Genomic DNA, 144,179 nt, shown 5'->3' with positions numbered 1-144,179 from the left:
TCAGTCTTATATGTAGCAGTAATTCAGATGCAAATCCTTGAGGAATAAAGTACATTTTCTTGGACTGGATAAGTTTGAAAGAAAGATTATTTTATGGAAGGATGTATGCGCCTGTAGAGACGTCTTTGTGACAAACAACATTAAAACAGCAGAGTCCGAGACAGAAGTGCCTATAAGCAGCTCCGTCACATGCACTCGCCCTGATTGAAAAAGGCAGTGATAAAGTACAGGGCCAGAGCAGTATCACAACATGCAGCCTTGAGAGAACATCTTAATTTTCAACAGAACAAAGCCTTTTCTCATCAAGGCTGGATAGTGGCTGATGGTGTTTCAAGGTCTTAATTTGGGTCACTAAACTGCACGAGTCATCCTTGGATATTTTTGCTCTTTCAAATGAAAATCGCAAAAGCAAACAAGAACACGCTCCCCTGTAATTCCTCTACTTATCGACTAACAAGCATGTATGAACTGCTAAGCTAAGAACAATCAAAGATAGCAACCCCACTTAACTGCACTTTGAAGTTAATTATCACTAATGGACTTTTGCAGCCCCATTTGTGAAGACATATTTAACAGAATCCATGTCCTGCTTCATACATCTGAAGACTTTCATTCATAATGCAATTACAATTAAATCATCTCAATTAGCTGAATAATTTGGTACTTTTCCCTCAATTTACAGTCTAGCAAAATGGTCAAATGGTATAAAGCACAATAGTGCAATTATGAAGAACAGAACATGAATGTAAAACAGAACAGGATTCCATGGATCTTCATAAAAGCATTAACTGTTAATTGTTCATTAAACTGTTAATAATCTGGATGTTTTCAACAATTGCTCGGTTTCAGATGATAACACAACAACTGATAAAAGTCAAACAAATTGTGCTGCAACCCTGCAAAACATACAGAGAGATACATTAGCCAAAACAATAAAACGTAAACAAAAGAGCTGTGGAACATCACCATAAGATGGGGTCATTACACTACAAATGGGATTTTACTTTTTGGATATTTCTTAAAAGAATATATGAAAGGGTTATTTTTCTGTTATAATGTTGTTTCCACATTAAAAAAACATACCTGGAGTTGTGTTTTGTTTCATATGTTTTCATTTGTTTAACACACAAACCCTGAATATTTAAGATGAGTTCTTCTCTCCAACAGAAAACACTCCACCTTGCAAAGCCATGTGGTAATATAGGAAGGTCCCAACTGTGTTTTTAAACTCCATATACCTTCACTAGCATCATTTTAATAATTTCAGCCCTGAAATTGCTCATATCTACTGATCTAAAAGTAAAAGGTAGCTGTTAACTTGAAGACTACTGCTTCATGACATCACAAGGTGGAACAGAGCATTTTAATCTTTGAAGATGTAGATAGACTAATAATAAAGGTTTACTCAAACATGTGTGAAGGTTTGAGTAATGTTTTTGATGAGGTAAGCATTATAACATGGCTTAAAGCTCACAGAAGTAAATGTTGTGTAATATACTATAAGAACTTTAAGGAAAACAGTCTGTTAGTATGACATTTTCTTATTCTATATTTTGAAAAACACCTAAAGTACTTTGAATGTATAAGATGATTTAAATCCATAGCCATAATAAAAAGTGCTAAAAAATGATTCAAATGTGTTTCATTTTTTGCTAAGCTTGTACAGCACTGATCACATAGCACAAACTTGACCTTAAATGTGAGGACGATCTACAGCTGATTCACCATTTATCCAACTTATTCTTCAGTCTAATGTGGCACAACACAGCCCCTGTTCCTTCCCTTTGGAGCACATAAGAAGAATTGACTATATGAGAGAGATTGGATGTGACATGGGGCATTATCATTCCCCTTCATCCCAATGATATTTTCATCTAGCTCCAGTGATGAGGACAATCAAGCTCTTGGGCAATAAACCAAGCTCAAGAGATTCAGCTCTCTATTCAAGGTTATTGGGTGCAGCTAAGGAAGAGTTATTCAAGTTCAGACCTTTTCATATGCAGAGGATTTGGAAAAAGCATGAATAAGAATAGCATCATAGAAGTTTAATTAGATTTGATGTGTATAAATAAATAGCAATGGCAGAAGTTTCAAGGTGTTACGTTAAAAAAACACCTTTACACACATTATATTTTGTTCAATGTAAACTGCAATATTGATCTTAAACAGCTCAACAACTAGAACAAGTCCATTGACTCATCTTTGTTGGATTTCACTGTAACAAACAAACGATTTTCATGATTTTTTTGTTCAAAAATGGCTACATAACATTTTTAACAATGTATATCCTGGAGTCTGAATGTTTTGAAATTGCGAGTACAGAGAAGTGGGCGGGATTAGAGGGGGGGTGACAGGAATTTTCAGAACACTTTCAACACAAATTCATGACAATACAGCCTTACTCATGCATGAATCAATCAAAACACAGCTCTGAGTAAACTAATGATGGGGAAAAACATTATCATTTAAGTCTATTTTGTCTGTAAATGTCTTATTTGCGCGAAATTGACTCTTGTCAGAGTCTTGCCCAAGGACAGAACAACAGCATTCATCTGTGGGAGCTGGAATTGCACAGCCAACCTATGAGTCAATGGGTCTGACTGCTCAATCAATGATGTTTATGTCAAGAGCAGAATTCAAACAGCCCACCTTCAGATCAGTGGAGAAAAATTCTACCACTTTTGATTCACACATTTGAGTACCCAAGCAGAGAGTGGCACTTCCAGATATGAAATGATCCAAATGATTCTAGTGACGGTGTATGGAAAAAAAGTTTTCTGTTTGACAGAAGAATTCAGCCTGAATAAGCAGGGTTTGTGTGTTAAACATTTGTGAATGAAACAAAACACATTTCCAGGTATGTTTTTGATGGGGAAAAATTATAACATAGATCAGAAAATAGAGTAATATGGGCTCTTTGAAGTGACCATAATTTACTTCTTTGTATCAAACTAAGTCCAATTGCTGTATTGAATAACGGAGAAAATTATGCATTTTTATTTTTCTGTACTTATTTATCTGTGTCATTTTTCACTGTTTATGCTTTTCTGGGGGTTGCAGGAGGCTGAAGCAATGGTTGGTTAGGAGAACGCAAGACACAGTTGCTCACATTCTTTTCTCTGGGAAATACAGGATTAGTTGTCCATGGAAATGTATTCAATGTATTTTTTACCATAGAGCAAATATATTCACAGCCTGCTGCATTATATAAGTACAAGGCAAATTTGAGAACTGAAGAGGCATGCAATTTCTCATGCTCCTCAAATTCCTTTAAAAAACAGTAATAATGAACTAAAAAATGCTAATGAATGAAGAGTAGTCACCATGTCAGGGTCTGCTTTGACTGACTAGTGGAGTGGTCCTTGCTAGTGATTAGTGGAATTTAAGGTCATTGTTCAGCATTCTTCAGAAAATGCCGTCCGCTGCCAACATGTACTATAAAAAAAGAATCTGGATTGTTTTTAAAATACAGCAATACACAAGCAAGGAAGAACAGCATTTACCTGAATTGACTGATGTTACTGTTCAGCTAAAAAATAAATAGCCTAGCTAAAAAATACAAAGTAAGTCTGTTCAGAACTCAGCAGACAACAAAACACAGTTTTTAGGTAGACAGATATCTCTCATATATATATATATATATATATATATATATATATATATATATATATATATATATGGACATAGTGAACCCGCGAGTCACAGCGTTCCAAATAGGAAGTGTTCAGAGCTTCCGGCTCTATTAACTCTGGCTCCAATTCACTTTGTATTGAAAAATTCTCACTCCTCTCTTTGTAACTGCTGCTGTGAGCCTCGTCACCCAGAGCGTCACACTCCCTTAGTCCACCTCTTTACACAGTCTATGGTATCTCAAGGAAAAGGGGATGCTTAAGCTCTCCCAGCAATATTATACTTACTTGCTATCTTCTTTCCAAAATGAGATAAATATGCACAACTCTTAGAAAGATTTCAATAAATTATATGAATTAATTCATTATACTTTTAACCAAGTAATTAAAAGGTAATGATAAATATTGCAGGTGAGACTGTACTTTCCTACAGGCATATACTGAGATAGTGTGCAGTGAGGTGAGGACAGACCTGGTTGCAGCATACAGATGATGTGGTGACCCGGGGGCTTATAAAAGCAGAGAGTTTATTAGCCCCCCCTGTGCCGGTGCCCTGAGTGTCGACTCCAAACTAGACACAAACAAAGCAGGATCGTGTTTATCAAAGGAGAGCACGGCAGGATATCCAACAACATCTTGTAATCTCTAATGAAAACAAAGTAAAAAGAAAAGCATGCTGCATAGAGATGGTACAAGTGTGTACAGAATGCGCAAACACTGAATGATATTGACAGTGAAAATTACTTTGATCATTTTTAAAGAGAACATAACATCATGACCATTATAATTATTTCAAGCATACAGATTTAGATTTGGGGTACTTCTAGGGGATATTAACTGCTAACAAATATTATATTTAGAGCATCATGTTACCTTTTATTATTCTGAAGGAATAAGCACTCCCCCTTCAAAGTGATATCACAACACAATCAGGGTGCATCCCACTAATGTACAGCGTATCAGCTTTGTGAAGCTGTAGTGTACGTATGGGCTGAGCTTTGGACACAATCGTACTGCTAACCACAAAGAAGGTTTGAACAGGACTTGTGAGAGAATTACACAGACATGCATGGATAACATCTAAAGCACCTTCAGGCATATTTTTGATGATGTTTAAACATGGTAGAAAGCTCAATAAAGTTAATTTTGCATAATTGTCCCTCTTTAAGTCTGACCTTGGCCTGGTTTTGACAGTTTAGTGAATGTCTCAGATTTTCACCCCATATCACACTGGCATGTGACTTTAAGCTAACAGCCATAGTAAAACTTACATGAGATAAAACACGATCTAGGTTTGGGCAGTTTATAGACACTAAAAGTGTTTAAACATATTTAAAATTTACATATTTAAAAGTATTTTTATTTCATTCCGATTTAAGGATTACATTTTTCCAAACATTACCCAAAATGCATTATTTTGTGTAACAAATAACTGCAGTACAATGTAAAATCAAAAGGAGATGTGGAGATTGTAAAGACAGAGTGTGACAGGAGAAGAGAGATTCAGGTTTGAACTGTCAGATCACAGCTCTGCTCTGACTGTATGTCACTGTGACGAGACTCTGCAGATCAAAGCATAGGCGCTGACAGTTAGACTCATCACTTGGATCTGTGCTTCACAAAAACAGAACATGGCTGTCAGAAATAGCAGGGTCAAAAAACATGGGACAGACGCACGAGGGAAATAAAGGAAGTGTTGTTCGACAACAGCTACTGCAAAAATATTCAGTAGGTGTAGGCTAAGCTCGACCTACATACACCTACACACATAGAGTACATACATATGTGAGACTTCATACAAAGTGGTTTCTTGTGTCTTTCTTTGTCATTATCTATTACCTGTTCTTATGTAAGTGTACAAAAATGTGTGGATCAACAACATTCCTGGCCTTGTGTTGTTGTGTCATATCATTATATGTTGATGATTGAAGCTGCAGTGCTCCAGGTTGAAAAACACAAACAATTACATATTGATCTGTGTGGGGAACAACCATGAAATTACTTCAGTCAAATACAAGATGATTTAGTAGTTTGAACTGTAATATCAGTATTAGCCCAGCGTCTAGACAGCTGACCAGTGTCATTTAAAACAAACATACAAATGTATTACAACATATTTATAATCAGCGTATACAACAGTATTGTCAGTCTGCTTGCACAGTGTCTCCTTCTGTCACCTCCAAAGGCGTACAAACTAAAGGTAATTAAAGACCGCCGCCCCAGCCCTGCATCTATAAACATTGCAGGCTGCAGGCACCATGCTACATTAATATGCAAATTGGAGCTTGGGCGGCCATCACAGCGCTTTACTGATCCACTTATTAAATTAATTTCCCAAAAACAAGCAGCGGGAGCCGCTGAAGTAGACAGAGGGCTTTCCCCCTATCTGTGCATATTAATGTGCTTTTATCAATTTTACATTCTTCACAGGAGGGAGTCGCATCACACTGGCACAGCCCCCTCAGAGCCAGGCCCCTGCTGCATTAGCAATCGTCTGCTAAGCACTCAGCACTTAAGCTGCCCTATGAGGTTTGAGTCAGGAGAGAGGAATAGTTAGCACCCTAATGTGACGTAATATATATGGGTGTTGTTGTTTGGGCCACCTCCAAAAAGGAATCCCTTGTGGATCAGGGCAATTAAAATTTTCCAAAATAAAACATTATTATTTGTAATGAGTCCTTGATTGAATTGATTGAATGAGACTATTGGCCAGCCAGTGCACAGCCTGAGCTTGTCACCTGCCGTGCTCCACAGCCACTCAATGGTATCATCAACTGATTCAGTGAAAACAACAGGTGAAGCCAAAATGCTGCAGTCTCTGAGGAGCAGCAGTGTCACACTGTAGCTGGAGCTGAGTGAGACTGCAGAGCTGAGATTGGATTCCACATGTTTCTGTTGACAGACAAGAGAAGAAAGCCCCTGACACTAAACAATCAACTGGAGAGCATTACATCAACTTTTCCAGTGACAACTCGAGACAAGGCACAGAGCAGTCACACCTTGAACCTGCTGTGAGAAACATGTACTGTCAGAACCACAAGTACAGCGTTTCTTTTGGGAGCTGTGCGAATGATTTGAGTCTATTCCATTTCATTTGTATCGGACATGACCGCAGGTAAAAACTAGAGCATGGGGACATTAGCAGGCTGTGAGAACCATTGATAGCAATTACTAGAAAATCAAGGGGCCACAGGGAGCAATTATGTGCTTTGAGTTTTAAAACCCTGCATAGAAAATGGATCACTGAAGAGTAGTGAATACAGAAAGTGAGCCATTAGGGATGCACCAATCCATCTTTTTCTGTTCCGATAACAATACCCTGGCTTTAAGTATCTGCCAAGATTGAAAATATAATTTATTTCCTCTAAACACAAACAGGTAAAAATGTGTTTTGTTTCTCTGATTTATCGTTTAAAGCAATTACTGAAAAACTTTAAAAACTACACATGTAATATTATGACATTTTGGCCACTAAATTGTCTTATTACACCTGTTTATAGGCCAAAATGGGCTTTGGCTGAACCAGTATCTTGGAAGCTGATACCTGTTTTAAGAGAATTTTAAGAGAGATATCCTATACCATTATCGTATTGGTGCATCCTTATGGCCCGTGTATATACTACAGAGAAACTGCATTCTATAAAGAGATATGACAACAAATAAAACATAATTTGATATACAAGATTTTGAAGTACGGTCAGTTAAAAATTTATGACAAAAAGGACTTGTGTTATAAGTGAGAAAAAAGCAAATCCACTAGATGTTACCAAGCAGGTGTGCCTTTCTGCTACAGTGATATGCAGCATTTTGGTCCTCTGAGGCATATATTTCAAAATGGAGCCAGTAGATGCTCACTTGGTCAGATGTGAGGAGGGACGCAGAGCTCAGGCAGCACCAATAGGACAGTCTGTGGCTGGGCAGATAAGGCAGAGGTGAAGGAGGTCACACTGCCCACTGTACAGGGACGTAACCGCCGGTCAATTCAATTTTCTTAAGGAGACAGGAGACTAGGCTGCAATCAGAACATTTCATATCACAACTGGACCTCTGCCTTGGCCTTTTCCTCTATCTTACTGGAGGAAGAAGAAGCAGCGGGTGAGCATTAAAAACGAATGTCACGCCAGCAGTAAGGACGAGGAGTGGGAGATATGGACTAAAGAAGATAACCCAGTGCAGCTCCTTTGTGTCAAGATGCAGTTTATTAAGAAAGCTTGTAAATTAGGCAGCCAACATTACAGTACATGATCACTGCTTTAAATAAAGATGTATTATCATCTCAAAGGGAGCTTTCTGCATTTATTTACTATAAATACAGCAGGACTTCGTGAGACATGTACTTATTGATTGAAATTATATGGTCTGAAAGCAGGGGTGGGCAAACTTTCTGGCTTGCGGGCCACATAGGGTCCTAAAGTTTGACTGAAGGGCCGGACAGAAGACAGGACATAACGTGTTAAGAGCTCAGATTCATTACGTTCTTATTCACATTTACCTAGGACTTCAGACCCAGGCTACATGTTTCATCACTGCTGTGAAAGATTCAGAACACATAAAACTGTTGAGACCTGTTCCCCTGCACACCACGAGAGAATGTATATCGTGAGTTCACCGTTTCCAAATATGACTGGTAACAGCTCAAAAACAAAGCTCACACCAAACAACCACAGATACACACCTGTGAGCGTGATAAAACCTGCCTCCAAAATGTTGTACACATTAACAATTACAACTCAAAGACCACAGATGTCCTTGATTGATTTTTACCAACTCAAAATGGAAGCAGTGCAGTCTTATATCTTAAGCACCAACTACTTCACTCCTGGTCTGAATAAGTCCTGTAAGGACACTTTCCCATAAAGCATTGTGGCCAACATAATACGCCGCAACTCAATGTATATATAGTGTGCCATCTACTGGGAAACGCTGGAAATGCATGACAAATAAAACATCAACAAGGTTTATTATTGTAATTGATTCCAGTTCGGCGGACCAGATTAAAAGGTTTGAAGGGCCGCATACGGCCCCCGGGCCGTAGTTTGCCCACCCCTGGTCTGAAAGGCTCGCTACTCACTGTTTTCTGAATGCGTGTTAAATAAAAATGGTCTATACAGTTCAGCATAGTAAAATAAGCACACTAGGCTTAACTGCCAGGTAGCTCTGAGACCTAGCAGTTTCAAAGATAGCCATCCGGACAATGTTTTTGAAATCTATATGTCTGGAAATAATTTTCAATCTGAAGGTATTGGGCTGAGAAGTTAGTTACTGGTCTGAGGATTTAGAAATTTAAACTGCTCTGTTAGATTAGCTTGGCCCAAAGGGAGGATTTATAACATAAAACTGCCACCCTATTGTTCTCTAATAGCTTCTCTCTCACAGCTGATTTCCTGCAAATTTTCAAGTTGTTCTATCCTATTGCCTATTCTAAACCATTGTCCAGATAACTCCCTTTGAAACTTTTTCCACCATGGACCACTACTAGTCAAATCAGGGATTACACAGACAAGATCAAAATGGGTACTCTGGCAATGCTGTGGTTACCCACTGATTCTGACAGGTTTCCCCAGTGACATAGAAGGCTGGGTCAAATGTAAAGGACATTTATGCCTACAGAAATAATAAAGTGTTCTTTATAAAACATATGCAATATAAAAAACCCTAGATAAAGTCTCTGGGTCTTATTATTTCAGCAAAACTTTAGATTGTATTACAATAACAAAAGATGTCAAGCATAAATGCACTGATACAACTCAGCCCTATTTAACTCTAACTCATATAAAATTATAATAGTTTCTCAATAGACCTGGCGGTTGATGCTGTTGCAGTATTCCCACAATGTTTAATTTGCATTTATTGTACTGACTGATTATGCTATAAAAGGACAAGAAAGCGAACAACATCACAAAGCACATTCACAAACAATTTGGGCAAAACTTTAGACAAACAGGCTGGTGCTGTCGGGATGTTGACTTATAGAAAGAGAAGAATGCCTTTTCCTTCCCCAGCGCTTTAATTATTCATAACAGTGCGCGCTTGACTTTCAGAGGAGAGTGGAGCAGTCACACACAGGCCACCCCGAGGATCAAACTCTGCAACACAAGAACCGCGCCAAAGATACAAACGTCCTCAGAAGGAGAGAGGAGGAAGAGGAGGGTAAGAGAAGAGAAGATGAAGAGGAGATGAAGAAGGGAGGAGAGGTATTATAGGCAATGAGCTAAAAGAGATGCCTGCAAACACCCACAGACCTACACAAGAGCTAAATACAACTTCTTTAACTTCCTCTGCCCACCTACAGCCAAAACAGTCAACAGTCGTGGTTACTGCAATAGAACACGTTTTGAGAGGCTAAATATACTGGGTTTGTTTACATATTGGTACAAGCAAACATAGATACACATGTTTAAAAAGGGGAAACCCACACAAAGTCGTGAAAGAAGTCAGATGCTCAAAAACTTTCTTCTTATTCAAACCTACCAGATATTTTTAAATTCACAAGGTGACGTCAAAGCATTAACACCAAAAGATTATGTTCTTAGGAAAAGTGAAACATACATATTCAATGGACGTCTTGTAAAAGGAAAGAAACTTCTTTTTAGCCTGTGTAAATGTCTTGTCTTGTGACTGACAGTCAAAATGGCACTGGTTTGGGTTTGAAGGTCATTATTTTTGTACAAAAGTATGGAGATGTGGGGCTCTGTGGCATTTTGTCTCCTCATTTACATAGAAAATATCTGCAGACATGTCTCCTGTTGGCAAAGGACTTGACAAAGGACAAAACACTGTATGTATTCTGTGCAGAGGAGGGAGATATTTAGAAAAATGGAAAATATCGCAATTGTTGTTTTGGAGATATGAAAATTTACAATACTGAGCATATTATCTAAAATAAAAACTCTTTAAAAGGAACTTAATAGGAGACAGTAACATCAAATTTTTCTGCCCTTTTAAGTTTCATTTCACGGTCCATTTTGTGCTAGACTTGAATCTCAACCAAGACATTTACAGATAAATGTTTGTTTAAATATCTGAAATCATTATCATAATAAAGAAAAAAACATGAGACATTCATTTTTGTCTTGTCTTGTACCGTCCTATTGGTAGTTTTCAGATATTAGAATGTGATAATGTCATACTCTCAGATGGAGGGCAACAGCCAATTTTTCCTATTGATTACATTGTACTTTGCCATGAAATATCCAAAAAGTAAATTCACAAATATTGAACCTGATCATTTTTATTGGTGACTAGACCACAGAACTCACTGTATTACAGCAAAAATCAGCATTTCTATGTTGAGTTATTATGGTGTATTACGTATTATCTGTATTAAATATTACTGACCTATAGAATGCTGTGATACCATTTGTGAGCCTTTAAATGTAAAATATATATATAATCTAGGAAAGATGTCATAGTTAATAGCTGTTTCCTGTGTGTACTGTATGGAGATATGAAGAAGCACTGATGAGCCACAGAGCAGAAGAAGAAGACTAATGAAGTGATTGCGCTGTTAAAGTATTGAAGACAGGGATGTGGGTTGATGTAGAAAAGCTACAGCAATGAGCATATTGTTTATATGTAATTGGAAGTAATTAAAAATACTACATTTGCATATGTGATATATAGAGTAACTGTATGAAACTGCAATTATATTTTATTGATCCAAAACTTGTGATCATAACAGATGGCAACTGGACTCTAGGTGTTGTGCTCATAAATATGGATGGACTCACTGGTAATCGCTATGAAAGCTTTCACTCAGTGTGTTTTGTTTAAAGGGCCCATATTACACTATTTTCTGAGCTGTTATAATGTTGTTTCCTCATCAAAAACATAGCCGGAGTTGTGTTTTGTTTCATTCACACATTCACATTCACACACTAACACACAAACTCTGCATATTTAGGGTGAGTTCTTCTCTCAAACAGAAAACAGTCAATTCCACCTTGTGATGTCATGTGGTAATACAGAATGTGTTTTAAAACTCCATACACCTTCACTAGAATCATTTGGATAATTTCAGTCCTGGAATTGCCACTCTCTATCGAACAAAAAAGTTAAATGTAGCTGTAACTTGAAAACTACTACTTCATGACATCACAAGGTGGAAGGGGGTATTTTGAGTTCTGGAGATGTAGACAAACGAATAGTAAAAAGTTACTCAGACATTTGTGAATGAACCAAAACACAACTCCAGGTATGTTTTTGAGGAGGTATATCTTAACACTCACAAGAGTCAATTCTATAGTGTGACTTCTTACATCTGACCTTCAGATATGATTTGTTTTTGGTTCTCTTCTTTGTAAAACCAGAATCTGTCAACTCATAACTCATGAATCAGATTTTATTTTGTAAAGAATATATTAAAATAACACCATAATACCACATGAGGTTTCAATCTGGTTATGGACTGGACATTTTTAATTTGTAACAGAGGAGACTTAGCTAAAGGTCATTATTCTTTTTTGCATGGTATTACATTGACAGAAACACATTGCAGTGAGTGTTCAATCTAATAATGATGTTCTAAAAGCCTTAAAAGATTTCATATGCAATCCCAATCCTCATGGAAACATCCTGGAAACATGTCTTTCCACCAAATGACATGTTGCATCTAAATTTAAGGATTATACAAAGCAGATTTTGTGCTACTGCTACAGGAGGATTGTAATGGGATGTGAAAAATGATTAAAAAGTCAAGTACCAATTAATTTAATGGCCCCATGTTATGCTATTTCTTGATCTATGTTATAATGTTATCAAAAACATACCTGAGTTGTGTTTTGATTCAATTATGGAAGTATATTTAACACACAAACTGCATTCTTCTGTCTGAGTTCTTCTGTCAAACAGAAAACACTCAAACACAAATGCTCAGTTCTGCCTTTTGATGTCATGTGGAAATGTAAGGCATGCTCCACTGTGTTTTTAAACTCCATGGACCTTCACTAGAATGATTTGAATAATTTCAGCCCTGGAATTGCCAATCTCTACTAAACTAACTAACTGAACTGTAAAGCGCTTGAAAGGCGCTATATAAATGCTATCAATCAAATAAAGGATACCTGTTAACTTGAAATTGTTATTACATGACATCACAAGGTGGAATAGAGCATTTTGGATTTTGAAGATGCAGACAGACTAATAATGTAGGACTACTCAAACGAATGTAAATGAAACAAAACACAACTCCAGCTAGATTTTTGACAAGGCAACAACATTAAATCATGGCTTAAATCTCTTTAAACACCTACAAACAACAAAACATTACATTCAGTTTTTTCATTATGATCCCTACACACTCCATGCATCTATTGTTTTTGCTTATCTCATCTTTGTGAGATATACAGCCCTCAGTCTGCTCCCTTTGCTCAGCTGTATCCTTTTGACTGCCTGGCTTATTTTGGTCCAGTTCATATTGTCGGGAGCATAGCAGCTGCTCCATGGGTCACTGCTTGAGGTTGAACTAGCTGCTGGAGAAAGGGAATAAATAATGGTGGCTGGATGTCTGACAGTGAGGAGGATGGGGACAGTAGGGGAGAGTGTTGTGTTGCTCAAAAGCTTGTCAGTGTGGTGTCTGTAGAGCCTGCAGCAGAACATGCACCCAGCTCTGTGAACCTCTCAAGAAATGCACTGAAATGTGCCATGGCACTGGATGACATGAAACTGTGCTTTTGAGACTACATTGCATGTCTTCATTGCAACACTTTTATTTTTTTGAATGCATTTCATTTTTATCATAGTTAATATTTAGCTATTATTAATCATTGCTTTATGTTGCACATTATCACTAAAGCACAAATTGTAGGCAACTGGTAAAAAAGCACACAAGGTTACATGACAAAAATCAAACCAGATACTAACTGATGCCAAAACTAGTATCAAAACTAAATATATTACATAAATACAACAATGTTTAACTTTTCCTGAATAGTTTTAAAATGGTCTTGGTCCATAACTAGTATAAGACCTTTTACTACTACTACTAACTACTACCATTTCTACTACTACCAATACCACTACTGTCTGTATTGAGTCTTTTCCTTAGTATCAAGATCAAGTTAGACTGTTTATATCATGACAATGGGGGGGACAAACAATTTCCGAGCATGATGTTTAATTAAAAGCGTACATTAACACATCACATACATTTGAGTTTTCCACATGACAATTCTCACTTTTTCATCCTCTCTGCTTAAAGTTTAAGCTTCACAGGAAATCATCAGTCTACTCCCAAGCAGCCATTTGTTTTATTTAACAAGAGCATGCAGATGGATGCCCTTTCTCCCTGATGTAATCCTCTTCATGTTTATAAAACTCTGACATTTTGTAGATGAAATCCTGAAATGAACTAGGTGCATGTCATCAACTACTCTTGACCAGTACCAGACTTTATCAGATTTATAGGACAGTAAGAAAAATGCCAAAGAGAAAAATAATGGAAAATAATTACTATAGGCAAAATGAGCAAAGCATCAATGGTTAAACACATATGCTCACATTCAGCTGCACTCAGAGTAAGGCTGAGCGATTTTGGAAAATAATTTGATTGCATTTATTCGGATTAATATTTGTGATTGCAATTAGATTTGCAATTTATTTAAGTCAGAATACAGTTCATGTAAGTCGGAATATTTGAGAGAAAACTGAAATATGAAACGATAACCTGATGCAAGAATTTCAGAACATATTTGTTAAAGTCAAAGCTACAAGGTTAGCAAGTTTTATGGTAAATGGCCACATTTTTATATAACACTTTTCCACCTTCAAGGCACTCAAAGCACTTTACATCAAGGAACCACTTACCCATTCACACACACAATCACACACATATTCATACCTAGATTCATACACCAGTGTATGCAGACACTAGGGGAGAGGTGGGTTAAGTCTTGCCCAATGACACCACGACAGCCTTCCTCTGTGGGAGCTCAAATCACACTACTAACATGTGGATGAGTGAATCTGATCACTCAACCAATGATGTTTATGTTGAGAGCGGGATTCAAACCGCTAACCTTTGCATCAGTGGACATATGCTCTTCCAATTAAGCTATTGTCATCGCCTTTATCTTAAAAAAACAGGTTATTGTGTTATTTGTAGAACACTTCATGTTAGCAGAAAAAAGTCTTTACAATTTGCCAAATGCGACCATTCTTGCAACTCTACAGCAAAAAGCAATAGATGAAACATAACCTGATCAAGCATACCACGCATAACTGACATTTTATGAATGAGCTATGAGCACCTGTCTGAGAAATGCAGTCTCCCAGAACATATTATATCCTTACCTTTGTAGCTGAACCACCATGTACTTCTACTTTTTTACTGTGATAGTTTGCAGGATTGGACAACACAGGTTTTTCTTGTCATCACCTATAGCAGGTTAAGACAAGTGCATTGTTGTCCTAGAAAAACAGTTTTAAAGATGCTCTGACCCAGTTCTTTGAGCACATTTAATTTCAAGATGATTTTCTCTTAATATATTCAGGAAATTATGAAAAGATTCAAAGATTAAAATTATGCAAATACGCCGAAACAAACAGACTGTGATAATAACGCATATATGCTCTTGGGGAGGAGAGATTGGGGCCATATCTTCACTGCAGATGGTGAAGATCTCCCACACAGTGAGAGGTGACATTACTGGGACAGAGGCTGATGAAAACACAGACCAGTTTAAAAATTACATGAAGCAGGCTGGTGTGAGGAAACAAATGTTGTTCTCAGTATATTGTCACTTATCATTAATAGAGGAGAATTGCACAACACACTGAAATTGCAAAAGGGACATCTGAATAGTTTTGATTTTTGATTTTTCTTTTTTTTTAGTAATAATGTATGCCTTTTTCACAGCGCCAAACTCATACATCAAAAAGAAACTGCTAATTATAGACGGGTGTGATTAACATGTCTTTGAATAAAAGTGTCCTATTTTTGCGAGTCTTTTATGTTATGAAATCCTTGTGCTAGATATGGTACATTTAATGGTACTTGGTCCTTGTCATGCACTAAAGCGAGGAAGAAATTGATTATGAGATCTTTCAAGTGTCAGATTTGTAAATGTTATACGATCGCTATTAAAATGTGCAACTGATCAAAGAGAAAAGATTAAAAGTGTGAACCAATTAAAAGCAAATGCAATACTAAGCTAGAAAAACTCAAAAGGACCTTTTAATTAAATGTAGAAAATGACCAACAATGAATAAGCCAAACTGGAAAGATGAAAATTAATACATTCACAATTTTATATAGGGGGACAGTTTTTTTTTTCCGAAGTCTGAAAAGACGTACATTTGTTTACATTAATAAATCTGTACTATAATAAGATGGGTTTGAAAGCAATTGAGAAAAAGTGCCAATTAGAACAGGGGCCAAAGCTTGCTAAGATATGAAAAGCTAAGACATATTTATTTTACTGTATATGAAATTTTTAATAGACACAACATTAAAACACATAAGTCTATAGGAAGTTTAAAACAGCAGTGAAGCCCCTTTAAATCTAATTACTCAGTATTATATGGCTCACTGTTATACCTTGACATCTTTATCAATAGTTGGACCATGTTTTCATTTCTCTGTAATTTCAGAATCAGTGGTTTGCCAGAGTGAGCCTGCTGCTGAGATCAGCTCTGATGTCTTTGGGGAATACAGCATAATGAAGCACCAGCCCAACTGAATACTCAAGTATATACAGAAGGATCTCCAAGTCAACTTTTTACATCAATTCTTCTCAACTTATGAAGTGTGTACATTGCAAAATATACAATGATGATTAGGGAGGGTTTGATATGGATTTTTTGAGACTTAGACAAACTTTATTGATCCACAAGGGAAATTATTTGGACACAGTAGCTCATACATCACAATATATTAAAATAACAAAGAGCAACAAGATAAATGGTAATAATAAATTCTAAATAAGTTGCAAAAATAATAATAAATAAGAGACTGGTGTCAAATAAGGCATAATTATATAAATGTATGTGTACAAGTAAAAATAAAAACATATATAAAAATATAGTAATACATATATATCTGAGGAGATCGTAAGGAGGTAAGGTTGTAAGTATTTTCAATACAGTCAATACAGACGATATTAATACAAGATTGTATAGATATATGGGATGGTGGGACCACATCAATATTAACAACAACTGTCTATCCCTAATTAATTCACATAATTAAAAGTATGTAATTTTTTTTTTTTAAAGAAGCAGTAATATTATAGTTTGAAGAAGACTGAGTATGATGGTTAGAGATTGACTCAGACCTCCTAAAAAGTGCAACGATCAAAAGGGTAGAGGATTGAACAGTGGAGAGTCGGCAAAAGTTCGTGCTGTGGGGAGCAGAGGCTGGTCCTTCGGGTCCCACAGAATGCAGGGTTCAAATCTCTGGGTTTTGGTTCTGGGGCTAAAATTCCCATTAATTTCCCCACAGACTTTTCAATATATTCAACAGTGTGGTGCATTCAAAAGTTCAAAAGCACACAGAGAGCAGACAGAGGAGGACCGGCTATGGGGGAACGGGATTATATGAAAAACTAAACTGTGTTTTCATTAGTGTTATAAAGTTTAAGAATTAGAATTTAGATCAAAATGTTATTGAGTTAGCTAATTAGTCCCCACAAAACTGTGAACTTGTAATATTTAACTTTAAAGGTGCATTGTGCAGCTTTTCTGGTAAAGGGTCTGTCACCTACACCGTAGTCACCTGCTTGTCTTTGTGGAGATGTTATTGTTTTGTCTAGAATGCTCTACAGTAAAGATTAAACCTATGTATCTTAAGAGAGACAATAATATGCAACATTATAGGTCAGATCAGTGGAGAGGCAACCCTGTTCACAGAGAGGATTATTGTATTTTGTCTCCATGAAGACAAGCAGGTGAGGGACCCTCCACCAGAAAAGCTGTGCAATTCACCTTTTAATTGTATAAGAACAAATTATGAAAATGTAACTTTCGGGACCAAAACACTGCCTTCTGCTAAGCGCTTAATGAACACCAAAAAACAGCTAAACAGGTGGTATAATGTTCTTCCTTATATGTAGATGTTTTTCGTATAAATATTGTTTGTTTTCATGCCACCGGGGCTCATTTAAATTTCAATTTTGTGTTGAGGAAAGAAATAAGAGAAAGGGACCAGAGGTGAAAATGTAAGGTATACAGCGAAGGGCAAAGCACAGGGTGTTCAATCACTCATAGATGAGAGTGATTTGTCTCAGTCGGAGAGGCACTCATTCAATTATTCTTTAACTGTTTGCTTTGGAGCACGGCAAGTATCGATTCATTTCTCTTTACACCACGTCAGGAAAGCCAAGCGGGACCGTGAATAAAATGTTCCCCAGAAAGCCTCTACATTGAACCAAAGCCAAGAGTAAACAGCCAACAAATGACCACCACAGATGACATACGGACCCAAGGAAACAGTGCAAACTTCAGCTTCATCAATGACTCTTTAAGGTTTAAATGAAATTCTGGGACAAGTATAGACACTATACCAACATTTGACAAGTAAATACTGCTGCAGCCAAGTTTGGGTGATGTGCTAATACAACACCGAAATGAAAAAAGCTTGAAAAGATGCATTATGTGCCATCAAACACAATCACAGCTCTTTTGGTTCTGACTTGAAACTGTGGTAACACAATAAAACAAAAAGCAAAATATGTCGATTCAGAAGAGGAGCCTGCCTCTGAACTTAAAGATGACAGCTAGGTTCACTATGTAACTTTTCTGGGAGGTCTGCTACCTTTATGTCTCCTGGAGATGTTATTGCTTTGACTGGAATGTTGAGGATACTGCATAATCTGATCTATTTTGCATTTCTTCAGTTGCTAAAAAAAACACCTTGAAAAACTTGTGTATGACCATGTGTATGACCTGTAACTTGGCCTTGTGGTGCCACCGGCTTTTCTCCCTGGGGATATACAAGCTGGATGCCATACTGTGGAACATTCCAGTTAAAGCAATAACATCTCCAGGAGATATTAAAGTAGTAGACCTCCCACCAAAAAAGTTACATAGTGAACCTTTAACTCAATATTTATGCAGTTCAAAAACACTGCAAATTGCAACCTTGGCTTCCTCAGATCAAGTTAAATTATGCAAATTACATACATTTTACAAATTAAATAAAATCAGGCCACTTTAACAATTTAAACAAGATTTAATTAGGTCAATTATATGTTATTATTTGTATCACAACAACTATCACCTGAGATAACTTCACAAAAATTAAGATAAACATGACATTTAAAATCTGAAAAACTTTTACAACAACAACTAACCAGCAAATCCACATGATCGGAAATAAAAATCCGGCATCTGAGGAGGCTGATTCAATAAAAGTGAGTCATTCTATTGTGAGCACTTGTGACACAAAAGAATGAGGAGGAAGTATAATTCACCCAAAGTGTAGAGGTTCGAGTCCATTTGTTCCCCAGGCGACGGTGTCATACAGGCATGAATAAGGAGCGCACAACGAGAGCGATGGGGCCAAAGTGAGAACCAGCAAAGATTAATTGGCGCAAACTGCTAGCATTGGGAGCGGGCTCAAATGCTGACTCATAAAAGGAACGATTACTCCACATGCCCCCCCCCCCACCCCCCACCCACCTCCCTGAGATTGAGCTGCAGTCTGCGTGGCTATGGATGTTTCTATGTTTTGTTTTTGTTTTTTTGTGTAGAAAGAGGCTAACTGCGTATGATTTGAGCATTTTAGTGATTATGTCATATACCTTGGGACAGTGTATAACAATTCTGGTGTTTACTACTACTTAGTCTGGTCTCCTCACACTATTTGAATAATAATGTACTTTAGACCAATTGTTGTCAATATTTGTGAATGCATGTGTGGGTGGGTTATCTGTGTAAGTACAGACCTCTGCCAAGTCAATGGTCATTTCTTGCGATAGTGAATAGTATACTGGAGTTGACTGTAGCACACACAGTACTGAATGCTCTTTGAATGTGTCTGTATTCTTGCATTAAATTATTAATTAATTAAAGGTCCTATATTATGCTAAAATAAATAAAATTGCTCCTGTGAGCTTAGAATGTTGTTACTTCAAAAAAACATCCCTAAAATTGTGTTTTGTTTCATTCACAAATGTTTGGGTTAATCCTTTATTATTACTCTGTCTACAAAGCTCAGAATGCTCTGTTCCACCTTGTGATGTCATGTACTTGTAAATTTCAACTTAACTACAGGTACTACCTTTTAACCTTTAGTTTGGTAGAGACTGTTTTACCAGATGACATCAAAAGGTGGAACAGAGTGTTTTCTGTTTGAGAGAAGAACATGTGTGAATGAAACAAAAAACAACTCCAGGTATGTTTCTGATAAGGAAACAACATTATAAAAGATCAGAAAATAGTGTAACATAGGCCCTTTAATGTATACAATTAATATATACTTCTTAATTAAAATCTGAATATCAATAGATTATTTTATCCAGCTAAAAATAATGTTGTAAAAAGTGATCTAGCTTCACACAACTCAACAGGAACCAAAAATGAGAGAATATTTGCCATTGTTGCCATGGTTTCTAAAACTATTTGTGACAACTAAAACATAACTTTGTGAGTTAGCCTTTGCCTGTATTTTTAAAGTGCCTCTGTTTTTCAAACTAGACCCTAATTAGCTCTAAAAGTGCATAACAACTTCTGGAGAAAACAAAATAGTGAAAGTATAAGAGGATGTTTATCTAAGCAAAGCACTGCAAAGCTTTCCCAAAACATAAGGTTGGCTGGGTAAAAATGGGCATAATGTGTAGCCATTGCAGGCCAAGCATTATGCAAACAAAAGACTGAGCCACAGTAAATCTCCAATGTAGCAACACAGTGTTTTAAATAGGGCTGTAAAACTGGGTATACACTGTCAAGAGCTGCCTGATAAGTGAGCTGTGTAAGATGGAGAACAATACTTTTGAATAAGACAAAAGGTTTAAACTAACACTCATTTTTCCTCTCCTCCCATCGGCATAGTGCTTCGTCTGCAGAATGGAGGACTGGTGGCGACCTCTCCAGAAACTATGGCTACCGGTGCAGTGAAAAGAGTTATGATTCCCACTATAGTCTACCCACACAGCAGCCCTTTACATCCTCTGATCCACTATACAGCCACTCTGACACTGAGATCTTCTTTACGACACTCTGAGCAGCTCAGATGGTATGGTACATGTCTGTTTAACGGCCCTGCATATTCATAGGGGTGAGGTAAGAGCACAGGGGGCAGGAAGCAGATCTAACTTACATTTTATGCCACGCAGTATGGTGTAATTTTTAAATTATAAATAATAAAGTGGTTTCATATTGTACGTCTGCATTGACAAACAGATGTGCTTTGTGTTATTTCATTCAGACATGGCTAATTATTTAAAAGTGCACTGTGTAACCTGTGTGGTGGAGGGTCCATCACCTGCTTGTCTCCATATGCCTTGAATATTCCACAGTATAGCCATAAACTTACGGTGCACTGTGGAACTTTTTGGTTGGGCGTCCATCACCTGCTTGTTTCCATGGATATGCCATTAAGCTGCCTGGAATATTCCACAGTATGACATTAAACAGCTCTTCTTTACATTTATTACATGTAGTTGTATAGCTTAAAAATACCTAGAAAAACAGACATTCTGACTGTGAGCAGGGTCGCCTCTCCACATGCCTGACCTGTAACTTAGTCTGGTTTAGTCTCCATGAAAATAGAAAGGTATAAGCCAAACTGAAACATTCCAGATAAAGCAATAACATCTCCAAGCCAAATTACAGGTTAGATTTATGGAGGAGCGACCCAAGTCACAGTAAGAATTTTTAAAGATATTTTTGAGCAATAAATAACACTTGTAGTTGAATAAATGCAAGAAAGAATAATTTAATACCATATGGTGGGCAATTTAAACCAAAGCATTAACATCTCCATGAAGACAAACAGATTGTGGACCCGCTCCAGAAAAGTTACACAATGTATCTTTTAAAAAGTTTTTCAGTAATTATTTTTATTTATCCAAGAAACTCCCATTAACTTTGGATATTGGAAATTGTAATATCTTGAGTTTTGGCATCTATTTATTCTTTTATAATACAATGACATTAACTTCTGGGTGTAAAATGTGTTTTACTTAGTGCTGAATAGCCAATATTAACAGGTTAATGCTATGGAAATACTCAATCCTATTTATTGGTTTCAAAGTGTTGAAAAAATTGCAGTGTTGCTATAGAAATTAACAATTCAGAACAAAAGACTCAATCTTTTCAATTGGGAAAAATGATCAAAATAGTGGCTATAAATAGGAAACTAAAATCCATGAATACACTTGGTTATTATTTTGAAATTTGGGCAGGTTTTGAAAACAAGTAGCACATCTACATTACTGCAAGCTACGCAAAATTTGCACAATAAATATAACTGGGATAACACTGCACCCAAAAAAATTAAATTTTATCCATATTAATTTTGACTGGTAGAAATAAAAGAAACAAAGTACAGAACACTTATAGTAACAATATCTAGTGTGTAAATAAACATCTAAAGCATCTATAGTTCTTTAGCCATGTTTCCACAGCATATGCTCTGTTAAATTAAATCATGTTACAAATGAGGACTGGCATAAGAACAGAGTATGAAAAGGGCAAGCTCATTGGCTAAATTGCAAATAAATAACCTTCAGAAACATATGCTCTGTTTAATCTGTATGTGTCATCAAAACAGACTTGAGTTAGTCATGCATTATAAATACTGTCTCTGTATATATCTTTATATACGGTACTATACTGTATACAGATCCATCAGTGAACCCGAGCTCTCCCCGTAGAAGTACTAAATGCTAAAAGCTGGATAAGAGCAGCTCCAATTGCATTCACTTTTATGGATTAATTTATGGTCTAATCAGGAGTTACTTGCAGCAGAGGGTTGTTTAATTAATGTCAAGAGGTTTTTCAGATGTGCTACAATAATTCACGTAATTTCCAGTGGACCGTTCAGACAGCAGTCCTACTCCCAGGAGCCTCAGCCACCTCACTGAAGCCAAGATTAGAGTGTGCATACTCTGAATGAACCAAAGAAATTAAAGTAGTGCCACGAGAAGCGGAATAATCATGCAAAACAGGAGTATATACATGGAATATAGATGGGATGTCATAAACTGAATACGAGCGATTTAACATGGGCCTTAATTATTTTTCCTTTATGACTGCAGTGCAATATACATGATGCAATTACCATGTAGTCCACTGTCAGCCAAAAGTTCAATCATTACTTCTATTTTCACCCAACTGGAAAACTGCAACAAAAAACAGAAAACTGCAAGAATATAGCAAATAACAAATGTAGGTAAAGATTAAAAACAAAATTTATGAGGAATTTACTATTTAAATATCTCAGTAAAGTAAAATGCTCATTTATCTTTGTCAGAGATTGAGTCTACACCTTTGTCATATTGAAAAGTATAAAGGGCTTTACAGACAAAGATGGTGTGATTAAATAAAGCTACCATGAAGCTGGTTACAAAAATATTTCATGTTATTTTCAAGTTATTTTGAGCTGAAGATTTGTTCTCATGTGGATAAGCCCAGTGATTACTGACATTAACAATAAACTAGGTCAGACATGTAGCTGAGTGAATCATGTGCATTGTGTGTTGGTGTGTATACTTCAGTGCCTTGATCGATTTTAATTTTTTTTTAACTTTTTTAACATAACGTCAACAGTAATAATAATCAAATCTATATTATTTACAAGTTAAACCTAATATCAAGTGCATGAAGAGTGTGTTGTGTGTAATCCATGTGGGAGAGAAATACTCGCCTCAGTTTGTCATAATGTGATGGACTGAGCGGGAAACCCAAACTGACAAGTGTGTTTAATTTCCCTGCAATAACCGAATACAGAACATAATGTATAAACCCTGACAAGACCTTTCAGCTACTGTAAGTGCTCATGATAAACCAGCAACCCCAGGAACACTTTTGCATTTGCATAGGCCGCAATAACATTAACATTTAGCACTGGGTATACTTTTTAGAAAGGTGTTATTTTTTTTCCCCCAAATATATCCAAATCTTAAAATGCCAAAGGTGTACTGCAACATACCGCACTTTTAGCATTCTCCGCCACCCAACCCAACCCAAATCCATTATACTAATTTATCACAGTAAGGCAAATAGTTCCTACGTTACCTCGAGCAGAGTCCATTGCTGTAAACAACTAAAGCTACCTTTTCTGTGGTACTTGGGTACGCTGGTGCATTTCCAGGATAATGAAAACTACATCTTTAATCCAGCCTCAAGGGATCAGCAGTCAAGCAAGGTACTATTATGTTGGTTCAAAGCCTAAATGAATGGAAAAAAGTAGCATTAGTTGTTTACATTTCAGATTACTTACCATCACCTACAGAGAAATATTTTGGTTTTCATATAGGGCTGGGAATCAGAGGGTCCCTTGCGATTCCATACGACACACGATATGATATTATCGTGATATGGCAATACATGCAATATACTGCACATGATACATTATCAACTGCTGTTTTTAAGAACCAACTATATTTTAACAACATTTCTTTGTTAAACAACTACATGTGCAAACTTAATATGAAATACATCTACTTCAATCGTCAAAACCGTGAATATGTCAAGTGTATTGCATAAACATGTTTCCTTCTACTAAATAAGCAAGAAAATTGTAGTGTCACACACAAAATTGCACTTGATAATATTTTGATACAGGCCAATGACAACAATACTGTATGAAATATATCAAATATAGTATCAAGCTATATTGATATTTTGATATTTTTGCACACCCCTATTATCATATAACATATTTAGTGTCAATGAATTTACACTTGTTTTTGTGGCCAGTGTATTTCTCATGATTTGGTTTGGTCCTGTCATATTTCTGGTTCAGCCCTAGTCTAGTACAGGTTTAGTTCTCGGTTCAGTCCCAATTTTGGCCCAGTTTCATTGTGGTACGTGTGCAAATGTGAACACCAAATAAGACAGTTAGAAAAATATCAGGCTGGACATTGTTTTGGTCTAATATTATTAAACATTAAATTTAATACCCAAAAAAGAGGCATGTGTTTTTAACTTTTCAGAGCAATAATATCTCTATTACAGAAGTCATAAAAAATGCACTGCTTTTCTTAACCAACTTAATCATACTGTTAACACTTGTCCCAGCTGCAGTGATGCTAAATGTAGACAGATGTAAGTGAGCTGTTGAAGCAGTGAGGAAGTCATGAATATTTATACAGAGGTTCATATGACAACACATGACGACGGCACAGCTGAAAATCCAAATGATGCATCTAAAACACTCTACTCTGTCAGGCCAATCACCTCCTCAATTCTCCTTTTGAAAAACCCTCCAATCTCCATTCATTCAAACAAGAAAGAAGAAGAAGAAATGCATTCATATCCAGTCAAAGAGGTTTCTGAAGAGGCCACAAACCTCATCCATCTGAGAGAGAGCATAGGTAGATGATGTGATCTGGGAAATGCAGGCTTCATCCACAGAAAAAGGTGGTGAATGGAAAGAAAGGGAAATTGGAGTGCTTACTGCAGGAGAGAGAAGCCCCCAATCCATGCCACAAATTGCTTTGCCCCTCTGCAGCACACATCACCGACACGGCTCAAGTCATATATCAATTACCAGCAGCTATCTCAGTGGAGTATCTTTACCACTGCAGTGCTGCCTAAGTCTCAAGCCAAAGGGCCGTATCTTGCCCCCAGTCTCAGGGCTGGCGCAAGTGCGGGGCGTGGAGTTCTAAGCAGGAGGTGTGTCGTGCCTGAATATCAGGTGGAGTGGAGCAGACTGAGGGCATGGTGTGGCACGTTTAGTGAATTGCCAGAATCGTAAAAATAAATATAAAACAAGTCCACATAAAAATAACATGTAACATGCTCAAGGCTTCTTTTATTTTGAAATATATTATGATGATAAATGCTTAACATTCATAACATATTCGCTTGCTGTGTGGGGAGCCGTCCGGATGCCCTCCCGCAGCAGAGTACAGCCCCTCTCCCGCTCCCTGTATCGGCTCAAAGTGTCCTCCCCATAGACTGGATAAAGAAAGTGCACTAAGTGAGTGTGACATCACCCACAGTATTCGGCTCCTGTCAAATGCAGCTCATGATGGAAATAAATAGGAATTTATTTACGTACAAAATACAGAAATAAGAATACCAGGATCATGGATCATAGAGTGGATGAATACAAAAATGTAAAGACCAAAATGAGGAGGCTCACTGGAGTCGATGGAGCCGGAAGTTCACTTGAACACTTATTTGGAACGTGGCAGAGAGTGGGTTAGCTATGTTCATTAACATACACAATCTATGGTCCTCTCAGAAAAGCAGCACTCAATGTTGGCAATAACCCTCTGCAGCTATCCATCCATCTATCCATCCATCCATTTTCTTCCGCTTATCCGGGGTCGGGTCATGGGGACAACAGTCTGAGGAGGGCCTCCCAGACTTCCCTCTCCACACACACTTCCTCCAGCTCTTCCAGGGGGATCCCGAGACGTTCCCAGGCCAGCCGAGAGACATAGTCCCTCCAGTGTGTCCTGGGTCTTCCCCGGGGCCTCCTCCAGGTGGGATGTGCCCTGAACACCTCCCGAGGGAGGCGCCCAGGAGGCATCCGAAACAGATGCCCGAGCCACCTCAGCTGGCTCCTCTCAACGTGGAGGAGCAGCGGCTCTACTCCGAGCTCCTCCTGTGTGACTGAGCTCCTCACCCTATCTCTAAGGGAGCGCCCAACCACCCTGCAGAGGAAACTAATTTTGACCGCTTGTATCCGCAATCTTGTCCTTTCGGTCATTACACAAAGCTCATGACCATAGGTGAGGGTAGGAACGTAGATTGACAGGTAAATCGAGAGCTTTGCCTTTCGACTCAGCTCCCTCTTCACCACAACGGTCCGATACAGCGACCGTATCACTACCGATGCTGCACCGATCCGTCTGTCTCATGCTCCATCCTCCCCTCACTCGTGAACAAGACCCCGAGATACTTGAACTCCTCCACTTGAGGCAGAGACTCTCCACCCACCTGGAGAGGGCAAGCCACCTTTTTCCGGTCGAGGACCATGGCCTCGGACTTGGAGGAACTGATCTTCATCCCAGCCGCTTCACACTCGGCTGCAAACCGCCCCAGTGCACATTCCATGCCCTGGTTTGATGGAGCCATCAGGACAACATCATCTGCGAACAGCAGAGATGAGATCCTGTGGTCCCCAAACCGGACCCCCTCTGACCCCTGGCTGCGCCTAGAAGTTCTGTCCATAAACACAATGAACAGAACAGGTGACAAAGGGCAGCCCTGGCGGAGTCCAACATGCACTGGGAACAGGTTTGACTTACTGCCGGCAATGAGAACACAGCTCCTGCTCCGGTCATACAGGGACCGGACAGCCCTTAGCAAAGGGCCCCGGACCCCATATTCCCAGAGCACCCCCCACAGGACACCACGAAGGACACGGTCGAATGCCTTCTCCAGATCCACAAAGCACATGTGGACTGGTTGTGCAAACTCCCATGAACCCTCGAGCACCCGATGGAGAGTGTAGAGCTGGTCCAGTGTTCCACGGCCAGGGCGAAAACCACACTGCTCCTCCTGAATCCGAGGTTCGACTATCGGCCGGATTCTCCTCTCCAATACCCTGGCATAGACTTTACCGGGGAGGCTGAGGAGTGTGATTCCCCTGTAGTTGGAACACACCCTCTGGTCCCCCTTCTTATACAGAGGGACCACCACCCCGGTTTGCCAGTCCAGAGGTACTGTCCCCAACCCCCACGCGATGTTGCAGAGGCGTGTCAGCCAAGACAGCCCCACAACATCCAGAGACTTCAGGTACTCAGGACGGATCTCGTCCACCCCCGGAGCCTTGCCACCAAGAAGCTTGCCAACCACCTCAGTGACTTCAGCCAGGGTGATGGACGAGTCCGCCTCTGAGTCCCCAGCCTCGGCTTCCTCCTCGGAAGACGTGACGGTGGGATTGAGGAGATCCTCAAAGTACTCCTTCCACCGCCCGACAATGTCCCCAGTCGAGGTCAGCAGCTCTCCCCCCGCACTGTAAACAGTGTTGGTAAAGAACTGCTTCCCCCTCCTGAGGCGTTGGACGGTTTGCCAGAATTTCTTTGAGGTCGTCCGATAGTCCTCCTCCATGGCCTCCCCGAACTCCTCCCAGCTCCGAGTTTTTGTCTCTGCGACCGCATGGGCTGCAGCACGCTTGGCCTGCCGGTACCCGTCAGCTGCCTCAGGAGTCCCATGAGCCAACAAGGCCCGATAGGACTCCTTCTTCAGTTTGACGGCATCCCTTACTTCCGGTGTCCACCACCGGGTTCGGGGATTGCCGCCGCGACAGGCACCACAGACCTTACGCCCAGAGCTACAAGAAGCCGCATTGACAATAGAGGCTGAGAACATAGCCCACTCGGACTCCATGTCCCCAACCTCCCCCGGAATCTGGGAGAAGTTCTCCCGGAGGTGTGAGTTGAAGGTCCCTCTGAGGGCTCTGCCAGACGTTCCCAACAGACCTTCACAATACGTTTGGGCCTGCCAGGTCCCTCCGGCTTCCTCCTCTGCCAGTGGATCCAACTCACAACCAGGTGGTGATCAGTTGACAGCTCAGCCCCTCTCTTCACCCGAGTGTCCAAGACACGCGGCCGGAGGTCAGATGACACGACGACAAAGTCGATCATCGACCTCCGGCCTAGGGTGTCCTGGTGCCACGTGCACTTATGGACACCCTTGTGCTCGAACATGGTGTTTGTTATGGACAAACTGTGACTAGCACAGAAGTCCAATAACAAAACACCACTCGGGTTCAGATCAGGGAGGCCGTTCCTCCCGATCACCCCTCTCCAGGTGTCACTGGCGTTGCCCACGTGGGCGTTGAAGTCCCACAGTAGAACAACGGAGTCCCCAGTCGGTGCACTGTCCAGTACCCCTCCCAGGGACTCCAAGAAGGCCGGGTACTCTACACTGCTGTTTGGCCCGTAGGCCGACACAACAGTGAGAGACCTGTCCCCGACCCGAAGGCGCAGGGACACGACCCTCTTGTTCACTGGGGTGAACTTCAACACATGGCAGCTGAGCTGTGGGGCTATAAGCAAGCCCACACAAGCTCGCCACCGCTCCCCGTGGGCAACGCCAGAGAAATGGAGGGTCCAACCCCCTTCAGGGAGTTGGGTACCAGAGCCCAGGCTGTGCGTAGAAGTGAGCCCGACTATATCTAGTCGGTATCTCTCAACCTCCCGCACAAGCTCGGGCTCCTTCCCCCCGCAGCAAGGTGACGTTCCACGTCACCACAGCCAGATGCTATGTGTGCGGACCAGGCCGTTGAGACACCCATCCCCGACCGCTGCCCGGTCCTCTATGCATCCGACCCCTATGAACCCCTCTGCGGGTGGTGAGCCCACAGGAGGGTGGACCCACGTCGTCCTTTCGGGCTGAGCCCGGCTGGGCCCCGTGGGCAAAGGCCTGGCCACCAGGCGCTCGCATTCAAGCCCCAACCCCAGGCCTGGCTCCAGGGTGGGGCCCCGGCTGCGCAATACCGGGTGACGTAACGGTCCTTGATTCTAAACTGTTCATTGGGGTTTTGTGAACTGCTCTTCGTCTGCCCCGTCACCTATGGCCTGTTTGCCATGGGAGACCCTACCAGGGGCGTAATGCCCCGGGCAACATAGCTCCTAGTATCATTCGGGTAAGCAAACTTCCCCACCACGGTAAGGTGGCAGTTCAGGGGGGAGCTATGTTGCAGCTAGTAAATGTCAAAATCTTCTATTTTGTAGTCTAGGAATAAAAAATGCCAAACAAATGAATCAAATTTTAATCAATTCTCATCAAGATCCAATCCCTTCAAATTGTCACCGGTCAGCTGGGGGCCGTTTAATCAACAGGTCTTCAGCCAATCGTCATCAGTAAAAGCATGTTCAGTCTTTGAGGAAGATTGGCTATTTCTGTGATAAATGGCACTGATTAAAATCTGTCTTGTTTGTATTCATGAATTTAAAAGGTCCTGTTTAACAAGAGCAAATACGATTGAATTAAAATTTGTGATTGATCAATATGAGGAAAAAAGGGCTTACAGTTTTCACACAGTCCTATGCCAAACTTATTCAAATGTGTTAAGTTCTCTTTCTGGTCATACATACATGCTCTGTTAGTACTCAGAGCTACTCCTCTCCAACCTCTATATGAATGTACTGTAATACATTTGCAACTGTAAAAAGTATCTGGTGACAGAGGGAGCATATCAGGAATGTAAAATGTACCAACTTATAATTATTTCATAACACAAACTCGGCTGACTTCATCACTCAAAGGGAAATTCAACATTAGCTTTGCCTCTGGCTGCCTTTTTCTCTGCACCTCTAATTTGTGTAACATCACAACAACACACACACACCTGACACTTTCAGAAACCTGGATGAAATGATATAACTTTGATTGACAGATAGCTTTATGCATGGTCTTTGTTTTGTTGTTCTATTTACCAGACTTATAAAAGGCTTAAGAACCAGCCACTGCTTCCAGAGTATGTCTTTCACAATAAAAGAAGGAACATTTATGTACAACTTGGTTACAAAATAGGAAATTATATTCAAAATGAACTGATAATTATCATACCACTTGCCAAAAAGGCCTGTGATTTGAATGTTTATTTAGACAACATAATAATTGATAATACTAGTAACTGATCTAAACAAAAAATGTGCTCAAACTCTGAATCTCCCATCTCCCACTGACTGTATGGTTCTGGGCGGTGGTTCATCCCAGTCTGAACACATGCAGAGGTGGTAACAGACATTTTGTCCAGCTTGCTCCATTCCCAAACCCCACAACCTCTCTGTGTTAGGCTGCCAGGCAAAGAGGCAATTTGGACTCAATATTGGACAGAAAAATTGGCAAAAGATAAAATGCTGTAATCTCTGAAACAACTGGAATAGAGAGTGGGGGCAAATGATTGAAGAGGGCTAAAATATTCAAAGTTGGATTCTGTGTCATTTGGAATAAAAAACTGTATTACCACTTTGGGCTACATAAAAGTGCCTGGGTTATGGATGTCTACTGACCACAGCAGACCACGAACAACCCATAAAAGCTGCCCTTTTGGAGATGCTTATATCCAGCTGGCCCTTACCAAATTAACTTTTAGCACTTACATGTTCCCATTTTTCTACTTGTAATACAGTACATTGTGTAGGCCAAATGTTATACTAGATTCCTGTACAGCAGTAGCCAGGCTTTTGAAAGGACTTTGGACATGTTAGTCTTGACCTACAGTATAACTTTTGTATATAATTCGTGTATATAGAAAACGCTGACTCTTAATTGTAACAAAAGTTGTAAACCAAATCCAACCAAAATCCTACTCCCCATGTTTTGCCCAGAGTCAGGACTTAACATGGGGAATCAGCATTTCAGTTTTTTGCAGCACTCTTCTCTTTTAAAGGTGCACTATGCGACTTTTTGGTCACCTCCTTGTTTCCATGGATATGGCTTTGTTCTGCCTGGAACACACACAGTATGATGTTATATGATTATAATATATGATTATTTATGCTATGATTTTAGTGTCTTTCTTATTCTGTAAAGCACTTTGAATTACTTGTGTGTACGAATTGTACTAAATAAATTTCCCTTGGCAAATGGCAGCAGGGGGCTTAAATGTCTGACACACTGAAAAAGCAGTTTGTAACAAGCTAAAAACAATGCCTGCTAACTGTGCTGAGTCACTAAAATGATCGGAATATGTTTGGTGAAAAGGTATGGACAGTAAGAGCACAAAATAGGATCATGGATTAAGACTTGCTAACATAGAGCAGTCAGAGGTAGGTAATTTGAAACTTCACAGCTGTACTGTGCAACATTTCTGGCGGAGAGTCCACTACCTGCTTGTCTCCATGTTCTTGTTTTTCCTGGAATTTCTATTGTGTTACATTAAACATATCATCTAGCATTTATTCATTACAGGTGTTTCTATAGCTCAAAAATACAACAATTCCTTCTGTGAATAGGGCGACTCTCCACAGATATGACCTGTAATGTAAGAGTAGTGCTGTAACCTGTTTGTCTCCCTTGTGATAGATAGGTTTAATCTATACTATGGAACATTTTAGACAAAGCAATAACATTTCCATGGAGACAACGGACCCTCCACAAGAAATGATACGCAGTGCACCTATAAGGGAGGCTATGCATGATAACTGAAATGTACGAATGAAACAACAACAAAAAACAGCATCAGGTATTTTTGATGATACAACACGACATGATTAAAAGCTAAAAGAAGCCACGTTGCAAAATATAGGGCATTTGAATTAAAATGCAAACTCACCAAATGGGTCTTGGGCGCATTTAAATTACATCGGCGCTTCCAGTCATCCACACAGCACTGCAAATGCAAAACATTATTAAGTTGTTTTTTTTTTTGGGTTTTTTTTGTAACTCTAGAGACACCTGGTTCTGCCGCTAGCTCTACACTGTGACATGGTTTAGAGTTTCACATTGTGGGGTTCACTCAGTCTCTTTCACTTGAGACTTGTGTTTAATTGCCGTTCACTTGGGAAATCACTCCATCCCTGAGCGCAGAAGCAGGAACAATATAAGTTTTTATCACAATGCTGCACACACCTAAATCCTCTGGTGGTTCCCCTGTCGTGGGGTCTATCTTGTAGGGTCTGTGTCTGCTGATGTGTCTGCTGTTACCAAAATAGTCTGACATTGTCACTGGAATTATGTAGGTTTACTTTGCGTGCTGTTGACAGGACATAGGCAGATAATTGGGTAGCTATAGTGCTAACCAAACAAATAAAAGACCTAGGATGGCCAGGGTGCAGTCATTTCTGGCAAATTTGAGACTGCTAACAATCCTGTCCAATTTCAACATCCAATATGGTGCCAGCTTGCAGCCTAATTTAAGTTAAGTTGTTCAACCAGGGCATTCAACTATGATATACATATAAGGACATAAATTAAAGCTGAAATATCACATGTTTTATTCATAAATTAGTAAAATCTGTTTCCCCTTCAGAAAACATTTAGTAAAAGCAGAACTTTCTGAGAAAAATATGACATATTGGCACTCTTTATCTAATTAGAAAATATTTTAATTATTGCAAACCATGAGCTATGTGAGTCACTATATGATGCAGCATGAGAGCTGATTCTGTTTCACTTTTCTGTCTGAAAAAGCAGTTCTAAAGCTGTGCAACTGAACAAATAATTATTGCATTTGAATACTGATGTGACAATGACAAGGGTTTGTGTAAGCTCAGGACTAGTGAAATTAATGATTTCTGACTGTTTGAAAATCAGGTACCATGCTTTAAATCTGTATTATTTTTAATGTTCTAATATAGATTACTGTTTTTATATTATGTCTTAATATAAAAAAGTGCACAACTGGTTTTATTGCCTTCACATTAGTTATCACTGATCATCTGTTCTGCCAAGCTCCTCATTAAGAAGCTTTGTTAGTGTGAATCTTGCCTAGGCTTGATTTTGGACAGATGTTATCCACACTACAATATGTTTTAAAAATGCTGATCCACCACTAATTTAACTTTAACATTCAAAAACCATTAGGCCTACGTTATTTTATGCTCATGTTCCTGACTTGGCTCACTGTGTCCCAACATGCATACTTTTCCATCACCGCCTCTATAAAAAGTCAATACAAACAAAGCAACATAATTTTATATCGATTTATGATAATATCCATGTACTGCCGAACACAATGACACATAGGTCCAATATATGAGACCTGTCATCTGGTGTGTTCCTCCATAGTGTATGCAGATTCCTATCCCTCATATAGATTATTTGCTGACCTGTGCTGGCTGCAATAATACAGCTGACTAGTTCTAATATGGAGAGATTCACTCCAGCTCTGATGAGGGGTGAATCTTCTCCAGGTTTGACATTTAATCCATGCCAATTCATCAGAGCAGCCCACCTCAGCGATACTGCAGGGGTGGTATATTGCTTTAGAGAGAACAACTGGTGATGGCAGATGTTGGTGCCTTCATTTTGTGGTTTGTACCGTGCATATGGCTGTCATAATAACTTGTTTACATTTAGGATAAAGCATTACTGTTGGTCATAAAGGATGAACGTACAGAGTTTGGTTAATGTGTTTGTGCAGTCAAGTCATACATCTTTTTGAAGGCACAGTGAGAACAGAGAGAAACAAAATTGCTTATAGGCCTAAATAACTTTTGCAAATTGAGTGCGTTAAGTGAGTTACATTATAAAATACGTAAAATTAGGTGAATTTACTTGAGGAACTTGGATTGTACTTATCTACGTAGTTTTATCACATCTTCAGTTTTTATTTTTGTTAAATAACTGATACACTTAGTTGCTCCAGGCATTAGTCTATTACTAGGCCTACTTAAAGGTGCATTGTGTAACTTTTCTGGTGCTTTTCTTCGTGGAGAGCCTATTCCTTTGTCTGGAATGTTTTAAAGTATGTGAGAAACCATTGGACACTGGTAGGCAAAAAGTCAGAGGGGCCACTTGTTCGTGTTGACAGTTGTATTGTGTATACCTGTCATGATATAACTCGTCTTATTTTGAAGTAGGTTTTGCATTTAATTGTTCTGACATGACTCCATCATCTTACTCTAAATCACTGAATGTTAAGGATCAAAAACGTTACTTTGAAAAGTTAAAACTCACCGATAAAGGCATCGATCTTCCTGACCCATTTTCTCTGGAAGATGGCTGGCTGACTGACAGATCGCTCTGGCCACAGACAGATTATGGTTGTATCGTTTGCATGTGGACTTGTTGATACGGACACTTTTTGCCAACCAAAATGGCTGCAGCACTCTCTGACCCCAGACGAAACGTCATCTTGTTTTCTCGTATAAATGTTTCTTCATGGAGACCAAACCAGACTAAGTTAGAGGTCAGATCTGTGGAGAGGCAACCGCTCACGATCAGAAGTAAAATGACCTGTAATTGGATAAATGTAAGATAGAGCTGTTTAAACTCACTGTGGAACATTCCAGGGCAAAGCAATGACATATCCATAAAAATAAACAAGCAGGTGACAGACCCCAAAACAAAAAGTTACACAGTGCATCTTTAAACAGAGATGAGGGGCAGCTAACGATCAGGTTTAACATCTCTGAATTCACCTTCTGGATATTTCATAGTAAAGTAGTCCTACAATGTTGAATAGGTTTATGTCACTGAGCTAAAACGTTTTGTGTAACGCAAAAATAACAAAAAGTGTATTTCAGCCAGGCTGTAATTGTCCGGCCTGATGTTGACGTGACCTTTCAGGGACATCTCTTCTCTTCCTCGTGTTAATAGAAAACTATTGTATTATGGGCTGTCAGTCTCTCCATGGCCCGCGTGTATCAGCCTGATTGATTCTCAGTTTATTTCCCGCTGGGGATGATCAAACACGTGTCTCGCAAAGGTGAGACACAGACACATTACAAATACTGAATTTCTTTGATACATAAACGTGCTTAGCCGGATGATAATGTGTTTTTGGAAGGATATGAAGCTTATAACCTTTATTTTTCAGGTTTGGTTTTGATCTAAGCTAGTGTGATCTCCGGAAATGCAGAAAGAAACAAATCGTAGGCTACTTACAGAACATGCAGGAACTGAATTGTTGACCATAGTATTGGTGAAATAGAAAATATGATGGTTTATTGAAATGCACGTTTCATTTTTGCTAGCTTGGCGTGCGCATTACGATTGATTGGTAGTAAAATTGCTATTGTGATTGACCAACAGGGGGCACTGCGCTTACCTTTTTGGCAATAGTTTTTTGTTTGTTTGTTTGTTTGTTTAACTTTTGTGTTTGTAGAAATATTATCCCATTGTTGTCATATTTTAAGATTTTTCCTAAATTTTTTCTCCAACTTGTTTTAGTAAGTTATGTGCGAGGTTGTTCCTTCAAGCTATATTCTTCCACAATACTCTAAACAATGGAGTTATAAATAACCAAATGCCAAAGGTCAAAGTAAGATTTTGCCACTGTATCTCAACATATTTCCCCGGGGAAAATAGAACCTTCATGAAGCACAAGCTAAAATACATTTTCGATTTGCTATATAAGTGAAATAAAATGTCACTTTGGTAACACTTGATAAACATTTGTAACACACTGCAGCTCATGCCGAAAACAAGAAAATACAAATAATCAATTTCCTTTTCCTCCCTCTGTCCCAGGCCTGTCTCTGTCTGCTCCAGTGGCATCCAGCTCCGGGCCCCAAGACCCATCCGTTCTGCTCACACTCCTAAAGGTCTATCCATCACCGGTGCAGCGCTGTAACCTGGGGACAGATTTCCTCTCCTTCTGCCCGCTCATCAATCACAGAGGCCAGAGAGCACAGCCAGGCAGAATACAGGAGGTCAAACAGGGTCACTTTGTGGGCCAACAGCTGCTGCAAAGACTGTTACAGAGCTTGGGCTACTGGAACGGTAAATCTACAGGTGTTGTAAACGCAATTGAAAGTAACATGTAGCAAATTTACTCACACTTAATTCAGTAAAGAATCACAAGCCAGCTGCAACAACAAGCCAGCTTTGTTGTTTTGCTACCAACCAAAGAAGATCGGATTTATAATTGAATTGTAAATTATTTTGTATTATATGATCCAATTCCCTGTTATGAATATGAGGGGCTTTGGGGACTTTTGGCCATTCAAAAGATTTTAAAAAGTTTACCTTTTTTAAAATCTTTAAAAAAAGATTTTAAATTCTTAATTACTTCATTATTCATCACATTGAAACTCGTGGATTAGATATGCTTGTATCCCCAAGAAAAATTTAGACTTTCAGACTTTATTGATCTACAAGGGAAATTTTATGGACAGACTTCCTTACAATGCAAGAATTACAAAAAAGTTATAGACGTGTAAAGTGCTGTGAGTGCTTTGAAGGTGGAAAAGTGTGATGAATTTACCAAGATAATATTATACCAAGATAGTAGAGGTTTAAATTAAAGTTAAGATACACTTTATTGTCCCTGTAGAGAAATTTGCCTATGATCCATCCTTCAGTGGTGTTAAGAGCGCCAGTGCTGTACCCAGGGGCCCACCTCCAGATCTTGAGCTAGGTTTGTTCAGAAATACTTTTAAGCCAAGGAGTCAAACCCAGAACCTTCTAGCTATTAGGTGAAAGTTGTAGACACTTAAATACTGCCACCTGATATATATTACATAACTGACAAGATGAATATAGTTTGGAATAAATTGCAATATGGAAAATAATAGTGATAGTTCTAGATATTCTGACACCATACATACATACATACATACATACATACATACATACATACATACATACATACATACATACATACATACATACTCTAGTAAAAATACCACATCACTTTATCATAAAACATTCACTCCTCATTTCTACTGTTTGTGGTTTGCACCTTAGATCTCATCAGTCAAAATAAGAGGTACTGCACACAGACACTCTGAAAGGGGCTTGTCACACCTTGTTGCATAATCCGGTGGTGGTTGAAGTGGAGCATATGGTGACGCAAAACAATGAAAGTGAAAATGAAAGACTGGAAAATAGAGGAGAATATGGCTGAGCTTAATTATTGACGCTACAGAGGGAACATTGCTGTGATGCAACTCAGTAGAAAGAGCAAAAATGGAAGAAAACAAGCTGCGATTATAGCAATATTGTTGTGTGAGATGAGGCTCAGTGCACCTATAGGAAATGTAATAACTTGACCTGGAAAAAGGGCAGCAGGAGGTTCAGACAGCCAGTAACAAGTAACGAGAGTGCTAGTCTGACATATAACTCTTAATAATACAGAGAGATTACACATAAGAAGTCCTGCAACCACTTTCTTAATTCAACTAATTAGTAAATCTTAGCTAAAAGAGCTAGTTTGTGCACATCTGATGTTATAGGCTACCCTGTGGCATTGCCGCTCGGTTCCCACTGCAGCAGCTGTTCATTACACTAAAGAAGAATGGTGCTCAAGAAACAAGAAGCACATGACACATTTATCTCTATAATCAGTCTGAACAAAAAGGAGTTATTTCACTTTGAATGCTGCAAAGAATGTGCAGTTTAGAAAACAGTGGCTTAACAAATTGTTATTGTTTTTCCACACATAATTGACACCTGTTAAAATTAATCTTCTTTTAACTCACATGATATAATTTTCTCCCCAATGATTCTCAAACAGTGGTGTTTGTCTCCTGGTAGGCTAGATGGAACAACTGTATAGTTTTGAATAATTGATCACCAGTGTTGGGAAGGTTACTTTTAAAATGTATTCCCCTACAGATTACAGATTACACACCCCAAAATGTAGTTTGTAACATAATCCATTAAATTACTTAAAGTGAGTAACGTAATCTGAATACTTTGGATTACTTGATATTGTCATGTTTTTTAAAACTACATGAGTGTACCAACCACATCCTGAAAATTCTTGTTTGTTCTCTTCAAATTGGCTCTGGTTTAGTCCTTATTTAGACCTGGTTTAGACCTGGTTTAGTCCTGGTTTAGACCTGGTTTAGTCCTGGTTTAGTCCTGGTTTAGACCTGGTTTAGTCCTGGTTTAGACCTGGTTTAGACCTGGTTTAGTCCTGGTTTAGTCCTGGTTTTAGTCCTGGTGTAGACCTAGTTTAGACTTGGTTTAGTCCTGGTTTAGTCCTGGTTTAGACCTGGTTTAGTCCTGGTTTAGACCTGGTTTAGTCCTGGTTTAGTCCTGTTTTAGTCCTGGTTTAGACCTGGTTTAGCCCTGGTTTTAGTTCTGGTTTTAGTCCTGGTTTAGTCCTAGTTTAGACTTGGTTTAGTCCTGGTTTAGACCTGTTTTAGACTTGGTTTAGTCCTGGTTTAGTCCTGGTTTAGTCCTGGTTTAGACCTGGTTTAGCCCTGGTTTTAGTCCTGGTTTAGACCTGGTTTTAGTTCTGGTTTTAGTTCTGGTTTAGCCCAAAATGTGAAAACAGGAAAATATGGCCGTGTAATCCATTTATTTCAACAAAGTAACTGTAATCCAATTACCACTCACTGAAACAGTAACTGTAACTGAATACAGTTACTCATAATTTGTACTCTGATTACATAACGCCGGTACATGTAATCTGTTACTCCCTGACACTGCTGATTACAAGCTTGTGTTGTATGTTATATTTTTGACTATTCGCACAGAATATGATGGCATTTATGTGATTATTGAGGTGGAAAGTCATCCATTAATTTGTGAATGCCTTATCAGCGCAGTTACTGTCTTCTGAATTATTTTTGACAGTTCAAATTATGTTAAGGTTATTTTGCAAACAAACTAAAGCTAGGAGGTATTTCACTGTTATCTCTTTGGCAGAGATAATGACACATTTACTTCAACTCACAGTAAAAACAAACAAAGCATAAATGTATAGAGAACAATAATGACCATCTTTGTTATGGCTTCTCCATAGAAAGTCTTTGGTTATAAGTGGAGATAGTTTTGTGATGGAAACAGAGGAAGCCAGTGTGCTACAGTGGAGAGAGCAGCTCATTAGCTTCAGTTGCCCTCAGCAGACAGGACTTCCTCTGGAGCTGAATACTAATCCCACTTTCTTGTGTGGGACTGGCAGAGCAGAAAGCTTCCTCCACAGAGCTGTAACCAACACTGGTCAAGCTCAAATCAAACACGGACCGCTTAATTAGAGAAGCCCTGCTACTGCACCGCCATCACAAAGGCCATCACACGACAGTCCACTAATTAACACATTTGGACATGTTGCCATAGTGATTAACAAAAAATATGTCCTTTGAATGTGTTTCACATAACAGGAAAATGTTTCACATGACAGGAATTCCTACCATAAGTTTCAGCTTGATGTTTGAAGGTGACATTTTGAGCACTTTTGACCTTTGAAAAGATTGATTATCAAAGGTGCACTGAGTAAGTGTTCGAAGCCTCCTATGCTCTATAAATGCTGTTGCTGTTTTGCCCGCAGTGTTCTAAACAATGGCATAAAACTCAGCAATCCCCATGGAGACAAGCAGGTAAGCAAGTCTCTAATCTTCATATTTCTAGGCTATAAAAACTATTGAATAAACTAATTGAATAAATGCAAGAGAAATAGGTTATTACATACTGTGGAACATTCTAGGAAAAGCAATAACATTTTCTACGAAACAAGTAAGAGACCCTCCACCAGAAAACTTACATAAAGCACCTTTAAATGACTAGTGTGTAATTGTAGCTCCAATACTTATTTTGTGATTCATGTTTTTCACATCATCAATGGGTGAACAGGAAACAGGTCATTAGGAGGAGAACAGTTTCAAATTGTACAGTCATTGGATGTGTTTATGTTGAAATTGATTAAAGGTTCACTGTGTAACATTCTGGTAGAGAGCCAGCCTCCAGCTTGCCTTTATGGAAATGTTATTGCTTTCTCTAGAATATCCCACAGTATGGCATTAAACTAATTTATTTCTATGAAGACAGGCCTGCAATGCCTCCAGGTCAAGTTATAGGTCAGGTATGTGGAGACTCATTCAGTGTAGAAATGCATGTTTTTTAATGTATTCATTCTTATTCTGTAAAGCACAGAATTATTTTGTGAACAAATTGTGCTATACAAATAAACTTGCCTTGTCTTTAATAAAAAAAAAATGTCACCAAAAAATAAGAGTGCACACAAGTAAGTGTATTTTCTTTGCTCAAATCTGCCAATGCTCTAAAAGTAAAGTCTCATGTCAAAGCAATAGACAGGATATAATTGGAAGCTATTATGAATTTTTGTATGAGGTAGAATGGAAAAAGAAAATTATAGGCAACACAACACAGTGAAATAAACATGTAGACACTATTACAGATGATGATAGTTAGAGCTATTTGTCACCCAAGTGGCTGTGACTTCATTGTTCAGCCCTGACCTCCAGTGTTCATTGGCCTTTGACAGGCTCTTATTTTGCCCCAGAAATCTCATAATGGTAATTTATGTTTTTCTATTCCCATCCTTGTGATATTTCATTGAAAGGGAAAAAAACATAACAAGCGCATATCAATTTGTGAAACCAAATACCAGGCAGCATGGGAAAAGCTGCAGTGGGCCTGGGGCACAATGATGTAAATTTAATGAATTTTAAGAGAGATGATCATTACTTTTGGTTTATTTTCTTAAGTAATTGACTTGTAGAGGCTGTATAATATGTAGGCTCTGTGTGTGTGTTTAAATTTATGCTAATAACTTTTGTTTTTGTCAAAGTGAAATGAACCAACAATAATAGACCCAAAACATAGTAAGGGAATAATAAATGCATTTATATTAAGTAGCTTATATAACATCACATATACATATGGACTGGTGGGACCCACAGAGTTTTATGTTACAGTTATGGTTTAGCCTTTTGTAAACATTTAATGGACATTCTGAGTATAGTTCTGCAAGAGGCCTAGTTTAGATCTGGTGGTACTTGAAAGCCAAATATTTTGTACTAGTTGGATTATTCATCCACAGTTTTTTTAAATGTATATCAGTGCACTACTATGTGCACTACACTGTCAATTTATTTATTTATTTTTTCTGAAACTATAGGTCCAGCAGACACTGGAGCTGACAAGAGCTTTTGCATTGACTAGCAGAGAATCTATACTACTGTATGCTGCATGGACAGAGAGGCAGAGAGACACTGAGCCCAAAGGCAGGCACCAGGTGAGTGAGTGCATAATGCACTGCCCCTACAAGATCTTCATAGAAGATTTACTTTAGTCACACTGTCCCTCACTATACAGGTAACTGCTATGAGTAATATTCATATACTGTATGTGACAACAACAAATTTAAGGTGATACACTGGAGGAGTAGAGGAGACGCTTTCATTTTTCCAGGTGAAAACTTACATGTCCAGTCCAAAAACACTGACAAATATTGCTTATGCCTTTGTCTCGCTTTAATAAAATGCGTAAGGTGCTGGTACGACAACACCATATGCTGGTAATAAAATGCATATGAGTGCTGATATGACATATTATTTACAGGGGAACAGAAGATTGCACAGACATTAGTAGTAGTAGTAGTAACTTGTAGCCATTAGATTATATATAATTTTACATATTGTCCAATAAAAGACAAGTAGTTGAATCCTGGCTATAGTTGATCTTGTCGTTTCTTCGAAGCTAAACCCGGGCCTAGTTAGTATTTGGATGGAAGACCTCTGGGATTTCCAGAAGTCACAGTGGGGTGCCACACACAAAAACTGTCCTTAAGCAAGGCACTTCACCTACATAGCCTAGTATGAATGTGGTATGTGCGTGAGTGTTGGTGGTTGACGGGGCCGACTGTGCAGATTGGCAGCCTCACTTTTCAGGGCAGCTGTTGCTACAAAAGTAGCTTACCACCACCAATTGTGTAGTTATCTATGAAAGATTATATTGACAATGGAAATGCAACATAGCCACTTTGAATAGACCACACATTATAACTAACTTTACAAATCTGTTTTGTTTGTTTTTTCACTTTATACAATTAAATAACTATTATTAAAAAGAAAATAGTGTTTGTGTGTTATTAAATCTAGATTTAGTTACAGCATCACTTTAGCCAAGTAATTTCAACTAGATAAAACACCAAGAATCGCCAATAGCTGCTATAAAAGTTCAACACTAAAATCCCATCTATGGTCAGACGAGCAATGGTAAAAGTTACGATTTTATTCATGACTTTTTATTATGCATTTTACAAAACAATTGAGTGGGCACAACACAACTCGAGACTCAAGAGTTCAATTATTCAAGCAAGTATTACGGTTTTAATTGTGCTCTGTGGAGGCTTAACATAGCAGTGAAATGTGATGCCATTGAAGCAAAGAGCTGCCTGGAGCTTAAAGGGTTCCTCCATCTCTGTCTCAGCAGCAGAAGATCGACTTCTTAAATCTTTAATCACCTATGCTGCACCCAGCACAGAAATAATTGCTTATTTTGTTACAGCAGCCCACCGTAATATAAGTAGAATTACATGTCACTGTCTCCCCTTGCTAGCAGCCGACACACAATATATTGAGTGATTTGGGACCAATAATTGTTTTTAATTTGTTGTTCTCAAGTCAATTTGGTAGAGATGTACGAGTGGATGGTGTGTGTGGATTAGATTTAGAGTAATTACACTTGAGAAGAAGAGATTAACCCTTTTAGACAATGTAGTTTATGTGTTTAACATATAAAGTAGTTTATAGTGAATGAGGCAAGAGTCCTTCACATTAAGTTTTAGCTTTCGGGAAGTTATTTTTCTCAACCACTTTTCTTTTTCAGTTTCATTTGACCTACTCTTCTGCATTTTGTTGGATACATTTAAAGGTTCTATGTATCACAAAACTCAATTTAAACTGTGTTATATTGCTACCTTCTCAAAAATACGTGATCATTGTAATCCTTGTGACAGGCCTGCCCTACACTCAGTGTAACTTAAGTTAAAAGTAACTGGACGAAACCTGTGATTTGTCATTTAAAGTTACCGGTAATGCAATTGCGAGGATGAAACATGAAATAGTACTCATTATGTATTATATTTTCACAGTGGGAAGAAAGTACAATATCTGTAAATAGTGACTCAAGTAAATGTATTAGGTCATAATACATTAGGGGTTGTGTTTTTTTCATTCACACATGTTTGTGTAACCCTTTTTTTATTAGTCTGCCTAATTCTCCAAAGCTGAAAATGCTCTGTTCCACCTTCTGATGTCATGCAACAGTAGTTTTCAAAGCTACATTATTCCTTTAGTTCAATAATGTTTGGCAATTATAGGGCTGAAGTCATCCAAATAATTCTAGTGAAGGTGTGTGGAGTTTAAAAACACAGTGGAGCACTTTCTGTATTACCATTTAATGGCATCACAAGGTGGATCAGCATGCTTTCAGTCTGAGAGAAGAACTCAGCCTAAATATGCAGGGTTTGTGTGTGCAACGTGTGTGTGAATGAAACAAAACACAACTCCAGCTGTTCTTGTAATGAGGAAAAAACATAGATCAGAAAATGGGCCCTTTCAAACAGATTAGAACTGGAATAATTAAATAACCCAATAATTAATTAAATAATCTGACACTTGTTGACATATGTCAGTTAATCACTGGATATTCATTTGTATTTTGAACACAAAGTACTATGAAAAAATGTACATTGTTTCTCTATTTGTTTCTTTGTCACATTAGTTTGCATATATTTGTTCTTGTCAAAACCTGTACAGATGTGACAAATCAGAAAGTAGTCAGATTACTCAATAATTTGAAAACCCTTTGGTGAGTATTTAAATATAGCCTGTGACCATGAAGAGCCCATATTACTCCATTTTCTGATCTATGTTATAAAGTTGTTCCCTCATCAAAAACATACTTGGAGTTGTGTTTTGTTTCATTCAAACATGTTCAACACACAAACCCTGCATATGTATCACAAGAGTTTATATGACTTTTAATGATTTTGAACATATCATAAGAAAGTGTGAGATATAAGGCAGAATATGGCAAGGCATTTTTGTCACACCCATTTAGCCATAGCACAGAGTACTACACGGGAAAAAGATAATTGAATCATATGAAATTCAGTCTCGTAATCCCATGTAAGAGATGTAGAAACTGACGTAGGAGCAATACTCTCATAATTGCATCCCTTGCTGTAACACTTAAATGAAAGGTGGTAGGCTAATGGTGGTTAATGGTATATAAATAGTCAAATTTATGTCAGTACATGTCTGTATCATTTACCCTATAAACAGAGATGGGGAGAATACTGTGAAAATGTATTTAGCTACTGAATACTGAATACTAAATTTAAAATGTATTTTGTAACATATTCTGATATATGGTCCAAACAGTACTGTATTCTGAAAACTTACAATAATTTTAGATTGAGTTGCATTTAAATTAAAAAAAAAAAAAAAATATATATATATATATATATATAATATATATATATATATATATATATATATATATATATATATATATATCATTAATAAACAGGAAATGCATAATAAACTGTGAAACAAACAATAAGCTATTACTGTCTGAAGAAGGAAAACTCACACATGCACTCACAGTAAGAGCAGTGGTTTGTGTTTTTGTCACTAATTTTGCTCAGTTTGAAGCCTAATTTGTGTGAGCAAACAGCGCCATGTATTCTTTTGATTTTAGGAAAGTAAATATATTCTGAATACCACCAAATAAAAAAGTAATTGTATCACCATTCAGTCACTTCCCAATACTGCCTATAGGAACACTGTTTCATCTTCTATCCCCACTATACTCATGCATTTTACAATATTAGTAAATTGAAAAAAAAAGAAAAAGCCTACATTTGTTTAGGCTCATATGGTTTTCTTTTTCTTTTGTGTGTTATTGATATGTTTGATTTTACAAGATAGTATGTTCAAAACACACCTGGAGTTGTATTTTGTTTCATTCACACATGTTTGAATAATTCTGCATTCTTAGACTATCCACATCTCCAAAGCTCAAATGGCATCCACTTTGTGATGTCATGAAGCAGTAGTTTCAAGTTAACACTTACCTTTCATTTAGCAGAAATTGGCAATTCCAGGGTGGAAATTTGTGAAGGTGTATGGAGTTTAACAACACACCAGAGTACTTTCTGTATTACCACATGACATCCCATGTGGAACAATTGTTTCCTATTTGAGAGAAGAACTCTATCTTAAATATGCAGGGTTTGTGTGTTAAACATGTGAATGAAACCAAACACAACTCCAGGTGTGTTTTTATGAGAAAACAACATGATCACAGAGATCAGAAAATAGCATAATATGAGCCCATTAAAATCCTTTTGAGTCGTATTTTTACCACTGGTTTGCTTTTATTATGTGAAATACAACATAATGATGCTCCTTTATAGCCCACTTTACTGTTACAACGCTGCAATTTCCTCAGTATGGGACTAATAATAATGGTTTTCTTATCAGATCGTCACCTACGGAAAACTGCAGAGGTGTGGCTTGTCTCCGGTCTTAACTCCTCCTAAAATGTCCCCAGCAGTGAACGGGGGGCAGGATGCAGTCTCCTTATTGAGAGGCTGACCTTTACCGCATCCTGGGAGTCAGGGCTTTGCATACCAATGATGATCCGACTTCCCCGTCACCCACCACTCAGTCAATACGGCGTCAAGTCACCAAAGACCCCCCCAGCGCAATCATACCACAAACACCAGGGACTTTACATTTAGATATTTCCGTGTCTATCCATCTACTTCACTCTAATTGCCACGCTTTGTTGTTTGCTGTTCCGAATGAGGCGAGCGGGAAAATGGGGCGCGCGGGCAGGTTATTTAAGAAGCTGTGCTCTGTAGGCCGACGGGTTTTAAAGTCATAGAGGTAATCAGGTATGCAAATTCATGACCTATATTGAAAACAAAACGCGCAGAAAAAGGTGGATGAGGACGTGGTGTACAGAAAGTGGTGCAATAGTGCCATCTGTCGAGCAAGGCAGTGCAACAGGTAGGATTGTCTGGATAACGAGTGGAGAATGAAGTACTCAGTTTTGTTACATTAAGTAAAAGTACAGATATAGAGGTGAAATGTTACTCAAGTAAAAGTATCACATGAAAAGATGAAGGTTTTAGAGTAAAAAGTAAAAATATTTCACACAGATTTTAAGTGTTAAATGTTGTGATATTTATCAAAAATGATACAGGTTTTGGTCAGCAGTAGCAATACGAATCAGTATCTTAATTTTCTTATGAATTTTGTGTATTTGTGTCTGTTGAAAGCCGAAGCTTGAAACTTCAAAACCTCAAGTCAGTAATTTTTACTTTTCACTCCTGTGTAAAAATGTAGTGGAGTTGAAAGTACAGATACCTGCTCTCAAATGTAGTGAAGTAAAATTAAATTTGTACCCACTTTAAAATGTACTTAAGTAAAATTTGTAGGTATTCTTTTTAATCTTCAGTGATGGAACGTAATGAAGGTTTACTTGTTGCCCATAAAGCAGAATTACAATTTATCTTCAAACTTATTTGTCGAGGTCAGAGGTTTTAGCAAAAAGTCTACATTAATTCAATACAACTGAATTAGTAACCACAATTTTGTACTAACCTTGTCTTTACACAGACACAGAACAATGAAATTAGACAAATAAAAGTGGAAGAAGATAAATTGACTATAAATTAATGTCACAATATTTATTACCTAACCTGAGGATGTCTGATCTCATCTAATTTCAAAAGCTAAGCTGGAATTCGAGACCACTGGGAATACCAGGGGGCTCTAGTCTAGTGCATACTGCACTTCACACACACCTTGGCATACCATATGTATTAATGTGGCATGGGAGTAAGTGATGGGTTTCTTAAAAGGTGCACTACATAACATTTCTAGAGGAGGGTTCACCAAGTCTTCATGGAAATGTTATTGCTTTTGCCTAATGTTCCACAGTATAGATTAAACTTGTCTATCAAGAGCGAGACAAACACTACTCTACATTACAGCTCAGATCTGTGGAGAGTTGCCCCTATTCACAGAAGGAATTATTGTATTTTTGAGCAATAGAAACACCCATAATGAATAAATGCTAGATGGAAATGTTTAAAGTCATACATGGAACATTTCAGGGAAAGCAGTAACACCTCCATGGAGACAAGCAAGTAGCAGACCCTCCAACAGAAATGTTGCCCAGTACACCTTTAAAGTGCACTTACTGCATTTTAAGTAAAACAAAAAACATACAGAACATAACTAGCAAATATAACTTTAAATGTGCTGCACATTTATTAAGAACTGAAAAACACAACAGATCCTGGTATAAATGGTATATACAATACAAAATAATAAGGCACTGTAGACATGTGACTAGTTACAGCTAGCTCCAAAAACATAAACCAGGATAGAGTGAAATCCAAACCAAATGGATTAACTGCATTATAGATTTGTCATCTATCTAAACTTCCTTTATTAATGAAAAAAACTAAGACAAAAGTGGTGTTGTGAACCTTAAATATATTTTACATAAAAACAAGCTAGCACATTTAACTTCAACTTATTCTACTCCCTTTTGTGGCAGCCCAGTATTTGTGCATCTGGGAATAGAAGAGAGACCTAACCATCGAACTTGAGAACTAACAAAAACTCATGTAATAAATTATTTTCAGAACATTTTTCCGTATCAGATATTACAGCTTTTACGGGGAAAAAAACTTGAATAGCAAAGTGATTGTCAGAGATTTAGTGTCGTCTGCTCTTGCATTTAGAAGAGCTGTACACATCAGAACTTCCACACCTCAGTTATTCCTAAAATGTGTATTATTTTAGCTCCATGCAAAACAACATGATGCCAGGGATGGTTTCTAAAGTGTAGAGAGTGAAAATGACAGCTGTTAGGGCAGTTATTTGTGAACATAAAAGAGAAAAGAAGATTCTAAATAATATTACTGCTAATGCTCAATGTAAAGATCAGAGCAGCTCTTTTCCTCCATTTTCAGCAGTGGAATAAGACCCACCACTGCACTACCAATGCACTTCAAAAGTTACCTTCTTGCATTGTGTCAAAATCCTGCTGTTAACAAGTGTTGAATTTTAAAGATTAAAAAAAACAAAAAAAAAACTTGGGTTCCTTAACGTGCATCATCCAACCATCACTGCTGTGCCATGAGGGTAAACCTCTCTTGAAATTCCTTTTGGCAAAACTCGTAGTCCCAAGTCCAAAGCAAAGTACGGTACTGTCTTTTGTGATTCACACATTAGGGGGAAATGCAAAAGGACTTTTCTCTGCCCTGTGAACGTTTCATTTGAATAGCGTGATTGTGGCATAGGAAGTTGGAATGTAGCCTTCGTCACCGTTACTTCTACGAACTCGAGTCCAACCGTCACCTTTGTCCCCCTCGACCACCTCCAGCTCCTCGCCCTCCTGCATCGAGATGGTCCCTTCACTGGCACCTGAACAGGTAAAATAAAATTTAAAAAAAATCTGATTTCAGTATACTTTATCATGCAAAACTAAATATTAGTACACAATAGGGCTACTCAATTATGAAAAAACACTGGCATAATGATTTTGGTTTAAAGCAATGGAACACAGGAATCTCAAACCTGTAGCTCAGGAGCCCTCCTTAGTGGCGCACCATGGGATTTCTGAATAATATGTATTGTACTGTAACTAAAATATTTTAATTACATGCCTATTGCCATAGTAAATTATTATATTATTGTATTATATTAATGCTCAACTCTATGCACTGATAGATGTCTATGAAACATAAACCATTATCCGTTAAACTGTTCACATCTAAGGCTTGCTGTGGCTCATATATAAATTTCTTGTTGCTATCTGGCATTTTCATTTTGTAGCTCACTGGAGGAACAAGGTAAGAGACCACTGATGTAATATCTCTGGTGGATTGTCTGCCACTTGCTTGATTCTTACTTTGCCTATAATGTGTTATAGTATGGTATAAACAATATCTATGTATCTCCATGGAGACAGACGAGCCAGGCCAAGGTACAGGTGAGAGCTGCAAACAGGTTAGTCACTCAAAATAAGAATGCATGTTTTTCAAGGTAATTTCATCACAATAAATAGTAATTTGGTAAATGTGAGATAGATACATTTAATCCCACAGTGTGAACCATTAAAGGTGATGAACCTTCCACTAGAAAAGTTACATAGTGGACCTTGGACCTGTACAGTCAAAACGTAAAAATGTATAATAATTTAATTGATAATTTGTGATATTTTGTGATTCATGTTATAAAAGTCTCTCTAGAGTAGACAAGTGTCTTTGTGCTTTGTTCTGAAGGCTGAACAAGCGCACAGAACAGACTTAATTGTTAATTGTTACACATGTCGTAATAGATTTGAGCAATAATCTATTTTTTTTTTAAAAACACAATAAAATTAATTATACAGCCCTGTTACATTATAAAATTCCCATTAGACGAGAAGACAATAGATTTTAACTTTGAATGTAGGACAAAGAGCAGAGCTATATTTAAACACCGGCCCTTTCCTGTTTTGTGTTGGCTGCAGCTTTGAACAGAATATTCTGCTCATCTCTAGGGGCAGAGAGTTTAAAAGAAACTCAGCTGCCATAAAAGCGATTAGTCTTACATTACTACCTCTTGCTGCACATAATTCATATTCAAAGAAATGAGTCTCTTGGCATACCGGGGAAGTTGTACATCGCAGTACATGTCCCAATAGGAGCTGCTAGCTCTTCATCCTCAAAGTCATCGTCAAACTCTGCGTAAATGGCCTGGGAGGTGTCAGGAGTGCTCTCATCAGAGTGAGCCCCATCAGGACTGAGGGAAAACACAAGCGTCAACAACATCTCTGCTGATTAAGCTCCAATTACAGTTAAGATATTACTGTCACCTGTTTATGTCATGTGACCCGTTGTTGTTAAATGCATGTGCTTTGTAGCGCAGGGTGTCACCGCGACCTCCCGCCTCAGCAAGCCAAGTCTGTAGAAGAAAAAAACAAACAGAAACTGCCCAGTGAAAAAGGGGAGAAAATACACAGTAAGTGCTACAAAATGTTCTATGGAGAAGTAAGTTTGTAATGATTGAAATCTGTTTTGACATTGATGAAATAATTATGCATCTCCTCGCAGTGAACAACAGAGGTCATGATTACCTCGTACTTATTGAGCTCTGCCTTTAGCCGCTCTATGTTCTGAGTCGTCTGAGTTATTTGGGATGCGAGGCTGGCGGGGTCTCCCATCTGAGGGTTTTTTTCATAAACATCCTTCATCTTGCCCAAAGCTTCACTGAGGAAATAGGAAAAGGAAAGTGACTTTGAGTGGAGCGAGTTCGTGTGGGGCTCAGGGAGTGTAAACAAATGACAAACACGCAGCACTGTGCTGCATGAATATTACATCGCTCTCCCTTCGGAGCAGATCTAACAGACATGCTTATTAATAAGCAATAGGAAAATAAATTGACATGCACCTCTGATCTACTTCCTTCTGCAACTCTTTCACAATCTCGTCTAGTTTTTGTTGCAGCCTCTTCCTGCGCTGCTCGGGGGGCAGATGGGTGAAGTCCTCTGTGACTGTGGGCTGTAAGGACACAGAATACTGTTTACACAGACCTCAGGACAAGGTTCAGCTGTAACCATGGTGACCAGCAGTAACTCAAAGAAACACCAGTGAATCTTGGTCCAGTTCAATGGAGATGTATCCAAATTATTTGTATAAATTTTAATTTTAAATAATTGTATTGAACTGCACTTAAATTCATGCCACAAAACATGCCACCCAGAAAAGTGTCAAAACATATGAATACCAAATACTGAATAACATGAGCTAAATGAAAAGAAAAGCCTGGGTGTTCCCTTTAAAACCACTAGGTGGCCAACTTACCATTGCATTGAAATAATGTGCTTGCAATAGCACAGTAGTGCTATTTGCATTCAAATGTAAACTTTTCAATGAAAAGTTGGCCACTGTACCACCATAATAACCCCCACAGTGGCATAGAGGTTAACTTTACCATGATCCTCTCTGGAGTAAACTTCTGTGAAAAAAAACAAACAGCATACTGTCCATAACCCCAATGTTTATATTTTTTTTTTCCAGATTTGCTGTAAAAAAAAAAGCTGGTGTCAAACCCATTTAAGGGTAATTCGTTGTGGCTGAAGCAGTAAAACCTGAACATAGACCCGCAGATGATGGCATCCAACAAGAGACCCGTCCCACCTGGTGACTCACCGATCTCCTGAGGGTCCTGAAGGATGATATTCGGGGTTTGACTGTCTTATTGATCTCCTTCAAACAGTATGACAGAGTGTCCCGGCCAAACTTGGGGGAGGGGGGTCCGTTAGCGGGCGAAGGGGCGGGGGGTGAGGAGAACGGTGGGAACGAAGAGGGAGAAAGCTGGGGACGAAAGTCACCCACCACCACGAGCAACAGAGTTTGAGTGGAAGGTGGGGAGAGAAGAGGGACAGACAGAGAAAAAACAAAATGTGACAAGGGAAAGAAAAAGACACCATCAACACCATGAAGCCAGAGAGACAACACTGAAGCAAACCCAAAGCAAACAACAGTAACATAGCAAGCGTCCCATAGCGCCCCTACACCAGTGATACCAGCAGACAATATAAACTGCCAAATGCAATCAAGTAAAGAGATTTTCTTTTTAATACATACTGTATGTTAACTGTGCCACTTTACTACTCCCCTAGTTGCCTTTGAATCTGAAAGCTAATAGTAATTGATAGTAGCAGAGATATATAGATATATCAGGTCAATATATTGGATCATCTGACTCCCAAACTAATGAAAAGACATTTAGCTTTATTTGAAGAGTTCAATATAAAAAGGGCTCTGCACAAAATGGGACTACACAGCTCTCTTATGGGCTTGCTGTGAAATAAGATTGTGGACAAAGAAAATTTGAACAAATAAAAACATAGCGATTGATGCATATGTTTTAGACCATATCTTTACCATACATGTGCTTTTCTAAAGGTATTTTTTTTGTATTGGCACTAATATTATGGCAGTGTGCTCAAGTAAAGTTTCAAACCTACTTGTACCCTCACGCTCTGACCTATATAGCTATAATAAGAAACCATACATCACTGGAGCTCAGCATACAACAGTGAATCTTGTATGTAGACATTTTATAGTTGTAGTTTATAAATTGGTCTTCAAGAAAACAACTTCCAAGCTGATTTATTTGGTATATGTGTTAGCCAGTGTAATGTTGTGAGCTAGAGAATAAACTGAAAATGTTAACTTTTGCTAAAAAGTCTACAAGATTAATAAATGGCCTGTGTGCAAACCGGAGGAGTACTATTATTACATAAACACTTGAGAAATGTGCCACTTTGCTCAGAGTTATAGACTCTTCAGAAGAGAGTCTGAAATTGAAATTGGAGTGTTTATGGGCAAGGCATGAACCAAAAGCCCATTCAAGTCAGTTTGGTCAGTCTCCTATTCATACGACTGCAGGCCTAATTGGGAGAGCATGACTGATAACACAGAGCAGTGTGCCACACACATACACAAAACAGTGTAAGGAGACTATGGCCAAAGACAGACAGAAAAGAGCCATTGAACAAACACGGCAGGAAATGAAGAAGGGTCCTCTAGTGGGGTTGTAGAGGGGACTCTAAAGAAGATTAGTGATCAGCAACTACAACCTCAGTAAATGTTGTCCTATTGGGACACCTCAGATAGACAAATGTGTTTACTATTAAAACTTGAAGCAAAAATAACAAGAAGAAAAGAGAGTATTTTTTGTGACCTGCCAAACCTTTGTCACCCTTTTTTTGTACAAAGATTTGATTGTGACCCAGGACATAATGCTAGTTAGTTCTAGGTTGGATAATAGGAGCAGTGTGTTTGGGATAGCTGTCGAGGAAAACAGTGTTGTTTAAGCCCATGCTGATGAAAGTACCAGCACAGCAGAATGCAGCCTGCTCAGTGACCTACTGGAAACCACAGTAGGAGAGAGGGAGGTGGGGCAGTCTATTCATCCACAGAGGACAGAGCCATGCAAAGAACCTGCTTCTCTACATCAGAGGGAACATGCTACAAGCTTTGTTATGGTGAACTGTAAAAGGCTGTGTTTGTGCTGTGAGTGTGTAGCACACAAGTCCATCAAGAGTGCTCTCAAACAAGATTCTCACACTTCATATTTCACAATCACATGCTTATCTGCCCAACTACTAATAGTTATCCTGTTTGTATATCTGAATTTACCTTACTCTTTTTGCTGAAAAGCCAAAAGTTTTTGCCCCGGTTCTTGCCCAGCAGGTCCATGGGGCCTTTTGGGCTGCTCAGACTGGTGTCGGAGGACGCCCTGTTGATGCCTTGGCTGAAGTCCTCAAAGTCGAGATCTCCTGGACGCTCAAAGCCAGACTTGTTCTGCTCTATTAAAACCATGGAGTCCTGCAGTGACATCAGGGCCGATATCACAAATCAAGATTTAAAAGAATGCAGGGGAACAAATTCCCTGTATGTTCAAGTGTATTTTTGTGGTCCACTCACATTCCTCTCATTAACACTAGTGCCAGCTTTAGTAATGCCTTCAAGGCACTTGCCAATGATAGGCATCACATGTTTTTCTGTGTCAGAAAACAAGTTGTATCCTTGCGCTAGCTTTCGTACTCGCCTCTCATCCAGGTCTTGCAATTTCTGGAGAAATAAAGACACAGCATAAACTTAGCATGATAACATTATTTACTTATTGTGAATCATATTTTGTGGAAACATAACTTACATTAAATATTAGTGGCATATCAGTAAAATAAAAGTGCTGTTGTTCCTTGTTGTACTTTTGGAGCTGAGCGGCATAATCATTCTTACATTCTTCTGCAACATGTGCTCTCATATGAGCCTGCTGCTTGGCCTGGGAATAAATATCGACATGAAAATAATAACCAGATGCATTTGTACAAACAGATTATGTTTATTATATTTAATGTTGATGAAACCTTACTTTTTCCACATCTGCCTTTGTGGCATTTATGTCTTGGTCAGTCTTTTCTGCATACTGCGCTGCTCGTTCTGCTTCTCGCCATTCCCTCTCAAAGCGCTTTTTACTCTGTGAATTCAAGAACAGGGCTTCATGGTCAGTATCAGTTTCACGGTCTGCTCAATATTTCATTAATGTGGGCATTAATAAATGTTATAATGAGTAATAACTATTGACTTAAAACAAATTAAAATACTTTCTTACACTATCAAGCTGCTTGTAAGTGCTTTCCAAATTCTGTTGGGCTTTCTTGGCCTCCATAAGATACTGCAGACATTCATAAAAATAGACAGAGTGAGAGGAGGAGGAGGGTCAGATGACAGAGAGACACGCAGCTATGTGTAGGGGGAGACATAGAATAAACAATGACCTCCAAAAGCCACACAATATAACAGACCAGAAAACAAATACCAGAGTGTCTGTCTGAGACATCACGTCTGTACACAGCTGCATGCTTCAGCAGCACAATCACAATGTCAAAACATTCCCAATATATAAAAGGCAAGGCCCATTTCTCTAAGGGACATATCTCTTCCTGTTTCAACACTTTTACCATGTCATTCTGGACTTGGGGATTTGGCTGAAACATACTTAAAGGGCAATTGTATGGTTCAATACTAGATTTATTTACCCAGGTATTATGTTCACAGGGCTACAGTACAGTGTATTAAACTATATTATTATTGTTAATGTGAGAAGCTCTGAAGCGTACCATCTTTCTTTCCTGCTTGATTTCTTGCAGGTACTTTGTGAGATCGATGCAAATGTTCATCATCATGTTCTCAGCGATCAGCTCCCTCTGGCCTGCGTAGTCATTCATCTCGTTCAGGATGTCCAGGAAGGCCTGGTAGCTGGACAGCCTGTGGTTTGAGGGGAGGAGAGAGGAAAGGGTGGAGAATAAAGGGACAAGGCGACAGGAGTCAACAGATAAGATGAGAAATGTCTGGACTCAAAGACAAGCCTACAGTGGGCTGTATCAGAATAAGACTCTTCCTTATTTATTACTGCACTATTTTAGGAACAACCGATATTGTCTTGCGTTAGTCAATCCTATTGTAATCACATCTGTAATTACATCTCAGCTACTGATTGTAGAGGATAAAATATTGTATTTCTGAAAGTAGTTCTAGCCTTTCCAGACAGAACAGAAGAGAACAGTATGCTAGAATATCTACTTGCATGTTGTGTAGGAAACTTGAGAAAACTAACCCTATGATAAATAAGAGCAGTTAGGCATTTCATTACTGTTTTTCAATAGATCTCCTTTGCAGTTTTACTAAAGAGGAATTAAACTTTCTTTTCTGTTAAAAGAGCACAATAGCTGTGGTGGCAAACATCATGGCTCACCTGCAGTCTGGTTCATCTTTGCTGCTTCTTTTCACGTTGTATTTCTTTGATAGGTTTCTGTTGGTGGTAAAATATATACATGTCAGTTTGTGGGTTTAACAGAAAGACACATGAGAGAAATTAAGACACAATACAACTATAAATCCACTATAAAAACAGCCTCTTTTCTCTTATTGGTCCTCCTCACTGTTTCTAACCACTTCCTGTCTATCATGTGCCAGTCTGCTCCCACTTCCTCCATTCAGCGCCAGAGCACAGCAGATGTGGGCCTGGGAGGGGCGAGCAGGGATAGGGACAACGGGGGGGGGGGGGGGGGGGGACTGCAGCTGGAGAAAGAGTCTAGTGTTTCAGACAAGTTTGATTCTGTCCCAACGCAGTCACAAGACAGGAGAAAACATTTAATAAACAGTGTTAAAATATGCGCTGCTTCCATCACAAATCAACACACAAGAATCTGAGGCTCAGGCAAAGGGGGGTCTTACCTCAGTTGTTTGGCATAGTTTTGTTCTATCTCAGTTCTTTCCTTCACAAACTTGACATATTTCTCCACCAGATCCAGGCCTGACTGCGTGTGCTTCTCAATGATGTCGTATTGGTCCTGGAGAAGACATAAGGCATGTGATACAAATAAGGAAAAGACATTATACTGCAGGATGGAGTCAGAGCATGTGGCAACTCATAACTGTGAGGTGGCTCTGGTCAAATAAAGATCACACATCTGGGCTCTCCACATGTTTTGATAAAGGTCCAATTTTTCATTTGCAAACACAGCAATATTTAGCCAAGCAAAAGATGTTCTTCAAGGAAAAGCTATGCTGTTTCCCTCTTCCTCATGTTTGTCTTATAATTTAATGACTGTAATGTATTCCAGTTAAGAATTAAACCTGTCACAGCTCACAAGCATTACAATATCATTCAATATGTGACAGAAAGAACAATATGAGCTGGGTTATTGTGTTAGGGGTATAAATTAGTTTTAATATTATCGTTTATCATAATATAATGAAGCAATACATCACACTTGTTATTGTGAGTAAGAATATTATTGAACAATATCACACATTACAATAATGCAAACAGTAGTACTTTGTCCTTTTGTGTGTGTGTGTGTGTGTGTGTGTGTGTGTGTGTGTGTGTGTGTGTGTGTGTGTGTGTGTGTGTGTGTGTGTGTGTGTGTGTGTGTGTGCGTGTGTGTGCGTGTGCGCGTAGTGTCACTGTACTGTCCAAACAAAAAGTTAATTTTGGCATCACACATCCTCTGTGACATTACAATATTATGTTTTTATGGTTTAGAAAAGGGATTTAGGCCCACATAGCTATCTAAATAAACTTGATCAAGAGCCGATGCTCATTGCTCTACACTGTTGCTCAGGTCTGTGTTGTTGGCCTTTGTATTTAAAGGGGGATTCCTGACAGGTCGGGCCTTGCTTTACATACCCTTATCCTGCCCTTCAGGTAAAACAAAAGACCAGATGAATGAGGTAATGTGAAGTCTAATTACAGAACACAGTTCTGGGCAGGTCTGGAGTCTGCCATCTATCACTACAATCACACTTAAGTAAAGAACAAAGAGAAACACTGGGGGCTTCATTAATAGGACAAACGTTAAAGGCAGTAATTTGCAAAGGACATTTGTTTTCAAGGATTTTTATTTATTTATTTTTTTTACATTTCAGAGAAAAGTGTCACAAACACCTAACATTCATAATTTTCATTTGATCCATTTCATTTTGATGAGTTGGCCTGAATTAACCACTTATCCACAATTCTGTCTGTTCAAGAAGGAAGAGAAACTCTTGATGGTTGCATCAGCAATAACCCAAAATGAAAATCTAAACTAAATTCAAAACAACACAATATACAAGCAGGCCAGGCGGGTATTTTACAGTTATTTTAATACAGGTATTTTTGCATGCAGCTATTTGCATTTTAGATTCTGGGATTTGGATTGGTCAGCAAACATCACTTGACACAAGGGGGGCAGCCACAGCAAACTCTCCATCAAATATTTACACTGAAAAGCCCTCACTCACTGTGCCCAATCTTAAACAAACAGAGCCAGTCATGATAGACTCTGTTTGTGTGGTGATTGAAAAATCAAACAACCCAAAGGGCACCCATCACAACATGGCATGTGCAGATTATTTGTTTACAAAATTACAGTCTAGAGGAAACAATAAATTATATCCCATGTGACTATCCTTACACCCTCATTAGCCGATTGTCTTTCTCACTTTAAAATGCAATACATTTGACAAGCAAGATTGCTTTTTGAAGCATTATCTGTTTCATAATAATCTGCAGGTTGATTCAGTGACTTGCTCATGGACACAACAACAATTCTTAAAGAGGGGACTAAACAGCAAATGCGTTGATGTCTGATAATAATTACAGTGTGAATCTTAGAGGAAACATCATAAGAGTGAGATTTTAATGTGCGCCCCTAGTTAATACACAGTCCAGTTAGTATCATCTTTAAGTAATAATTAACCAACATGTGGCTCATTCAAAAGTTACTCCTATCTTGTAAAAAAAACTTGAGCCTAAACATCTAGAGAGCCTGGTTTCATTTATCTCCCAGTGTTTCCAGTAATCCCACAGACAAAACTGCTTTCACACAACCAGAACATAACTTCAAAAAGAGTCACCCTATAAGTCCCAGTCAGGTCTGAGGCTGGTAGATATTTCAGTCCTGAGTCACTACGAAGCCAAACCTACCGCGCTGTAGCTCTCATTCACCAGTTGCACTCTCTCTCTCACTATTACAGGCTAATGCTGAGATCTTAAAATAGCCTTTGGATTAACAACAATCAAGGAGGCAGATGCCACAGAGTTGAGTTGGCCCAAGGGAGGACATTTGCAGACAAATACTTAACAAGCAATTAATGACAACACGTGAAAGTGTATTACGTATGAAAGAAGATTCAGCTTTGACAATGTCTAAAAACTACACAAAAGCAAGCACAAATTGGGCTGTGGCTTTAAACCAGTATAACAACTATAGTGGAAGATCTAAGGATTGTAAAACGCCTGGCGACAATGTTATGAGTAGATAGATGTGTGTAGCAGCAATGACTATCAAAGTAGGGCAAAACTAATTAGGCTGTAGCACCATCAGTGAGTAGGATGGAAAGGGGACAGTGAAGGGGCCTAGGGGGGAGAGTTTGTAACGAGGCCACAACCTCCCTGTCCTCATCTTGCGTTGCTCCAGTTTACATATCCAGGGTGCCCGTGAATGTCTGCTGCCAGCGTGTGAGCTTATTGCTGCGGTTAAGTGGCATAAGCGGCGCCAGGCATCAAGGTAAACGGGATTACATGGTTTTGTGGCAGTTGTAAACATAGCTAGATGCAATGGTGTGCAGACTATATGCAGGACTTTCTCTGGTGTTTAAAGTCTACCAGTGGAAAAAATAACATGTGTTAAAAAGGAGCCATCACCATTGTCACTGACATTCCCCACAAATGTAATTAAACCTGATAATGATGCTCCGAAAGTCTAGACTGAAGACAAAAGTTACACCCAATTTGAAATTAAAGTAATTTGCATAGCCTAAAGACAATTAAGAGTAGATTACAAGAGCATAAACATCTTCAATGTTTATGCTCTTGTAATCAAAAGTGTAATAAAAATAGGACCAAACGCCTAGTTCTGAATACATATTTGCCCATAAACTAGAAATTAAAATATCACACAGATTTAATAACAAAGGTTTTTTTTTGTTTTTTTTTTTTTTTTTTTTTTTTCCAGGAAAGCTAAAATTAGGCTACCCCAAGTAGGCTGGCTAATACTTATTGAATTCCTTGCTTAAAACAATATTTTACTTCGGCACCAGTGACAGTGTTGGTGACAATGCAAATCATCATCAGATTCATCTCTATGGAAGCAAGGTGCGTGTGGGTGTAAACAATGAAGCATCCCTCAAGACACCTACGTAAGTTTATAGTCCATTAAATGTCTGTGTATGTCGCCAGGAACCTTTTCTTTATGGTTCTTGCATTGTTGATCAATATTACGCACAACTACCAACACACTTTACAATGGCTGAAGCGTTTAAACGTGGGCTATTCAAGTGTCGGGTTTCCATCTCAAAAACTCCATCCCGTTATGCAACATGTAGCCAAGAAGGTGAGATGAGACGAAAAGAGAGAGCAGATCTAGCATGCACAGTTAAGTGGTTCCCGATATTCCAAGAAAGCACTGTCAGATGATAGCCTGATTACTGACCAACTACAACAAAAACATGGTTGGACTTACCCAAAGCTCCGTGCCCCAGTCCATGTTCAGCTTCTGGGCCAAGCTGAGTGGCAGTCTCGGCTACAAAGAAGTTATCCAAAGTTATCCCGGAGAGACGGAGAACAGGGAGCGAGTTCTCGGGCCTGTCAAGTAATCCGAGGAGCTAAATCCCTCTCCAAAATCATGCACGGCGACTCTGGTTTAACGACGAAGGAAAAGCGACATTTTAATTAACTGGTTATCTCAGATTGGTAGTCGTTAGTTTAGGCTGGCCAAATATTTTTCATAGAGAAGGAAAGAGGGATAAACTAGCTTTCATATCCGCGTCACTCTCAAATCCTAATTCTTAAAGGGCCAGCTACACGACACTGGCCGCGGCACGGTGATTCTTGACCTCATGTAAGAAGCATATTTAGCCTACTGACACTTGAGGTGTTTTTCTATAGTTCAGTTTGTCAGTGTAGATTTGGTGTAGACATGTGTGAAACATTTATATTTTGTACTAAGAATTAAATAATTGAATAAAAGATCAAATTAAGACATAGGAGAAAATTATACGCATGACCTTTATTTTATTATTAAATACTTTGCGCACTGTACAAAATGCATTTAGAGTCACAATCTTGTATGACTTTAAAAGGACATGTAACCCAATATACAAAGTGTAAACAAAGCAGTAGGACAATCATTCAATAGGTCAACTTTCAAAATAAAATACCTAAACAAAAGAAAGAATTTGAGCAACTCCACCAAAATTCCACAATTGATAGCCTAAACCTACATGACTACAGACATTGCTTTAATTATTTCATAAAATAATAGTCTACTAGTCCTAAATCACACTTTACCTTGAAGTCAGTGGTAGACTATCAGATATCGCTATAACATTATATTGTCCAGACTTCTTCTTGTAGTTACGGTAAACTAGAACGAGGATGAATATGGCAAGGACAAGGGCAAGTAGAAATACAAAGATTAAAATTCTTTTGAGGTTAGAGTGCGTTTCTGCAAAGAAAGAAATAAAAGTAAGATAGAATATGCACACCATGGCCAAACTACTGTAATCTTTAATAAATTCAACTGTGCGTAATAATAATAATAATACCTTTCAATATCAATGTTACGGTTCTTGTTACGCTTCCAAGTTTATTCGTGGCAATGCAGAGGTAGAGACCAGCGTTGGTGGACGTGGCTTCTGTAATGTAAATCTGGCGCCCTCTGGTGGTGTTTACGTTTGAAGCGTTAGGGTGGTTCCAGTGAAGCTGAGGGAGTGGGTTCCCATCTGCATTACACTTCAGGGTAAGGTTTTCCCCCATGTGGAATTCTTGAGTGATATTTTCTGTTAAACTTGGGGGATCTATAAAAAAATAAAAATAAATAAAGCATGCATCACATTTCTAGGCATTTTTTTGTGTGTGTTTTTTTTTGTTGAGTATTTTCAACCTACACAAAACATTTATTCTCAGTGTGTGGTTGACTTTTCCAAGTGTGCTGTTTGCTGCTATTAAATATTGCCCACTGTCATGCCTTTTCCACTGCTTTGAAAAATGCATCTGCGTTTCATCCTTCAACCACACAGATTTGGGCTTTGGTATTCCTTCAGGTTCACATGGCGATTTAAAATTTGTTTTTTCTATAACATCATAGTGGTCTTCACAAGAAAACAATGGTCCGTCTGTGAAAAAATGTATACAATTGAAATAAATTGGTAAAGTATAACAGATTTGATATAATAGTACAAATTAGACTCACATTCAATAGTTATGTTAACACTGGTACTGGTATTGCCAATATCATTCTTAAATATAGCTGTGTATGTTCCTGAATCTTTTCTTGTTCGAGGTTCAGTAGAATTGACCAATATGTCATTATAGTACCAGTAAGTATCAGGTTCAGGATTTCCACTGGGTTTACATGGCACTGTATCCAACTTGAACTCATTCTCTTTACCGGTATAACTGAGTGGACAATGTTGGATAGGTTTATCTACAATACAAAAAATAAACATTCAGTCAGTATTATTGTTGTCATTGTTGTTATTAAGATTTTTATATTGATTTACATGAATAAAATATAAAGCATACACTGGACATCAGCGGTGTAAGGTGCTGACACAACTTTTGGGTTTTGTCCTTGTTTAAGAAGTAGCTCTATCTCGCAGGTAAAGTTTGCTTTGTTATGCTCTTTCTTAGGACTTAGAGTGAAAATTGAGGTTTTATTTTGTGGTTCTGAGACAATTTCATTGAATGTTTCTGTGTAGAGGAGTTGATTGTCCCGGTACCACTTTACTTGGACTTTCTCAACAGGAGCTACATTTGAAATTTTACATTGCAATTTGTGTTGTTGACCCTCTACTAGCTTGTGGTTGCCTTCTGGAGAGACCTGCACCTTGTCAGGAAGTTCTGCAATATCAAACACAATAATTCAGTTAATTCTCATTGAAATAATTTCCTAGGATCCAGAATGCACACGTATCCAATACTTTATCTCTTAGTACATCAAATATTATTCTGAACATTCTGAACTAGGCAATTGAGCTAGAGCTAGCCATTATCCCACATATCACTAAAGCAATTCAGCAAACTAGTATTTTCAATCTCCATAGTCCATGGTGACAACAAGACAAAACCACATAGAAATGTACACTGTTATTTCAGTAAAATATTTGTACTTACTGTAAATGGTGATATTCATTGATTTGAGATACTGTCCATCAATTTTTGTAGTTATAAAGCACATCGCTTTCATGGTCCATTTTCCCACCTTCTTTACTTTCCACTCCAAAGAAGTCACATTCTCTGTAAAGCCAATGCCACCTTCATCAGCCTCCCAGCCCATACCAATGATATTTTCTGTGGTGCTGCAGTTAGCTGAAGCTGATCCACCATATTCCACAAATAATTCATTTGGTATAATTGTCATTGGACTTTCTGTAATAACAGTAGAACAAACAAACAAACAAACAAACAAAAAGCAAATGAATTGTTAAACTAAAAACACTACTTGTCAAAAGTTTGGAATCACCCTCCCTTTCAACATTTTTTTTTTATATGTTTACTACTTTCTACATAAGAAAAGGATGAACAAAACATTGAAGGAGACAGTGTCTGTGTTCAAACTTTTGACCGGTCATGTGTGTTTAAACAGCACTAGTCAAAAGTTTTAGGGTATGGTTATAAAATATGAATATTTAGTAGAGTTATTTAACCTTTTTTTATTTGTTACATAATTCCATACATCTTACTTCATATATTTGATGTCTTCTCTATGTATTTCAAATGTAGAAAGCAAACATATAGAAAAGTAGTGTATATGCACAAATGTTTCTGATATCGGTATAAAATGCTGGTACATTATATAATGCTTACCTGAAGAACGTGAGGATACTGCCACAACAAATGTTCTTGTATCAAAGCCAATATGATTAGAAGCGTTACAGTAATAAGTTGTGGTCTCATTTACTTGAATAATATTCAGATAACGTGTATTTGCAACAATTGATCCATTTTTGAACCATGTGTAGTCAGGAGGAGGGCTGCCCTCAGTTGCACAGTCCAAACTGGTATCACCACTCTTTTTCAAATGCACGGTGGTTTCATTTTTATCTTCAAATTTTGGGGCATCTGTAGGTACAATAGTATATGTTAATATGGAGAGGATTTTTAACTTTTCACACTTGCACTACGAAACCTTTCTGATGGAGGGTGTCTCCATGGAGATGTTATTGTGTTGACTAGAAATATCTCCATGGGGACAAAACATACTATCAAAAAGGTTTCATAGTGCACCTTTAAGTAGATTAAAATGTAAAAAATAAAAAATAAAACAAAACAAAACATCTTAACTTAAGCCTAAAAACATAAAATAAAACCAAATTGGGAAGAAAAAAAAAAGTGATTAGAGTGCTGAATTCATGCTTTATATGTATGTAAGTTGTTATAAGTTGGTTTGTGAGCCATGTGTTTCTTTTTTAAATGTAATTTATAAGTGATCTTTCCAGAACATTGTATAAGTTATCTCTTTGTTAAAATGTAATAAATATATCAATCATAAAAAGTAACTTATAGTAGTGTAGTAATTATTACTTTTAGAAGTAAGCAGTAGTCAGTAATCAGATTTTAGTTTTGCAAAGTTATCTGACCAACAGTGACCAGGACAACAGGACCCAAAACCAAAGCAGGACTGATTATGTTCATAACAATAATTTTTTCATGAATTCTAAAGACCACTAGAACACTTGAATAAGTTCAAAAGACCTACTGAATTTCAATGGGATCTTACTCACATTCTACATGTAAACTCCATGTCATTGAAACATAAACTTGTCCATGTGGTTCCTGGTGCCCAAGAGCTTCACAAGAAAAGTTGGCTCCATCATGATCTCTGCTAATATTCCACACCAGGGGAGCATGCATGTCCTCTGGAGTAGATTCTGGTCCTATTATTTGTTCATCCTTGAACCACTTAACACTGAGGTTTTGTACCGGTTCCGCCTCAGGGATATCACACTTGAACTCACGCTGTTTTTTTTCAATTTCAGTAATCTTCTTTACGTCTGTCAAAACAAAATTCAGATATTACTTTTAATTATCACACAAAGTCATCGGCCTGTAAATGGTTTACTTGAGACTGTTCCTATAATACACAGATTGATGTATGTGTAAGTATATGTGTAAACACTGTGTGCTATTGTGTTGTTGCTGCCTCAAGGCCAGGAAACTCTTGCATTTTTTCTGTCCTCTTTAAACAAAGGTTAAAAAGGCGTCAGTTTAGATGTGTTTGACTGAATAGAGCAAACATTTTAATTATTTTTTCATTTTACTCAAAAACTTAGCACAGAGCAGTCCTGAAATTAAGACACTTCGGCAGAAGTGTTCATTTTAAAAGATTTTTTTTTTTTTTTTACAAATCTAATATGTTTTAACCATATTTCTGCACAATGAGTCAAATAGCATTACTGTCACTATAAAATAATGCCAAATATAGAAAAAGGTATACAATAAAACCACAAATGCAACATATAACCACATACTGGGGATTAGTTTCTGTTTTACTTACCATAAATTTTTAGTTGAATGTATTTACTGCATTCAAAGGTGTCATTCAGTTTAATTGTACACTTGGCCGTGGTATTCCTGTCACTGCCTGATATTGACACCTCAGTGTATGATTCTGACTCCTTGTTTGTCGTTTGATTGTTATAACTCCAGTACATGCCTTTATGCCCGTCAGCTAGAGAGGTGCAATTAAGAAAAATCTGGTCATCCGTTTTTTGATAAGGCTCCAAAATCAGAGGACATGCAGTGGATACACCTGTATAAACATAATTACAAGAGTCAGGACAAAGTAAAAAGTTGCTATTTGGTAAAACAAACCTGTACCAAATAAAGGCAGAATTTAAGGAGGCATAAAGTAATGGGCCTTCTAATCTTGTTACAAAGGGTCATAAACTTATCTTTTATCTCATTCAAAGACAATGGTGATTAGATAACTAAAGCCAATTTGAAAAAGTAATTTCAAACCCCACTTGTTTCTGTATAAAAATTAAACAAGAGATTTCAAAACTATTTGGAGAAAAAGCACACATTAAGTGCACGTGGTACTTACCCAAGAGCACAGTCAGAAGCAGAAGATGAACCCACATTATCTGAAACAGCATGTTGGTTTACCATTAGGCTGTGAGATGGTCAGAGGAGAGTGCCAGTGCCAGGATACAAGATGCAGGGTGGGGCACCTTAATTAATAAAAGTAATAACAGTCCAGACTCAGAGCTTGTCTTGATGGTTCTGACCTGAGCTTTTGTGAGATGAAAGGTTTAGGAGGGCACGCCAATGGTCTATGAAGGGAAACTGTACGCCCAGCTAGTTAACAGGAAGCTGCAGACGGAAACGCTGTCACCACAATCTTTTCAACTAAACAGGCTAAAAACATGCACACCTCCTGTCACCATCAATAATCCAGACAGCGGAAAATACTTAATTTAATAATTTATTGATAATGATCAGGTCAATTACCAGGGCAGAAGAAAGTAGACAATTTGAAAACACAGTACATAGTAGTGTTTCCTACAAATTTCTGTGTGACAAGACAGTCCTTAGTATTAAAAAACACACACACAAAAAACATCAATACTATTTTTTTTTCAAAGTCAACCTTGATTTGAATTTTATGTAAAAATGTATGAAATAGTATAAAACCCTATAATTTAATTATTAATTTAATAGTTAATGCTATTGTCTCTATTAAAGGGAAACACTGCCAACATTTACATACAAGTATTTTAGTACATTGCTTTAGTAGTAACAGTTTAGTATATCTCAATACAGCTGGTACATGTCCTTAATAAAGAACACATACTACAAATCGCAAATGATTTCTAAGGGTCCATTCACACTTGTCCTGTTATAGTCCTGATATCAGGCCAGTTTATTCCTGATGTGGGCTTGGTCCTGGTTTAGCCCTGGTCAAGTCCAGGTTTAGTCCAGGTTGAGTCCAGGTTTAGTCCCAGTCGAGTCCAAGTTTAGTCCCGGTTTAGGCTCAGTTTAGTCCCAATTTTCATGTGCTGTTTGTTTGTGTAAGTTTGAACGCACCCTAATGTGTGCAAAGGTGGATGCAAATCTATAAGTAGTCAATAACGAAATATCTGAAACTTTTACAAACAAGATGTACTGATTACAATAAACTTATAATAAATAAAAGATTGAATTACTACACAGTGTTTACTTGAATTAATGAATGCTACTTTAAAAAAGCATTTTTTTTCAACAATGATCATACAATTCATGTATAACAAAATTGAAATTACATGCATCTATTTTTGTTTAATGAAGTTTGAATGATTTTGATGTCCATAACCTTAGACTTTTGCACTGCACAGTAGAAGAGGTCTACACAACCTCTGGCTGCTCGTTATATGGGTTTAACCATCATAGAAACTCGCTTTAGGGAGTAGGACCCTCCGTGGAACTCGGCCCAGTAGACCCCGTCCTGGTAACGGCTGCGGTAGTGTCCACCCCTGTACCACACGCCGTTCAGGTTTGAGTGGGCACACATGTGGTACCACCAGCCCCCCTTTTGGAAATGAGCACAGTTACCTGAAACACACACAAAGTACTTTTACTAAGAAATAGTTACCAAACTGATTCCTTGTAATATAATGAAGTGCTACAATTAAAAATAATCTAGTTAAATAATCTAGTTCCTTAGTAATATTTTAATAGTCAGAATTGTAACAATATCATAAGAAGTGTAGGTATGCACACATCACTGGTGCTAGACTGCTACAGTGAACATAGAAAATGAGACAAAGCCTGCACACTTACTCCCAAAATGCTGCTCCTAATAAATTCTGGCAGGCTATACACCACAATGTGCAATGCTGCTCAGAATTACATTAATACCAGGATAAAATCAAGTAGAAATCAAAAACATGAAATAACCAGATCTAAACTAGTTTTTAATCAGGGATGAACCATAGAAAACATTTTTAAGCTTGCTATGGTTTAGTTTGAAAAGGTAACTAGGTCACAACTTTCTTTTTTGAGACTTCACACACTGTCAGGGGAAGTCTTGTCAATCACTGTAAGAAACCAGTTATAACAATGGACCAAACCTGTTTCAACCCAACATTTACATTTTTTAACTAAATTGTAATGAAACCAACCTGAATAGCTGTCCTTGTCACGATCCAGAGTGGTGAAGGCCTTGTTGTTATGCCAGGAGAGAGAGTCCCCAGCCGTCCCTTGGTAGTGGCCCAAACGCAGGCGGTACCAGTCTGTCTCAGGCTCCAGGTGGAAGCTGTCGTACTCTGCAAACACCTGTCGCCCCTGCCAGTCCTCCAGAGACACACGCAACTTGTACTGGCCCTGTTTGGTCAGCCAGTACAAGTGCTCCAGACCCAACCAGTACTCCCCGTCCAGGTTTCCGAAGCCTTGCTGTAACACAAGGTTATCTCAGTATCAAATGAACAGATATAGGGTCCATTTGCAGAATATGTACAATTAAACAGTGTTGTTATGATGCAGAAATATCTAACTTGATTTTAATACTAACGAATAACAATAGACAACAGGCATAAATGTGATTTTCAACACTAAATCATAGTACTTTCATTCACATTACCACATGATCTGATATGTGTGAAATCCCTCAATTGTCCAGGTATGTTCTGTAGTGGTACATGGCAGTGTGCTAGTCTATGTGCTCTTATACCTGTTCTGAGACAGCTCAAGATCATTCTTAAGCTATTCAGGAAAGTTTCATTTTTGTCCTGTGAATGTGACTTTTTCATATTAATACCAGTTCAAAAGAGTTGAGAGTCTGATTTTCGATACATTTGACAGTCTAGAAAGGACAAGGTATTTTACTATGACGTTATGAGCCTGGAGAAATGTTTCAAATGTATTAAGTATAGTAAAGTATAAAGATGTGACTGATCAAAACACAAGCAAGGCAAAAGGCTCACAGCTGAATCCGTGTATCATTCGTTCATTCGTTTTTCAATATAAAACCAAAAATAAGAAAACGAAAAAACAACAGTTTTCTTCGCTTATTTGTCTCCAAAACCAAAATGAAAAAACGGATAACGATTCGTTTTTTCAGTTTTCGATTTTGTGTTTATAATGAAGAATGGAAAAAACGGATAACGGCCGTTTCCCGTTTACGTGACTTCCGTGACTGCGATGCCGAACTTTTGCACCGGGTACGGACTGAACTAGGACTGATCCAGGTCCGAGACCAGAGCGGGATCAGAGCGGGACCAGAGCGGGACCAGACCAGGACCAGAGCAGGACTGGGGCGGACTCCAAGCTTTGACTCTGAGCCTTCGCGGGGTCCAAGCCTCAGCTTCGAGCTCTGGCCCTGCCGTGGGCTCTGAGCCTCCGGTCTTGTCTCGGTCTTGTCTCTGTCTCAGGCCCGCTCTGGTCCCGGTCTGGTCCCAGTCTCAGTAGCGCTCTGGTCCCGGTCTGATCCCGGACCTGGTCCATTTGAACCAAAAGCTCTTAGTTCGGTTCGTTTTCGTTGGTGTGAAAGCGTCAGTTGGATGCTTTGCACCACCTCGGAACCAGCCGCGGTTCTGGAGCAGCCCGTCCGGACCTGTAGTCCACAGAGCATTCTCACTTTCCCCGCACGGAACCAGCGCGGAGATGATGACACGGAACCGCTCGGACCGCTGGCCTCGGTCTCAGTTCCGCTCTGATCCCGCTCTGGTCTCGGACCTGGATCAGTCCCGGTTCAGTCCGTACGCGGTGCAAAAGTTCGGCATCGCAGTCACGGAAGTCACGTAAACGGGAAACGGCCGTTATCCGTTTTTTCCATTCTTCATTTAAACACAAAATCGAAAACTGAAAAAACGAATCGTTATCCGTTTTTTCATTTTGGTTTTGGAGACAAATAACGAAGAAAACTGTTGTTTTTTCGTTTTCTTATTTTTGGTTTTATATTGAAAAACGAATGAACTAGGACTGATCCAGGTCCGAGACCAGACCGAGACCAGAGCGGGACTGAGACCGGGACCAGACCGGGACCAGAGCGGGACTGAAACCGGGACCAGAGCGGGACCGAGACCGGGACTGAGTCTCAGTAGCGCTCTGGTCCCGGTCTGGTCCCGGACCTGGTCCATCTGAACCAAAAGCTCTTAGTTCGGTTCGTTTTCGTTGGGGTGAAAGCGTCAGTCAGAGGCTCTGCACCACCTCGGAATCAACCGCGGTTCTTGATCGCGGAGGACCAGAGCAGCTCGGTCTGGTCTCGGACCTGGATCCGTCCTGATTCAGTCCGTATGCGGTGAGACTGGGACCAGACCGGGACCAGAGCGGGCCTGAGACCGAGATCGAGACAAGACCAGAACCAGACCGGGACCAGACCGGAGGCTCAGACCGGAGCTCGAAGCTGAGGCTCGGACCCCGTGGAGGCTCGGAGTCAAAGCTCAGAGTCCGGTCTGGTCCCGCTCTGGTCCCGGTCTGGTCCCGCTCTGGTCCCGGTCTCAGTCCCGCTCTGGTCTCGGTCTGGTCTCGGACCTGGATCAGTCCCGGTTCAGTCCGTATGCGGTGCAAAAGTTCGGCATCGCAGTCACGGAAGTCACGTAAACGGGAAACGGCCGTTATCCGTTTTTTCCATTCTTCATTTAAACACAAAATCGAAAACAGAAAAAACGAATCGTTATCCGTTTTTTCATTTTGGTTTTGGAGACAAATAACGAAGAAAACTGTAGTTTTTTCGTTTTCTTATTTTTGGTTTTATATTGAAAAACGAATGAACGAATGATACACGGATTCGCTGCATAATATAATAAATATACTTAACTTACTATTGATATGACTGCCACTTTGGATAATTTATATTGAATTTTAACAGTGTGTGAACCACTGCTCTTCCTATTGCTAAGCAGCGCAAACACATGACCACAGGAAATCTGATAGTGTTATTGTGCCATTCACCTTATACTGCTCCCATGTCCTAAAGAAATTAACAGATCCATCTTGTCTCCTCTGGATGACAGTCCATCCCCCCTGGGCGCGGCTCTGATCACACCAGGCCTGGAGGAGGCGGTTTGTGCCCTGAGGACGCAGAAGGTATATCCCACTGGTGCCCTCCCCCGAGTCCAGTACATGCTGACAGTCCCTCCATGGCCCTGACAAACAATCATGTTTACTCTCATTTATAACTAACTTTAAATTTGTTTTTGCAATTAATTCTAAACATTTAGTGACAACATCAATGTCTAATATCCAGATTATTTGCTTTCAATTTCCTGTAAGATTTTTACACTATTTTGAATGTAATACTATCCATACGTATTGTTAAAAAAACTTAATTTATAAAGGTTTATGAAAAAAGGTCTTAACATCCTGGTCAAAATAACACACATATAAAGTTAAAATTAAACAGATACAGCAATGCAATTAAATACATTTTACTATGTTCAAAACCCCATTTATTTCACATAACCAGCTGTTGCGGCCGTGTGTTTCAGGTTGTGGTAAGTGCTTCCTTGCCAAAGACATTGCAAAATGTAAACTTATAATGTACAGTGGCATTGTTTTCAGATAAGCTATAAGCTAAGAATGCAGATTCCCGTTGCTGCCTCCCACACTCACAGTGATAATGTCTAATATTCTTCACAGAGAACTTTTTGGGGTCTAAGAAAACCCACTGATAAACAGCAGTACAAAATAACCTAAACCCTCCATGTTTGTTTGAGTCACTGATAGTAATGAAGTCTGACATTGTAAAAATGTATCATTATTTCAGATAGCATTACTAAATAACCCTAAATGAGATATGAAATGTTTGGTATTTAAAAAATGCCTGTCCCTGGAAATTATCAGATGACATGGTGCCCCCTCCTCATTACGCAGCCTGAGATGTGATAAGTGCCTCCAGAGCTTTCTGACACTGTTTAGAAGTTCCCATAGAGATAGGGTACATTTAGTTCAACGACTTCGCTTCTGTTATTGAGAATACAAGAAAAACCACAATGGCGAAGATGGCTAAGCAAAAACTGGACTGTGCATGTGAGGCGAGGTGTGAAAAACGTTAAAGGCGCTGGGGTGAGACATAATTAAAGCAACAGTTCCTGATTTCAAAACAATGAAAGGACGAAGCAGATATTTATATCTATCTAACAAGTTTCTAGCTCTCTAAGCACTTTGGCACATTTCTAGTATTTGCATGCATGATATTTTAGACCACTAGCACAGCTTTAAAACATATTTTTTAGAGAAGTGAATCAAGTTGGACCATCAAAAAATAGCCAGTCATCACCAATCTCAGCTCTCTCTTACAAGTTTGCATCTATAAAATGTTTTATGAAGACAGCATACAGTGCTCTGATTTTGTCACAGTGTACTGCTTTTACATTACATACAATGGGGCAAAAACAAAATCTACCTATTTATAAGAGAAGAGTTGGGTAATTCAGTTTTAAAGCTGCACTTTGTAACTTTTTGGTTAGGAGTCCTTCACCTGGTTGTTTCTACAAATATGTCATTGCTCTGCCTGGAACATTCCACAGTATGACATTAAACAGCTCTACCTTACATTTACTGAATATAGCCTTATAGTTTTATAGCTAAAAATACCTAAAATACCTACTTCTTGCTGTGAGCAGGGTTGCCTTTCCACAGATCTAACCAGTAACTTGGTCTGGTTTGGTCTCCATTAAGATTAAGAAATGTTTTAATATTATACTGTGAAACATTCCAGACAAAGCAACAACTCAACAGACAAAAGTGTTTGACATACCTTCCACCAGAAAAGGTACACAGTGCACCTTTAAGGAGGAAGATAAAATTTTATGTTTAATTGTTCTTCATCACTTGCTTACTGAGAATTAGGTTTTGAATGATTAAAACATTTTGGGTAACCCTCTATTGTCCTGCATTTGAGGCTTAGTCTACTACTACCACCTAAAGCCTGTCTGTTTTCAAAAAATCTGGGGCATACATGGAGGCCACATCACAAATACTTTTTTTCAGCTCAGCATGAATTAATGTTGAAAAATACAAAACAAAATACACTCTGGTAGAGCTAGAACCACTCTATACATCATACTGAGATATTTTTATTACTAATTTATATTTTATTTTATTTTATTTAAAAGCCTAAGTCTAAATACCTGGTGTCTTTGTGACAGGGAAGCTAATGAAGGGGGGGTCGGTGGGTGCGTCCATGGCAGTGGTGGGGAGGGGTCCCACTATCATGCTGTTTTCTTGCTGTTGTGCTACAGGAAGACTTTGGTCCCTTTGAACATCATTGGTCATTTCGTTTGCCTCTGAACTGTAATTATGAAACACACTGGGCTTTGGAGGGTTGGGAGGTTCAGTCGTGACCTGCACAGACTAGCACAAAAACAGTCAGTTTTCACATCTTTACAATATTGACACTTTGCAGCTGATGTCATCCACAAAATTCCCTTGGGGTGTGAAGCTAACTGGAAGCACTGCTCTGTTAGAAGCTCTGTTACTCAAATCTTTATATTAACACAATCTGATCAGAAAGCTCTGCCTTGGTTGGAACTACAACAGGCGATGATTTGTGCTGTTCAACAAGCCTCTCACATATAAAATTACTATCACAAGCTAGCCAACAGTGTTTCAGTTAGTCACTCTCAGCTTTTTGTTGAAAATCAAACACCTACAGGACCATGAACACTCATATTGATCATAATCCATTTTGTATTTTTTTCCTAAGTTTTCAGAAGATCTTAAAACATTTTTGTCTGTGTTCGCTAATGTGTGTATTGAGTAACATGGAAACTGCTGAACATTCTGCCAATAGAAATGCATTATAGATCACCCCCCAGCATAATATCAGTACCTAAAATAATACAATACTAACATTATAATGAGATCTTACCGCAGTGGAGTGAGGTGAATTTTTGCATTGGCACTGCTTCTCGAGACGTGAGATAAACTGGTTTTGTGTACTCATCATGGACGTAAGGGCACCATATTTCTTTTCAAGCTCCCGGTAATTGTTAGACACCTGCAATGCCTTTATACACAAATATTATTAAGTAGTATTAAATTCTCAAACGTATCTCACCATTGAATCCTCAGAAAAGAAACATTTAAACGAGCGCTGCTCAACTTTTCTGGTGGAGCATCCGCTACCTACTTGCCTCCATGGAAACGTTATTGCTTTGTCTATAATGCTCCACAGTCTAGACTAAGCCTATCTATCATGAACAAGACAAGCAGGTCACAGCATTATACTACATTACAATTCAGACCTGTGGAGAGCTGCCCCTATTCACAGAAGAATTTATTGTATTTTTGAGCAATGGAAACACATGTAATGAATAAATGCTAGATTGATATGTTTAATGCCATACCATGGAACATTCAGGCAAAGCAATAACATCTCCAATCTCCATGAAGACAATATATCATTCACAAGTACATTTCTCAAATAGTTAATTCAATGCATACTGATTTATATTTGGCTTTCTTGGTTATTTAGTTACTGTACTTTGCTCTGAAGCTGTAAGCACCTTTAAATTAGGGGTGGGCAATCTGATCCATCTGAATGTTCACACTTCACTGTGATTGATCATTCATTCAGAGCCTTACAGAGGCTGACCAATGAGAAGTGGAGAAACTGAGAAATAGTAAATCCCAAATGACAATATGACAGAATAGAAATAGTACATTGTCAATGGGAGCAGATTACAATTTGATTTTATCACCATATCACACAGACCTATTATAAAGATCACAGCAATTGAAAAAAAAACACATGATTTTTATAAAAATAAATTCTTACCATCTCATATAAAAATCTTACCTGCGCTGTAGCATTCAACAACAAACTTTCCACCCTTTTCTGCTCCAAAATCTGATCTTTTTTGGTGATTACTTCGTTCAGTAGCTGGGCATAGAGTTGGGCGATGCGCGAGTTCATGTTATTGCTCTCTTTGCGTAAGGCCCGTACCTCCATCACTAGTGCACCCTCCTGTTCCAGCTGCCCTTTGAGCCTGTCCATCTGGTCCTGTTGTCTCTTTAGCTCTGCCCTCAGCGCCTGCACCTCAGACTGGTTTGCCGAAGCAGTGTTCACGCAGAGAGCTCCTGTCAGCTTCTGCTGAGGTACGAGGAAGGTGTAGGAGCAGCGTCCATCTTTGGGATCCGACCGATTTATGACTTTTTGAGTGTTGCAGCCATTGAAATTCAGGCAAAGTGTTATCAAAAGAGGCAGGCTGATGGTGAGTGTCGTCCCCATGAATTGTGTGATGTCTGGACCTGTGAGAAAATCAAAAATGTGTAAATATCTTTGCTTTAATAACAGATTAAAATTTACAGATGATAAGTGGGCTTTGTCTAGGTCTAGTTGACAGTCACTGTGAAGCCAGGTATTGCATGTTTAGGTTTAGGATTAAAGAAGTCCACCAGACACAGGAAGAATTTGCAAACTTCATCCAAAGAAGACCTATACAATACAGAATACAGATAAACAGATATATTGTTTTGGATTGTATAACTACCACACCACTCAGGTGTTTTATATGAAACACCTGACTGGGGGGGACAAAGGGACCTGATGTCCCACGCCCTAGCATTTTAGAGGGGCAGAATTGGACTTTCTTCCTATTAATTTATATTAGAGGGGCACCATGTCAGACCGATGCACTGTATACAGAGTGACTGAGTTTAAAGTAATTTCATATCATATAATTTGGTGAAAACTATCAAAAACAATTCTACATATCAGCCCTAAAAATAAGTATTAGGCAGTGATGGAAGGAAACAAAGTGCAAATGTAAAAGTACAATGCTTAAGTACAATTTTACAAGTAAGGTACATTTTAACAGTGGATACTTTCTACTTTTACAAACCACATACAGCTAGAAATCAACTGAATCACTTTGATTGTTCTGTACTTTTTACTTGTAAAGTATATTTTTAAACAGGTACTTCAATAGTAGTAGATTTTTTATGTGATATGTTTACTTTTTTAATCTTCTTTATGTAATCTTTTGCCCAATATCTGTACTTTTGCTTAAGTAACAAAATGTATTACTTTATCGACCACTTGCATAGGCCATTGACTATTAGGGAATTTCTAAACAAATAAAGTGGTACTGGACATGGCCTTCTTGCTGCTCTAAGTAATATAATCAGTGTCTACTTAAATGTGGGACCCCAAACACTGGCAGTTAGAAAAATGGGAAATAACACATTATGTTCAAACCACAGTGCCACAAATGTTGGTGATGGCTCTCCATGTGTGTTGGTTAAGGATAAAAAAAAGTTTCTGTTTGGAATTTATTAGCAAGTCAACAATGAGGAGACAAGTGTCAATACAGACCAGTCAGAATCAACAGAGCTCCATCTCTCAGCCAACTGAGCTCTTTTGAGGGAGTTCAACATCATCACAAAATGTCAACACCATAAAACCATTAAACAAATATTGAAAACTTGTTTCTCTTAGGTTTCAAAGATTGAATAAGAAAGTCAGAGAAAATTAAATATATTTTCTATCTTACCTTTGCAGCAAATAAGCGATGAATACTGTTGTTGTCTTCCAGGCAGAGATTTAATCCTGCATCTCAAAATTACATCCTTAAATTTGACTTACTGGTGCAAATAAAGGTTCGATTAAAAAGTATAATTGCAAATTAATCAGACTGATGAAGCATTGTGGAAATGACCTGAATGTCAAGGACACAAAGCAGACCAGTCCTGTTCCTCTGGGTCCGTCTTGGATGCCTCTTGTTGGAATCTCTCAGTAGCAGGCTGCTAATTACAAACTGACTCCCAAACTATCCCAAAGACACCTCCTTCAGCAGCATAGGAGCGTGGGCTGTCTCCTCCCTGCCCCTCAGCTCAACCTGTTCATCTTTTTCTAGGCAACAAGATCTTTAGGTCAAACAGACTTACTAGTCATCTTGCTGGTATTGTTATTGTCTGGTACTGACAGCTAAACCATCACCAATGGAAGAAGCTACTGGTTTTGGTAATGACATTTGCACTTTTGGAACATTCCCCACAGAAGGCTTTCGTTTTTCGCCCAAACAGACTAAAACAGAAGCATTTCCCCCCTTAATTTGTATTGTTTTTATTCACTAAATTAAAAAAAAGAAAAAAGAAAAAAAAAAAAGAAAGAAAAAAAAGCATGTTCGTTCAGTGAACAGGCTTGAATCTCTACAAACCTGACCTGATTGTTACCATCGAAATGTAAAACCTTTGACTATAATCTTCCATAATATGGCATTTCCATGGAGAATGTTCTGAACTGGTGACTCCCAGAAAGTTGCATACCTTACCAAGTCATGCAATAATCCGTTAGACTTAAGTTATTCATATATCTAAATTTTGGTGTTTAAAAAAAATTGCACGAGTTTTGACGTCACGTTTTAATCATACGTATTATATGGCGCTCTCTGGTGGCCAACAATGAAGTCTGTGTGTGCGCCTCGGACCAGTGATCAAAATGTATTAATCTGAATGAACAGTAATGTATGTATCATATTACAGACAGTCTATGAACAATATGTAATAAATGAAGACATATTTTCTGGTCAATTGTTTTTATGTTCAAAATCATAATTTTCCAGAATACCTTTTTATTATTATCAACCTTACAAAAGAAAACGGACATAGAACTACTTTAATTAAAAGTGATTCACGAAAAAAAACACAGATACCATTTTGTGATCTAGTAAAGAACCACCTAGGAACTATTTCCTCCGAGTTCGTTGCACACGGATGCAAAACAGCGCGGCACACAGCAAACGCTGCAGCCATGTGGAGTTGGACTTTAGTTAAGAGCTTATTTTTCACCTAATCTCCAAAGATATCTTCTTTTTATTCACATGCTATTTGTGCAGCCTCCGAACTACTGACAAGAATACTGTTTTGTCTTTTGTAAGGCACCAATTTATGGAAAAATGGTGAAATCGAAGGTAAGACATGATGGTAGCTTGTGCCAAACTATTTTCCTCTGGTATCGTAGCGTTTTATGTACAGCTTGTGTCGGCTAATTCTAAATGCAGAAAAGTTGTCTAACCTGTGATGATTTGATGACATTTGTCTTTATTTGCCTTAAGACCAAAAACCAAAAGAAAGCCCGAGCTTCAGCTAACCATGTGGCCGAGGAGACGTATGGTGCCGTCCCCCACTCCTTCGTCTTTCACCGCGGACAGATTGGCAAAAACGTGGGCCAGCTCATCGTGGATGTCCGAAAAGTCATGCAGCCATACACAGCAGAGAGCCTGAAGGTCACTGTCAAATAGCATAAACTATGTACTGGGATATCCACAATGTACTGTTACATTTATTAACTTATGTTTCTTTAGGTTAGAAAAAAGAATGTCCTGAAAGATTTTGTTTCAATTGCTGGACCACTTGGCGTTACACACTTCGTTATGTTCAGCAAAACTCCTAGCTCTGTTAACATGGTGAGGACACTAAAGCCCCATTCAAGTGCTGACATTTTATTAATACTGTCTCACAATTAACCCACAACTTATATTTCAGAGGGTTGCTCGCCTTCCAAAAGGCCCAACGCTTCATTTCAAAGTGGTCAAGGTAAATGACTCTGTCACTATACTTACAAATAAAGATGGGGCTCAGATGATGAGAATATATTAATATTGATTGAAAGTGATGTTTTTCAAAGTAAACGCACTGATGATCCCAAGGCAATACATGTTTGATTATTACTTGTAAATAAAAGTTACACATTTTGTAACAGGACATTTTGTATTTTTCAGTATTCTCTTGTCAAAGACGTAGTGTCTGCTCTGAAGAAGCACAGAATGCACGAGCAGCAGTTCACACACCATCCACTGCTCATCCTCAATAACTTTGGTTCCAGTGGGATGCACATCAAGCTAATGGCCACCATGTTTCAAAATATGTTCCCCTCCATAAATGTGCATAAGGTAAAATAATGTGAAGTCTGTTAAACTGCTTTTTAAAGCTCTTAATGTATGATGAAAGTATAGTCTTCTGAGTTCACTTTGAAGATCAATCAGAAAAAGTAAACGCTTTCTGACATATTTAATTTTACCCTTTTTAAAAATAGTCTTAAATGTGGAATTGGTGTTTGACCTTGTGGTACTGATATGTTGCAGGTCAATCTCAACAACATTAAGCGGTGTGTGCTGTTAAATTACAACCCAGAGTCTGAGGAAATAGAATTCAGGCATTAGTAAGTGGTTTATTACTATACTCAAAAATATATATATATATGTATATTTTTTTTTATAGTTCAAATGATGACACATTCTGACATGATTGACCAGTGATTCATGTGTCAAAGTAAACGCACTGATGAATGATAGTGATAGTAGAATAGTTATAATTTTGGGCTGAATGTGACAATGACCTTCACTTCTGTTTCTGAACCTGCAGTAGCCTTAAGGTGGTCCCTGTGGGCATGAGCCGTGGAGTAAAAAAGTTGATGCAAGAACGGTTTCCCAATATGAACAAATTTGAGGACATTAGTGAGCTCCTTATGAAGTAAGGTATTTCTAAGGTATAATAAAATGCTTGATTGTTGAGGTCACACTAATATGTGCTACTTTGTACTTGTTAAGGGGAGCAAACCTGTCAGAAAGTGAAGCTGAACAAGATGGAGACCACAACATTACAGAGCTGCCACAGGCCTATTCAGGTCGAGGCAATATGGCTTCTCAACAAAGTGCTGTTCGTCTAACTGAGGTAAGTGAAAAATATTTTAATGTGTCATTTATCATGTTTAGTAATCTATAGGATTTAAATTAACTTTTTTTTTTCTTTCAAAAAGACATTGATCTGCGTTGATTTGATCATTTTTTTGTTTTAGATTGGTCCTCGGATGACATTAAAACTCTCCAAGATTGAAGAAGGGATGGGAGGAGGAAATATCCTGTATCATTCTGTCAGTAAGTACATGTGCTCCAGTTGTTGGCTCTTTTTTTACATGATGGTGTATCTGATGACACATTTTGTAATGAATTATTCAATGATTAATTTTCTAAAGTAAACGCTTGCTGATGCACACAGGTTACTTGTCTGGAATGAAAAATTTTGTATATGCTGTTTTTAAAAATGAATGAATTGTTGTATTCTGCAGTTACTAAGACAGAAGAAGAAATCCAGGAGATCCTGAACAGAAAAGAGGCTCAGCTGAAGGCAAAACAAGAACGACGAAAGAAGCAAGAACAAAATGTGGCTCAGAAAAAAGAGCAAAGAGAAAAAAACAAGTAATATTTTAGAAGCTTTTCATTCAATAATAGTTTTGTATAGCCCAAACTCATAACAGTCGCCACATAGAGTATCACGAAAACATAATCCCACTTGAGCTTCCCTACCTGATCGCATGGTATTCTAATAAGTAATATCTTTGGAAATGTTAAACCTGATCAATTCTGTTGGTGACTAGACCTGCTATTCATTTTGCTCATCACCCTATCTGTATTAAAATGATTGACCTATAGAATGTTTTGATGCCACGAAAAACCCAGCAGTTGTTAAACTGATGAGGTCTAAAGTCTAAATTGTACTTTGTCAACAGGTTAAAGAGCCTTGAAGGTATAAAAAAGAAATGCACAAATGCTGATGAAGACAGTGAAGTAGAGGATCCGGGAGCTCAGGATGATGTCGTTAATGCTGATTCAGACGATGAGGTGGAGTACTACAGACAGGCCGTCGGCCAGGACCCAGATGAAGGTAAAGGATTTGTCTATATAAATGTTGGGATCTGCTCAGATACAGGTTATTTACTTAATGCCTTTGTGCACAGATATGTTCCCAGGAGCCAAGAGAAAGCGAATGCGGGACAAGTCAAATGGACCTGCTAAGAAGAGAAAACTGTCTGAAGGCAAATCTTCAAATAAAGACAAAAACGGCAAATTGCCAAAAAGAAATGGTCCAGGAGCCGACCAGACAGCCAAAACTGGAAAACCGCATAAACCATGGAAGAAATTTGGTGACTCGGAGAAACCTTTTTCAAAGAAGATTAAACCGGGAGGCAAGACATTCAATAAGAAAAGGCCTGGTGGTACAGAAAAGTTTGGCAAAAATAAATTTAGTTCAGATAAAACATATGCAAAGAAAAATAAGGACAACAAATTTAAACCTAAAGGACAAAAGGGCAAACCAGGATTTAAAAAATCTGCAGGACGAAAGAAGGACTTCAAACACAGGAAACAAAATGGCTGAAAAAAATAAGCATCTGGACTGTTTTTGGACAGCAGGTGCAACATCTGTGAGGACTTGTAAATAAATAAAAAAAATTCTGTTTGTATACATTTGGAATAAATATTAATCCTTTAATCCACTGACACTTAAGTCATGTCCATCTTTTGACCACTCCACATCATATGCATGTTTAGACAGAAGCCAAAGGAGGGTGGGATGGAAGCTATCTGCAGCATACATTCTTTGGGTGTGTCCATAGTGTCCAAGCATGACAGATCTTGTTTCACTAATTTCTGCTTAGATTACAATTTCTTTTCATTTGAATTTTTAAATTGACTGATTTTGTGAAGAAGACTTTACTGTAGACCGTATGAAAAAGTATTTTTGACAACAGGAAATGTTCAGGAAATTGAGTACAAGGGTTGTATGTTCCAGTGAAGAGAGGACTGGGGAATGGGGCAGGACTTGCACAAGGTGAGTGCCTTAACTTGATTTTTTTCAGATAAATTTTTATCTGAATTATTTGAAATTACGTGTCAAAATAATGTAATCAAGTACTGCATGATGAAATGACAGACTATAATTTGGGGTTTTGAAGCGATATTTCATGAACTGTTGGGTCACTGTTGAGGTGGAATTTGTCAGACCAAAGAATGCAAATTTTTGCCAGTTTTACTTCTTCATATTGTGAAACTGTAGAGGGGAAGTTACAGCCATGTTTAGAGAAGACACAATTCTACATCTTCCTTGTGGTTTATGTGCCATTTTTATCAACAGAATGCAGGAAACGATCACTGAAAGTTTGTGAGGCACAGAAATTGCATCTCTTTGGTGAGTATGATTTTCCCCAGTTGTGTTTTGTGTTGTAAATCATAACAAGCTCTAATACTTCACAGATTGTTCGAAGTGTGGCCAAGTTGTGTACTCAAGATGAAGCCTGATATTCAAGGCTGTGAGACATTTCAAATCCGCCTGCTGCCATCCTTGTACGGGATTGAGTTTGTTGTTGCTCTAGTGGGAAATATTTTTGCCTTATATCTCCTTGTGACTAAAGAAAGGAGAAACTGGCACACAGGGATTGTCTTCTCCTGCAACTTGGCCATCAGTGATCTACTCTACATCCTCACGCTGCCTATGCTCATTGTTTACTACGCCCTAGAGAAGCACTGGATATTTGGGAATGCTGCTTGCAAAATTGAGCGGTTTCTTTTCACCTGTAATCTGTATGCCAGCATCTTCTTCATCATGATTATAAGTGTGAACCGCTGCGTGGCTTTGAAATACCCATTTTTTACAAGAACATACTTGGGACCAAGAAAGGCAAAGATCGCCAGTGTTGTCATTTGGATTTTGGTTGGGGTTATTTCCAGTCCAGTTTTGAAATTTGCTTCATCTTGCCCTGATATGCACAGCAACAACACTGTGTGTGTGTCAAACTGTAACCAGCAACAAACTAAGACAGAGAAGTCACATTTTAATTACAAAATGTTTCTCTCTGTGTTTGGGTGTCTTATCCCATTTTTGATCACCTTTGCCTCTTATTGTGTGGTTATTCAGGTAGTCAGGAAAAGTGTGAGCCTAACCGCTCTAGAAAGACGTAAGGTAGCTCTGTTGGTGATATCAGTCGTCGTATTGTATGCCATTTCTTTCTTGCCCTATCATTTTTTCCGCATGTACCACTTTCACCTGAAAATGATCAGAAAAGTCGACTGCTTCATATACAACACATACCAAGTTACTAAAGGACTGGCCACTCTAAACATGTGCATTCACCCACTTCTTTTTATGGCAGGTGTTTGACAGTATCAGAGTGGCTTGTTGTGGGGACACCCGAGAGGATAAAACACAAGAGATAAACTGAATTACATATACAGTGTATAGAGAATATACAGTATTCTTTTGTATCACTATGATGTATGCTACTGGGCTTTATTTTATTTTTGGGGACAATTATGGTCTTTTTAACTAGATTATACTTCCAGTTAGTTGGTTGTAATCAGACACTGATCTGCAACCAAAAGTAGACTTTGCGTGCTCTATTATCTCTATATCTAACTGTCGATGTGTTTAGTGGAGTGGAAACCACAGCCACAGTAAGAAGATATGTTTTTCAAGATAGCCACTTGTAATTTATTAAATGTAACGAAAAGGGTTTTAAGTTTCCAAGATAACAAAATAAAAATGACTTTTTCTGTACTTGTTTATTACTAACCAAATAATATATTCATATATTGATATTCCTGAACATAAAACCCTTGTTCCAAATGTATCTTAATAAATTACTGCTAGGGACTACAATTTAAGAAAGCCTTATGCCATGCTGAATCCAAACAAGGTGTGTAATAATTCTATACTTCTTTGCATTTTTATTAAATATTTTATTGTATTATAATTTTTTGGTGAAAAATGCTTAAAACCTTCGTATAATTGTGTGCTGTTATTGTCTTTGTAGAACAAGTATTGACTACTGATTATCATTTAAAAAAAAAAAAAAATTTAATAAACACTTGTTGTGAAATTATGGCGGAAGTGTGTGGTGACAATTTCCGGTGCACGTTCCTGTTCGCGGCGCCGAGCTCTCGAAGCTAAGCTAGCTTCCAGGATGCCGTCTATTGAATACGACGAGTGAGTATCTTTGCCTAATTTTGTTGCTTGTCATGGACCATCCTCATCTTCTGATCCCACATTTTCTTCTGTCGTCAGCTCCAAGCCCAGCTGGGCGGACCAGGTCGAAGAAGAAGGCGATGAAGGTACAGCTAGCCGCTGTTAGCACGCCCAGAGGCCACCGGCTATCTGCCTATATTTTCCACGTGTCTGTTTAATCCATATTTATTTCTTTATCATTTTTCGATTCAGGACTACACCATAATGTGAACAGTGTTAGTCGTAAACACAACTTTCTTTGCTGGAATGCGATACATTAGTTGTAACTCTTTTTGCGATTTGTCGCTGGTGCAACAGTAGTTAACATACAGGCTGGTCCCATTGACTTGTTTATACACTATCATCTGAGTTATCAGGCCCTGTAACAGCTATATTTGATTTCTTGAGCGCTGTTCACTTCACTAGTCCGATTTTATGAATGAAATAATGTGACATCTGTGGCAGGTACACTTCCATCACCAAAGGAAACTATTAAAGGAAACATCAAAACAGTGACTGAATACAAAATAGAAGATGGGAAGAAGTATAAGGTGAGTTATGAGGGTGGTATTTGTAATTAATAATACATCAGGTATCCAGAATCTAACAGTACTAGTTTTCCACTCATCAAAATTTACCTTAATTATTGTTTTCCTTAATAGATTGTGCGGACGTTCAAGATTGAGACTAGAAAGGCTTCAAAAGCTGTTGCCAGGAGAAAGGTACAAGTTTAAATCTTTTTTTGAAAAACAATATATGTATTTACTCCTCAATCTTTATAGAACTGGAAGAAGTTTGGCAACTCTGAGTTTGATGCCCCTGGCCCTAATGTTGCCACCACCACTGTCAGCGATGATGTTTTTATGACTTTTGTTTCCAAACAAAGAGGTAAGAGGTAACTGAATATGAGATTGCTCTATTCAAGATTTTTTTCTGAATTTTTGTGTGTTAACAGGATTTGAATTCCCAAGACCAAGATGAAGATCCGATGAACAAACTAAAGGGCCAGAAGATTGTGTCCTGTCGTATCTGTAAAGGGGACCACTGGACCACCCGGTGCCCTTACAAAGACACTCTGGGCCCCATGCAAAAGGAGCTGGCCGAACAGCTTGGGCTTTCCACTGGGGACAAGGAAAAACCAGCTGGCTCTGGTAAGAGTTTGTTTTTGAGATGGCTTGTGTTTTTTTTATTTTTCCTAATTTCTCGCATTTATTTGTTTTATTTAGCCGAACCAGAGCCTGCACAGCCTGCTCAAAGCAAGACGGGTAAATATGTTCCCCCAAGCTTGAGGGATGGAGGAACCAGGAGAGGGGAGTCCATGCAGCCTAACCGCAGAGGTGGGTATCTTTTCACTGTGTGAGATGGACAACTCGGTGAAGTTGAACATCATTTTTACGCCAGTGTCATTTTTGCTATTTGCAGCTGATGATAATGCAACAATCCGTGTGACCAATTTGTCTGAGGACACCCGCGAGACAGACCTGCAGGAACTGTTCAGACCCTTTGGCTCCATCTCAAGGATCTATCTGGCCAAGGACAAGAACACTGGGCAGTCCAAGGTCTGTGTCAGTCACCAAAGTCATCTTTAAAACCTGTGCAGTGAAAGTTAATTTATTTTTCACTGACGTAACTATTGTCCTACAGGGATTTGCCTTCATCAGTTTTCACCGCCGGGAGGATGCTGCCAGAGCCATTGCTGGAGTGTCAGGATTTGGATATGACCATCTTATTCTCAATGTTGAATGGGCCAAGTGAGTACTTCCTGTCTGATATGTGAATGTACATTAACTGTTACTGAACTATAACTGATTATCCTATTTTACAGACCTTCAAACAACTAAAGCCATTGGATTATTCTTGGATATATTTTATTTGGGTCAAATTTCACATGTACCTGAATAAAGAGACTCAACAGTCCTTGTGTTTTTACTTCACTGGAGGTCTTAAATCTTTCAGTTAGCCCATTATAGGTTGTGTGTATTTATCCAATCATTAACACTGGGTGATAAAATTTGATTACTTGTAACCAAACAAATGGATGAAGGGCTACCCAGGCTGTACATAGTTTTTGCATTTTTTGCATTCAGACAGGAATCAGTGATCAACTAATCATGACTAGCCTTGTATTTCAGTAATCTGAACTATACAGACTTGTTTGAAAAGGCCTTTTAATGGTACAGTGGCATTAAAATGTAAAAAAAAAAGCAGATTCCTCCAGTCACCATATTTGACCTTGTAAATTTTGTTCTAAACATTTTAATTGACTAGTGAAACTTACTAACAAGTGGACAAGTAGTCTTCAAAAGAGTTGGTCAATATTTTAGAATTCCGTAAGAGCTTTAATTGAAATTTTATAAAAACTACATACAATCCACATTAGGCAAACATTTAAACACATGATTAAGAGCACATTTAAAACACTGGAATGATACAGCACAATGTGACTGACAACTTGAATAAAACAATGGCAGCATTAAAATTCATGAACTGATTCAGTCCTCCTCATGGGACTATTCAGAGACCTCCATCTTCTCTTGTTTGATGTTTTCTAATGAGGGCAAAATTGTGTAAGAACAAGTTTACAGATTTAAAAGTTAAGACAAAACTACTCACCTGATCCTTGTTCCTCCTTCATTTTGTCCAAAATACACTTTTTGATCTCCAAACCTATGGCTTTGCTCAGAGGAGGGGGCACTGCATTTCCAACCTGTGACAAGATCATGTTCAGTTTCTATTCAAGAAAGTTTTCTACAACATATTCTGAATCATTACCTGTCTGTGCTTGTCCAGGACATTTCCAAAAAAGCGATAAGTGTCAGGGAATCCTTGAGAGCGGGCACATTCCCTCACACTGACAACCCTATGCTGCTCTGGGTGCAGTACACGGCCCTATGAATACACATGATAATCCATATTATGATTCACAATGCACATAGTCATCTAGATAAAACAACTCTACAAATGGCTGTTTTGATATTAGTGGGTGGAAAACAAACTGCAATTTTCATGTCAATTTTTTTTTAATCACCATTCTTGAACATTTAAAAGCAGCTAACACTAATGGACCACTGAATATAAACCTGCAGCAAGTTCATGCTTCTCCATGATTGGCATGCCAGTCTCACTTTGTGCATGACATGCATCCCAATAGAAGTGTTTAGGGACAAGTGAAGCATTTAACAGAATTGAGTTCTCGTTCACAAGAAAAATCTTGATGTGCCCAGTGTTAAAAACGCATACATACTGGTATAATTGGTTTATCGAGTTCCTTGTTAATTATCAATCTCCTTTACCTTTTACATTTTAAAATAAGCATAAAAGGGAGTACCTGCTTGCCCATAGGCTCAGGATTAGTCACGGTGGTGCTGAAAAATCCATCCCACTCCAGCCGGCCGTACAGTCCAGCCCAGTGGTTGTGGCGGTTCCCAGTGTGAGGCAGACACCAGGGGATCAGTGTGTTGAACTGTCTGTCTGCAGGGTCGCATGGCTTGCCTAAACATATACAGGTTTAGTATTAGTCCAATTGATAGTTGGAGATGACATAATATTGTATGGTCTACAATGTTGTAACTGTCACAAAAAATTCTGCACATAAACAGTATTTTTTTCTTCTGTTAAAGATTAAACTAATTGTATCTTTCTAGATTTCCCTTTCGTACATGAAACAAACAAAAAACATCTGCCTGGTAACAGCCAAGAATTAAAAAAAGAATTACCTAGTATTTGAGAATGACCAATATGTAAACATTTAAGTTAGTATAAAGCCCATTTAAGTTTTATTTGAATTAAACTTGTACCTCCTGCACATGTGCAGACCCCTCTCAGAGCCCCAGTGCCACTCCGTCCGTTCTTCTTGTCGGCGTGCGTGTAACGGAGTTTCCTAGTCATGGTGCCATCCTTCAGTCGCACCTCCAGGTTGGGCAGGTCCCTCCAGTCAGAGCCGGGGGCCAGGGGGATGTGCCGCATTCGCCCCTCCACCAGAGCGCTCATGTCCTGGAAAAACACCAGAACAGTTACAGTCACAGGTCAATTCTATAGTTAACATCAGAAATGGTGAGTAGCCAAGATATTATAAGTTATAAATAAGGATAAGTATTTAAAGTGGATAGACATGGGGTAGAAACCTCAGAATTTTAATCTGTACTATAATACTTACAAAATTGCAGATATTCAACTTGACCTAATACTCAATATTTTTGGATACACTTGTGTAAACTTTTAAATGTCATCAGATCAGATGGGGTATATGGTGATAGGGTTGAAAGTGATGAGTGAAAGCCTATGAACCTTGCAGATGTGGTCTCTGAGGATGGGCTGATACTGCGTGCCTCTGATCTGTCTCTGGAACCAGGACTGGGGCTCCCCATTGTAGGAGATCTCCAGAGCAGACGCTCCGTTTCTGATCTCAGGCAGGTCCGACATGGCGTCCCTCACTGTGATGGTCCTATAGATTCCACCATTACCTCTGAAGACAAGCAATTACGTGATTAATATGTCACATTTGCAGATTCAATTGAAAATGTGCAAAGTAATATTAGGTAGCTTATGCTTTTGAAAATATTTCTGAAACTGAATAATTTTACAGTTCTTCCAGATTCATCATCATTATCGATAATAAATAAAGCATGTTCATGTTGGACCAAGATATCTTCTGATTATTTAGATAAGAATTCTGACTAAAAATTCCTCAAATTAGCCTTACCGAGTGACATTGCTGACATATTTTTTCTCATCCACGACTACATTGAGGGAACAGGCTCTGGGGGCAAAGACATGCAGAGGCTCAGGGTAACGCGGCAGCTTCTCTCCAGGAGCAGCAGCTAAAATGATGGCTCTCCTGCGAGTCTGAGCCACACCGTACTGACCCGCCTGACCACAAAAGCATAAACACAAATCACACATGGTTTCATTCATTCATTCATTTTTTTTTTAAATAATTGGTTAATTTGCAGAAAGACCAACCTGGAGAACCCCAAAAGTGCACTGATATCCCATTCGCACCAGACACCGAAGAGTCAGTTTGAGCACCATGGAGCTTTTGAAGGAGACAAAGTTTCTCACGTTCTCAAGTAGGAAAAACCTGGGTCGGTAGTAGTCACAGTAACTGCAAAAAAACAAAATGCATTGTGTAAAATTTTTTTCAAGTTCTTGCATTAAGAGTAAAGTTGTGATGAACACAAAGTTCTACAAATGTTAATGCATACAGTATTTGTAAAGAGTAGTAACCAGACAGGGCTTACAAAAATGCTGATTAAATCATACAAAAGGATCTGAAAATAATGACAATTTACACTGCAGTTTTACCTCAGGTAGGAGACAACAAGAGAGTTCTTGAATTTTGAGTAGGTGCGCGAGTTGAAGCGGTTCATGCCACTGAAGCCTTGGCATGGAGGCCCTCCACAGAGCATCTCCACGTCCCCCTTCTGTGGCAGCCTCTGGCCCAAAGAGTTGGTCTTCTCTCCGGCCATGACCAGCTTCAGTAAAACGTTACAGTCCTCAGTGAACACTGTGGTGCCTGGGTTATTGAGTCTGAAGGCCTGAGCAGCAGGCTCCCACATCTCTATGGCCCACATGGTCTCAGAGATCCCTGAGAAGAGAGAGATGGTCTTATATACCTTATTTTCCGGGTGATAAGGCGCTCCGGGTTATAAGACGCACGTCGTTTTCCCGAACTTTTTTCACATATAAACCGCACCGGACTAAGGCGCGTTAAACGAAACAACAGTTCAGTAAATCAGTCAAACTTTATTTAACGCGTTTACTCGTTACGTTAACTCTCAACTTTGTTCATTTTTAACACGTAAAAAACAAAAAAACTGTCTGAGACCGATAAATTGTCAGCGTATTCACAATAACTCATAATTGTTCGGTTATAACTAAAAATAACACATTAGGTCGTTTTCACAACGCTAGTTCGATTATTTGGTCCGCACCAGGCAATAAAATTGTTATTATGTAGCAAATACACTCCAGTGTGCTCCGCGTTCACACTGGCTGGTTCGATTGATGTGTCTGTTTCCCAGGAAAACAGCGATACCTCCAGTTATCAACACGGGCCGTCCTCATCTCAAATTATCATCATGAACTCATAAAACAGCAACATGTAGAACTTTGTTCAAACTCACCGCATCAGCCCAGAGTTCGGGTAACAGCAGCAGCAAACAGCGCCCACCGTAGCGCGCAGCTCCTCAGGACGGGGCTGGGGTCTGGTCCTTGGTCTTCTGTCGTCCTACAAGCGCATTGGTCAGATGGTCCGGAGGCTCCATCCTCCATGTGCTGGTTCCAAACTGTGGCGAGCAAGACCAGTGCTTGATGGACTGAGTCCGAGCGGGTACGTTTCATCGTCTGCACGCTGTTTCCGTGCGGGAAAAGCAAGAATGCGCTGTGGACTACAGGTCCGGGTGGGCTGCTCTGGTCCTCCGCGCTCAAGAACCGCGGCTGGTTCCGAGGTGGTGCAGCATCCGGACAGAAGCGTGAGTCCAGTTTGGTTTGTTATATGTTGTTCTGAGCGTCCGTCCTCCGTGCCTCCGTTTGGTTCTTCCCGGGGAAAGCGCTTCCTCAGGTCGAGGCTCCCCGCTCCAGCTCCTCTGAGCCCGGCCTGAACCGGAGCTGCCCCCGCTGGTTCGGGACTATGGTTTGGATCTAGTCCGACTGCATTTCTCACACTAGGCTAAAAGCAGGGACTTTTTGAAGTTGTATCAATTGAATAGGCTATTGCCATAAAATTATTTGGTTAATTAAAGCCTAAAATAACAAATGCTGGTTGGTACATGATCACGGGGACCACCGGGACCTCTCTATGCGTGCAGGTCCTGAACAGGGGTACACACCCCCAATTTTGACTCACTCTGGAGCCACATGTTCGCACACTGGTACTTGCTCTGATCTTCGTGTATTACATTCTCTGTATTGGCCATTGTTGGTAAAATAATTCGAAAATGAATCGCGGCTGCGTCTGGACAACAATCTGTTACTGCGCTGGAGTCTCAGATCAATAGGGACGGAGATGTGTGGAAAAAGCCATCCGGTCTCTTAAGGTAAACTTCTCGCAGCCAGTCGCTCATCTTTTCCTCGTCCACGGGAAAAATGAGGAATCACAGTACGTATTATTCCACGATGCTCCTGACTACGGTAGCCGTAATGCTGCAAGTGGTGCGGCTTTGTCGTTTACTGAAGTTGTACTGGAACACTCGCGTAAATTCATATAAAAGGCGCTCCGGATTATAAGGCGCGCAGTCGTTTTTGGAGTCTTAAGGCCGCGCCTAATCGTCCGGAAAATACGGTACACACAAGTTTATAGAGTGCGGCAATACAAAGTTACTGCAAGGGAAATGTATAACCCTTCTGAGAGTTTCGCAATCTCAGAGATCTTTTATATGCATGAATGTTAAAATCATCTTGGGTTTGTGGACTTAATATTGTGACAGTGAATACAGCCATTTCATAGCGTAATTAGCCACTTACCCGCTTGATGAAAGCCCTCAGACAGGCCTCCACATCCAGAGAACACATCCAGGGTGCGATATTTGGGCAGTTTGATCTCCTGGGGTCCACTCTGAGCCTCTTGTGCCTCTTGTGCTGCAGCTGCTTTTCCTTTGCCTTTACCTGAAATTACAGAATAATGTCACAGAAGTGTCATTTATTAGACCCCTTTTACCTTTTACTCCTAGTGTACCACTTTTACCTTTCCCTTTGCCCTTCCCTTTTCCTTTGTTGACAGCAGAGCGAGCATGATTTGGAGGGTCTTCAAAGCTTTTGGTTTTGGCATTGTAGGCCTTGGAAAAACAAAACAAATCAGCATAATTTGTTTGAAATTTTAAAATGCATGATTCTCCGTTTGTGGAGGGTACCTCAAGGAAGTAGAAGCGGTCAGGTCCTGCGCTGGAATACTCCTGCACAGACTCCGTGAGGTCCTCTCCATACTCCACCTGACAGCGACCCAGTACCTCTGACATGCTCACGGTCACCTCCTCGTCACTCCAGTACAGCTGGTTTATGTCTGTGTGGTAACTGCCCTTCACTCCTTTATGAGTGTTCTCAGGCCTGGACAAGGTTTACATACAATGAACTCACAAAGTTAAGTGGTTCAAGTCTAAGTGCTCACAATGCCTTTAGCACATCACAATTCACATGCATCAATTATGTTTCAAAAGTGCAGGTGTGTCGCTATAATTCACTTGGATAGAAGCATGTGATAGAGAATCCTGCAGGTTCAGAATTGTTAAATACTTTAATATAGTCAAATTTTTAATTTTGTCTTCAATGTTTTGACTAGGGATGGGCATTCGATGAAATTTTCTTAAATCGATTGTCGGAAGAATTAACGATCGATTATTCATTAAGGTTTTTATATTAAAATGATCATTCTTATTACTATCTACACAACTAATCTGCATAAATAAATTCAACTTTACGACATAAACCTCTAGAGCCACATCAATCCATTTGACATTATAATGTGTTTAATTCTGTTTTGCGCAACTCTCACAGAAACGAAACTTAAAACCGCATTGCTAATTTGCATAAACTAAGCGAAGATAAAAATATAGCTCTTGTGCGCAGATGCGGTCAATTTCTGTCGGATCTAAAGACACAACTCAGTGGAATACAGGTTAGTGTGACCAGATTTGCGTTTGTCAAAACCAGGACACCGTACGGGAGGTGGGGACTCGTCATCGACATTGCACGACTCACCTGGCAAAACTTTTTCCCACTGGACACCGAAACATGTGCTGCTTTATACACTGTGCACATGGCCTCACACTTGTCCCGAATGGAAAGCGTGGACTTTCTTGTACAAGTCATCGTTGCACATCGTTCGCATTTGCACTTCAGTACGTTGCAGACTGACCGACTGTGTCTCGCTCCTTCTGATGCAGAGAGCTACATGTACGGACCCCTGTTTGGTCACGCTACGCACAGTAACCTACATTCGGTTTGTCGATTAAAATGAACGTAATCGATGAAATTCTTAATGATCAATTATCGATTAATCGACTAATCATGCCCATCCCTAGTTTTGACTAATGAGAGCTCCTTTGGTATAGCAAATTGTGAAAAAAATTATGTGCAATCCATCAAATATTATTACTTATTTATATCTAGATTATACTATTTGATAAATTTCTGCTTTTACTATTTACTATGAGCAGCAGAATCAAGCTGTGTGTTTTTGTAAGTGAGAATTCCCAGTTTTTAAGCATGTACCTGTAGAGTTTGTAGAGTCTCAGTTTGACCTCTGCAGAGTCTGGTTTGCCATTGCTGCGTCTGTGACAGAAGATCTCCTTAATGCGACCAATGCGGAAAGGTGGCGGTGCGTCCTGGTTTGAGCCCTTGATGTAATCTGAAGACTTCCTGTAATACTCTGGATACAGATCTTCATCCACATCCTCTTTTCTGTGAGAGCGCTTCACTGGACTGGCTGGTTTTACACTACAAAAAACAAAGAACGACTGCTCGTTTGCTTTATAAAGTATATTAGATAGCACCTGAGGCACTTTTGATTCTCCTACCTGAAGTTAAAAGCATCTGGGGGCAGGTAAACACCATCTCCCACTTTGAACTGTTCTCCTTTAAAGCAGGCCAGAGCATAGAAGGCTTTTGCATCGTCATCTTCATTATCCAAAGGTTCAAATGCACGAGGTGTGGCTTGCTCTTCCTTTTCCTTATTTCTAACACAACTGCTACAGAACCTGGCCAAAAATTATGCACAATATATTAGAAAACTTAAATTGACAAAACTGTACAACTTTATCCATTGTTCTTACTTGAATTTTGAGTCTTCTGTGGGAACAGTCTTGGGAGGAGTTTCAAACCGGGCAAAGTCTGTGTCATACCAAAACTGATAGAAGAAACTTTTGCCGTCATCCTCAATGACTTTGATGTCGTCATCCATGCCACCCTGGAATGAGAATATATTCTCACAATAATTTCAATTTTTAAAACACGTAATTGCAAATGAAAATGGAAACCCTGATTTATACAGTGTAATTCAGTAATTAAATTTTCCAGTATGTGGCCAGCTAAACCAAGACAAATGTTAGCTTTAGCATGGACCAAGTGTTCCTTTTGGCATATGGATTGATTAAAAAAGGCCTGTTCATTCTTTTAAAATATTCATGTTTGTGTGACTATTGATACTGGTCAATCTGTTTGACATCCCAACCCTAGAATAATCCAACCCAACATGTAGCGTTTTTATAAATTACAACAATCTTTTATAGTTGTTATTAAAAATACATTAATGCCAACCATACAAGTAGTGAGGACATTTACCTCCATGAACCAGTTTTCAGATGGAGCCTTGTACATGACATTGACTTTGCCTTGGATGTAGCTGAGCTGCATGTCTTCACATTCGTCCACGATGACGAGCTCCAGAGGGTCCGATGACTCCCCCAGCACAGTGTTTGTCCCTCGATAAAACCAGTGGGCATGAAACATCTTCTCCCCATTTGCCTCCCAGAGTGATGTGATCCTGGAAATGTTTAGACGCATTATGATGAACTAGGGATGGCATGGTGACAATCAACATGCCAGATATAGTGGTACTGCATCTGTCACCATAACACATTCTGAAGTGTATATAAACAATAAATACTGAAACCAATTTATTTAACTCATAATAACGCAACAAGAGATTTAAACCACAAACAAATTCTAAAAACTTACAATATTGTTTAAAGATCGTATTAGCTGCAATACTGCAAAGTAGTACACATGATAAATATTGACGCTAAATATTGGGAGAAAACCAAAAAACACAAACAAAAATAAAAAAATAAAACCTATAGTCCTGTCATGATAATTGCTCTATCGGCCTAAATGGCATTTGCATTTAAATATTTATTTTTGATAAAATGAAACCACCCATTTTGGATTTAAGAATATAGAATGTTAGCAGCAAAGATTATACTGTGACCTAATAATCTTGCCAGTCACATGAACCAAAATATTAAATCTTTTAACAGATCCAAATCTTCATCCATTTGAGAACATACCTGGCCAGATACTGAGGAGTAGATGGGTCTTCTGACAAAACAGAAACACAGTCTCCCACCTCCAGCTCCTCATCATTCACACAGACTTTCCTGTAATAGTGCTTTTTCCCTTCCGCCTAAAATGGAAAAAAAAAGTACAGGTTTACAGGACTTCCAAAACAATTACCATCCCCACAATCTGATGGCAATTAAGCCGTTGTACACTGCTTGAGTGAATACTAGAAAGTAAACCTTAATAGGCTCTCCAATCCATGAAAGCTTTGACTGGCTCTGCTTCTTCCTCTTTGTTGTAGAGGGCTTTTTGGTCTTCTCTACAGGAACATCTTCCTCCTCAATGTTTTCATCATCTTCAGCTTCTTTAACAGCCAGATTGGGGCATCTAATTTACAGATTTTCAATGTAGATTAACATTTTTTAAATTCTGGTACAAGGATCCAGATGAACACCAAAGCCCAAAAACACAGTACCTTCTTTGTTTGCATGCCTGTTTACTCTTGCCACTTCCTCCAAATTTAATCATGTCTTTACAGGCGCTACACTTTCCACAATCAGCAGATTGGCAAACCTGAAATCATGCAAACATCCAATTTTGAGAAAATGTGAGAAGATTAAATGCTATATCTCATCAGTAGTTACCAACCTCACAGACGCCACAGCGCTGACGTTTAACTGGACCATTTTCTTTATCATTCTGATCGATCTGGTCAGAGAAGAACGCGTCAAAGATCTGGTACACAAGTTTAGTGGTTGTGGCTTTAGTTGGGCCTTTGCTGTCCTTCTCAATCTTTGTGGGATGACGAATGGCTTGTCTCCGAGCTGCTCTCCTGTGTTAAAATATCATATATTTAAGTTTAATTCAGATGCATTTCAATGGAGCAAGTGAACACATCAGGCCATGCACAATGAAACAACTGAATCAAACACTGAAGCTGTACAATCAAATGTTATACATTACAGCAGGGGGTCTCCAACTTGTACCAGTAGTATTTTACATATTAAACTGAATCAGGAAACTTTCACAGACCTGACACAGCACAATCCAATCAAATGTACTGCATTACGTAAGCTCCAGTTACTCGTGTAGCCTTGTCATTTTGGTTTAATATGTCGTTTTAAAGACAAAAAGGTTGGAGACTCCTGCACTAGTCTTATGCATACATGTTGATGTTGGCTAGTTCAGATACACCAGGGCTGGGTACCAAAACGCAATAAAGCTTTAAAAAAGGACAATAAAACATAGGATAAAATAATTAAGGCAAAGCGTTTTGTGAACTTAAAAACAGCTTCAAAACCCAAAGAAAGGCTCACAAGGGTCGACAAAACAGTTTCCTGCAGTAAGAAGTCAAGAGAAAAATCCTCCAGTCATTGAGCCAATAAACCGCGTAGACTTGATGCATCAAGACAACACGGAGTACCATGACTACAATACACAAACTGGCGCGCTCATCAATCATTATAACATGTGCCCAACTAAAGTGTCTAGTGTCTCACAGGTAAGCAGAAGAGCTGAGTAAACGAGCCCAGGAATGAATCCACTCCAAAAAGCATGAAGTCTGCAGCGCGGAGCCTCCAAGGCATGTTGCCGGTAGGGCGTTGTGGTTAACGATGGATATCCTATGTGCAGCGCATTTTCTTGCAATGTTACAGCCTATTTGATAATTAGAACCAATCTTTGCTATAATCATCCTTCTGTCCCGGTTAGAGCATATTTCCCAAACAAACACCCGCAAACGCCATGTGCCGCGCTGCTTTTGACTGCCGCCTATGACAAACCGAAAATGAAACTTTATCACGTGTCTGTCCACGTGATCATGTAAGCGGGCCAACCTCATTTTATTTGTTTACACTAGGGCTGCATTAATTTAGTAATAGACTTCTCTAAGAAACAATATATTTTTCAAAAAACAAATTATAGCATGGGTAGCCAATTTTCAAAATGAAAAGTGGCAAGTTGGTATTTAAATACTTTTACCCTTTTTTTGAGCTCACAACACTTTGCTATATTTCACATGCACACATTTTTTTCATTCATTCAACATTTTACCAGGTAAGTCAAGTGAGAACACCTCATTTGCAATTTCCCATTTACATAGCTGGACACTAGCAGTTTTCAAACCGCTTACGATTGCTTGTGATAAACATGAATCATTCTATTAATACATTCACATCTAAACTTCACACAAACTAATGAAGGGCATGAATGCTTTTCCTTCATAAATGGCCATCCATGTAGCCCCTGATAAAGTATATTTAATAGAAAATGATTGCTTCATAATCGTCATATCACTATTCTTTACTACAAAAGCATTGTCCATGATGGAAACAACGCTCACGAAAAATAGTCAAAGCCAAATAAACCCAGACTCCCAGTACCCAGCCCTATTCAGACAAATGTTTTTTTCTAAAATGATCATTCCACAGTCATCTGATAAGGTAAATATGGGATCAAGATTACAAATGTGTGGTGTAAAGCAGGAAACATGAAATGCGACATGCTTCACATAAAACAGCACAACAAGCAGCATTTGTAGAAAGGCCTACGTACCAGTACAGTAGCATGCTGTATAGGACAAGTTAGAGAAGCAGAGTAAAGTGAAAAGGGGAGAACTTTACTCAAAAGAAACCCTCCATTTAAAATCAGATTTGATCAGACTTAATTTGAGAAAAGACCCACCTTTTGCCAAGAGTGACTCCAGCGAGCTTGATGAGGTCCCTCATGCAGGGAGTCACAATGATTGGCTGCTCATCTGAGTCTCCAGCCTCATCATAGCTCTCCACCTGCTCCACCACAAACTGGGCGTGACGCAGCAAAGTGTCCTCTGTGAAACAGTTAAAGTTCAGCCCTGCAGGGGGCACAGTCGTCTGAGGACAAAAAACATTTGTCAGGATCAGCTGGTGATTTAAATTGCATGCATCATACAGGACAAATCTCACCTCGATCTTGTTGAGAAGGTCTTCATAAGTGACATCAGGGTTTTTCTGAAGGAACTCCACAACTATCTTGCTCATGTAGATCTTCTCCTGCATCAGGGCAAAGATGGGGCCATACTCCTCGCTGGGTTGCATTAGGATGTAATCAGCAAATGCTGCATTTCAGAGATAATTGCTGTTATAAACAACTGAAAACCTTATTAAGTGGATGTGATTTATATATGGAATACCTGTAGTGAAACCAATAAGTGCCTTCTCTCCCCCATCAAAGCCAGTAATCCACCAGGAGTTTATAGGCCCTAGTTTTTTGGCAGGAACACCACCTGAAGATACAGCAGATTAAATACACAGGTGTACCACATGCTGTATAATGTTCCAGTGTACTGAGTTTTCTTACCGTCCATGCATGGATTATCATCATAGATGGGTTTGACGACACAGCTGAAGTAGAGCTCCACATTCTTCTCAATTAAACCAGAATCAAAGGGGCAAAGGTGACCCCGCTTATCATACACACTAAAAAGAAACAGTTTATAAATAAACTAAATATTTTCTTATAAATTTATGTTGGGCCTCAAACCTGAAATTAGTGATTTTGTGCTGTGGCAGATCCTCATAGCTTTCAAAGCCATCTTCATTTGAATCAAACAGAGAAAGTCGCTCATCTGTCAACATTTCTGGTTCATCCAGCTAAAATTATAGATAATACTTAGAATTGGATAATTTAAAAATGCTTAAAATAGCCAGTGTCACTTACAGCATTGTCTGGATCCCCTTGGAAGAATTTCAGATCAGGGTCATCCAGGTATTGCCGACAGTCTGTGCACTTCGGTGGAGGGGTCTGAAAACAAAACCCCAGTTAAAATCAAGCCACATTTTCTACAACTTCATATAATTCACCAATTACGACTTTCTATTACCTTTGCAGTAGCAACAGATTTTGTAACATCAGGCTTTGATTCTTGGGCTGGTCTGCATTTGCAAAAGTGTTAGATAAAACAATGATTCATTTTTGTTTATTACAGAATATGAAACTTACTTTGGATCATCATCATCTACTTTAAGCCTCTTTTCCTCACGAATCTAAAAAACAAAAGGATAAAAGTTACCCCCAAATGCAGATAACCCTTTGCTATCACACATCACTGGTCTTTTCACCTCTTCAACGTCATTATCTTCCTTCTTTTCTTCATGACCATTGACAGCTTCGTCATTCAAGTCTTCAGACTTGCGTTTTTGACTAAAGACCAGAATATTCAGAAGACTTCAGGAGAGTTTTTTTTTTTTTTTTTTTATTAACGAAAGATACTTACATTTTAGAAAACATGGACATAATGGTTGGTTGTTTGCCTCCATTTCTCGTAACTCTAGAACTTGCTGGGGACTCTAAATAGAAACCAGTAGATGAGATCAGTTCAATTAAGCTTTGTCATAAAATACCCACACAAAATATACTAACTTTTAGAGTCAGAGTTTGCCTTGCTCTTGCGGCCACCCTTTCCTTTAGGAGCTCCAGGTGACTTGAGCGGCTCAGATTCATCTTCCTCCATAGTTGCATCACCATTGTCTTCAATTTTATGAGACCCATTTGTGAGGCCATTAGAGTTCCCGTTTTGCTCCACACCATCAACATGTGAGCCATTTTCAAGGGACAACTCCTTTCCCAACACAGCTTTGACTTTGGAGAGATAGACCTCCTGAATTCAAATAGCAGATAGAGTATTAGAGAAGCAGTTTGCAAAGATACACAACTGATTTTACAACACTCACCTTTGTAATCTCAGAACTAGTCATCCTTTCTTTCAAGTTCTTGAGCTGATCCAGAGTGTTGGCGTTCAGAAAGTCCTGCAACAAGTTCAGTTTCTCCTTCACCTGATCCTGAAAATGGAAAAAAGTGTGACTACAGTGCATGAATGCTACTGAGCAGACAATGAAACAATACTGAATCAAGAATAAAACTGTTTGGGAAAGTCAGGCGAACATGGAGTTGGTCCAGTGAATCATGATACACGTCTTATGTGACGGAAGCTGAAGCAGTAAAGATGTGCTTAAGGCAACAACAAAACCCACCTCATCTGAAACTCCATCCTCATCAAGCACCTGTAGCCTGCGGACAAACAGCCCAAGTAATTAATGCAACGCAATGAAAATGTATACCGTGTATTTATAATCAAGCTTATCAAAACGAAATGTCGCTGTTCATTCACAAAAAACTGTACAACTTGAGTGGCGCCAAATCCACCACGCCGTTTTTTCCTTTGACAGGCTACATGCTAACAGTTATGAGGGCTAACTCGGTACCACTCAAGCTAGCGGGACATGGCCAAGAGTGGCGAATGAAAAATATGCATACACCAAATGATCAGCTGCTTTTAAAACTACAGCAAACATTAGGTCGTGAAGACACGAGTCATAGAGCGCTTTATTTACTTATCTTAGAAGCAGCGTTACCTTTTCCTGACATCCTCTGGCAGTGACATGGAAGTGCTGGCTGGCATTGTAACAATTACACAGAGACAAAGTATTAAAATTGATTTAAAATGGATAAAATCAAAGTTAAAAACCGCTGGGAGAGTCCCGGTTCGTACAGAGTGCCTGAATGGGTCTTGATGACTGATACAATGGATGCTATAAGCGCTCGGGCGCGGGCCGTCTTTTCCCGGGTGTTGTGGACCCTACCATTTGAAGCTTGTATAGGGAGGCTTTTTAACCTTTAACGCTTAAAACATCATCATATTCATATGTCTAACTCTAACCACAACTAAAAATACACTTAAATGTATTTATATTATCGTATGTTTTAGCATATATCAGTTACCTTAAAAATATGTTTGATGAAAAGATCCAAACCTAAAAGAACTCCCCGTATGTTACCACTAATGTCCCAAGCGGAAGTAGTTAATTTGACAGTATTGTTTACAAATGAACAGTTCTGCAGTCTCCTCTCTATGAATAACAGACAAAACTAAAATACTGCAGCAAGCATTTTTATTTAAGGCTTTTTTTTTTTTTTTTTTTTTTTTTAGCTAATCGCTTGAACACCCCTAATAAATTGTTGTCGTCACTTGAAGAAGGCATTGTTCTGGTTTATGCTATGCTATGTTTTGGTGAGAATAGGCAGACTGCTGTTTGTGGATTAATTATGTCAGATGCGAGATATTTTTTAGCCAGTTGTCGTTGTGTAATTATGGAAAAGGGCAACAAAAGAAGCGGGGAACAGATGATCACTTGTTTACATACAACAGGGAGTGTATGATTGTAACTGAATATCAGTATCACCCATTGCATTACTTTCACAAATATTTTTTCCTGCTCTGTCTTGTCGATGAAGTATTTTATTGAACACTCACATGGCTGAATTCGTACATTTTACCACACGAGGGCGCCATTGTCCCAAACGTGTGATGGTTTAAGATTCATAGGGCAGCACCAGCCAAGAGGAATCTCAACAAGAACAAATTAACCGGAGGAGGACGTTTTTCCACTGGGCCTATAACTTCCCATCACCATCATTAAATAATCAGGCCAGGTATTACTCCAGCTCAATAAATAAATAATGGCAGTGTGATCTATTTTGAAGTGAAAGAAATAATCTTGTAAAAATAATTAAGGCAGCTCACGTCTACCAGAGCTATCAGACTAAGGTGTATAAATCATTGACTGGATATAATGAAACATGTCATAAACAGATTGAGGTTTTTGAGCTTATTTCACATCCTGCAGAGCTCTGAACAGACTTGGCTGGGGTCCCAGCAGTACAGCCTCCTGGGGCTGGTTCAGCCATGTTCCCACCCAGGAATCCTGGATGTCTGACAGGAAACAGACCCAACTTTCCCAAGGCCACTTGAAGGCATCCTTTCCCTTCACCCCGAGTCTCCCCCCAAAGCATAAACCTCTCTTGGGGCCTGCCTCAATGCTTATTTCGGACAAAATATCTCACAAACAGACATTAAACCACTGTACTTGTACTTGTGGGCTTTCCCACCAGACATGTCTCAGTCTGTCTTAAAGGAGTTTAATATTTAAAAGAGTCTAGATTAGTGAACAGTGATTAATAGTAGGATTTGCATAAGACGATTCCACCTTCGTATTGAAGTGAGTGTTTTCCTGACTTTGTTGGAGCATGTTGGCGTTAGCTGGGTTTGCAGACTTCTCAGATTCAGGCACAAAAGAGAGGCATCTCTGGACCTGCAGCTGCCATCACACCTCAAATCAGTTTTCTCACAGAATCAAACAATGAGACGCCAGATTCAAAATGTTTTGTTTATTTTATAAAAAACGGAATGTAATTAACATAATTCATGTACCTACATTAGTGTTTCAGATTGTACCAGTTTAACAAAGGCAGCGTGCTACTACATACAAGGCTATTGCACACAAGACAACACAATCATACACACTGTAAGACGTACAAACATTAGATATATTTATGGCAAAACAATGTCAGGCAACACATTGAAATAAGATTCTCTGTGTTGCTGGAAAGCAAATATGTGGAGCTGCCAAAGTGCTTTTTATCATTTTTAAACAGAGTTTGAAATGTTACATTAATGAAAACACTGAGGGAGTCGCATGAAGAGGGAGAGTGAACCCCAAACAGGAACCGGACAGTGTTTAACGGGACTTCCTCGAGTCAAAGGAAGTAGAGTATTGTAGACGACCTCCCAAAAGACCACGTCACTGTATGTCTTTAAAAACGGATCTGCTCCAGTGGAGTTATATGGTCACAACGGAAATGTGATACATTTACAGATTTCTTGAGCTGGTGTGCTCATTAATGGGTTGTGCTAAAAGTTTTCACAGTGAGAGTAAGCCTACCCTGTCCATCCCACTCTCTGCTTGTCATTGATAATTAACAATAATACTGTCAACAATGGAGCACCTGCCCCAAACACTTCATACATACATTCAGCCTTATTGCCCAAAAGGAAGGCAAAACCGACAAAGTACATTGCAGTTGCTACAGTTTATAGAGCATCAGTCCCATTGGTCAGAGCTGCTGAACAGCTCTCTTTAAGTGAAATTGATCAGTGCCACTTAATTAAGGAAATGTACTTTCTGATAAGGCCTTCCTCAAAGGAAACAGTCAAGGTACAAAAACTACAGTTAAAGCAACAGGGACAGGTTACAGGTTTGAATGGGGGCAGAAGGTTAGTGGTGAAACTGAAGTGGAATACATTATACACACCTATAGAATTGAGTTAGAATTCATGCATTACATATATGCACAATATGTAAGTTGTAGTAAATCACATAGTTCAAGCAAAGTTATATGGGAGTATATTGCTTCAATTCACTGGTTAGCTTCAGCTCAGAATAGCATGAGAGTAAAGATTGGGCCCATTTTACAAACATCAGTAAAGTGGAGACATCTGTTTTAACCTAATGGTAAAACATTAACAAGTACTTGCAACCTTGTCTGTCACCCACTTTAATATGGACATGATGCATGTTACAATTTTATGGTTACAATGTTTATGTTAAGAAAAATAAGATGACAAGTTTATACTGGAAATGGCTTGTAACTCCATAATAATTAGTACCCAAAGAATACCCAATAGAAGGCTCATTTCACATCCATTCTTGGGATTAACTCCCTGTTTGGTTCGCCCCTGAAGGGCAGCCGGTTGGCCTCATAGCGTCTCACGTGCTCATTCACCCAAAAGCACTTTGATGTGTGCTGTATTAGACACACGTGGTGCAATCCTGCATGATGGGCATGGTCTGGTGTTCATTTTTGTTGGTGCAGTGCTCCAGAGAGCTGGAGCTCTTTAGTGGGACCAGGCAGCGGTCAGCGGGGCGTCCACTTTGAAGCACCCCCCAGCAGCACAACACACGCAGGAACTCCTTCCTCATGTCTTTGCTGCGCAGGGTGTAGATGATGGGGTTAAGTGCTGAGTTTAGAGTGGCAAAGCCAAAGAACATTTCTGCTTTGTTGAGGATTGGACACAACTGTATCCTACAGGAGGAGTCCAGCAGGAGGATGGTGAAGGCTGGCAGCCAGCACATTATGAACACTCCTAACACTATAGTCACTGTCTTTAAAAGGGAATAGGCCTGTGAGTTTGTGGCCTCCTGGTGGCTGGACCGAACAATCAAATATATTCTCACATACAGGATCACAATAGAAAGCAGAATAATGCTGAAGATAGTGACAACACATAGGATGTATTTCTTGGAGTAGAGTGGTAAAACCGCAGAACAGTCCGGGAGATTGTCAATGCAATTCCAGCCGAGAATGGGGAGTCCGCCGAGTAGGATGGAGGTGACCCAGCATGCTCCAATCAGCAGGAACATGCGGCAGGTTTTAGTACTGCCATACACTTTGACTTTAGTGATGGCAATGTAGCGCTCAATGGCTATAGCCAAAAGACTGAAGACTGAGGCAGCCAAAGCTATGAATGCTGTGCCTTCCCGGATGAACCATTGAACAGGGAACAGATAGAAAGTTTTTGCCCCTGAGAGAAAAATATTAGCTATAAAGGCAGAACCAGCCAGGAGGTCTGAGAATGCCAGATTCCCAATAAAAAAAAACATTGCTGAGTGAAACTTCTTGTTGCGAAAGACTGCAATAAGCACCAGGAGATTCTCCAATATGATAATGGTGCAAAGAATCACAATGACAATGTTTAATGTATTCAACCCAGTATTTTTCTGTGCAGTGCGCTCTGCCACCTCCTGACTGGTCATGTTCTTGGCGTAGACATAGTAGTACTGCACCAGGCTCCTGTTGTAGTACAGTGAATACTTGCTCCTCATGATGGTGGGGGAGAAGAGCACAGCTGCGTTTTGGCAAAGATTCATTCACTCTGGGTTTGTGCAGAGCCTCTATGACATGACGCAGTGTCCTATAGAAAAGGACACAAGGGAGGTCCAGGCCATGTCCAGACTTGAGTTTCAGGTGCTCAGAGCGGGTCACCTGCAGAGACACAGGAGGAAAACCTGTTAGTCACGTGTAGCATCATTGGAGAAATACAGGGTGGCAGAATATACACTTTGGAAAACCACTGCTCACGCCTAAACCTTAAGCCAAGGATCAACCAGAACCTGTGATTAAAGTGTAAACCTTTGTTTTTTTTTTAATCCATTAAAGGACCCATATTATGCAATTTTCTGATCTATGTTATAAAGTTTCCTCATCAAAAACATACAGTATCTGGAGTTGTGGTTTGTTTCATTCACACATGTTTAACACACAAGCCTGCATACTTAGACTGAGTTCTTCTCTCATACAGAAAACACTTGTGATGTCATGTGATAATGCAGCAAATTCCCTGTGTTTTTAATCTCCATACACATTCATTAGAATCATCTGGACAATTTCAGCCCTGGAATTACTAAATTATTAAACAATAGCTAAAAGGTAGCTGTTAACTTGTTAACTACCGCTTCATGACATCACAAGGTGGAACAGAGCATTTTCAGCTTTGGAGATCTAGACAAATTAATAATAAAAGTTTACTCAAACCTGTGTGAATGAAACAAAAGACAACTCCAGGTATGTTTTGAAGAGGTAACATTATAACATGGCTTAAAGATCACAGGAGTCAATTTTTCCTAATATAGGACCTCTAAACTCCATCCATGTTTGTAGTGAATGTAATATGACTAAAATGTTGTGCTACAATAGTACAAAATACTGGAGAGACTCAATGCCCAAAGCTAAATTACATTAAAAAATGAAGAGATATGCTATAATGCAATAAAATACAAAATGCCCTGCCCCAGTTTCCTTTCTATTCACAATATTCTATTCACTTTGACTCAGTCCACAAATACAAATATACTAAATCATTGCTTATGCCATTCCAGTCCAGAAGGTGTTTTGAAAGGACAAAAAGGGTCAATGTCACCTCTTGCCTCTTCTATATTGCCACAACTATTGCAGCATTGTTACAGCAGAACCAATAATAACCTAGTGATTTACAAAGAGACCTGTACATCCATCAGCTTAAACAATGCAAACAAACAGAAATGCGAAGCAAGAATCATATGTCTTTTTTTCCACACAGGAAGGAGGTTATCTTCAGGTAGCACAATGACGCTTTGTACGTGAGCGCTGGCATACACAGGCACAAAGGCCTTTACTGACAGACTGAAGGGGACATTCCTCTATCCTTGTCAACACAGAGCATTGTTGAAGGGAGTCAACCATTCCACTCCAGTGAACTACCTCTTGAAACTTTAGCATAGCTCGTGGGTCAGGCCGGACCCTCTATGATGACCTTCCTGTCTGACCACTTCACATTGCTAACACTGAATTATATATAAACATACTAGTAGCTAAACATTTAAGAACAAAGGTAAGTGTCTAAACAGAGAGTCTAGACTAAGCCTAACGTATGTCTAGTTGTCTATGAATAGTTTTCTTTCTTTTTTTTTTTTTAGTTCAATTAGTTATCTGTCCATCAAATAAAGTTTTCTGACTTATTTTGTTGGTTTAATGTACAATTTCCTTACCCCATAGATGGAAAATAATGAAACATGAAACACTGAAACCAGTCAGCCAATCAGAACTTATTAACTAAATAGACCTTTCCCAGTCTAACTTATGATGTGATATAATATTTTTTATAGGAGTAAAAATTCAACAGCTTGTGATCCTCTAATGCGGTGTCAAATCACTCTGAAAGGTATTGAAATCCTACACCGGGGCTAAATAATGTGCATCAGCTGTAAACAAGGGAAAACTTAAGGCTCTGTAAATCTAATTAACCAAAAGAGCTGATGTCTCTAACCTGTCTGCAGTAACTGGACCCCGCTGTTGGATAAACGCTTGGAGGTAATTTAACACTGATGCCCCGACTCACTGCATCTGCGACAAAAACTACAGCCAAAAATGAAGAATCTGAAGTGGAAACTATGGGCCTGGACTATGCATTTGTTTGCCAGTGTTTGACTCAAGAGACAAAAGATGGAGATGTGTTTTATAATGCAGAAACCATACTCTTGTCGTAACAATGAGCAGCTGTCTTTCTACGTGCTGAGCCCGGTTTGAAACTATCAGCTATAAAATGCCGGGGTTTCAATCTGTTATAAATGACTTTTGATACCTGTAATACTGATATCAAATGCAATAAAATGTTTCAAAGGACACATCTTAACCTAGTTTGATAACCAATTATGACGAGTATAGTGACTGAGACTCTTAGACTTAGACGGAGTTTTAGTCCACAAAGGTTGCTGGTTTGATCCCAGCTCTGATTAGTGCATGCTGTTGTTGTGTGCTTGGGCAAGACATTACAATTCACGCGTATTTTACCATTATAATATTGGGCAAATGGGTAATTGGTGGTTATTGGAGGGGTCTTGTTTCCATCAGTCTACCCCAAGTCATGCAAGTAGGCAGTGAATAAAGTGATATTTAAGGTCTTTAAGGTTCCAAAAAAGCTCTATAGAAATCGAATGCATAATTTTGGCCTGAATGTCTGCAGTGATCATGCATGTGGAATGGCATTTCGATACAAAAACAGGATTGAGAGACATGACGTAGGACCTGACACAGATGCTTGAGTGTGTCCACACATAAAGACTGTAACAAAACACATTCCCATCAACACTGCAGCTATTGGCTATCTGTGATAACCAGCACACTGTTTCCTCAAGCTGCCATTAAGAACAGTGGTCTCCTTCATATGGATAGCATGGCCTGACGGACTACTTAATTATACAGTGAACTTCCATTTGTCTGCTAGTGAGGTATAGAATGATATATTATTATTACCTATACATGGTAAAACACTAACTGAGATGCAAGTTTTTCGCAGAATAAATGTTTATTTTTAATTTGTGTACGCCACTTTGGTCGACTGTGTTGTTTATAAAGTGCTCCAGAAATAAATTTGAGTTGAGTTATTTTCATTAAGATATTAAAAAAAGAAACTGATCACGTTTGATGTATTTGATGATCCATTTTAAGATTATAAAACAATACTTTAGTTACTCAGTGGAAAAAAAGTCAAACTGAAAAGTTGATTATAGCCTTTCCAAGAATGGGCACCTTATTTCTTTTATACTTAACCAATGGCTTCTTCAATATTATTTTTTTTTATGTTATTTATTTTGTCTCTTGTACAACAGTATCCGTGGCCCTTGCACCACTGAATAGACTTGAGGTTGAGCAGCACATGGTAGTAGCCGCACAAAGTAATAATTTTCAAAACTGGAAGTCAGATGTTACTGTCTAGATATGTGCTTCCTCCACTATCTCTGGCCAAAGAAAAATGCACTTGTTTTGTATTGTTTAGTTTTTAGTCTGTCTGGGTTTTCTGAGGTCACAGTGAAGTTGTGTTGACAATTCAGGATTTTTTTGTCACCACGGAGATCTTAGTGGCAGTCATCAAGGCATTTCATTGCATATGTGTTGTAAGTGAAAACTAGACACACTGGTTTTGGTGCGTCGCTCCTTGCATCTATCACCTGTCCCGCATCATTATGATGTCAATGAGTTGATTGGCTGACACAAAAGAGAGCTGTCGCATTAACAGCACAGCTTCTGTCAGTGCCCGGAGTTCGACCCAGGTATGACAAGTGACAGAGCAAGTCCATAAAAAATGACATCATACTGTACTCCCAATGACTCAGGTGAGACATTGGACTGATAAACAGTAATAATAAAACAATAAAAACTAGTGATAGATCAAATGAGAATAAAAAGATATTATGAATTGAAAATTGGATTAACAGATAACTAACTAACATCAATCTGGAACATTCTAAAATAAAGTGCAATGTATGTGCAGTGCAGTGTTGCTGCATGAAATTATTAATGATAAATACAATTAAATACTGTCACCATTTTGACTTTTTTTTAAATCTATTATTACTTCTGTGCATTTTGTGAAAGCAAACAAAGCGTGCACACTTAGATTAGATAATAGTTTATTGTCAGATCATGGATCTAGTGTTATAATGATACGCAGCCTGAAAAAGTCCAGGGGTTGGCCCACAATCTTTGAACAAATTTTAATCACATGTCTCAGTCTAGGTTTTGTGCTGACTGAGAGACAGCTGTACCATAAAGCACTACTACTGCAACACACTGAGGAGGACACTTACTGTCATTTCCCTCATGAGTCAGTAAGGTTTGTCAAGATGATGACAAGAAAGTGGAAAGCACAGTTTTCCTGTAAAAAGGCCTTTTACACATACACACATTACATTTTTTTGCTTGCATTTATAGATCACAATTCTATTTTATTTGGTACTAACAAACAAAATAACTTTCACCATGAATGTCTTAGACAATACAAAGTCTTAATTATTGCCATTTAATATAAAAATAGCAAAATGTCTTCATACTAAGTTTATTGTTGTTATTATTATTATTATTATTTTATTATTATTATTATTATTATTATTATTATTATTATTATTATTATTATTATTATTATTATTATTATTATTATTATAGAAAAGTTTTACACTATGCCTTGTACATTGTTCACATATGCTTCTGTAGGTATATAGTGTGGTCTATAAGCTGCTAAAAAGATGCTAGATTAAAAGTTTCTGTATGCAGATGCCTCTGTGCTATATTCTAGTAAAGCAAAGAGTACAAATGTTGCAAAGGCAAACTTCCCCTGCATTTTACACCAACACAGATGAGGAGGGGTGCCATATGTGTGCAAGTAATGACTGGGGACATAAGACAACCGTTGTCCACATGACATAACAGGAAATACTAAACTGAACACAAGAAACAACAACATTATTTTTCAAAGTCCAATTGAAATCTGAACCCTGCTTTCCCCTAATCCTCCTAAAGAGACAAGGATGAGGTGTTGTTACCAGAAACACCTGATAAGCTCCAATTAGTTGTGTTTGTTCATCAGAAACCATGATGATGACATCCAACAATGCATCCTGTCACACAAAACAACACAGGTCCACTTTGTCAAAACCTCTTTGTAAACTTCAAAAAGGTTCATTTCGATCTTCAAATGGTATATCCAAAATAAAGGTTCTTTTTAACAGACCAGTGTGTTTGTGAACCCTGACACGGCATGAATCTCCAGTCAACAATTAAATGATACTAGCTTTGTTGTATTACTTTTCAGAATATTTAAGTTAGAGTTAGAGCACTATTTGTGGTCTGATATCCTGTGAAACCTTTCACCCCTCATTCAGAGAGCGCAACAGTTTGTTTGTGATGTATAAAAATGCTTTAAAACTTTGAGGGGTTTGATGAAATAATAAAAATAAAAACAGTTAAAAATAGACAATGCAATATAATAAAAAGAGTGTAAGTAATCTCTGCTAAGATTCTATAACATTGTGGCTTAACAGAAGCATAAAGATGCACATGTATTTTCTTGCTTGTCTCCATAGAGATATTATTGCTTTACCAGAAATATTCCACAGTATAGCACAGTATTAAACTTATATCTTGCACTTCTTGGTTTTATTTAAAATAAAATACCTGCATTCTCACTGTGAGCGGGCTTTCCTCTCCACAGTCACTTTGCCTGGTCATGTTCTCCATGGAGATATATAGTTTAATGCCATATTATAGGCAAAACAATAACATACCTATGGAGAAATAAAGGTAGTAAAATAGTGAGCCTTTAAGTCAAGATACAAGCATCAAGTCTTATCATGATGCAAGACAGGGCCAGTTCAGTGGTAATTCTACTTAATAATCTTTGCGCAATTCGGTACATTTTGACGGCCTGTTTTTTTCTCTTGGGCTAATATCTTCTGCTTTTCTCACTTTAATCAGCTCCATTCCACATTGTGCCCACGCCATCTTGTCTCAGACTTAATCTTGTTTTAAAAGCGTCCAAGTCTGCAAGGCAATCCGTCACCAATACTCTGCTTTGATGCTCTGATTTGCTCTTTCCTGCTTCTCGGCTGTTAGAACTATCAGAGGTTGACAAATATGTGCGTGAAAAGCCCCTTGTTCCTCTAACAGTGTCCGGGTTGACAAAGATTAATACTAATGGACCCATCTGAGAGATACGATCACTCTGTGCCCTTCTAGACAAAATGTTTCCAGTCCACCTAAGTAAACTGTGCTGTCTGCATAGTGAACACTCACTCATGCTCCTCTAAGGAAAATTCCATGTGCAGAGTACAGCAGAGAAAGTCAGAAGGTTTTCTCTAGTCAAGTGTTGACATGTCGACTACATGAAAAAACACTGTTAATGGTAACCTCGGCAATAGGCCTGTACATCATAAGAAAAGAAATAAGAAAATGCTTATCTTAATTCTGTGGTTCTAAAACCAACAGATCTAAACCCGGTCTAAAATAAGAGTACCCAATTGCTTGTTCTAAACTAGGACTAACCCTTTAGCATAATATGAACCAATGTGCTGTTTCAATTCAAAATGTTATGCAGTGTACTTGTCCCAAGTCTGAAAAATCATTGATGTGATTGTTATTGCATGTTTGCATTAAGAGCAAATATTGAATGAGTGAAAGGGGAAACACATTATTATTATTATTATTATTATTATTATTATTATTATTATTATTATTATTATTATTATTATTATTATTATTATTATTATTATTATTGTTGTTATTATTATTATTATTATTATTATTATTATTAAAGGTGCATTGTATAACTTTTCTGATCTGGAGGGTCTGTCAAATAATTTTATCTGTGGAGATGTTATTGCTTTGTCTGGAATGTTTCGCAGTATGGTATTGATATGGTATGGTATAAAGGTCAAACCAGACCAAACCCGCAGGTCAGATCTATGGAGACGTGATCCTGCTCACAGTCAGAATGTCTGTTTTTCTAGGTATTTTGAGCTATAAAACCATCTGTAATCTAATAAACATAAGGTAGAGCTGTTTAATGTCATACCATAGAACATTCCAAGCAGAGCAATGACATATCCAGAGAAACAAGCCGGTAACAGACCCCCAACCAAAAAGTATTATAGTGCACCTTCACATTTAGTACACTTAGAAGAAGCATATACCATATAATAAAGGACTATATAGAGTATTTAAGCCTAGTGGTTGCATATGACACGGATAGTGTATGTTCTAATATTATAATAACAGAGAAAAGCATTTTGCACAGGTCTACATCTATGTTGTCAGTTGTCTACTGTCTACAATACAGTTGCCTATGATGCAGTGTATATTAAGGACTCTGAGTGTGTTCTTCCTGCTTTGTTTGGTGTGATAACTTGGCTCATTTGTGTTTACACTGTCAGCTCAGCATGATCCAACAGGCTGTATCCAGACAGGATTTTCCTTGAATTTTAAAGCTTCATGCAGAGTAGCTAAAACATACCCAAACTGAATGAATGTTATGGGAGGTGGTACAGTCTCACGCTGTCATAGTGCCCCATAGCTACATGGGAAAACTGTATTGATTTGTCAAAGTCGATGATCAGGAAAAATCATTTACATTTTCGATACAGTGGCAAAAATCTCTGTCACGTCCTTTAAATGACTTTGGGCAGAGATAATTTACACACACATCCTTATTTCCATACAACAATAATTCTATTTTGTGCTTTATTATTACTACTAATTTGAATAATTTATCTGGCTATTTGATGTATTGTCATCAAAAATCATGTAGAGAGGAGATCAAAGTGGCACCAGCAAGTCAGCAAGCTCAACAACCAAAAATAATGAAATACAATGAAATGAAGTTTGAAGATAAAATGCATGTAAATAGATACCCCAAGGCACTTGTTTTGGATGCCCACAGGGTACCCGCTGCATAAATGACAAGTAGCACTAACTTCGTGGAAAAATCAATATGGGGCACTAAGGAATTTCCAGTTAACTAAAAGAAAGAAAAAAAAGAAGAACTATCGCAACAGTTAGTCTGGATGGCAAATTAGTTCCCTATATAGGTAGGCCTGGCACACAAACTGATTTTGAAATACAATATATTTCTGATAAATGATAATAATGAAATTATTTATGCCACTGACGCAATAAACCTAAAGCAGGAAATGTATAATACAGTTAAAAAACACAAACTGCAATAAATAAATAACAAAATGAGAAAAAGTTTGTTAAAGGTACATTGTGTAACTTTCTTGGTGGAGCGTCTATCAAATTCTTTTCTCCGTGGAGATGTTATTGCTTTGTCTGGAAAGTTTTTACAGTTTTTCTAGGTATTTTCGAGCAGTAAAACCAATTTAATAAAAGTTAAGTAGAGCTGTTTAATGTCATATTGTGGAACATTCCAGGCAAAGCACTGACATATCCACACAAATAAGTAGGTGACCAACTATCAAAAAAAAATAGTGCACCTTTAAAATACATTCACATTGATCATATTTGCGAAGTTCATTCTTAAGTAGCTTTTGAGACACTTTGTTAGAAGGGTAACAGAAAAAGGATTTACCACAAAACGCTATAATATCTTGGGTTGTTTGTAATTTCATACATATTCATAATATTATTTTCAAGCCATAACATGTCAGTTCAAGACGTCCCAATACAAGCACACTGCACATTATAAGGGCTTAACCTTTCAGACATGTATAGAATTCCTTGTATATAAGGATCACAAATTTTCGTTATTGGTTGGTTTTCTTATGTTTTTGTTATGGTACTACTTTTTTTTCTATGTATGTAAGAAATAAACAACAGCATCAACAAAAACATACATCTTGGTCACTTCTTGTCTTGTTTTTTACTCACTTGTGTTTTGTGGTGGGGCAGTGTGAAACAAGGACATTATAAAGAAGAACCGAAGGAGCCATAACCCACATGACCAGCAGACACACACCCCCACTCACCCTCCTCCACTGTCTGTCAGATTACTGGGGTGGGGGAACTCCAAAAAGCAGGGTGTTTGAGATGCAATTACTGTAATACCGCTGTCAAGTTAAGTAGACCAAATTATTCATGTTTTTCACTCTTTTTTGCATATTTCACACTGCCTTTTTGATTTACAGAAACCACAGTGTCCTGGCCCCACCACCCCTCCTCTCGTATACTTTAAACTTTGCCACAGAGATCAAAAGGCGTAACCCACAAAGAGGTGATTAAAAGCACATCAAGCAGGATTTATTTAGCTCGCATCTGCAGCTAACATAGAGTGCCTTTAAAGAGTTCATTATAACAGCAGGTCGTAATTCCCCTTGCACTAAAGAACTCAAGAAGTACGTCCAAATACAGGACACATTTGACTGAATAGGTTGGGTTCATGTAACATCATTGCATACTAGAACAACTATAGTTTAAAATTCTATTGCAGAATTTGTAATTTAACTTTCAGATTGCAGATTTGTTGACTTGGTTTATGATTATTGTCTCTAATTACTGAGCCTATCCACATAAAACAAAAACTGGCGCAAAGTTTAACGTCAGTATAAATAAACAAAAGTGTTTTTTGTTCAATTTTGTTGCAAAACTTGGTGCCATTATTCAGCCCCAAAGAAGTAATTGTTGTCAGTTCAAAGTGCTCTAAGACATGTGGCTAGTTTGTGGAGCCAATAATGTTTCTTTCAAAAACAGAGAAAAAACCCACAGAGTTATATAGATACCATGCCCTCAAATTGATACTATGATTTCATCTATTTCTAGAGCATGAATCTATAGTCATTATTCAAGTCTGTTGCAAGTCTATTCTTACTTTTGCCTCCAAGCCTGAATATAACATAGTGGAGTGTTGAAATTGACTTTCACAGAATCAATTTTAAAATGTTCTCAGTGTTTATATGAATCCAATCTGTTCTAGAGTTAATTTAACATTTTTGAAAATGTTAATTAAGTAACACTGGACCAAAGTAATTGTTTAACCCCGAAATTAAGAGTTATAACATTTTGAGAGTAAACGGATAACACTTTGAAGGGTTATCTTGATTTAGCTAAACAACACACAGAGGCATTTTATTTTTACACTTTATTTTTGTTAATTTGAGATTAAATTATGTACAAAACTGGTTCAAACTAGTCTCTTGCGGGAGTTGTGGTGAGTGGGAGGTGCCTAATTAACACTAAGGGAAGTTGAATTAACTTCAACCATAACAACTCTAGCAAATAACCTCAACTCGATCCCCCATTTCACTTTCAAACTGTTAAAATAACACATTTTGTGTAAAAAAACAACTCTGAAATATTTTACCCTGAAATTTTAACCCTCCAGTTTTTGCTGTGTATAATTTTTGCTCTGTGATGACACCACTATTAAAACCTCAAATTCAATCTTAATATTTGTTTCTTATTTGAAATGTATTATTACCATTTATATTTTTGCTCTTTGTCATTATAATATATTGTTATGTGTGAGCTACTGTGTCCAAATAATTTACCTTGTAGATCAATAAAGTTTGTATAAGTCTGAAATTGCAGAAAAAAGAAATAATCAAAATCATGCAGAATCTCAATACACAAATTAAAATGGCCTAGGAGTTTGCACAGAGTACAGAGCATTAACCACAAGTGCACACACACAGGTTTAGACAGACCCAGGCCCACGACGTGTGCTTAGGTTTCATAGCAGCTCTGCCCCTTCACACCTTCCCATGCTTTGCCTTTATAGCAGCTCTCCCCTAATGAAAGGCTTTGAACCCTCTTTGTCCTGGCTCCTGATCCTATTCTCCTGCTCTGCCAGACCTTGAACTCCACCCCTTCTCATGTTCTACTCTGTCATGGCTAATCTGTGAGGTTGTCGTGAGAGATTATTTGTTGACTCCAAGAAAGAAGTCGTAGTTTCACAGCTGTGAAACACTGTGAAGTGTGGACTGAAAGTCCTGCCATGAGGCAGAGGAAGTCTCTGTACTGAAGTGAAAGTGGTGTTACTTAAACAGTATCACTTAAACAGTATTTTAAATTATGTAAATTCTTCTTGAGTCCCAAATGCTTTCTTTTAATTTTCTTCCAAATATAAAAAAGTGTTTACAGGTCCAATATTATGCAAAATTTACTCTTTTGATTTTTCAGCCATGTTAGAATGTTGTTACCTTATCAAAAACATATCCATACACTGTTTTGTTTCATTCACACATGTCTGAGTAATCCTTCATTATCTGTCAATATTTCCAAAGCTCAGAATGCTCTGTTCCACCTTATTATGTCATGAAGCATAGTTTTCAAGATAATAGCTATCTTTTACCTTTTGTTCGGCAATTCCAGAGCTGAAATTAACTAAGTGACTTTAATGAGTGTACAGAATTTAAAAACACAGTGGAGCACTTCCTGTATTACCAGATGACATCACGAGGTGGAACAGAGTGTTTTCTGTTTGAGATAAAAAACATAACCTATGTTTATGTGTTAAACATGTATGAACAAACACATCTCAAGGTATGTTTTGATGAAGAAACATTATAACATAGATCAGAAATGAGCATAATATGGACCCTTTAAACTGTGTTACTATTATAACTGCTGCTACTACTACTATTGCCACGATTATTACTATTACTAACTCATATTCTACTACTTATGAATATGAATGAGTTTTGTTTTGTTTTTTTCTTAAATGCAACACAAACTTACATGTGCATTTCATTTTTCATTTTAGCAATAACCTACACTATGTACCAATTGTAGAAGAACATAGTAGACAAATTATTAATTAAATAATACATTCTCTGCTTCACTGAGAGTCAAAGCCAGCCTATGGCCTGTGCTTACTCTGTGCTCACTGACCATGATAAGATGATGAATTGATGGAGGGTCTCCACGGCGACTTATGGTCCAGAGTAGAAAAAACAAGTCCAGACTCTGGCAAATAGACCCCTAAAACACGGCCGCAGAGTAGAAGAAAAACACGGTTGCCTGGTGAGGAACTACTGTTGTGTCCACAGAGTCTACGAGTGTTTCCATGGCATTTTATAGAATTAAAAATTATAGGTGGCAGCAACTGTTAATTTGACAGTCAAGAGTTGCATTTAAACGAGCAAGAGTTTGAAAGTAAAGAGACCCAAGAGCATTAAAAGTTTCAGCTGGATCACATGCTGTGCCTATATTTCATTTCTTTTGCCAAATTGGGCAAGTTTGAATTTCAAAACCAACAGTCTCCATAGTCTTGCACTGAAATCTTGAGACAGTTGGACAGTTTTTCACAGTTAGAAGGCTGGTATGGCCTTGCACGCATACTTGAGACAACAGCAACTTGACTCTGACCTTGTTCTCTCAAATAAGACGTGTAGCAGCACACAAGTCATATGAGTCACAAGTAAACAGCATCTACTTTCGCTCAATCTCTCCTCTTCTAATTGAAACGGTCTGGCCTCTTCCATGACCCTCCTTATGTACTATGGCTGGAGGTTAATTCAGGCATGTGAACAGCTACAGAGAAAACAAACTTCATAAACTTAAAGAAATGGCAAAGACACTAACTTGTTTTAAGCTTTCATAAGATTCTAGCCAATGCAATGACTCATATCCATTTATCATCTTGAAGGAGTTAAATATGAACATAAACAAAAGCACTATGTAACTTTTATTTCATAGGGTCAACCATCATGTTATTGTTTTGCCTGCAATGTTCCACAATACGATATTTAACTTGATCTATCTAGAATTTATTCCATTATGGGTGTTCTTGTTTTTTACTGTGGACAGGTTGAACTCTCATGGTCTCAGGTCTGACCTCAAATTTGGCCTGATAATATCTACTACTACTACATAGAGATAGATACTGCATAAGTTTATTGCTATACAGTGGAGCGTTAACAGTAAAGCAATAACATCTCCATGGAGATGTGTGTTTGGGTATCCTTCCACAGAAAAGTTATGCACTGCCCCTTTAACTTTGACAAACTAAGCACTTAATTTGACAAAATGTTAAACAAATTGTGTAATAATTAAAAATAACGTAAAAGAGATTTATGTTTCATACAAATCATATATAAACTAAGCTATAACATAATTACTGTCTGAAAGCCTGCACATGTCCCTCATTATCTCCAGTCTTTAAGTGTGAAAGTGCTGGTTAGGGGAGGAGATAACTTTCTATTGCAGACCTAATGAATGGTTTAGCTGGGATTCCTAAAGCTCAGAGCTCCCACTGGCTGCATGGGACAATTCAAGAAATCCAGGAAAATGGTCTCCAGCCGTTTACTCCTGGATATGGGGAGGTGGGGTGTTGAGGTAATCCTGGCGAGATTTCCAGCTGCACAAACAAAGCTGAGTGCATGACAAAGGCTTCCAATAGTGACTTAGAAGAAAAGAAAAGCTACAGGGCATCTGCAAACCACATCATCTTCATATATGTGTACCTGCTCCAAGACTTGAGTGCAAAGAATGACCAGGATTTGATTTGAAAACCACAACATGACCGCAGTGATTAAGCCAGCCACCGAAAACAGTCAGCTCCCCTCTCCACTATAAATCAACCAAAAAGATGAGCTACAATTCAGAGCAAAGAAGTAACCACAAACGTCTATTTGAAAGACTATCGCTGTCTCCCAAAACTACTTAGGATCTGGGGTGTAATATTGCTCAATAAAAGTAAGGCAAAACCATTTTAGAGCTGACAGGGTGGGACAATAGAAAAGCTGTGTTATCAGTTTCCAAAAAAGTGTCAGAAAAGCCTGGCATGCTGCTACAAGCTTGTCATGAGGGGTCCAAAAGTTTGTCCAAGTTTCTCAAATGGAGACAGAATGTAACAGAAACATTTTAATGGATTCACTGGCAAAGAACGTTAATACATTTGTTTTTAAATACAAAACTGTGCAAGAAAAAGCCTTTTTGACATAGAGATGTATTGGAAGAGAAGGCAAAAAAGTATCACTGGAGAGAGTTAGTATTTTTAGTGTTTAGCTGCAAGGGTGTTGCACAAGATTAAATGCCATCATGTGATAAGAAAGAACAGATTTTACTAAGTGGTTTTCCATTAGGATATACTATATGCATGTGTTATTTGAGGCCTATTGAAAAGAGCATGGCCTCCTGAACTATCAGCTTTCACACTTTCATTGCGAGATAGGACCAGCGCTTAGCATATATGGTAACAAACACAAAATATTTTAATTGTCAATTTTCTTTGTTCATAGATCCCCTTTGCCTTCAATTCTGAGCTGTACTGTAAATGTTTATACGATCACCACAAAAGGACTAATAGCATGTTCGCAGCAGTGCTTTAAAAGGAAGGATTTCTGGTGACATCTCCGCAGTGTTTACAATATTGTCTCTGAGCAAAGGTGGCCATATTTATTTGTCTGATCCAAGACACTCCCCAAAGTTGGCTGTGAATCACTGAACTCTGCCGTCAGCTGTGTGTTGTGACTTGTGCTTGGGCAGCTTGTGAACAGAAGGCGTTTATTTTCCTCCAGCTGCCACACCCAATGAAAGTGTTTTTCGGTCTCAAAAAGTCTGAGCATGCACTGGATCCCAGATGTCTGTGTTAGTACAGTGCTTGTCTTCTTGTTATTGCTATAAGCATAGACACTAGGGATTTTCATGTTTATATTGTATGCTTTATGTCTTTAAACACTGCATTTATTACAGTTTGGGACTAGCACAACTTGTACTTTGGTGCTAGGTTAGTTATAACACTAGTAATATGACCAGGAACATTTAAAACAGGGGTCAACACAGTTTTTTTCCAATTGGGGTTACCAGAGCAAGTTATCTAATTTGCATAATTTGACAAGGCACACTTTCACCTCCATTGTGTTCCCTATTTAGGCACAAAGAGAGTGACCCCATAAATAAAACACAATAGCAGAGATGGGTGGAGTAGCTAAAAATGTAACTTCACTAAAAATACAGATACTAATCCCATACTTGTCCCAGACATGACTCATGTAAAAGTAAAAAGTCAACAACTGAAGTAAGAGTAGTTGTAAAAGTAATTGTTTGGGTGTAACATATATTATATAATTAGAAGATAATGTAATCAGTGGAACAAAACTAAAAATCATTGAACATTTTCAAACACTAGACAAAATAAATGAGAAAAATTTAATTATATCTGAAGGAGTGGTGCAAGAAACACAATTGTACAAATAATTTAATGTAATCAGCATAAAGCTTTTGCCACTAACTCACAGTGTAAGAGTAGAGCAGCAAACACTAATTTAGTTCATAACAGTTGCATGTGCAATACAAAAGTAGGAGTGAAGGCATGGTGGCTAAAAACTATCCACCAAAGTAAAACTGTACAGTATTATACATCAGAGCACTCTAACTACATGAAAAAGTCAATTTACTTTGTTTGCTGTCATCCGTGTCTTCCTATTTTATAAACTAGTTTCACTTAACCTGGCAACAGAAAGGGTGTATTGCCTCTAGGGGGACACACCTCTGATGTTTTGAGTGGGTCTCTTGAAAAAAAAAAAGAAAAAAAGATAACCATGTCAATGATTAGTCACTCTTTTCACACTGTTTTCTCCTTACACCCTCTTGTACATGGCTGAGATGTATTACTCTATTCTATATTTTATTTTCACTTGTACATATACATGTATATAATTATGCCTTATTTGACACCAGCCTCTTTCTATGTTTACTACTTATTTTGAATTTACTATTATTACCATTTATATTTTTTCTCTTTGTTACTATAATATATAACATATGCATGAGCTGCTGTGTCTGAACAATTTCCCTTGTGGATCAATTAAGTTTGTCTAAGTCTAAGTCTAAAATGTTTCATCTGAATAAAGTGCTGCATGTATCAACAACAAAAGAGAAAAAGAAAAGGTCTCATAGGAAAAGGCCTCCTCTTTGCGTCCTATCAACGGACCGCTCCCAGGCTTCTGCTGAAACCTGAGCATCCTTCAGGGAGAGACACCACCCACCAACCATCATCGCTACCACCACCCAACCCAGCTTTCCTCCACCCCTAGTGACCTATTAAAAAGTCCCACAAATCCCGTTCCCATTCCTAAATCACTATTCATTTATTTACTTGCGGCGAACTTCTAAGTTGTATTTATTTATCCTGCTCATCTGCTTGTCTCAGTTCTCACGCTAGCATCCACTGGAAAAGCTAAGATTACATTTAGAGGAGGAAATTGGGCGGAGAGAGGGACCTGGTTCATTGACACAGGGGTTTGAGACTGGTGATGTCATTGAGAAATAGTGCACATGCCAAATACTTATATACATAATGTTAACTTTAATTTTACTCTGCAGTATATGAGGCAATGCGCCGTAAATTTAAAGTGATCTTGGTTTTTGCCCAGATTCAATGCACGGATGACATTCACCTCACCATAGGGCTTATAATGCATTGTACAATAAAATGTAATGCCAAATAATAAAGATAGGACATGCTTCATGAAATATGGAAACTGGAATGCCCTCCTTATATGGCCTGTTTTAGATTAAAGGTCCTATATTATGCAGAATGGACTGTTGTAAGCTTTAAGCCATGTTATAATGCTGTTACGTCCTTAAAAACATACCTGGAGTTGTGTTTAGTTTCATTCACACATGTTTGAGTAATCCTGTATTATTCTGTCTACATCTCTGAAGCTCAAACTGCTCTATTCCACCTTGTGATGTCATGAAGCGGTAGTTTTCAAGTTAACAGCTTTTATCTTTTATTCAGTAGAGATGGGGAATTCCAAACATAAATCAGAAAATAGCATAATATGAACCCTTTAACAGTCTCTTTCACCAAATTAATTTCACTATAAAATTCTACCCGGTTAAGCACATATATTTTTCTAATGCCCTTTACTTAGCTACAATTATGGGATAGCTGGAAATTTTGTACTTTTCTGTTTTAGCACCATTTTAGGTTTACCATAAATTGACTGTTTGCCAATCAGGTGTGGCAACTGCAATTATTCATGCAATTCCAAATAGCCCCTATCCCCTGATGCTATCTCGATCTAGTTTGAGTAGTTGCATTATTAACTTCTGGGTGGTAATGGCGAGTAAACAGCCCCCTTGAGTGAAAGACGCCTGGCAGTGATCAGACTTGGTGAGCGTGTTGGTAATTTGGCGTTGTTCTGGTGCACTGACCCATGTGATCATATGGTCACATAATAGACAGATTGCAAGCTGGCTACATCATCCTCTGTCTGCCTCCTTTCTCTTCTCCTAATGCGTGCTGCTGGGAGAGGGGTTAACAAATAAACGGGCTTGCCCAAAACAAACCAAGCTACTCTCAACTAACAACACCATCAGTGACACTGCTGACAGCATCTTCAACACTTGATACTAGTCTTCACCCAAAGCTGCTTCCACTTTTAAACCCCCAACCAGTGTTGTTTTTGCATCATGCTGTTTGCTCATCCCAGTTAAACAGGGTTTTCAACATCTATGTATACAATTCTTGTCTGTTTTCTCATCCTCAACCATAAGCTATTCCCACAGTGCTAATGAGCAACGCGTTATATAGACTGAGAGAGACCAACCACAGGATAAAGCATGATGGATGGTAACTTTTATCTGGGTAATAAACATTAGTTCCTCCTCTTATTATCTTATCTGTGTTTGATTGTAGAGTTCAGCTGCAGTAGGATGCCTCTGATGAGGTTACTAACACCTGTCTATTCTTCACTTAACTTCCTCAACTTTAGTTCAAATACAGTAAGTAGACTATTATAATTATGGTGTATATAGGTCAAAATGCATAAACTAAAGACACTTTAAATCACAAGTCTGATTTATTCACTGCTGCAAACCCCTCATAAAGCCCACAAGATTAACTTCCATACAAAGGGGTAGCATGGTCTTTTGTCTTATTAATACATCCTTTCAACAATGCTTTCTTTAGAGTGACGGATGAACAAGCCCCAACAACATCGGATGAACCGCGAGGGGGGGTCTCAGGGTATGCGGAGGGCCCCCATGCGAGGACCACTGCTGTAGCCTACATGCACTAATAGGTTAACCACGCCACACTCCCCCTGCAAGTCTGCTCCAGTTAATATTCCACCAATGTGTTTAAAAAGCAACTGTCAGTGAGCCCCCCTCCGTTTACAGTTCACATGCGAGCGTAGAGGTGAACATTGCGTATGGACCAGTTGTCACATGCGTGATGAGTCAATTGTAACAATCGCAACAGGACATAGTTAGTTATGTTTTGTCAGGAGACCAGAAAATCTGAACTCGAGTTAATTCGTTACATTTTCTGCTGGGCGTCATAAGGCTTTTGTTTCGCTCCTATGGAAAAGAATAGCGTCATTCAAAATCCTTACCCCATGAATCGTGCTTCTTTAAAAGCTGCAAAATGATGGTCGATCGGTCACTGTCCACCAAGTCTTCACATGCGGTGCCACAATGCTGCGTCAAACTTCAGCGCTCTGTCTCCAGCACTGGGGTCGACAGGGAATCACAACTTGGCTGGGGGATCGTTCGGCGTGTCTTGTAAATCCATATTGCGTTGCGCGTAAAGTCAAGCATATGTCTCAGAGAGCAGTGATAGTCACGATCTCATTCAACAAACGCCAAGAGAAAATTGTATTTCACGTAAAAACTACACTTTTTCCTTTGTCGCTCTAATCCACCAGTCCGTCTGATTGTCCTGTTCTTCTGGCGGTCTGTGAACAACAGCCCTGTGGAGCGTCAGCTAAGCACACACCCACACCGGCGCAACTCAGACACAAGGAGAGGCACATCACATGGCGCTCAAAGTCGCGAGCGATGATAATACGGCGTGTGTGGACCGCAATTAATAGTATGGAAATACTTTTAAGCCTATTTCTGGATCCTTTGCTCACTCTAAAGGGCCAAATGAAGTCCAGATGTTCCTACACCTCACTTCCTCCCAGCATGAACTACAGTCAACGGCCTTTTTAATTCATCCTGCCTCGGTTTCCCTTAAGACCATTGTTAGATCTCATGCATATGCCCCTTTGTCTTATTGTGCCTTCTGCTTACATAATCCTTTACAATTAACAACACTAAACACTATAAACTTGCGGTAGGAAACAGTTACCAATAAGTTACATGCACAAGTTATGTCTTATCTGCCTATCTGACAACACCAGCTTTTAATAATAGTTTCATAACAGTCAAAGTAAATGTTTAAATAGCAGTTCCAAGCTTTCCCACAATATGCCAGAAACTTCCAGCCCTATGATCCCATTATTTTGTTTGAAGTGGTTCAAGTTTTATTTTTATATTTCCTCCAGGTGCATAGGTGTCATGCAGGAGGTGACGTGTAGCCAGGTAAGTCAGGGCTTGTTAGTCATCAAATCCTCTTCGCCTCAACACATGCTCGATGCATACGCCCGGGCAGGTGCTCCATCATCAGCGAAAGAGCATCCAACCCCAGAGGACGTAATAATAATGTCTTCACAGTCATTATGTTAAAAGTCAGAGTCATCCCAAGTGGCCATGAAGTCAGCGTCTGTGATTTGAAGTGCGGGAACCTGCAAATGTTGTTTTAGTGTTAGTTATCTCAAAACATTCAGGAGGTTCCCGGCTTCTGAAGTGTAGATAAGATAATGTCAGATCACACAAATGCATTTTTTGGATAGACAAATAGTAGTTATGAATCTGAAGAGCAAGACAAACCAATGATGGAGCAGAGAGGCAAAAATCCTTAAAAATTCTGAATCTTTTAAAAACAAATCAACCTTGAACCATACTAAAAATGTTAAATGGATGTAGGGCTATAGATTTGAAGTCAATTAACTTGAAATCCCCCCAAATTTGCATTAGCTCAACATGAAAATAAAAGATGACTCATTTCCACATATATATAATGTAAAATAAACACAAAACTGTTGAGCCTATTTGAAATATTGTCTCAATCTTTCATGTATCTGTGTATTATTTTACACTTATCCAATGCTAATTTAAAATTGTTACAGTCTTTTAATATAAACTATTTAAATGGAAAAAGGTGGAAATATATTAAAATTGTGTAAACATTTTGAGTATGTAATACATAAAGAAACAAGTAAACAGCATAATTATAATTCAGTGTTTACTTTCTTGTAAAGACACTGGGTTATTTATTTTTTCCACTACAAATGACTGAATAAGATCTTCTAGAGAGATAGTCAGAGATTCTGCGTGGGGAGAAATCAAATCAAAGTGAATGGAAACACCTAAGTTTAAGTTTCCTAGTGTACTTTAACAAGTTTTTGACTCATGTAACACTGCAGAAAGTAGCAGCCAGTCTCTGCATTGTGCAATCCACCGCTCTCTCGCCACAATGGTCCCAGCCCCCGCAACAGCTGGTATGTGGAAACTGTATGTTGTGTTCAAGAACAAAAACTTCTCTGATAGAAGAAGTAACTCAATTTGTGTTACTTTTCCTTGTTAGGAATAGACCAACCATACATGGGGTTTCCATATGCGGTGGGACAGTATGTTGGCTTTGAGTAAGTTTCGGTTTAAGCCTGTCTCAGTTCAGCTCTTGATCTTCAGGTTATTTCCCAGTTTAGTTCTGTCTTGTCTTTTCCTAAGTCCTTTTTATAGCAATGTTGTTATCTACCTCCATAGTTTGGTCTTAGCTCTTCAGGTTTATCCTTGGTTTAGTACTGTCTTAGTCTGGTTCAGTAATCAGTCTACTGCAGTTGTGGAATGTAACAAAGTAAAAGTAAAGTACTGTACTTAAAAAATATTTATCTGTTCTTTACTTTAGTACATTTTAAAGTGGATACTTTTTCCTTTTACTACATCTGAGAGCATGTATCTGTACTTTCTACTCCACTACATTTCTGAAAAGGCTGTATAAATATTTAAATTATTGTGTGAGACCTGCTGAAAAAGCTGAGCAAACACTAATATACAAATAAAAACAACTAAAAAAAAAAAAAAAAAACACAAACAACACAAAAAATTGATTACATTCTTCTGTTGAACAAAATTCAAATACAATGTCCCTAAATTTGAAGATTTATTAGATCTCAAAATTTGCCTGAAATACTTTTACTTTTTCTCTTGAAGTACATTTTTAAATGGGTACTTTAATACTTAATAGTTTAATGGGTATTTTACTTTTACTTTTTTACTTGGGTATTTATTTGCTCCTGTATCTGTACTTTTACTGAAGTAACAAAATCACGTACTTCTCACTAATTTTAGTTCAAGCATTGCACGCTGAAAGTCCAGTATTTTATGGTGCTACTTGCCCTGGTGTGAAATGTTTGAACCACTTCTTTAAAGGATGCTTGCTGTTGTCTGCGTTGTTTACAGTCCACTGAAGTGCTCATTTTTATGGATGCGTAAGAGACTGTCTTTTACGGACTGCTCACTGTCAGCGACTTTATGATGTCCACTTTGAGGGAGACGTTTTATCGCCACTGTTGCCCCCCAGAAGAGAGGGAGAGAGGGGTAGTAGAATGGGGAGGGGTCAAGAGCTGTGACCTCACTTCCTGTTGGGGCTCCTCACAAGCATTCCATTGTCTGTGAGAATGTGCACAGGCTCATGGGACGCTGTAGCACATCTGGATGCGGTTATTAGTGAAGCCTTCTGTATACCCATTTCCCCACTGCAGCTAAAATACACTACACTACAATATGTATGGACCACAATGTGTACACCTATAACAATGCATGGGGGTATTTGTGAACTTGAGGGGGTCGTCAGGTAGACATCTGTTTGTATTGTTAAACATAAAAGACATTGCACTCCACTGTACTATTGACAATGGTTCTAAAATATATAGTGTACATCATTACCTATTACATCATCAGCCAATTTTTAGTTATGGACTTTAATCTTGACTGAACATTCTGAAGTTTTAATGAAGAACTTGAAGTGAAAAAACATACAACAAAGAGACAACAAAAAATACTTCTGCTACTACAGTTATTACTAATACCTTTTCAACTGCTAAATCTGTAAGCACTACTACTTTGGGTATTTTTACTGCTATGGCTGCTGCCTCTTCTTCACATCTCCATGGAGGCAAGCAGATGGCTGATCATAACAGGAAAGTTACATAGAGTTTCTTTAAATTAATAACTTGAATAAGGGTTGCACTTTTCACCTCTGTTTGTCATATGCTTTTGCGGTTGTAGTGATTATAGTCAGATTTGTTTATGTCAGCAAAAAATGATCTTTCACAGCTCTATAGTGTTGCTACAGAAGAAAACCACATACACATTTTACTGTTTTCCAGCGTCTAGCACTTTCCTTTAACATGTTTCAACATCAGCTTTCTCCACATGCATGAAGCAAGTTATCTACTTTGCACATTGCTTTCAGCGAACTTGTGGTGGCCTGACCTTGGCTTGAACCAAAGCAAATGTAGCAAACTAGCACTTCATGCATATTAAACTAAGATGTGCTTTTATTTGTATCATCATCTCATTTCTACAGAAGACAAGAGTGAAACTTTCTCCTGGTATTATATACAGTAGTTATGCTTTTGTTTTGAAAATCACTGTCAGTTTCTCAGATTAATTTTAAGTACAAAATATTGCTGAAGTAAATATCAACCGGAAAAAATGTGGTTTGCCCTCTCCAGGTGGGTGGCGAGTCCCTGCCTCAAGTGGAGGAGTTTAAGTATCTCGGGGTGTTGTTCACGAGTGAGGGAAGGATGAAGCGTGAGATTGACAAGCATATCTTTGCAGTGTCAGCAGTGATGTGGTCACTGTATCAAACAGTTGTGGTGAAGAGGAGCTGAGTCCAAAGGCAAAGCTCTCGATTTACAGGTCATTCTACATTCCTACCCTCACCTATGGTCATGAGTTTGCGTAATGACCGAAAGGACGAGATCTCAGATACAAGCGGCTGAAATGAGTTTCCTCCGCAGGGTGGCTGGGCACTCCCTTAGAGATAGGGTGAGGAGCTCAGTCACACAGGAGGAGCTCGGAGTAGAGCTGCTGCTCCTCCACATCGAGAGGAGCCAGCTGAGGTGGCTTGGGCATCTGTTCCAAATGCCTCCTGGACACCTCTGTGGGGAGGTGTTCTAGGCATGTTCCACAGGGGGAGGCCCAGACACTCTAGAGGGACTATGTCTCTGGGCTGGCCTGGGAATGCCTCGGGATCCCCCCGGAAGAGCTGGAGGAAGTGTGCATGGCAAGGGTAGTCTGGGCCTCTCTGCTCTGACTGCTGCCTCCATGACCTGGCCCCAGGTAAAGCAGAAGAAAATGGATGGATGGTAAATATAGATGATAAACAATACTATTAAATCCAAAGCACAAAACTGAATTATCTCCAAAACTATTGTAACTTTACAATATTGTTACAAAAATATGCTGCAATAAAGACATAGTACTTTGGAACACTAAAGAATTTAGTTTATATCTATATTTCCCACTATAAAAAAAGTACCCGTGATAAATACTGACCCCAAAAATGTCATGTCAAGTGCATCTATAAAGTATTGAACGATAAGTGGATATAGTATTCATCATGAGAGGCCTACTGTGCTATATCTGTAACAGCTTGTCAAATCTGTCTCTACTGTGCACAATAGACGTTCCTATAGCAATAAAAGACTTGCATCAGACCAAACATGAGATTAAGATCAGTGTTTGGATTCACAACAAAGGCAAAACTCAAAAAGTGCATCAGATTAAGAACACACCATCTACACATCCTGGTTTAGTTTTAAATACATACGATAAAATTTGCAGTATATTATGAGACTATGAAAGGTAATTATGGCCTCCTTACTAAATCCTATCATGTTTTACAAGTAAATATAAACATAAAGCACATGTTGGAACATATACTAGCATGACATTAATCCCAAAAATTGGAACTAGTTCAACAAAAGGTGTGGCAATAATCCAAACACAACAGAAGGGTGATTTTGGATTGAATTAACTAACATGCAAAAACACTAACGGTGCACTGTGTAACTTTTTGGTTAAGAGTTAGTTACCTGCTTATTTCTATGCATTCTATAGATTCACAGTATAACATGAAACAGCTCTACTTAACATTTATAAAATTACAGGTGGTTTTACTTCTTGAAAATACTTGAAAAATCACTTATAGGCCAAGCAAGTGTGTGCACAAAATTACTTCGTGTTGTATTTCCTTCTTTCTTATATTCTGAACAATGAAATGTCTGTAATCAGAAATACTTATCTGCCTTTGCACACTTAAACAGGGGGCTTAAGAGCGGCTGGTGTCTGCTGTTCACAGGTTTTACAAATTCTTCCTCCATTTACTTCCTCAAACCCTTCCACAACCTCACTGTTTATCTAAATAACACAAGTCCACACAAATAAAACATGAGAAGAGAAAAGTCCACTTGTGAAATATTGATCTTATTTTACTGAACTAACTTCTTCCACATAAAAGCAACATAAGAGTTCTCTCTGTTCTTAGTTCCTTCATTTACTTCACTGTCTCTTATACAAGTATAGGATTACATTACATTGGCAACTGGTTCTGTTCCCATGATCAACCAAGGCACCAAAGTATCACCATAAAGCAAATGTTGTATTCATAAATAGGGAAGAATGTGAAATGATACTTCAGTGTTAGGGGGGGTCCTCGTCATTTGGGGGAGTCATGACTTCCGGCAGATTAGACGAGTGTTTATAGAGCTTTGCTAAAGTAGCCCAAGCAAAACACCACCAAATCCACAAACCCATTATCTTAATATTTACCCTCACAAAATTATTACTCCTACTGAAAGAGTTTAATACCAAACCATTTAGGTCAACTTAAATAAATGGAGGAAAGAATGGCCCCAAAGTGAGTAAACTTAAATTATTTGAGCTCATAGTAACTTAAAGTGTATGGAAAGTTTTGACAAAGTTACCCATATTGGATCAATTTGCCTGTTACATATGCAATTAGTGACTAAATTACAGTTGATACTTCTGTAAATGGAAGTAATGGTTTCCATAATAACTCGATAGTTTAAGTACAGCTGAGAACATATAATATAAAAAGAATTGTTTAAAGCACAAATAACAGGTTGGATAGCACTTGTAAATATTCATCACAACTGTACCACTGGCAATTTTAGAAAGTAGCAGTGAATGCATAAACATAATATCTTCTATGTCATTAATATACAATAGGTGAGAGTTTAAAGGACAATATAAATGTGATCACTTATTTTTATTGTTCAAATCATATCTGTTGTGCAATTTAGGCAAGTTTTGGCTCTTATTAAAATTAACAGATATGGAATTATCTTTAAAATTAAAAAAAAAAAAAAAAAGTTAAAACTATCCAGGATTTTTAGTAAACTCTTAAATGTATCTTAACTATGCTTTAGTGTAATCAGTATTCCAACCTGTCACATACACATAAGATCATTATTTTTCAGTCAAATAATTTTAACTATCAAGTAAATGGGTAAAATGTTACTTGTTAGTATCAGAAAGGAAGGAAGCAACTTTAGTAATGTCTGTGGTTTCAAAGTCGGCAGAACGTCCTTGACATTTAATCTTTACTAACCTCACAAAGAGCCAATGCAAAAAAATCTGTTGTTTTGACCTGGAACCATATGGCAGCCATCAGTGTCTCCTCTTTGGACTGAAAAAAGTAACCCTACACTAGCATTTGTAGCTAATTCATTAACCATAAAATAAGTTCAAAAGGTTAGTGATCGGGTTTTTCTGTGAGTGCACATGTGTTGGGTAAAATAAAGGAACAGAAATGAAGTTAACTTTACTACGATTAGCTTAATTACATTTCAAGCCATATTCCGGTTGGATAATGTGAGCATAAGATACTTTTTCCTACATCTGTAAAACTCATACAACATCTGCTCTCTTTCACCGACTTCTCGACGTGTTGCTAAGGTAAGAGAGAGAATTAGCCCAGATGCCACGCCATAATCACTCAACGGTAGCACACAAAAACCAGACCAGTCCATCCACTGTCCATGCATGCAAGATCTGAGAGCGTTTTACGAGCCAGTGGGAGTCAATGAAGCACTTCGGCAAAGGAGTCAAAGAAGGAAATGGGAAGAGGATGGATTGTACAGGAAGTAAACTTGATCAACAGAGGGTAAAATAAGCGAGCTAACCAGGTCAAGCGTGCACCTTTCCGAATGCAGTAAAGAGAAGAACTGTGCTTTGACATGTAAAAGATAGGGCGTACCAATATGTTATAATGTTTTTTCTTCACTAAAAAACATACCCGGAGTTGTGTTTTGTTTCATTCACACGTTTAACACACAACAGTTGAGTTCTTATTTCAAACTGAAAACATTTGTGATGCCATGTGGTTATACAAGAAGTGCTCCACTGTGTTTTTAAACTCCAAACACTTGAACAAAAAGTAAAAGGTAGATGTTAACTTGAAAATTACCACTTAATGACATGGAGCATTTTTGGGGCATCTTGACCTTTGGAAATGGAAATTTTGAGGAGGTGACAACATTCTAACACATTGTTTCCAGAACTTTTTTTCTGGTCACAAACCTTTGCAACCAAAGTTAACAGACATAATTTGTAAATCACAAAATAAAGGTGGATTTGACCATTATTGAACATTAATGAGGATATTTCATTGTTGACTGAGTTTTAAACAATGAAAAACAGTAATTGAAGCAGCAATAAAAGGCATCCATAAGTTGCATATTTGGACTTGAAATGTAGCCCACTTCTTTTTCTTTTCTACATTCGATTGAACCTGGAACAAAATACTCAATAAAATAATTACAAAAAGTTTAGAAATTATACAAAACATGCCTTGACATTTCAACATTTCTAATGAATGAGGTGGGCCTGTCTATGTTTTTGTAGCGTGTTCTAGTCTGAGATGCAGAAGGAGAGTACAACATGTGTATCGATGTCAGAACTGTATATTGCAGATTTACATGGAGATCGTGACAAGGCGACCCCAAAAAAATCTCTTGCACTCCAGTCTTTGGGAAACAGTTCTAACATGGCTTAGTGCTAAATTTTGTGTAATATAGGACCTTTAAGGTGTTGCTGTCGGTGCAGTTTGTTTGAAAAGGAGAGTTTGTGACTATGACTCAAATGTGTGCATTTGTCTGACGTACAAGTGTTGTTGTAAACTGGCATTAGGTCACAGGAGTCAGTCTTGAGGGTCATCTGATAAGAGGGAACAGGCAGGCCATTAGTTTAATCCAGCTGTTAGAACTGGACTCTCCCATGACCCCCACGGACTAAGGCTGGACACTAAAATAAACTCCTGCTTTCAAATCAAATCAAAACAGTTTGCACAATAGTTAATATAATATAATGACAATATAATAACAAAACTGCACACAGCAAATTTATCTTTAAAGGTGCACTTTGTAACTTTTTGGTTGAGGGTCCATCACCTGCTTGTTTCTATGGATATGTCATGGTTTGGAATTTTCCACAGTATGACATTAAACAGCTCAACCTTACATTTATTCAACTGAAAAGGGGTTTATAGCTTAAAATACCTAAAAACAGGCATTCTGACAGTGAGGGGGGTCGCCTCTCTACAGATCTGACGTCTAACTTGGTTTGGTTAGGTATCCTAAAGAAAAAAAGTTTTAATACCATACTGTGAAACATTCCAGACAAAGCAATGATATCTCCATGAAGACAAGCAGATAGCAGACCCTCCACCAGAAAAGATACACAATGCACCTTTAACTAAACACTTACATTTTTTATATATTTTATATGTTTTTCCAACATCTGACAAACAACAACTGCCACAAGCCAAACCATGGTGCAAAGGTCTTTTCTGAGGGCCTATACCACATATTTTTTTCCTTTGAGATGTTATTACTTTGCCTGGAATATTCCACAGCACAGCAAGATGCTTATCCAGCTCCATGGTGACAAGCAAGAAACATTGCCAGGCCATTTTACAGGTCAGATCTGTGGAGAGGTGGTCTAAGAATATGCATATTCCAAAGTGTGTTTGCAGCAATTAAAATATATGTAAGCAAATAAGTACATGTTAGATAAATTTAATACCAAACCATGGATTATTCCAGGCAAAGCAAATACATCTCCTTGGTTCAGTTCAAGTTTATTTATATAGCACATTTAAAACTACTTCAGCTGCCCAAAGTGCTTCACATAAAAGTAAAAATAAAAAAATTATTAAATGTATAGTACCTATTGTGATACAGTGCGAAAAACAGTACCAATCCAGACCTGGACTGAACTTCAAATCCACAACCAAAACAGAGGCTTTTTTCTTGGTTTGTACAGGTCAGATCTGTGGAGAAGTGATCTAAGAATATGCATATTCCAAAGTGTGTTTGCAACAATTCAAATATATGTAAGCAAATAAGTGCATGTTAGATAAGTTTAATACCATACCAGGCAAAGCAATAACACCTCTATGGTGACGAGTGAAGAGAAAACTTACACCTTTCATTCAAGTTTATTTATATAGCACATATAAAACAACTTCAGCCGAGCAAAAAAGTCTCATAAAAGTCAAAACAAAACAAATAAAGTACAGTAGTCTTGCATAATATAGCTCAAAAAACATACCAATCCAGATCTAGATTCAATCCATCAAAACAGCAGGTTTTTTCTTGGTTTGTAACTGCTTCCCTCTGAGTTGTGTTGCTGTATTGCTGAGGAAGAACAAGCTAAACAAAGCTGGCTACAATGTCTAACCTTCAAGTCAAAAGCAGACGACCCAAACAACAGCAGGCTGGCTGTAGTGCCCCAAGCCTTGTGTTTGACATGTGTGCTGTAAACGAACCGTGGTTTTGGAAAGACAAAGCATGAAGCGGACATGACAGGAGGTCAGCAGGTGGGGGGCAGCTCACACTTACCTGATACTGCCCCAGGACAGTATAATCATACACTTAAGCTGCACATGACCCAGGCGGTGTAGTCATTACAACTTAGGAAGTGGACAGGCAACTGAGAGCTTCTGCAGACACAAACAGGAAGCTGAGCAAAAATGTTTCAACTGCAGGGCTAAAAGTCTTTTCAAGCTGTGATTTCAGTTTAAGATTTATATTCTGAAATGTAGATTTTGCTCATATTACACAGATGAAATGTGTTCAGTAGCAATAAAACTGAAGGTACGCTAAAATATGAACTGCTAAACTAAAAGAATCCCAGGTATTTTAGAACATGTTTTAAGATAATGGGTTAGCTGTTTTAATGTAATAACACCTCATTGAGAAGGAATATTGTGCTGTTTGCAGGAAATGAAATCATCTAAATAACTGTAATCTTTGGGATTTGGATATTGTGACCATTCAAACTGTGACAAATTTTACAGCTCTATTTTAAAGGGCAAATATTAACACTATTTTCTGGTCTATGTTACAATGATGTTTCCTCATCAAAAACATATCTGGAGTTTTGTTTTGTTTCTTTCACACATGTTTAAAACAATCCTTGTGATGTCATATGGTAATACAGGAAATGCTCCACTGTGTTTTTAAACTCCATACACCAACACCTACACTACTATCATTTGAATAATTTCAGTCCTGGAACTGCCAATCTCTACCGAACAAAAGGTAAACAGTAGCTGTTAACTTGAAAAGTACCACTACATGACATCACAAGGTGGAAAAGAACATTTTAATCTTTGGAGATGAAGATAGACAAATAATGCAGCACATACAGCACGTAAAAATATCTGTGAATGAAACAAAACACACAGGTATGTTTTTGAAGAGTTAACAACGTTCTAGAATGGCTTTAAGCTCACAAGAGTCAATTTTGTGTAATATAAACTGTCACAAAAAGTATCATCTTACAAATAAACAAATGTAATTGGTGCAAATACATTTTATAGGAACTCATTTGGAAGTTGTTTTTATTGCTTGCTTGTAACTGTCAGGTTTATTGAGCAGGCCCAGTTGTAGGCTCTCCCCCCGGTCGGGCTGCACCCACCACCCGGGATGTGGTGCTTTGATCCTGGCACAGACCACACATTTTTCCCATCACCCTATCACTTCTTTTTCAAACCAAAGCGTTGATTATTGGCTGCAGCTGGAACACCTCGCTCCACCAAGGTCACGCTGACAACAAAACGTGACCGTCAAACTCGCTACAGAGGCACGCAAAACAGATTTTAAACGCTTTTGCACACTGCACGTCTAATCTGACACTTTAGTTATGGTAATCACAAGGTTTGGTGTTTGGCGCAAAAGGAAACAGTGTAGGCTACATCTCCTTCCTGGGAGTCGAAACCCAATTTAATGGAATGGATTGGATAAGGGAAGGTAGTTGGTATATAAACAGAACAAATATGCTAAATACTAGGTGGCAGATAAGTGTTTGAGAAGGGAAAGGCCAGAAGTAATGCAACAAAATATTAACTGACACAGAATATTTTAGATTTCTTAAAGAACCCATATTATGCTGTTATAATGTTTTTTCCTCATAAAAACATCTCTTTCACCTCATAGTAATACGGGGAGTGTTCCACTGTGTTTTTGAACTCCACACACCTTCACTAGAATCATTTGGATATTTCAGCTCTGGAATTGTCAGTCTCTACTAAAGATAAAAGGTAGAAGGATCTTAACTTGAAAACTACCAGTTCATGGTAGTTTTCAAGGTGGAAAAGAACATTTTGAGCTTTGGAGATGTAGACACACTAATAACAAAGTCTTATTCAAAGATGTGTCAATGAAACAAAACATTACTCCAGATATGCTGTTGATGAGGTAACAGCATTAAAACAATTCACAAGAGTCAATTTTGTGTAATATAGGACCTTTAATCAGACTAGTCTAGATATAGCAGTACCACCAATCACTTCTACTATGACATATTGTTTAAAAAAGAAACCTCAAAATATGTGTTGCTTGTTCTTTTGGTTTGCAGATTTACAGCAGGAAGACAAAGCATAGCCTTGAATTCTCTGTATTTAGAGCATTACCTCATTTCCTTTAAACACCAAAACACTGTGTCAGGAGATTCTAGAAGAAACTACAAGATCAGTGAGAACAAAATGCTGTAGCTAAAATCTTCCAATAAATTATTGTACAACATTGTATTACTCTAACACCAGAAGTGATGTGTTTTGACGAGACATATTTACACTGTTTACACGGTTTACACTGTAACTTTTCTGGTGGTGGGTCCGTCAAATGCTTTTCTCTATGGAGATGTTATCGCTTTGTCTGGATTGTTTCACAGTATGGTATTAAATCTTTCTGTCTCTATGGAGACCAAACCAGACCAAGTTACAGGTCTGATCTGTGGAGAGGCAACCCCACTCGCAATCAGAATGCGTACCTGCAAATTAATAAATGTAGAGCTTTATACCATGGAACAGTCCAGCAACGACATACAGATAAAAACAAGCAGGTGATGGACTCCCAACCAAAAAGTTACATAGTGCACCTTAAAGAACAAATGTTACATCTTCGTTTCAAATTGTAGTTCTAGGGTTATTCAACAGTTTTGCTTTCTATAGATAGTTTTAATAGACATTGAAATAATAATGCATTCCTGCTGTAGACCACTATAAGGGTTACTATTTCTTTCAACAAGTTCCAATTTCCATCTTCCACCTCTACCCCTGCTTTTAGACTGTAAATTAAAATAACATATATGATAGAGCACACTTGGTTCAAATGGTTCAAAACTGTCAAGAGCTCACTGTCCCTCTGGCATTTTTTATTTACCGTGTCTGGTGTAGGAATGCATATGAAACTATTATGCTGAACCCTGTCCTATAACTTCATTCATCTACACACTTGGCATATTTATAAATGTAACAAATTCAGGAAGTGTCTATTGTCGAGTCAGCAATCCCCCCCCCCCCCCCCCCCCCCGACTTCTTTGTCGAATTACAAAAAAAATATTTTTGAAACTGCCAAGAGTTACAAAGTGGGGGAATTACTGGGAGTGTTATGGATACAACGATTACCTCATGAAGTTGCAGGCCACATCCAATCAAATTCAGCATTACTTATGAACCACTGCCAGCCAATTAAAGAAATGTCTCTGCTCTGAGATGCAATATAATCTACTTTCAACACATTAAAAAGCCCTTCTGCACAATCCCAGGATAAACAGTCAGGACAAAATAATAATTAACTACAACTGCATATTCCAGACTTGGCATCAGACACACAGGAGTTGATCACTAAATAATCAAGACGAAGCATGTCACTTTTTCCTTTTTCCACTATGAGCAACAATGACTAAATAGCACCACCCTGCATTTCTCACTCATGCAATAGTTAAGCCAGACCATGATACCATACACCCCACCGTATTACTAACACATGTTGATATTATTATTTCCCCCCTGATGACCAACTGATACTTAAAGCTGTACTTAACTTTTTCAATGGTTAGGCTAAGTCAAATGCCATACTGTGGAACACCCCAGGGAAAGCAACATAGACTGTATAAAGAAGTGGACTAAGGAAGGGTGACATCACCAATAGTGTTCGGCTCCAGTCAAATGAAGATTGCGATGCTACTTTTTATAAGGGTGAATTTGAAGCCAAGCTTTATACTGGGGATAGGAATTTATTTATGGACAAAATAGCAAAATTAAAATCACCAGGATCATGTAGAGTGGATTAAGACAAACACGTTAAGACCAAAATGACAAGACTCACTGAAGCAGTTATAAAGAGAGGGGTGATCATTTTTCAGTGTAAAGTCAACTGGAAACAGAGTCAATGGATCCGGAGGCCCACCATAAACACTTCCTATTTGGAAGGTGGTGGCTAGTGGGTTAGATATGTCAATTTATATATGGAGAGCAATAACATATGGAGACTAATTTGGTAGCAGATTCTAATTACTAAACACTAACTATACTAACACTAACAGTGGCCATTCTATAATGTATATTTTGTTAACTACCTAACTAACCCAGCAGCACCTCTACTTCCTACGGAAACTCAAGCGGGCAAGTGCCTTACCATCCATCATGACCACATTCTACAGAGGAGCCATTGAGAGCATCCTTTCCAGCTGCATCACTGTGTGAGGCGGAAGCTGCATTGACCATGACAGGAGAGCCCTGCAGTGCGTAGTGAACAGCCAGGAAGATCACTGGTGCACCACTCCCCGCGATGCAAGACATAAACACTACCCACCTCACCCACAAAGCCATCACAATTGTGAGTGATGGAAGTCACCCTGCAAACAATCTGTTCAGCCTCCTGCCCTCCGGTAGGAGGTACAGGAGCCTCCGTTCCCACACCTCTCTAACCACCAGGCAGCCAAGAAGCTAGGAATCTGCGTCTCCCTAAAGAACTTTGGACTGTCCCTTTTATTTTATTATTATTTAATTTAGAAAATTGAGAGTGAGAACATTATATATATATATATATATATATATATATATATATATATATATATATATATATATATATATATATATATATATATATATATATATATATATACGCACACACACACACACACATTTTTATTTTTTTTTGGGGGGGGTGCTCATATCCCGTGACTGGCAAAATGACTAGTTGATTACACAGAATAGAGTGGCCAGTAAAAGCATGGAGTAATAGAAATCTTTATGGTGATTACTAACTCATGCTGCTTATTGCCAGATGGGCTGGTTATGCTTGGAGTTCAATGACGTATGCTGTTAAAGAGAAACTCATTTGTAAAGGGGCAGTAGTTTTGATAGCATCTGCTGCTAACAACCATTGCTTGGGAGCAATTATATCAGCTGCAGTCAAGGTTAAATGATGGGAAAGCAAGACGTGTGTGTTCAAAGCCAGAAGGAAAAATCTGGTAACACCATAGCTGCAAACAAACTGAAACAACAAATGCATAACAGTGATTTTGTGTGATCATAAGGGGTACACACTGTAAAATTTAAATGTGTTATTTTTCAGTCTGCAGTGTTGTCCTTAAACCCATTAGAGGTCCTATATTATACAGAATTGACTCTTTAAGTTATGTTATAATGTTGTTACCTCATCAAAGCCATATCTAGAGTTGTGTTTTGTTTCAAAAGGTTTGAGTAACCTTTTTTTATTAGTTCATCTACATCTCTAAAGTTCAAAATCCTCCATTCCACCTTGTGATGTCATGTAGCAGTAGATTTCAAGTTAAGTTCAAGTTAACAACTACCGTTTACCTTTAGTTCAGTAGAGCCAGTCGTGTGTGAAATGAGCTCTGTGTGTGTGAAAATGAATTTCCCCTTGGGGACAATATAAAAGTCTAAAGTAAAGTGTAAAGTCTAGAGATTGGCAAGTCCAGGGCTAAAATCATTCAGCTGATTCTAGTCAAGGTATATGGAGTTTAAAAACACAATGGAGCTCTTCCTGTATTACCACATGACATCACAACATGGAACAGAGAGAAATAAAGAAAACTGCCTAAATATGCAGGATTTGTGTTAAAAGTGTGAATGAAACAAAATACAACTCCAGTGTAAGACAACAACATAGCGTACCATGGGCCTTTCAAATTTTGTTATTTTTCAGTCTGCTTAATCCTTAAATCCGTTACAAAAACGGTCTTATTATGTGTTACTACTATATTTTATTGATTGGAGGAGGCATCATATTTTACATGGGGATAATGTCATTTTCCCTGTTAGCACATGAATAACTTTACATGACCTCAGTGTGAAAGAGCCGGAGGGACTCAGTATGAACTTACTACGAAGTTTTTATGGCATAACTACCTTTTGCACTTTCACTTCTATTGCTGCTTTGTTAAACTAGACAAACACAAGTCTCCCAATGATTTGCACTGCCACACCGAACATGCTCCAATAACAGATTTAAATGGTACTTCTCCACCTCTCGGCCTCCTGGGATCCTGGCAGGGCTTGTAAGTCATAGAAGCCTGCAAAAGCAAAGGACTCAATGTTCATTAACCCCTTTGAGAGAGGAATTGATTTAACGGCCTTGGTGAAATATTACCCCTATCCTGCCCTCTTGGACCACTCTTGCAGCTTCACCCTTTTTGGCTGTATGACCCCGCCCTCTGCTTTAGATGTTTCCAGGAAAAGATGTAGTGAGATTCTGGCTTCTATAAATCACAGTTCCACTCCATGCAGCGCGTCCATGAAGAAACATCATTTCTATTGGCAGTGGTGAATGAAATACTCAAATTTGTTACTTAGGTAAAGGTACAGATACAGAGCCAAAAGATTACTAAAGTAAAAGTAAAAGTATCATGTGAAAAAATCTACTTAAGTAAAACTACTGAAGTACTTGTTTAAAAATGTACTTTAAGAGTAAAAAGTAAAAGTATTTTTTAGAGATGTTATAGAGATGAACAATTAAAGCATCAAATGCAGTGATTTTGATAAAGAATTTAGCTGATTTTAAGTGATTAGTTTCATAACTTTTTTAGATATTTTTGTGTATTTGGTTTTGGTCAAAGTTGGAAAGTTAAGTCAAATTAAATGTGCTAAAAATAAGTCACAGCCTTTTCAGCAGGCCTTAAACCATGAAGAGCAGTACTTTTTACCTTTTTTGTAGTGGAATATAAAGTACATATACCTGCTCTCAAATAAAAAATGGATTCTTTGTAAAATGTAGTTACAGGTACCTAAAAATTGTACTTCAATATTGTTCAGTATTGTTTTTTTTTGCTTTTGTACTTCCTTACACCACTGCCTATTATTCCGAGCAAGCCCCCCGTTTCCACGGCAGCACACTTTTAAAGCACCCACAGCTACTTCCTCACTGTTTTTACCAGACCTGCATTTCACTTTAAGTCACTCATTGTGCACTTAGATCTTTACGACTTTCTCTATCACACTGCAGTGGCGTCAAAGTCTTGCTGCTTCCTACCAGGCTCTCATTTAACCATTACCTGTTACTCTTTCTGCATGTGGTCGCGGTTAAGAGCCCTTTATTGCCGTCAGTCCACACCAGTATCTAGCCTTGTCAAGTGACTAGCTGCTGTCTGCTCCCTCTGACATAAAACAACAAAACAAAACTCAAGGGGAGGGGGCATGCTACGATTTATACAGAAAAAAATGTTCCATGACACAACTGGAACTAATAGAAAATGTATTACACAAATCTTGTTTTCTAATAGTGGTTGAAAGGTTTTATTGATAGTTCTGTGATTACGCCTGAAAGCAGCGTGTGAGTGCTGAGTTATAGCCCATCCCATAGAGCTGCAGACCTGTCATAGCATGCCCATTACACACAGTAGGCGGAATAATTATTACAAAGAACAGACAATGAAGATGATTGACTTAATCGATAATTGTGATTCTTCAGAATTTCAATAATAGAGGTGCCGCCCTACCAACCATCGCCATAAATGACACAGCAAAATTTTATATATATATATATATATATATATATATATGTGTGTGTGTGTGTGTGTGTATATATATATATATATATATATATATATATATATATAATGTGTTTCTCACCTTCCACGGTGGTAGGTCTCTCTCACCCTCATTCAGCTCGGGTCCTCTACCAGAGGCCTGGGAGCTTGAGAGTTCTGCGCAGTATCTTTGCTGTTCCCAGTACTGCACTTTTCTGGACTGAGATGTCCATTGTTTTTCCCCGGTATCTGTTGAAGCCACTCTTCCAGTTTGGGGGTTACAGCCCCGAGTGCTCCGATCACCACAGGCACCACTGATGCCTTTACTTTCCAGGCTCTCTCCAGCTCTTCCTTGAGCCCCTGGTATTTCTCTAGCTTCTCGTGTTCCTTTTTCCTGATATTACCATTGCTTGGTATTGCGATGTCAACCACCACGGCTCTGCTCTGTTTCTTATCCACCACCACTATGTCTGGTTGGTTCGCCATCACCATTCTGTCAGTCTGTATCTGGAAGTCCCACAGGATCTTGGCTCAGTCATTCTCCACAACCTTTGGAGGTGTTTCCCACCTTGATCCTGGGGTTTCCAGCTCGTACTCTGCACAGATGTTTCTGTACACTATGCCCGCCACTTGGTTATGTCGCTCCATGTATGCTTTCCCTCCCAGCATCTTACACCCTGCAGTTATGTGCTGGACTGTCTCAGGAGCCTCTTTGCACAGTCTACACCGTGGGTCTTGTCTGGTGTGGTAGATCTGGGCCTCTATTGCTCGAGTGCCCAGGGCCTGCTCCTGAGCAGCCAGGATCAGTGCCTCTGTGCTGTCCTTCAGACCAGCCCTCTCAAGCCATTGGTAGGATTTCTTGATATCAGCCACTTCAGTTATATATATATATATATATATATATATAGTGTGTGTGTCTGTGTCACATTAACTTTACTTTATCATTCAAAAAATAGGGTTTCATAATCCTGTTCACATACAAGACCAACGGTGACTGGTACTGTCAATTAAAGACTTCCCTAAAATAGATAGGTCTATAATAGTTTATAGAGTGGTGATTGGACCTCTACAAACCAGTATATAAACAGTGAACATCCGTAAACAGTCTGGACACTTTAGCACTTCCAAGACACTGGGTGGGATAGAGTAAGGATGAGGGTGAAATTCCAATATTTGTCAGGGAGGAGCAACTTCAGGCAAGCTGCTCTCCTCTGGGATCTTCTGCCTGTACAAACAAACGGGCCGTGGGCCCCTGGTCTAATGGGAACCAGACCTGCTCAAGGACCCAATCTCCTCCACTCCTTCCTTGTCCAGTTTCTTTCGCTTCTCTTCATGACCGTAACACACACCCCATCTACTGGACTCACTTCAATTATCTCCAACCGACCTGAAAATGCTCTCTATTTCTTCTCCAGCCTTTCCCACACTGTGCCATATACTTCGTGACGTTCTGCATTTCCAGTGTTGACCTTCTTGACCCCAAAGTAGCCAGTCCCCAATGACCTGCACTTATCAGCAAAGCCACTTTCACATGGTTTTCCTATGAACACAATGTTTTCACACAGATTCTTTATGAAAACTATACTATCTAATCTATGTCTGCACAAGTAATCTTAAATCGAAATTACAATTTAAAGTTTGCAATTATCATGACATATGTATGTATGTATATATAAATATGTATTTAGATCATTTGTCAGATGAAAACAATAGAATATCTTGTTTTTTCACAGAAAAATTCTTAGCTGTAGTTTAGACCTCCACAAACGTGTTCTGAAATATTTGAGGTTATTTCAGTCAATTTAGCTGTTCATATTTCATACTTTCAAAGGTATATTGTGTAACTTTTCTGGTAGAGGGTTAATCACCTGCTTGTTTCCACAGAGATGTCATTGCTCTGCCTGGAATGTTCCACAACATGACATTAAACAGCTCAGTGGTTTTATTGCTCAAAAATACCTCGAGACACAGTGTGAAATGAATCCTGATTTTAAATTCTAAATCTCAAATCTGCTTGTAAAACTGAAAGTCCAGAATGATTGTCTTACCAACTCATACAGCAAGCATGTAATTCAATAATGAGCGAAAAACATGTCTACAAAGTTGGAGTGTTTTGGATGAGAGGGGTCACAGTGTATCAGTAACCGTCCTCCCAGCATCGTCCTGTCTCTGTCTCAATGTTCCACTAGTGTAATGTATGAATCCTGGCACAGACTCAGACAAAACAGAAGGAGGTTTTACTCAGCACCCACAGCCTTCAGTGACTGCATGATATGACCAGTGGGTGTTTTCATTAAAAGGCAAGTCTATAAACGTTATGAGCTGTATTCATTTTCAGGTCAGTCTAACATGCAAAAATATTTGTGTTTGGATCATAAACATTCACTTTCTGTTTCCATTATAATTACAGTAAATAGCTCTTGCAGAGAGGAAAATGAAATGTGAATATACCCTCATGTCGTAATTACTGGAGAACAGGGAAATAATTTTGATACCCGAATTGCTGAGATGAAATTACCTCTGACCTTTCAACATGGTTGAGAGCAGCAACAGAAAGCAAAAAACACTCATAATTACCCATTCATTCAGTGTATAGGATCATCGTATCCATCGCACATGAAGTCCTAGTTTGATTCAGATTCAAGATCAGAGATTACAAATCATTTCAGATCAGGTTTATACCAAGATAAGTTTAAAACTCATGTATTTTCAAGTGATAATCTCATAAAAGGCTCTCGGTGCAAATATTTACTTATATAATTATCTGAAAATGCTAAATTGTGTTTTATATATTTATTTATTTTGGCCCCCTTGAGATGTATCATCTCATTGTCAAGGAGGTCTTCAGTCACATGCACAATGAGATTGCATGTACCTTATGTGAAACTGCGTCTCTGGGGTCAGTAATGGTTTAGTACTTCTCTATTTACTTTGAGGATGTTCTAGAACATGTCTTTATATGAGCAATGGGGAATTGAATACAAGCAGCATGGTCTGTTTTAAGAATAGAGACCAGATGGGCTAACAATGGATTTCATGTTTAGCTTACACTATTATTTTTGAAAAGCATGTGAACTGAATTCAAGTAATGACAGCTAGTGGAGGAGTGACAAAAATACTGATCTTTTTATATTACATAGATGCATTGTTTGGTTTATGAATGAATAGATTGTGTGACTAATTATGAGCTTCCCTGCAAATCCAAGGCCTAATGTTTAAAGCACTCTCTAAAACTGTATTTTTTCTCTCTCTCACATATGATGTGCTGAACATTACCACTGTCTGTGGCGTCTTCTTCCTGTGTGATAAAACTGAGATAAAAATACATGTTAACACTTCCTTCTGTCCCTCTTCTGTGCAAAAGTCAGGACAGACAGGAAGGCCCTTGTCACAGCCCCAACAGCTCATTATTTGTACGTGCAAGAAAAAACGCAAGTCACAGGACGCCAAGAGGCTGGAAGCACGGCAGATTTATTAAGGAGAATGGACTGCGCCTGATGAGTTGGAACTCTGTGTTTCTCCCACACATCTGGGCACAATGTCCCCTTCGGCAAAAATCTTGAGTTGTGCCCAGTTCAACACTCCCCACCCACAGCCGTTTGCATATCTGTTCAGTCTTGTATTCTGTCTTCTGATTTCTACATAAAAACGCTATGGGCTTTCTGGCAGAGCCTACATTTTTTCCTAACATGTTGGGAGTGGCAGTGCCTGGATGCAACAGCGGTGTTTTTCTGCTCATAACAAATGTGCACTGAGTTGGAGAGGTTATCAGTGAAAGTAGGAGTCCCATAGAAGCAGGAGTGTGTGGTCGTGGTGCAGGTATAGCATGTACTGTACAGGGCCCTCATGCTTTTAGTGCCAGAATTCTGACAGCCTGCGTTCACATGATAGCTGCAGGTTACATTTAATTGCTGCTCCATTGATCTAGTGTGAACATGCACTCACATACCAAAGCACTCAGCATACAGCAGCATGAGATCAATAATGTAGGGGAAAGTAAAGCTGCAAAATCAGGCGTGAAGAGTGTTCAGTATTCAGTGTGCTTTATAATTATACCTCTGTTAGTGCTACGATGAAGGTGCCATTGCCAGTTTTTTGTCTCATAAAAGCCACAAACTCCAACATAACCACACAAAGCAATAACATGTAGTAGAAATGTAGTCTCAATAAGACTGCTTGGGCCTGGCTAGCTTGGAGCTGTATTCGTTTTAGTTTATATTCCCACTGATGTCACTGTTGAAGAAATAATGCTCAAACAGTCAGGGTCACTGACCTGGCTCAGTGAGAAATCACCAGTCACATGTCCCTCAGGTTTCATTAATGATTATTCCTTTCCCTGTATTAGAGGACAGACAGGACCATTTGTGGTTTTACACACACATCATTTGCCCCTTAAATAAACTCAGTATTTTTGAACAAAGTCATTTGTTAAAAGATTCTT

The 144,179-nt window shown here is 38.6% G+C and overlaps 7 protein-coding genes across 10 annotated transcripts; 2 read left to right on the top strand and 5 right to left on the bottom strand.

The window, feature by feature from the left end:
• Positions 1-47,320: 47,320 nt before the first annotated feature.
• On the bottom strand, positions 47,321-59,998 carry trip10a (thyroid hormone receptor interactor 10a). 4 transcript variants are annotated; one of them, XM_055152895.1, is made up of 16 exons: positions 59,661-59,998; positions 55,888-56,003; positions 55,406-55,462; positions 54,771-54,918; positions 54,263-54,325; positions 54,023-54,127; positions 53,804-53,932; positions 53,572-53,718; positions 53,284-53,472; positions 51,286-51,450; positions 51,068-51,091; positions 50,525-50,634; positions 50,211-50,343; positions 49,950-50,038; positions 49,743-49,876; positions 47,321-48,514 (listed from the first exon to the last, which is right to left on the bottom strand). In XM_055152895.1, the coding sequence occupies exons 1-16, from the start codon at positions 59,682-59,684 to the stop codon at positions 48,363-48,365; spliced, it is 1,785 nt and encodes a 594-aa protein (XP_055008870.1). In that variant the 5' UTR covers positions 59,685-59,998; the 3' UTR covers positions 47,321-48,362. The 4 variants fall into 4 exon arrangements, with proteins under 4 accessions (XP_055008870.1, XP_055008871.1, XP_055008872.1 ...); XM_055152896.1 differs by lacking the exon at positions 51,068-51,091; XM_055152897.1 differs by lacking the exon at positions 51,286-51,450.
• Positions 59,999-60,186: 188 nt separating this feature from the next.
• Positions 60,187-65,503, bottom strand: icam5 (intercellular adhesion molecule 5). Its single transcript, XM_020933890.2, has 10 exons — positions 65,247-65,503; positions 64,698-64,952; positions 63,925-64,194; positions 63,008-63,262; positions 62,315-62,569; positions 61,724-62,041; positions 61,392-61,625; positions 61,087-61,314; positions 60,745-60,996; positions 60,187-60,644 (listed from the first exon to the last, which is right to left on the bottom strand). Exons 1-10 carry the CDS (start codon positions 65,296-65,298, stop codon positions 60,484-60,486), a joined length of 2,280 nt encoding a protein of 759 aa, XP_020789549.2. The 5' UTR covers positions 65,299-65,503; the 3' UTR covers positions 60,187-60,483.
• Positions 65,504-65,666: 163 nt separating this feature from the next.
• Positions 65,667-77,245, bottom strand: angptl6 (angiopoietin-like 6). The gene is made up of 8 exons (XM_020933206.2): positions 77,142-77,245; positions 75,619-75,977; positions 73,923-74,374; positions 72,993-73,130; positions 72,253-72,475; positions 70,073-70,266; positions 67,303-67,573; positions 65,667-66,733 (listed from the first exon to the last, which is right to left on the bottom strand). The coding sequence occupies exons 3-8, from the start codon at positions 74,352-74,354 to the stop codon at positions 66,549-66,551; spliced, it is 1,443 nt and encodes a 480-aa protein (XP_020788865.1). The 5' UTR covers positions 74,355-74,374; positions 75,619-75,977; positions 77,142-77,245; the 3' UTR covers positions 65,667-66,548.
• ppan (peter pan homolog) lies at positions 76,842-82,456 on the top strand. The gene is given in 14 exon segments (XM_055152725.1): positions 76,842-77,037; positions 77,182-77,352; positions 77,431-77,532; positions 77,612-77,662; positions 77,848-78,018; positions 78,211-78,287; positions 78,491-78,598; positions 78,676-78,799; positions 78,924-79,002; positions 79,194-79,323; positions 79,635-79,789; positions 79,863-80,276; positions 81,141-82,051; positions 82,053-82,456. Coding segments are annotated over 14 exon segments (2,577 nt in total). The 5' UTR covers positions 76,842-77,022; the 3' UTR covers positions 82,122-82,456.
• Positions 82,457-82,562: 106 nt separating this feature from the next.
• Positions 82,563-84,820, top strand: eif3g (eukaryotic translation initiation factor 3, subunit G). The gene is made up of 11 exons (XM_055152944.1): positions 82,563-82,595; positions 82,791-82,885; positions 82,964-83,010; positions 83,369-83,454; positions 83,566-83,625; positions 83,686-83,785; positions 83,854-84,054; positions 84,130-84,240; positions 84,326-84,462; positions 84,548-84,654; positions 84,729-84,820. The coding sequence occupies exons 1-11, from the start codon at positions 82,578-82,580 to the stop codon at positions 84,742-84,744; spliced, it is 978 nt and encodes a 325-aa protein (XP_055008919.1). The 5' UTR covers positions 82,563-82,577; the 3' UTR covers positions 84,745-84,820.
• A 401-nt stretch (positions 84,821-85,221) lies between these two features.
• On the bottom strand, positions 85,222-99,506 carry dnmt1 (DNA (cytosine-5-)-methyltransferase 1). The gene is made up of 34 exons (XM_020932029.2): positions 99,286-99,506; positions 98,905-98,941; positions 98,605-98,712; positions 98,294-98,531; positions 98,148-98,220; positions 97,993-98,074; positions 97,874-97,917; positions 97,755-97,806; positions 97,592-97,675; positions 97,415-97,524; positions 97,232-97,350; positions 97,065-97,157; positions 96,838-96,989; positions 96,578-96,765; positions 94,544-94,727; positions 94,371-94,468; positions 94,135-94,282; positions 93,904-94,019; positions 93,179-93,380; positions 92,671-92,804; positions 92,416-92,595; positions 92,111-92,335; positions 90,754-90,946; positions 90,588-90,678; positions 90,368-90,508; positions 88,208-88,490; positions 87,866-88,007; positions 87,606-87,772; positions 87,191-87,368; positions 86,701-86,896; positions 86,232-86,395; positions 85,676-85,792; positions 85,517-85,610; positions 85,222-85,451 (listed from the first exon to the last, which is right to left on the bottom strand). The coding sequence occupies exons 1-34, from the start codon at positions 99,330-99,332 to the stop codon at positions 85,414-85,416; spliced, it is 4,518 nt and encodes a 1,505-aa protein (XP_020787688.1). The 5' UTR covers positions 99,333-99,506; the 3' UTR covers positions 85,222-85,413.
• Positions 99,507-101,083: 1,577 nt separating this feature from the next.
• s1pr2 (sphingosine-1-phosphate receptor 2) lies at positions 101,084-122,273 on the bottom strand. Its single transcript, XM_020932529.2, has 2 exons — positions 121,876-122,273; positions 101,084-103,753 (listed from the first exon to the last, which is right to left on the bottom strand). Exon 2 carries the CDS (start codon positions 103,636-103,638, stop codon positions 102,520-102,522), a length of 1,119 nt encoding a protein of 372 aa, XP_020788188.2. The 5' UTR covers positions 103,639-103,753; positions 121,876-122,273; the 3' UTR covers positions 101,084-102,519.
• Positions 122,274-144,179: the final 21,906 nt, after the last annotated feature.

The sequence above is a fragment of the Boleophthalmus pectinirostris genome, unplaced genomic scaffold (genome assembly GCF_026225935.1).
Source record: "Boleophthalmus pectinirostris isolate CB_2022bp ecotype Guang Dong unplaced genomic scaffold, ASM2622593v1 HiC_scaffold_17, whole genome shotgun sequence".
NCBI classification, from domain to species: Eukaryota; Metazoa; Chordata; class Actinopteri; order Gobiiformes; family Gobiidae; genus Boleophthalmus; species Boleophthalmus pectinirostris.
This window is presented reverse-complemented; position numbering and strand designations above follow the sequence as displayed.

Coding starts and splice junctions, on each gene's coding strand:
- trip10a (XM_055152895.1), bottom strand. CDS start 59,684: ATGGACTGGGGCACGGAGCTTTGG. Junction 54,128..54,262: donor CTTACAAGCAGCTTGATAGT/GTAAGAAAGTAT, acceptor TTGAATTCACAG/AGTAAAAAGCGCTTTGAGAG. Junction 50,039..50,210: donor CAGAGCTCAATAAGTACGAG/GTAATCATGACC, acceptor TTTCTTCTACAG/ACTTGGCTTGCTGAGGCGGG.
- icam5 (XM_020933890.2), bottom strand. CDS start 65,298: ATGCTGTTTCAGATAATGTGGGTTCATCTTCTGCTTCTGACTGTGCTC. Junction 64,953..65,246: donor GCTTCTGACTGTGCTCTTGG/GTAAGTACCACG, acceptor ATGTTTATACAG/GTGTATCCACTGCATGTCCT. Junction 62,042..62,314: donor AATGAATATCACCATTTACA/GTAAGTACAAAT, acceptor TTGATATTGCAG/AACTTCCTGACAAGGTGCAG.
- angptl6 (XM_020933206.2), bottom strand. CDS start 74,354: ATGGGGACGACACTCACCATCAGCCTGCCTCTTTTGATAACACTTTGC. Junction 72,476..72,992: donor ATTCACCTCACTCCACTGCG/GTAAGATCTCAT, acceptor TTTTTGTGCTAG/TCTGTGCAGGTCACGACTGA. Junction 67,574..70,072: donor GGACATGGGAGCAGTATAAG/GTGAATGGCACA, acceptor CTTGTGTTACAG/CAAGGCTTCGGAAACCTGGA.
- eif3g (XM_055152944.1), top strand. Junction 83,455..83,565: donor AAGATGGGAAGAAGTATAAG/GTGAGTTATGAG, acceptor TTTCCTTAATAG/ATTGTGCGGACGTTCAAGAT. Junction 83,626..83,685: donor AAGCTGTTGCCAGGAGAAAG/GTACAAGTTTAA, acceptor CAATCTTTATAG/AACTGGAAGAAGTTTGGCAA.
- dnmt1 (XM_020932029.2), bottom strand. CDS start 99,332: ATGCCAGCCAGCACTTCCATGTCACTGCCAGAGGATGTCAGGAAAAG. Junction 96,990..97,064: donor ACTTATTGGTTTCACTACAG/GTATTCCATATA, acceptor TCTGAAATGCAG/CATTTGCTGATTACATCCTA. Junction 92,336..92,415: donor CCAGATGCTTTTAACTTCAG/GTAGGAGAATCA, acceptor TGTTTTTTGTAG/TGTAAAACCAGCCAGTCCAG.
- s1pr2 (XM_020932529.2), bottom strand. CDS start 103,638: ATGAATCTTTGCCAAAACGCAGCTGTGCTCTTCTCCCCCACCATCATG.